Raw genomic sequence first — 124896 nt, 5'->3', positions numbered from 1 at the left:
CCTAATAATATTAGATTTCTGTATTTAGAATAATAATAATATAATAATATAATGATTAGCTTTCCTGCAGTGGATGTCTGTTGGAGGTTTTGGAATGAGTTAGGCTGGGGCCATGGTATCGCAGACCGTGTGGACGCGTCCGCACGCTGAGCGATCAGACTGCCTTAAGGCAGTGTTTGCGTCCATGCGACGTGCGGACGCGCGTTAGGGGGCGCGCGCTGCGCAAGAAATCAGTTCAAAGTGACTTCTTGGCGCGACAGGCCAGGTCACATGAGCGGTTCGCCCAATGAGGGCGAACAAGCTCCGTGATGTCACTAGCACGCCCACGGACGGCGCGCGTATCATGGCCGAAAAACGCACCCGCTTCAAGCGCGTGACGTCACGGCCGCAGATTCCTCCGCACGGCGAAGGCACTATGGCCCCAGCCTAATAGTGAATGCAAGACTTCCACCACCAGTACATGGGTCATACTTAGTTACCCTAATTCCGAGGACCCCTGTTTTGTTCGTATCCATACTCACTATTGCACCAGTCTCACTTCTATTGCAGTAGAAATATTTAAAGTCACATTGCATGTCATTAAAATTGTTTTTTTTTTTTGGTATTAAACTCCCATATTTCACCTATTTGGTAAGGCTGTCTCACTCTAATACCAGTGGTCTTATAAACTTCACTAGTTGTACACATTTTCCAATGTAAGTATCCTGATCTGACGGTCACTCATTTAGGCCCTTAGATCCTGACTGCTATGTCCTGCAGGTACAGTTTGTGTAAAACGAAGCACAGCTACAGCAGCACAAATAAAGGAGGATCAACCACGGGGTAACTCCCATAAAATGTTAAATGTATTCGGCTCACATGGACAGCTTGAACAGATAAATACACCTACGTGTTTCGCCACCCTGCTATGAAGACACCTTGATAAAGCGCAGGGCATGCGAAACGCGTTGGTGTTTTTATCTGTTCAAGCTGTCCATGTGAGCTGAATACATTTAACATTTTATGGGAGTTACCCGTGGCTGTACCTCCTTTTTTGTGCTGCTGTAGCTGTGCTTCGTTTTACACACACTGTACCTGGATAACATTTCTTCAACGAGTTGAACGCTTACATAAGGCCACTCTTTTAGGCATATAAAACATAGTGAAACCATGAATTCCCGGGAGTAGGCGAGTCGCGGTCTCTCTACTTCCATCACGCTGGGGTCTTCTGTGATTGGACATCTGTGCCGCTTCCGGTTATAGCTGCCCGGAAACAAATGCCAGACCTCTCGCAGTCCCCTTTCTTGCGCTCACCGTCAGGGACTCAGCGCGTTTCGCTGCACTCCAGCTTCCTCAGGATGCATAACCTCCACCCATGCTAGAGGTCTCTCTATACCCCTCCCAATCAAATAATGTACAAATCTAATCACGCAATTAAGAGTAGGTGTTCCGAGAGGATCGATCCGTCCTGCAACCATAAATCAATCCACAAAGACCAGCGCGTCCAGCATGGGAAACAGTGAATCAAAGAAAATGGGATAATTAAAAAAAATAATTAAAAGGAATATAGATGGTAAACAATATATTAGCTGTTGAAACGTAATTCAAGGTATCTGAATACATGCATAGCTTCAAAAACAGCAATGTATCACAAGAATGGGTCGCCTAACTCCTCATAAACTACAAAGAATATAAACAAAGCGAATACACAGGATATATTCCGGCAAATAGCACATTACGCTGATTTATTTAAAGCTGTAAAACACGTGAAATCGTATATGTTTTTAAATAAATCAGTTCTGTAGTATTACATAATAGTGACTGTTTTTATTTGTTTTAAATTGAACTCAATTACATTTTGAAGCGTGTTAATATACTGAGAGTCCTTTGATCTCTATAGCAAGTTTTATCCCAGGGGTGCACGAACCTTGCTGTCTGCGCCCCCCTGCCTGCTCTCCCCCCCTACTCGCACCCCCTCCCCCCTCTTACCTGGTCTCCGGCGTCTTATGACGTCCCGACTTGCAACGCGACGTCATGCGAGGCCCTGCGGTGTCATTTGATGCCGCATTACCATGGCGACGCGTTGCTGAAAGCTGCCGGCGACCAGGTAAGTGAGTTACAGAGGACTCACGCGATCCCAGGCATTTTATTTAAATGCCTTGGGGAAGAGCGCGGAGCGTCTGTAACTGCAGCGCCACCCTCCTCCCCCACAAAATCTCACGCCCCCCCAGTTTGCGCACCCCTGCTTTAGCACACCTCCCTAAGCAGTGCAAAATATTTGTAACACTTTCCTGGTTGTGATAAATTTGTTAGCAATATTCCAAGCCGTTTGAGCTGCAAACTGCAACAATAAATAATGCCACCTTCATGATACAAGGATACATTGTAGCTGCTGAGTTACACTGTCTAAAAGTTTGATTGAAACTAACAGGCAGCCATTATGTTAGGCACACAACCACGATTTTGACAGATCTATAAGAGGAGCACCAAACAATTGCCAGCTTAGGTAAGAATGTAGAATTATACATTGTCACGCGCTTTACATATACAAATAAGAATAAAAAAAGGGGAAAGTAGTCTGGCTGCTTTAAAAACAACAGGTGCCTCATGCAAATCTGGCAGACCTGAATCACTGTGTTTGGCTCAGAGGATGCTTATGATCTGGATGTTGTGCACCTGTTGCCCCAGATCTCCTCTCATTTTGCCTTTCGGGTTTTTGAAGCAGAAAACAAAATAGCTCTTTCTTCCATGAGGCACCCTCATATTAAAAAAAAAAAAGGGTGCGTGTGACACCCATTCCATTAATAGTGGGCTGTACACGCATGAAGTTCTTAACTTTGTCCACTTGGTGGCAGCATATCCCATGCAGTATATAAAACGAGTGACTATGAGTGTGTTCAATTATATCTTTATCAATGGAAGCAAAGAAGGGTGGGGTCACCGTGCTGGTCCTCTATTCCATGTAGTAACAAAGGAGGGAGTAGGGGGTATGGTGCCTTTATTGGACCTACTAGTAGTTGATATGTTGCAAGTAGAGATGGGCGAATTTTGATTCGTCGCTTGACATTTTCGCACATCAAAAATGTCCGCCGCACCTGACCGCCCGCTCCGACAGAAAGCGCGCACTCCAGGGGACATTTTGCTGTCGGAGCGGGTGGTCAGACGCGGCGGACATTTCTCATGGCGAAATGTCAAGCGACGAGATTGCCCTGCATCCAGGTGTCCTGCCGGTGACTTGTCCCGGAGGCGTCATGCGCGGCGGCTGAGCGTCGGCAGCATTTCGGTTGTGACCAAACGTCCAACACCGCTCCAGTGGCCCTATCACGTAGTGGCTATATCCTTCAGTTTGTTTTCTAGGCGAGATCGCTCAACGCGATGTGGTTGGAAGAAGAGAACTCCTCTTCTGTTCGCGTTATTAATGACGCCGCAATTCCGTGATTGCGTTGTGCCGCGCTCCTCCTGCACTCAGTGGGTTAGAAAAGAATTCTGGGTAATAATATGCAAATAAGTACGATAGGGAAAATAATTTGCACAAATCTTATATGTAATGTAACTTTATGGTGTTTGTGAATGGGGAAATTACACAGATTTTGTGGACCCGTGGAAGCAGGGCCGCCAACAGGGGGGGACAGCCGGGACAGGTGTCCCGGGCCCGGCTTTCCATCAACTGCAGGCCTCTTCCTCACTCTGTGTCCCACACCGAGCTTCCAACGCTAGTGGCGCGCGACAGGCCTCTCTGGCGTCAGGGCGCCGGAAGTAAGCTGGGCCTCAGCCTCCGGTGCGCGCTGACTTTGGAAGCTTGACGTGGAACACAGAGTGAGGAAGAGGCCTGCAGCTAATGGGAGTGCCGGGGCCTACCGCGACCGGCAGCCGGGCCGGGCCGGGCCAGAGGTCGGGGCCAACTTGCAGCGCCAACCGCAAGGTCAGTCTATTTTATATATGTATTGGGGGGGAGTGGTGGTCTTTTTATATGTATTGGGGGGAGTGGGAGTCTTTATATGTATTGGGGGGAGTGGGGGTCCTTATATGTATTGGTGGGGAGTGGGGGTTCTTATATGTATTGGTGGGGAGTGGGGGTTCTTATATATATTGGTGGGGAGTGGGGGTCCTTATAGGTATTGGGGGGAGTGGGGGTTCTTATATGTATTGGTGGGGAGTGGGGGTCCTTATAGGTATTGGGTGGAGTGGGGGTTCTTATATGTACTGATGGGGAGTGGGGGTCTTTTTAATATGTATTGGGGGGTGGGAAGGGGTCTTTTAAATATGTATTGAGGGGTGGGTGTCTTTTTAATATGTATTGGGGCTGAGGGTCTTTTTAATATGTATTGGGGAGTGGGTGGGAGTATTTTTTATTATGTATTGGGGGTGGGGTTTTTTGGTATGTATTTTGTGGGGGGGATTGAGTGAGTGGGGTAATTGGCGGAAGCGACTGAGAGGAGAGGGGGTGACGGAGGGAGTGAGTGAGGGAAAGAGGGAGTAAGAGTGAAACGCGGGGGAGATAAATACATGCGAGGCTGGAGTGGGTGAGTGAAGAAGAGGGAGTGAGACGGAGGGGAGAGAAATACATGGTATGAGGGGGAGAAAGAGGGGGCTCATGAGGTGTGAAATGGGGGGGAGGGGAAGTAACTCTAGTCCTGCGCCCCGGGAATTCTGTCTGCGGCCCCGTGTGGAAGATATACAAATCCACTCTTGGGTATTATTTCTTTCCTTCACCACAACTAATAGTGTTTCCTACAGAAGAAGATGTACAGTTCTTTCACATAGAGACCGAGTACAAAATGAAGATAAATAGCCAGCGATAAAGAGAAGCAGTAGAAGTTTTTATAAAAGTAGAAACAGTCTGTGTTTTATTGGTGTTTGGGTGTACAACAGATAACAGCCACCAAACAGGACCCTTCTGTAACAGGAGAAACAAAGATGTACACATTCCCGGTGCCGAGACTATGAGAAGCGAATGGGATACAGGCTAACATTTCCTCTGCCGTCCCCTGTTCTGAGATTGGGAGGTGGGCAAACCCAGATTTTAGGTAAGAATGTCGCCATCTCTCAATTCCCTGCTTATAACTTACAGCCAGGCCTGCACAACTCCAGTCCTCGAGGGCCGCAAACAGGCCAGGTTTTCAGGATATTCCTACTTCAGCACAGCTGGCTCAATTAGTGGCTTAGTCATACTGAGCCACTAATTGAGCCAGCTGTGCTGAAGTAGTGATATCCTGAAAACCTGGCCTGTTTGCGGCCCTCGAGGACTGGAGTTGTGCAGGCCTGATTACATGTTTCCCCTTCCCCTGGAGACCTTTATCATCATTATTTCATCTTTTTCTGAGTTTGACGCTTTGTCTTGCGTTGGCAAAGCATCACGGCACCTCCTCTCTGTTCCTCACGGAAGGTTATGATGCACCTATTCATACAGCCACAAAGTTGAGGACAATAAGTGAATGATAAGATAGGAATTACAGTGGTGCTACTGAAAATAAAAAACGATTCATTTCATGATGGTTCATTTTCTCTCGTGAGTGAGGACAACTTCAAATAAGCAAGCCTGCATAAAAGAAACCCTATGCAACTTCATCAGGCCAGCCTGACTCCGTTCCGAAAATATCATTTCAAACAACGTTGTCATTTAGCACCAGTGTGAATAATGCCCAGATAAGCTCTATAGTCGAGATCCCCCTTTGAATCATCACTTGATTACAATGTACTGTAGTCCCAAACCGAGAGCCGCGTTCGGAGATGGCAAAAATCGAAAATGTTGTTAGAAAATAAGAAATCAGTTAAATACTCTGTCTTAAATACAATTCCGTCAAAATACACAAAAAAAAGTGGATAGGGGAGAAAAAAAAACTGTACACATGGCTCAATAACAAACCCTTTAAAATACAAAACCATAGCAGTGTGTGCAGTCTACATTAACTCATTTGCTGCCGGCGAAACCTGCCACTCATTGTGTTGCAGTCTTGTTGGCGGTGAAGAGGTTACTTAAGGAGTTGAAATGGTTGGAAGATGTTAAAACGTAGCCCTGGGTGCAAAGTGTCACTGGATTTCTGTATTGTGCTGCACCGTTATCTGTAAAATCCCAACGTTAATAAGGAAAGTAAGATTTAAAAAAAACATACGATTCAAGCATTGAGCGGCTTCAACCACACCAGTATAACCCTCCCTCACACGGGCGGAACCCAAAAGGTGGAAACAGCTGTCTGCGGGTAAGTTTACTGGCTCTGCACTTCTTGAAGCCAGGCATACGCTTATAGGGGTCCATGTTAAAATGGACATGATGCGCGTGTGCTCATTTGCATCTCATTACCCAGAATCCCTAGCCGCAGTGGAAGCATTGCATCCTAAGAGATAACGGGGAAAGGCAGGGTGGCAGGAGACGCGTGAATGTGCTCACCAGTGGTATTTTTACTTGCTGTATCTGCGAGGCAGAATGAATAATAATTAGTCATATTTCCCTTTTGTGGATCCTTGATGGCGTTAGTATTCCTTTGGAGCATGGCTGCTTAAATCCGGGTGTGACGATTCGTTTTTGTAGATCCAAAAGGTGAAGCAACTTTGGCATCATCAGAAGGACACACTGAGAATCAGCAGGTTCTGCTCATGGTGCCCACAGCTGGCTTTGGGAATAAAGGTGGCAGGAGATGCTATACACGGAATGTCAAGGTGAAGACATGAACGTGTCATTGGACCATTCCCCTGAACAGCTGCGTATGATTGGACAGCTCAGTGGCCCTGTTTTGAAGTTCGTGAATAGCAGCTGGGTTTGGATACTGTATCGCCGCTGTCTTGGTGGCCAGTGCCAAGTTCTTGAGTAGGCTGCAGAGCTCACTGCTTTGGTGCAGAATGTCAGTGCGGGCATCCGTACCCTGCACATCCTGGCAGAGATGGTCTACCAGTTTTTGCCCGACCATGATAATGAGTTTGCCTTGAGTTATGAAGACTTCGGGAGGCTGGTCAGTGGTCAGGCTGCTGTTGAACACGTTGATCGCCTTCTGAAGAGCTCCAAAGTAGAGGTAGCAGTGGTCGGAAAGGAAGATTTTCTTGGGCGAGTCCACTTTGTGCAGGATGTCTTGTTTGAGGGAAGGTGCTGATTCCTGCAAGTCAAAATAGGAGAATGAAATATTCCGCTCAATGTCAGTAACATATGGGTATATGCAGGGGCGTAGCTATAGCCCCGGGCAAAACCGGGGGGCCCACATGCACGATCGTCGTTTGCAGGTTGCGCATGTGCATGCACAAACAGCACTTGGCAACCGCGCATGCGTGATCTCCGTATGCCGGTCACTCATGTGCATGCGTGATCGGAGCTTGCCGGTCTCACATGCGCATGAGCGACCGGAAAGGCCATTGACAAGTGCCAATCGCGCATGCGCAGCCACCGAAATAGAATGGTTTTTTTTTCCTGGGGGCCCGCCCATGTCTACCTACGCCACTGGGTATATGCACTGGGTATATGCACTGGGTATATGCACTGGGTATATGCACTAGACACCATTTAGATACTATTTAGTTCAATATTAAACCTTTACTAAGTAGTGTTACTCCACAGGACACCTCCCAACTAAAAGCGTGCAAACTTTTTGCCCAAGTTCGCGAAGTATGCAAAACGACATGTCCTATTTTTGCCAAACAAACATTTGCAAGCAGTTCACTCAGTAAAAGACAAACCCAATCCCATAGCCTGAAATATCTTTTTTTTGCAAGCGAGAGAGAAAGCCCAATGCAGGGAACCGATGTTGTTTTGTTGGTGAAATTCTCCAATTTGGCTAGAAGTTAGAACGAGTTCCAGTAAATGTTTCTGAAATTTTGGACCATAAACATTTGAGGGAACTTTTTTTGCGAAATTTAGAACTTTCTTAAATGTTTGAGCTAATCTCGGCAGCCAGCACGGCTTAAATAAAGCCTCTTACAGCCCACTGACGTGATTTGGCACAGAAGTTGTCTTATTGAGTAGCACGCATAAATATGACACACACACACACACACATATAGTGGGTAATGAATAATGAATCTTTTTGTACTAACACTTGCCTTTGTTAATGACACTTCAATCTTCTTTGCCTGCTCCTCACTCGCAAAAGGCTTGGCGTCTGGTTTCATCCATCCTCTCCTCTAAAAGCAAAGAACACGCAAAAAGTTAATTGTCATTTCTTCCCAAGCCATACGAGGCCTTATCTGTAAGCGGCGCGGGAGCCGGCGCCATCAAATAACCAAGCCAATCCAGTTCTTAGCGCAGGGGTGGCCAACTCCAGTCCTCAAGGGCCACCAACAGGTCAGAGACGTAGAGGCTGCGATCCACCACTCCTCTCTCAGCCCAGCACAGAGGAGAGAGAGGAGCCTCTCAGCCCGGCACAGAGGAGAGAGAGGAGCCTCTCAGCCCGGCACAGAGGAGAGAGAGGAGCCCCTCAGCCCGGCACAGAGGAGAGAGAGGAGCCCCTCAGCCCGGCACAGAGGAGAGAGAGGAGCCTCTCAGCCCGGCACAGAGGAGAGAGAGGAGCCCCTCAGCCCGGCACAGAGGAGAGAGAGGAGCCTCTCAGCCCGGCACAGAGGAGAGAGAGGAGCCTCTCAGACCAGCACAGAGGAGAGAGAGGAGCCTCTCAGCCCGGCACAGAGGAGAGAGAGGAGCCTCTCTACTCTCAGCCCGGCACAGAGGAGAGAGAGGAGCCCCTCAGCCCGGCACAGAGGAGAGAGAGGAGCCTCTCAGCTCGGCACAGAGGAGAGAGAGGAGCCTCTCAGCCCGGCACAGAGGAGAGAGAGGAGCCCCTCAGCCCGGCACAGAGGAGAGAGAGGAGCCTCTCAGCCCGGCACAGAGGAGAGAGAGGAGCCCCTCAGCCCGGCACAGAGGAGAGAGAGGAGCCTCTCAGCCCGGCACAGAGGAGAGAGAGGAGCCTCTCAGACCAGCACAGAGGAGAGAGAGGAGCCTCTCAGCCCGGCACAGAGGAGAGAGAGGAGCCTCTCAGACCAGCACAGAGGAGAGAGAGGAGCCTCTCAGCCCGGCACAGAGGAGAGAGAGGAGCCTCTCTACTCTCAGCCCGGCACAGATGAGAGAGAGGAGCCCCTCAGCCCGGCACAGAGGAGAGAGAGGAGCCTCTCAGCTCGGCACAGAGGAGAGAGAGGAGCCTCTCAGCCCGGCACAGAGGAGAGGGAGGAGCCTCTCAGCCCGGCACAGAGGAGAGAGAGGAGCCTCTCAGCCCAGCACAGAGGAGAGAGAGGAGCCTCTCAGCCCGGCACAGAGGAGAGAGAGGAGCCTCTCAGCCCGGCACAGAGGAGAGAGAGGAGCCTCTCAGCCCGGCACAGAGGAGAGAGACTAGCCTCTCAGCCCGGCACAGAGGAGAGAGAGGAGCCTCTCAGCCCGGCACAGAGGAGAGAGAGGAGACTCTCAGCCCGGCACAGAGGAGAGAGAGGAGCCTCTCAGCCCGGCACAGAGGAGAGAGAGGAGCCTCTCAGCCCGGCACAGAGGAGAGAGAGGAGCCTCTCAGCCCGGCACAGAGGAGAGAGAGGAGCCCCTCAGCCCGGCACAGAGGAGAGAGAGGAGCCTCTCAGCCCGGCACAGAGGAGAGAGAGGAGCCCCTCAGCCCGGCACAGAGGAGAGAGAGGAGCCTCTCAGCCCGGCACAGAGGAGAGAGAGGAGCCTCTCAGACCAGCACAGAGGAGAGAGAGGAGCCTCTCAGCCCGGCACAGAGGAGAGAGAGGAGCCTCTCAGACCAGCACAGAGGAGAGAGAGGAGCCTCTCAGCCCGGCACAGAGGAGAGAGAGGAGCCTCTCTACTCTCAGCCCGGCACAGAGGAGAGAGAGGAGCCCCTCAGCCCGGCACAGAGGAGAGAGAGGAGCCTCTCAGCTCGGCACAGAGGAGAGAGAGGAGCCTCTCAGCCCGGCACAGAGGAGAGGGAGGAGCCTCTCAGCCCGGCACAGAGGAGAGAGAGGAGCCTCTCAGCCCAGCACAGAGGAGAGAGAGGAGCCTCTCAGCCCGGCACAGAGGAGAGAGACTAGCCTCTCAGCCCGGCACAGAGGAGAGAGAGGAGCCTCTCAGCCCGGCACAGAGGAGAGAGAGGAGACTCTCAGCCCGGCACAGAGGAGAGAGAGGAGCCTCTCAGCCCGGCACAGAGGAGAGAGAGGAGCCTCTCAGCCCGGCACAGAGGAGAGAGAGGAGCCTCTCTACTCTCAGCCCGGCACAGAGGAAAGAGAGGAGCCTCTCAGCCCGGCACAGAGGAGAGAGAGGAGCCTCTCAGCCCGGCACAGAGGAGAGAGAGGAGCCTCTCAGCCCGGTACAGAGGAGAGAGAGGAACCTCTCAGCCCGGCACAGAGGAGAGAGAGGAGCCTCTTAGCCCGGTACAGAGGAGAGAGAGGAGCCTCTCAGCCCGGCACAGAGGAGAGAGAGGAGCCTCTCAGACCGGCACAGGAGAGGAGCCTCTCAGCCCGGCACAGAGGAGAGAGAGGAGCCTCTCCTTTCTCAGCCCAGCACAGAGGAGAGAGGAGCCTCTCAGACCGGCACAGAGGAGAGAGAGGAGCCTCTCCTTTCTCAGCCCGGCGCAGAGGAGAGAGAGGAGCCTCTCCTTTCTCAGCCCGGCACAGAGGAGAGAGAGGAGCCTCTCCTTTCTCAGCCCGGCACAGAGGAGAGAGAGGAGCCTCTCCTTTCTCAGCCCGGCACAGAGGAGAGAGAGGAGCCTCTCCTCTCTCAGCCCGGCACAGAGGAGAGAGAGGAGCCTCTCCTTTCTCAGCGCGGCACAGAGGAGAGAGAGAGAAGCTTCTCCATATCCAGACAGCTGGCATGTTTGTGGAAGAAGGGTGAGGGAATAAGGGATGCGAGAGCTTTTTGTGGGGAGTGCAGGGTGATGGCTTTGTGTGGGGCAGGGGAAAGTTGTGTGGTGTAAGTAAGAGGAGGAGCGATGATGATTGGGAAAGAAGGTAAGTGTGCTATGTGAGAAGGGGTGTGTGTATAAAAGAGTGAGTAAGGGCGAATGTGGAGTGTGTAAGGTGGGTGTGTGCGTGTGAACAAAAAGGGAATTATTAGTAAACTCTGATGAGCAGGGCTGCCTCGAGATTTTTTAAATCCTTCAGGGCTCCCCCTGCTTTACACAAAGCCCATCCACATAGGACACCTTACATGCGTCTTAAAAGTAACACGTTCGGCTTCTCCGCTACACGATTGAGTCACCACACACTTTGAACCTCTGGTAACTGAGGGGTTAATACCAAGTGGTTTCTATCTTTGCTACACGTATAGCTAATCAATGCCAGACTTGATAGTTTAACTTCATGTTTCGTCCATTATATTAAACTTTTACTGGTTCGCACAACTCTGCTAAACTGACTCACGCGTTGTGGCTTCAGTTCCAGCCACTTCCTGAGTTGAGGGCACCGTTTCCTTAAGCTGGCCTTTTTATAGCCCGGTATCTATGCTCGGCACCTCTGTGCTGCTGGGACTGTATGCCGGAAAAATCTTCTTTAAAGGGGTTCTCAAGTTTACCAAGACAGAGACCCCATGAGTGTTCCCGAGTCCCACCCTGCCTTATTCACCCCATTGTCACATGTTAAGCTGCAGACAAGGCTTCTGGGTAATGACATGCAAATGAGCACACGGTTGAGCCTGTGCAGACATACAGCAAACCATTGGTTCTAAGCGACGTTAAAATTGAAGGCACCTTGTGGCCGTGAGGTGCACCATTTAGTTAACATGGCTCAGCAAGTGCTCTATAAGAAGGGCAAATCTAACAGAAATAGTAATCCACTTTAATTTAAGTGAGATTGCATCCAAAGAAGAGCTATGGGGGGGTTAGGGTCGCCAGGTGTCCGGTATTGAACTGGACTGTCCTGTATTTGGACACTCTGTCCAGTAAAAAATGAGAGGTGCTGTAATACTGGACATGTGTGTCCCCGGTATTTTCCTCCCTGGACATAGTGACCTGACGCACCTTTCACCTTTGAGTCCAGTATTTTTCGAGAAGCCACCTGGCGACACTAGTGGGGGTCTCAAAAGCTTCTGTCGAACTCTATCGATAAAAAAAACCCAGAATCTTCTGGTCCACGCTAAGGAGTCACAGTCTGAGCCAATACCTACAGTTCAGTTTAATTTGTTAGCAGGATTGATTGCTATTTTTTAGGACAGGTCCTTCACCCCTCTGGGCCTCCAAACACTTTGCAATCACCTTTTACAATCAGCGGGGTGAAGACGGCCCACCCCAGCCTTTTCTGTAGAGCGGGGGGGGGGGGGAAGGGGTGGAGGTCTCATTGAATTCCGCGTTCAGGACCCTCGTTATTCAGCATACGAGAGACTTCTAAATACCGGACAGATTGAGCACGCGTGGAAAGGGAGGGCGTGCGACTCGAAAAGGGTTGAAAACATTACCTTTTCTACACACTCTGTCTTCTTTGCAAGTTTCTGATTCGAAGACAAAATCTGCATTTTTTCAAATTCTTCCTTTTTCTGGTGAAAAAAATAAATTAAAAAAAAAGCAAAGAAAACTTTAAGTAAACGAACATTAATATCTAAAATAGTAACATTGTATGATTTTAACGCATAGAGGATTCCGGGAACGATTGATGCTTAAACTGAAGTGTCAGTACATAACTCAGTAACACAGGTGAAGTTCCATGTGTGTAAAGGAGCAGATGCTACCCCCCTCCCCCCCAAAAAGTTTTTTCCCCCTTAGGGCTGGGACCCGCTGCGCCCGGCGGCGCGGGCGGCTGCACGGGCTTTCCCCACCAGCAGGGGAATCCTCCCGAGCCGGTCCCGGTCCCCCCCGGCTGCACAGCTCACTACACGCTGTGACGCGTCAGCTGCTAGGGGATACAAGAGAATTGTAATCCCTCGCTTCGACGCGTCACGTGGTGTGGCTGTGAGCCAATGAGGAGGGGAGGCTTCGGGAGGAGGAGAGGCTTCGGGGAGCGGGGAGGAGTGTGGTGTGCCTGCCTCTGTGTGTGTGTGTATGTGTATGAGTGCCTGCCTGCGTGTGTGTGAGAGTGCCTGCGTGTGTGTATGAGTGTGTGTGTGTTGCTTGTGATTACTTCCATCAGCAGCTCCAGCCCAAGCCCGTGGAGGGAGGGAGGGGGGGAGAGTTCAAGCCACGCGCCCCCTCCCGCTCAAGCCTCCCACTCCAGCCCCGGCTCCCGCTCCCTACAGACCGCGGTCTGTGTATGTCAGCGCCCCGCCTGTCTGCAGTGTGGGAGCGCTGACGGAGGGAGCGGGGCCTTAGCCTTAGGTGGGAAGCAGGGCGTCTCTGGCCGCTGAACCGCGTTAATTTCAACTCTGGGGACCCCCTGCTTTTTGTCTGCATCATAGATGAATAAATCATCTTTTTTCTGCCGTTGCAGTGTTGTGCTGGTACATTGGATCACTTCGGTGATTTGGTCCCGTTTATACCTCTCTCGCTTTACACCATGAACGCCCCCTTTTTGGCATAGTACCATGTGTGCGCAGCCATCTTTTGTGTATAATATATAGTATTAGTAGGATTAGGCAGTCCACAGGTGATCCTAATTAAATAAGCTCACCTGCTTTTAAAAAAGGAAGAGGAAATGCCTTTGTGGCAGCAGTCTCTCTCAGACACTGAGTGCAGACAGACAGACAGACACAGGCTGCTCATATTTATGCTGTCCCGAGGGGAATAAAGCTCAAGGTAAGGAGCCAACTGCTGTTATGGAACATTGTTGGTCTGGTCTAGTTTAGCTAGCCAGCCAGGTAGATAGACTGAAAATGTGTTTAGTTAATTCCCCCAACGGGGATAGGCTTTTGGTTTATGTTTTGTTTTACTTAAAGGGACAGAGCACCAATTGTTTTGTTATATTTTTGGACAAATAAAACCATCAGCATATTATTTCACCAGAAGAATTGTGTTGCCTCCTCACTAACCACGGTCATCCTGCCACAATATATATACACACACAAATATATATATATATATATATATATACATAATATGAGAATATTTGCAAATACACACTATATATTCCCTGTGTGGTTTCATCTCTCCCATGAAGTACTGACCTGCAAGTGGACATAATCACTGTCTTCTATGGCTTTTTGTCTGGAGAGCTGAGATCTCCGCTCCTTTGCTTGATTAACAAGCGAGGATTCCCGAAGCATGCTTATTTCATGGCGTGCTGGCATCTGTAGCTTTCTCACCATGTTGTGCTCCTTCGGGATTTGAGGCTTCTTGGCCTCTTCCTGCTTCCTGAACAGGAGCCTCCCATTCGCTATGATGATGGACACAAATCGTTTGATGTCATCTGGAATCGTCCGGGCCACCATGACAAATCGGTCAAGGTCATCCGGAGTCGTGTGGGGTTTGTTAATGACAAGCGCCGGCAGTGACCACTTACAGTGGTTGATGGCTTCCTGGTTTCGGGAGAGGATCTGGAAAGAGTCTGCAAGAATCTGCAACTGTTGGTTGATCCTCATTTGAATGTTATTGTCCGTTAGATGGGATGCATTGGCTTTGATGCCCTGCGCAAAATCAATGAACACTCCCAATGACGATATTATGCTGTCAACAGCTCTATGAATTTCTTCAAGGTTGACCTCCATATGTTCTTGTAATCTCCACTTGCTGCTCACGAAGATCATGAGACTGGCGACTGAGCTCGACAGCCTTTGCTGCAGCTGGGTTATCTTCTTAATGGCCGAGTCAAGCTCCAGGGTCACCTCCTTGACCGAGTCTTCTGGAGATGACAGGGTGAAAGAATCGCTAGAGGCAGACGAGGAAGTAGACAAGGTGCTGGTTCGGCTTTCCGAGCTCGAAACAGACAACCGGTCTCGCTCTACCGAGGCTGGCAATGGTGTTTTATTCCTGGGCAATGGTGGAGGAACAGCGTAGATGCGGTCATCAAAAATAGGGCTGCCCGTTTCACTCAAAACTGCAGCCGACCCTCTGGGAATGTCATAAACGTTCTCGTTGGAATCATCGCCCTTCGGCTTCACAAAGCTTGAGGAACATTTGTGGAATTTCCCATTTTGTTGCACAGATGAAATATCACGAGAAGGTGGGACATCATAAAGAGTTTGATCTGCCATTGACGATTGTTTTTGCATTGGAGGGACATCATATATTTGGCTAATGTCCCCTCTGCCTTCTGCCTTAGTTTGTGCCATGCCGGATCTATACCTTACAGGCGGCACATCGTATACCAGCTGCTTGTCCGTAGAAACCCTGCGGCAAGGGCTGTTGACATCTTTCTTCTCGGGTGATACTGGGATGTCGTAAAGCCATTCTGACTTGCGAGGGTTTGGCAGGGTGCTATAACGATCTTCCCCAGGCGAAGCCTCGCCAGTGTCCGTCTGACAATGCACTATGCCAGTCGGGGGGACATCATATACCTACGTAAGGAAAATGCACAGTGCTCAATGTACACATAGTTACACATTCTTTATACCAGGGGTGGGAAACTCCAGTCCTCAAGAGGACACCAACAGGTCAGGTTTTCAGGATACCCCTGCTCCAGCACAGGTAGCTCAATCAGTGGCTCAGTCAAAGACTGAGCCACCTGTGCTGAAGCAGGGATATCCTGAAAACCTGATCTGTTGGGTGGCCCTTGAGGACTGGAGTTTCGCACCCCTGCCTTATACCGACATGAAAAGTGCACAAGTCTGACATGATAATAAGTTCTAGCCACTGATTGACGTGCGATAACTCTAAGGGGAACAGACTAGTGCCACTACTTTTTTGTTAACAGACCCAAAGTACAACTAATTCTTCATTTATAAACTTGATGTCCTGCACTTAGGTTCAGAATGTAAAAAAAAAAAAAAAAAATAGCTTCTTTGTTTTTTTTTTTGTTAGGTTCATCGACTGAACTAAACATGAAGTGATCTTCAATGAGAAAAAAAGCGGGCTTTATATTATCATATATTAATAATAATAAATGTGGCTCAAAATCCTTGGCGTAAAATATTACTGCACGATATATATATATATATATACCACGTGTGAGCACATTCGCATGTCTCAGAGAGGCCCACAACCCTGCCTTTCCCCATTATCTCTCAGCATACAGTGCTTCCACTGCCGCAAGGGATTCTGGGACATGACATGCAAGTGAGCGCTATATACCATATTGGCCCAAATATAGTGCTATTTCCTAAAAATGGCCTTCCGAAAACTGCACTTGTATTATATGCGCAGCCTAGCACCTTTTTATTTTTCATGTAGAAACTATATTCGGGCCAGTGCGGTATATCTATAACCTCCAGATAAGAGATTAGTCATCCTTTTTGAGAAATGCCCGGTTATTTGTCACCCCGAGCGTAAACGTACATTTGCGACTCTGGTGTCCGACAGGTTGCATCTTTCCGGGGTGTCTGGGCTGGACGGGACCGCGTAGATCTGCTGCTGGGTCTGTTCTGCGGATGGTAACAGCGGAGAGCGTCCCCGGCCAGGTGAGGGGGCGGCACAGCTCTGTAGCATGGCAAATAAAAAAAAAAGATCACAGTGTTTTATGGTTCCGCAGGGACGACAAAGGAACTAGCTGAAAAAGAACCGTGCAAAACCCAATTCGCTAGCAGAAAAGCAACGTCAGTTTGAAGGATTGTAAGTACCCAGCTTTGCATGGGGTCGCAGTACTCTGGAGTCATCTCTTCCACTGCAGACTCGAAACTGTGAATCAATCGATAGTGGCGCCCTCTTTAACCCATGTCATATGTGATGTCATCAGTTATGTCATCATACATGATGTCACAAATAGCGTCCAATTGTATATTTAAAAAAAAAAAACTGGATCAGCAATAAAAAATAATAATGAAGGATTTACTTTTTGCTTTTGGTCTCACCAAGTTTCTCCTTTAAAGCTGCAAACCAAGCATTTTGCCAGGTTACGACAGATCCAATGTGATCATTCTTCCTGTAATTATACAGGTTAGAAAGAATTGTAACCCAGGGAGTGTTAGGTCCTGCTATGGTCATGCCTTGCAAGTGGCAGCAGGCTTACGACGCTTTGGCCAAAGGGTTAAACTAAATGACCCTTTTTCAAGAGATATATAGGTATTGCACTGTGTATTTTTGTCACATTGGAAGAAGCTTTGGGCTTCTCTGTCTGTTTTTTTGTTGTATACATTTAGCTACGCCCACTAGCACTCCTTTTGCCACTTATATACATACTGTATATATATAGATGTATATTATGTGGTAATGTTTGGGGTTTCTCAGAGCTTGTTGGGTATCTGTGTGTACACGGGTTTCTTCAAATGTTTGACGTTAAAACACAACATGGTGCAATGTTCCTGAGGTTGCAGAGAAGTGTAGAGACATTGTACCTTCCAATGACCCAACGTGGGAAGTCTTCACAGAGAAATGGGAGGGGAGAACTCTCCACCTCTCATAGGTCTCTCCTACATGTGTGTACGTGCAGGAAGCCACGAAGACATCGTTACACCCATGTACCTCTCTTGTTGGCCCATTAAAAGGAATTACAGTAAAAGCTATTGCCAATTTCAGCTATCACAAAAGAAGGGCATTCCTAATTCATGTTAACGATTCCGTTTCGTCTACGAGAAAAACTAGCAGTACCTCTGCACCATGGGTGGGCAACTCCAGTCCTCAAGGGCCACCAATAGGCCAGGTAGTAGGGATATCCCTGCTTCAGCACAGGTAGCTCAGTATTTAACTGAGCCACTGATTGAGCCACCTGTGCTGAAGCAGGGATATCCTGAAAACCTGACCGTCAGGGCTGGAGTTGGCCACCCCTGCTTTGTACCATCAAGTGTCACCACACTGAGCCTGCGAGACACAATGAGGTAGATTATGAGAGACTGGTCCCCTAATAGTAACAGCAAATGACATGTAATGTTGGACGCATGCGGTTAACCATAACACACCTGGGTGAGTACTGATGAGCAATGCTTGGAAGGTGGAACATCGTAAAGGTCCTGCTGAGATGTTGAACTTAAGGCCCGGGACGCCCTCGGAAGAGTAAACAGGTGCTGCAGAAAAGAAAGGAAATAGGAATCAATTTACCTACAGAGTTATTCAACCGTATTGTACGTGTTGCTTCTTGAAAGGTTTGTAGATGTATTTCCTCTTACTCTGCAACTTGTACCCCATTGAGCAGCAGAGATGAATGACGAGGTCTGCGTTATTTTAGTGAATGGTTGTTACTCCCGAACAAGCGCGATATTGCGTGAAACGCGTTGACATATGTGGAAGCGAAACGCGACGGCCGGGACGGAGGATGCAGATCGGAACTCTCTAGTTCTACGGGAATACTGCCGATGTTTTTCTATATGTGAGTAAAGCTGATGCTGTGCTACTGCTTTGAGATTTGGAATAAATACTGAGAATCTTTCTTTTGATATTCCTTAGGCGCCCCCCGTTAAAGCTGCCGTTTAAAAAATTCCATTTAATATGCGCATCAATATAATCCGCACAATGATAAGTAATTAGCTAAGTTGAAGGTCGATCCGTTCTCCTGTGATCGATCAGCGAAAACTCGGCTCAGGGGTTCACTAAATGGCTGTCAGTGAAGCAGAAGAGGACCAAAGATGCAAAGTTATGTGGGGAAGATCATGTGACCAGGCAGTCACTAGATACAATTACCGTGGTTTTGTAGCTGAGAGACTTTTGATAAATGACCCCCCTCCCCCAGTTATCAAATAAGGGGTTAGAACTTTAAAGTAGGTAGGAAGACTGTCCAAATCAGTGAACCCAAAGGGGTAGATGCACAAAACTCTGATACCCGTTAACTGCTATTTACTTGAATGGTAGTTAATGCTGATCGAGCTCCGATAATCGTTACCGGAGTTATAATAATAATAATAATAATAATAATAATAATCAAGGCTCGACAAGTGCACTCGCCCGCACGCCACGGGCGAGAGCATTTTGGCCGCTGTCGAGTGCTTACCTGCGGCGGGGTCGTGTGGCGATCTCAGTCTTCTCCCCTGCACATTGTAATGTTTCCCCTGCAGGTTTCCTCCTGAAAAAATGGCTGACCGGCGTCACATGATGCAGCGTTGCCATGGCAACGGGACGCTACGTGACGTCGCGCGGCGCCATGTTGCGTGACATAACGGCATCCCGTTTACATGGCGACGCGGCGTCATTTGCCACCGCGCACCCATTTTTTCAGGACCTGCAGGGGAAACATTACAATTTGCAGGGGAGATGACGGAGATCGCCACACGACCCTGCCGGACCCCGCCGCAGGTAAGAGTCGTGAGAGGGGTGGGGGGAGGGAGTTACTTTTGTGGGAGGGGCGAGTTACTTTTGGGGGAGGGGCGAGTGGGTATTGCCCTAGTTTGTCGATCCTTGATAATAATAATAATAACAGCATGTTCTTGTATCGCTCTGTTAGTTTTATGTAGAGCTTTACAGTCATTTTGCAGACACAGGTCCCTGCCCCGTGGAGCTTACAATCTATGTGTTTGGTGCCTGAGGCACAGGGAGATAAAGTGACTTGCCCAAGGTCACAAGGAGCCGACACCGGGAATTGAACCAGGTTCCCCTGCTCCGTGCCAGAGTCAGTGTCGTTACTCACTGAGCCGCTCCTTCTTCCCAGTTTTGTGCAACCGCCCCAAAAGATGGTTTCTGTGTATTATCCTTATCCACAACAAATATCTCTACACCCTGCCCGTCAATAAGAAAAACCTTACCCAAGAGCTCCCCACACATGGATAACTAGATACAGCACCACCATGGACGGACGGATGGAATGAAAGCAGGAAGGAAAGCAATGAATCACTGTCCATTTTGCTATTTACGGGGTTAATTCTAGATGCAGAACCTGTGTATATATACAGAGGGGTTCAAATAGAAAGCTCGATAGTAACCACGCTGAGCAGGACAGGTCTATAAATACTCAACATTTTGCTGACTGACAGGAAAATCAACCAAGAAAGTATGAAAAAGCACGCAATGAAGACAGGCGTTCCGTGAGGCTGGACGGACTATCCCTTTCTGGCCGGGTCTGCACCCAGCTGCTGAGAACAGCTGAGCATGTTAAGAGCTAAAACAGTTGCTTGGTATCCCTAAGGGTGATTTGAAGCATGGGCACTTCTAACCGTGCATGGAGATGCAACTCCGCACTTTTATCATGCATACATGCTAACGCAGTGCTCTGCGCTGAACGCCATTTTATTTTCCTTTTTTTTTTTAAATTACATTTGAGATACTTCTTCTTGCCCTTCCCAACACTGTGTTTATTTTTACAATCAGAGGCTTCGTCCAGGAGATATAGCCGTTTAAATAAGTACCCGGGGGTGTGGGGGTTAAAACGGTACAGTCTAAAGGTTACCATGGTAACCAGAGATGCCGAGGGTCTCAGTCTATATCTGCCACAGCGGCCCATCAGGCCATTTTCAATTGTGAATTTCTTCTTATAATGTCCTGATCAGCTGCTGCCCAGCCTCCTAGCAGCAGCCCTGCTCTCTCCCTGGTCGGGGAAATCCCACGGCCCCCCCAAGCCGGTCAGGTCACTATGTCCAGAGAGGTAATACCGGTCACATACATGTCCAGTATTACCTCTCATTATTTACTGAACAGAGTGTCCAAATACAGGACAGTCCGGTTCAATACTGGACACCTGGCGACCTTCATTTAGGCCTACATTAGAAAAAGGATAAAAAAAGCATTTCTCTCTACATAAAAATAAGTAATTACAATGTGGGATACTGTCCAAACGTCTACATGCATCTTTAAAAAGAAATGTAATAAATCCCCCTCTAAAATAACGCCGGGCACGTCAAATAAATATTTCATATTCTTTTCTTTCCTTCATCATAGGGAACCCCAAGGTTTAAGCTTGCCCCTCCCCACTTTCCAAGTTGCAGGTCAGTTTCATTTTGCTGGGTTACTACAGATCCAATGTGATCATTCTTCCTGTAATTATACAGGTAAATAAGAATTTTAACCCGGGGAGTGTTAGGACCTGCTAACGGTCATGCCTTGCAAGTGGCAGCAGGCTTAAGACGCTTTGGCCAAAGGGTTAAACTAAATGACCCTTTTTCAAGAGACTATATAGGTATTGCACTGTGTATTTTTGTCACGTTGGACGTAGCTTTGGGCATCTTTGTTTGTTTTTTTGCAGTACACATTTAGCCACGCCCACTAGCACTCCTTTTGACACTTATATACATATTTATATATTATGTGGTAATGTTTGGGGTTTCTCAGAGCTTGTTGGGAATCTGGGTGTTTAGGATTTAGGATGTGCAAACATTTTGCAGGCGTTAGCGAACATTGTGAATTTGATCGTTTCGTGCTTGGATAGAAAAGTTCCTAACGAGTTTGCTTAACACTAAAAAGTCAACAGACGTCTGCATATTCGTGTTATTTCGATTACTTCTGCTTTCGAAATTCAATTCAACTTTTTTTTTTACAGTCATGGAGCTGCTGATTCCACCACTTTCCTACTCACCCCCCTGCCCTCCCCCAAAAAAGGGAAATAGCCGATTGTGAACAATTTGACTCGAAAAGTGTGATCTAAATGTTTGCTGTTTTGTTTTTGTCAAACATTTGGGAAAATATGATCAAAATTACGGCGGGAACGCACGTCCCCTGAGACGATAAAAACAAGTGATTTGGTCACACGAGCCCCATTCCTATGACTGCTATGAAGATGAGCGCTTATCTCACCGGGGGGTGGGGGAGGGGGTCAGTGAAACAAATTAACTTGCCATCTGATAAAAACCCACAGTAAATCAAAGTAATCAACCTGATATATGGGATCAACACATATCCTGTTGGGAATGCCACTGTCAGTCCACAGGTGTCCTTCCCCGTTTGTATGATGATGAAAAGGCAAAATAGAGATGCGAATCCATTCAGGACATTTCTAAAATGGAAAACTCGACGCGTTTCACCGTCTTTGCTGCTTTCCCGAGGCTGAAGGTGGTGTTTATCTTTCACCCACAGCTCACGTTTCTGCCATATTATCTTTCAGAAATGACCGGAAGGGATTTGCGCCTCTATTTTTTGCTTTTTTTCAGTAATCAAGAAGCATCTAAGGCCCAGCTAAGCTTTAGCCCACCTTTACTCCCATAATAATGGGGGGGGCTAGGCACCGGTTTGTGGATCTGGGTCTAACCCCTTTGCTGCCAGAGAATCTAGCAACGCAATGCACTGGCAATGTACAGACACTTGACTCCTTACCTGATTGGATGAACTGGATGCCTTCTCATACAATATTAGTGCGGGCGATGATACGGGAGTCTGGTAGATATCTTTGGACGCAGAATTTGGTGACAAGGGCGTTATGTAAACGCTGTCCATCTCCTCATACATTGTGCTCTGAGCTGCAGATCTAGGTGCTGAGGGGACCTGGTAGATGTTCTGTTGGCTCTGCTGCCGCCCCAGAGAACCATAGTGTGTATGGGCCGGCAGGACGTCATTTTGGGTGATGGTAAACATCTGCAAGCGATTGGCAGGGGCAAGACCCTGCCGCCCATGCAGGTAACATCTCCACCAGCCTTCACTGCCATAGATGTTCTGCTCCAGCACCGTCAAGATGTCACCTTTACGGAAAGCTAGTTCATCCGAGCATTCTGCTTTATTGTCGTACAGAGCTTTGGCCAACATGTTCTGTGAAGGGAACACATGGTGGAATTACAATGTATTCATCACATGTATTACACGAAACTTATATGGTGCCCACATTAGGTATTCAGAGTCTTCCACGTGCTGGAGATGATGGTATGGAGATTCTTATGAACGGAGCTGAAGTCTACTCCAGCACTGTGTGGGAAGATCTATTCAAAGCATATGGAATACGAGCCTTGAATCCCAACAGTGATAAGACAAACAGTGAAGACTGGAGTGTTATCTTACCCATAACAAGGTGGTTGGACACCAGAATTGATGAACGACTTGGCTGTTTATACAAACAAATGTACCCTTGAAAAAAAAAGTATAGCCTTTGTCCTATGTTACTTGACACAGAAGAGAACCTCAATATCCAGAATACATTGCCAGATTCACCCTGTTTGTGGGGGGGGGGGGAGATTGTGTGTGTCCAGTGGGGGATTGAGCGAGGAAGGAGGTCATTGAGTGATAGAGGGGAGGGAGAGTGTGAGAGGAGGGGTGAGAGTGTGTGAGCAAGAGATGGGGGGGGAGTGAGAGAAAGTGAGAGGAAGAGTGTAAGATGGGAGAGTGAGCGAAAGAGGGGGGTGAACATGGAGAGGGGGAGAGAGCGAGGAGGTGAGAAAAATGAGGTTCCTGGGCCTCCCTTACACTATTTAATTTTAATTAGGGATTCAGGTTTTAACCGAAACACACAGAAAAAGCCCCACCGTCTGATCATCTCACCCTTTCAGTCAACAAAATGATCAGCAGCAATGAAGACTAATTTCTTATTGAATTAAACGTCTTGTAGCAGCCCAGCCACAGATAGGATACAAAGCAAACCCCCAAAGGGGAGCCTGGGAACTAAACGAAGGGCGCAGATAAAACGCTGAATTCAAATGTCTCAGTTTGTTTCCATCGTTAACACGGACAAACACAGATTTCTTTCATTAACGGAGAATACCGATATCACACAAAAAATAAACACCGGGGGGGGGGGGGGAAACAGAATCCCTAATTATACTGTACGTCTACAATGTTCTGTTAATAGGAAATGTAATGATAATTTGCTGAAATCATTAGGATCACAAATTATTAATAAAATTCCTTTTGCCTGGCACCAGCACATGTTGCAGGGTACACACTGATGTATACGTTTCATCCATAAATTGGGTCCACGCTTTGCTTTCTGCTTTGAAGAAATACAATTATTTCACAAGCATCTTACAAAAGGACAGCTACTTTTTTTTTTTGTTTTTAAAGAGGCAGTCCAAGCAGCGGGGAAAAAAAACGTTAAAAAAAATCTGGTTTTGGATTAATATATGCAGCATTTAATTACTTTTATTGAAAAATAATTACCTAAGCTGCCGATCGATTGGTTCTCCCGTGATCGATCAGCCAAATCCTGTTTCCCAGGGTTCACTAAATGGCTGCCTTCCAGTTTCAAAGGAATCCTTCAGTCAGTGTAACTCAGCAGCTACAATGTATCCTGATATTACTTACAGTAACATTGTCTATCGTTACCTTTTGCAGCTGAAACTGCTGGGAACATTGGCAACAAATTATACCTTACAGGGAGGTGGGCTAAATCCTGCTATAGAAATCAAAAGACACTCAGTATATTCAAACTCATTAAAAATGGCATTAAAAGTTGAATTTTAAAATAAAAAGTATTATCTTATACTACCGAACTGATTTATTATCATATAGATTATTGATTGGATTGCAAAGTTTAAAATGACTTTGACCACTGAACCCTGGCTAGGTTAACCTCTTCCCATATAACGGTAGAAATGAGTGTAAAGCCAGGAAAGTGGATACTAATCAGCTTCCCCACTGATGCACAGGTTCAAATAAAACAAAATAAAAAGAAAGACCTGCCCTACAAAAGTTGTTTTTAAATAGTAATCGCACGGGTAACTCGAGGCTTCTGTATTTTTGTCCAGAACATGTGCTATGAAGGAGCAGCTGGTTTAAAGAGCCAGGAAAATCAATATGTCAGCTCAGCTGATGAGCATGGCCTGTTGCTGGTGGCTTACTCTATATCGTGGGGTTTGGGGGTTTTAAACAATAGGGCCTTTTATGTGACACGGTCCCATCAGCACATATTGGAACTACAGCTGTCACAGATGGACAGCAACAGCCCACCCTCTCTCGTCCCTGTCATGATGTGCCCGTCCCCCAAACAACGGGATATGGGACGTACACAGATGCATGTGTATACAGTATCTTAACCCTCTCACTGCCTGTGTGGAGCCCCCCCTGTTATTTCTGTTTTTAGTACAATATTATCAGGGTTGAGGATTAAACAGCGTTGCCTCCATGTTTAACATGTTGGCTGGAAACAGGACCCCTGGTTTTGGTTTTTCCCCATTTGACTTCCAGTCTTTGGATTACACTCATTATTCTAGTAAATTCCGCGGCAGGAGTCTGAGATCAGGGAATGTATCTTTTGCGTTAGCTAGTGATGAACTTTGTAAATCAGGGGGCCACCAACAGGTCAGATTTTCAGGATATCCCTGCTTCAGCGCAGGCCACCTGCGCTGAAGCAGGGATATCCTGAAAACCTGACCTACTGGTGGCCTTTGGGGGCTGGAGTTCGGCACCCCTGCTGTTAGTGAATGGATCGCACTTCTTGTGCAGGACGAAATCCAGTGAATGCTGTTCCAACTTTAGTCATTTCTACCCCCGTCATTGTTTAACACCAGTATTTATATTCCTTATCTATAGACAATGGGAGTTATTGATAGCGCTTCACGTGTACACACACTGCCGCACGCAATACAACGTACAAGCGCAATTCATCTCTGTGCCAAAGAGCTTGCAATCCAACTTTAACACTACTTCAGTGGCCAGTGCCTGAAGCACAATTCAACTCGTCTGCCATACTAATATATATGATATAAATAGCAATATTTCCGGTGTGCTATTTATGCCGTGTAAACGCACCCTAAATCTCTGTGCCTAAGAGCTAACAGTCTAAATGTCTGCATCCAACCTAGACTCTGGAAGAGTGTAAACATAGTGGGGGCGGTGGGAATATTTTGTCCTGGAGGGTAACTTCCTGCTTGTGCTGTACTCTATAAATCATTCCGAAATAAAAACAAAGACAGGCCTGCGAAGAAGAAAAAAAGAGCGTTGGCCTAAAACATGTCAAGAGAGGGGACCTCCTACTAGGATACAGAATGCATCCCCATGACAGGACCATACTCCATCTCCCATGGGTGGGTACATTGAAGCCGTTCCCACTCGCATGTTCTTTAATCACAATATTCCATGTTTAGGCTCACTGACAAAGATCATCGGATGTCACTCTGCTACGACGTGTCGATGAAATGTTTCCATTTGTTCTAATACATACACTGTGACACTGTGTTACAGTGCCGTGTGTAACAGGCACAGGGCGTAGCTTGATGAGTTTTTTTGACATGGTGACCAATCTAGCTGGGTTCACCGTTGACATCTTATGAAGTGTTGCAGCTGTAGATACAATGCGTCCGGAGTACTGGCCCCTAACTTTTTCGCTGGTGGTGCGGAGCGGTGGCCGTAATTAGGGTTCATGGCAGCTCAAGAGTTCCGCTCCGGGCAGAACACCGCTCTGGGTAACTGGTAGAAATAACTTGTGTTTATATTAAAGAGGCAATCCAAGCAGTTTTAAAAAAATCCTTTTGTTTTAATATATGTAGCATTTGATTACCTTTTGTGGAAAATGAATAACCTAAGCTGCCGATCGATTCGTTCTCCCGTGATCGATCAGCAAAATCCTGCTTCCTGGGGTTCACTAAATGGCCGCCTTTCCATTTCAATCAATCCTTCAGTCAGTGAAACTCAGCAGCTACAATGTATTCTGATATTACTAAGGTAACATTATCTATTGTTACAGTTTGCAGCTCAAACTGCTGGGAATATTGGCAACAAATGATCACAAACAGGAAAGTGTTACAAAGATCTTGCACTGCTGGGGAGGTGGGCTAAAGCCTGCTGAAGAAATCAAAAGGGTGCCCAGTATATTAACTCATTAAAAATCGCATTGAGTTGAATTTTAAAATAAAAAAAGGTAGTAAGTATTATCTAACACCACAGAGCTGATTCATTCAAAAATACCCACACATGTAGGATATTGCATGAATTGTTCCTTAAAGCCCATGAGATTACAGGGAATGTTGAGTTTAGCGAGAGATGGTCGCAGCTGACTTTGAGAGAAAATATGTGTGTACGTGTGTGTCAGTATGTCTGTGTGCGTCGGTGTTTGTGTCTGTGTGTGTGTCTGTATGTGTGTGTCGGTGTGTGTGTGTGTGTCGGTGTGTGTCTGTGTCTGTGTGTCAATGTGTCTGTATGTGTGTGTGTGTGTGTGTGTGTGTGTGTGTGTGTGTGTGTGTGTGTGTGTGTGTGTGTGTGTGTGTGTGTCTGTATGTCTGTCGGTGTTTGTGTGTCTGTGTGTGTCTTTGTGTGTGTCTGTATGACTGTGTGTGTGTATGTGTGTGTCTGTGTGTGTGTGTGTGTCTGTCGGTCTGTGTGTGTATGTGTGTGTGTGTGTAAGAAATATGTGGCTGTCACGGAATGCAGAAATCTCCCATGGATTGGGGGGAAATCCCTCGCGGGAAATTGAATAGAAAGACTGTGGGGCCTATGCAGAGAGCAGCGAATTTTCGAAATTCGCCATTTTTTGGAGATAATCGCGCAGAAAACAGCAGAAAATGGAGATTTCCGAAAAACGCGCCAATTTCTCTTTTCTATTTGTAAAACTCGCCTCGCGGCTGGCGAGAACCGCAATCTCGCCAGTTTAAAAAATATCCGTATGCAGAGAGGCGCGAACGGCATCTAGCGGCTGTTCGCGCCAATAAAATGGCGCGATTGTCTCCGTTTTGCCTCGCCAAAAAAAACTGCCGCTCGCGGCCATTGCAAAGGGAAAAAAAAAGGCGCGAATTTGTTTTAACACATTTCTGAAGCGCGCATCTCGCCAATTTAAACTCGCCACACGCATCCATGTTAAACATAGCAGAATTCGCACTTTTCTGCATATGGAGATTAAAACTCTCCAAAAAAGCTACTTTTTAATAAATTCGCCAATTTTAAAATTCGCTGCTCTCTGCATAGGCCCCCTAGTCTCCTGGGTTCTGTGCGAAAGGTATTCCCGCCGTTTCTGGTACTCCAATTTGTCCAGTGCCAGATTTCCCATAAGGCCCGGATCTAGGCCGGCAAAAATGTGCGCCCCTCCATATACATTTGCCGCGCTCTTGGGCCTGATGGGAAGACACTTCCATGTAGCGGCCGCTCCCTCGCTGCCGCACTCCTGCTCCTTCCAAATGGCAGCGTCAAACAACGCAGCGTGACGTCACCCACGTGACGTCACGCGGCGTCTCGTTGCCATGGCAACGTGACGCCACGATACTGCTACATGTTGCTAAAATGGTAACGGACTGCATACGGGGGGGTTTATAAAGACAAGCGTGCAACAGAATAACATCTGTAATATATTCCCATGCAAATACATTAAGGCCGCTCCAATCCTGAGCGCTTCAATGAGTTCCAACGTTTCCCCGCTTAACCTGAGGGACATGAAAATAACATTTGCTTTGTCCACCCAAAAACAACAGATTAGCACATTTGAGAGTAATGGCTCCTATTCACAAACTCAGGAGGGCCCAGTAATCCCAAATGCCAGATAGAATTAGTGGAGACAGCTTTGTTTCGACACCTAAGGCTCAGCCAGGCAATACACTTGCAGTGTCTGGCAGCTGTAAGTCACCTGATTGACCAAAAGATGTAATTAAACTCAAAGTAAAGTCACTGACTATTCGCCACGCTGCGGTTCCTTCCTTGTTTATAAGCCTTTGTTCTTCATTTAATTAGCACTCATCTGGAACTTTAAGCCCATTGTTATGCAGAGCTGTTCTCTGTAACCCGTTTATTGCTAACAGTAAAATGTTTAAACCTGCTGCAATGATTCAATTACCCGGCAACTAGAGGGTAGGTTAATGTAGGTGAATTCTCCCACGTTGAAGACCAGCAAAAAAAATCTGCTCAGTTATGTATCTGCCACGTTGATAGCCCGTCTATACACAACCATTGGTCCAAGGGATCTCTGAGAAAGAAACGTCTGCTGGTTCTGTCTGTTGCCTAAAAATGGTGATTTTTTGACGTCTTTATGTCTGTAAGAAAAAGAAGAAATCAGCTGGGCAATAAGGCACCTACAGTTAAAGGCGAGGTCCCCAGGGGCCACCGCTGCGTGACGCACGCAAGGCACAGCCCTCTATGGGGCAGGCCCCAGTCGGCGTGTGTGCGTGCGCCCACAAGCCGCCATGGGCGACCGCCTTGGCCAAAAGACAAGGTTTTTGGCGCGGCGGCCGAGCATTGGACACGTCACGGCGGCGGTTCAGCCAGTGAGGGCGATTTCCCGGCCGCGCCCCCCGCATCGCGCGTTGCCAGGAGTCCACCAGGTTGCGCTGTTGCCGGGAACGAGCGCCGCCGGGCACCCCCGTCGCGCACTAGGCCTTAGTGATTCCATGCATACTTCAAAGGTTCAAAGGCTAAAAGAATGCCTTAGGGCAGAGGTGCTCAACTCCAGCCCTCAAGCCCCCTCCCCCCTTCCACCCAACAGGTCAGGTTTTCAGGATATTCCAGCTTTAGCACAAATGGCTCAATCAGGCCCTGCTTCAGCACAGGTGGCTCAATCAGAGGCTCGATCTTCGACTGCGCCTCTGATTGAGCCACCTGTGCTGAAGCGGGGATATCCTGAAAACCTGACGAGTTTGTGAAGCTTGAGGACCGGCGTTGACCACTCCTGCCGTAGAGCAGGGGTGAGAAAACTTTTCCCCCTGTCCCACTCTGCCAGCTCTCCCCCCCCCCCTGCTTGCGCCCTCCCCCTCTCCCCCCACATCCTTACCTTGTCTCTGGCGTTTTGACGTCACGAAACCGCTGGAGCCAAGGGAAATTACAGGGGCCTTCGGAAGAGCGTGGGGCATCTGTAACCACCCCCCCCCCCAGTTTGCGTACCCCTGTGCTAACAGCACATATATCGAGATGGAGTGGGCAGATTCTAGGAGCACAAAATGATGGTGATATTAAACAATGCGGGTAAAGGGGAATTATTAGGTTAGGAAATGGAGAATAACCCCTAATTGTCTCCCTGAATTTTAAACTGATAGATTATTTGACAACTGTACAAACGTTTTTTTTTTTATGATACAGCATCACGCACAGCAATCTCTTGATTGAGATTTGCCCTTCATACAGTCTTAGACAGCAAATAATGTCATTAGGAACTACAGATAATAGTCTTATTATACAGTATATAATAATATTAATTATCTGTCTGTCAGGGCCATACCTCCGAGACCATGAAACATAGACACCTGAACCTGTGCCGGCATACTAAGGGGACCCCAGGGGTATGCACTTCTGTGTTCTTTTTTTATTTAAACAAATTAATTCTAGGAGTTATTACAATTTCTCTGACAAGCAATTTAGCCACTGGGTGTTGTACCTGGCACGTGACATCATACTGCACATAGCCTGGTGGCAGATAACGAGAGTCAGATAGCTATACAGTTTACACAGAAAGAAAAGAAAGGAAGTCAGTTGGGACGTGAGGAGAAAGTAAGAATGCTGGAGAAGGGGAGAGAGGTGGAAAAAATTGGGAACATCATATGGTGTTAAAGGACAGTGATGATAGAGAGATGAGGGGGGTGGAGAGAGATGAAGGAGTGGGGAGAGAGATGAGGGTGGGGAGAGAACTGGGGGGGATAGAAATAGGGAGGGGGGAAGAGATATGAGCGAGGGAGAGGAACAATTTATTATAAGTAATTTTGATTACTTCAACCAGTGCAAAGTTGGGCCTTAACCATCTAGTTAATAATATTTCAGGTGTGATAGGACAGTAAAGACAGTGGCGTAAAATATCATACAAGAATGGATAATGCATTTATCGCACACATTTGTGCTCAGCGCGTTAAACATTTGCGTTCTAGAAATCACGCGCAACGCGACAACCCTACCAGAGACTCAAACAATTGCATTTCTGCGGCCAAATGCCATATAATATGTGTGCCGTCTTAGCAAAGTACCAGCATACAAATGGTCAGGATTAAGAAGAATTGGGCCTAGTCTGAATTTGCATGCTCTCGATTAACATAACACAAAGCAGAAGGGAACAAAAGGGGGACTCAGGATGGAGGTGTGGGGCCATTTAGCAAAGTAAATGAAGGTGCCACAGAGGGAATAAGCACACAATGTAACTGCCTTTCCTTCATGCTTAACGGCTGCTTTATAATTCAAGGAATATTCAACAGGCTTGCAAACGAAGACTTGATATCTTAGGCCGAGCTCACACTGGCAGCTATGGCCGCGCGCGCCTCTGCCGCACGCTCCTGCAGCTCAGCGATCTGTGAGCAAACGAAGACTCATATCTTAGACACAGGTTGTTAATGGTCTATCACCTAAGGCTGAGTCCATGCTCCCTGCTTGCTCGCTGAGGCGCGCTGAGGCTCAGGGAAAGCGGGTGCTTTCCCTGGCCTTGCGGTTGCTTACCGCACGCGCCATCAGCGGGCCGTCAGGGGGCGGGCGCGTCACTGGCCGGGGGCAGGCCAGTGACGTCACGAAGCTGGTTCGCCCTCATTGGGCGAACCGCTCACGTGACCGGCCTGTCGCGCCGGCAAGCGGGGGAATTTTAAATTCCCCTAAGACCTGCGCTTCCGCAAGCGCGCGGAAGCACAAGTGAGCCCCTACTAAAGCCGCTCTAATTGCGGCTGTAGGGGCTCAGTGCTGAGCGGGAGCGCGGCTCAGCACGCTTCCGCCAACAAGCGGTTAACATGGCCGAGGCCTAAGGCTTGTAATATAGTACGCGCTGGTGCGCCCGTTTAGTGTCTATAGCGCAAGCGATGACGCGTGAGGCGTGACTGACATCACAGCGTTAGGCCGCACTGTGATTAGCTCACAGCGTCAGGTGGCGCGGCAACAGCACGAAAATACTAATTTCTTGTATTTCCTCTGATCTGTCTCGCCAACGCTCACGGCCGTGCACGCGTCTCAACTATACCAACGTCAGCCCCACACAGGCAATTATCATTGACGCGCGCACTATATTACAGGCCCCCCCAACCAACAGGTCTGGCTTTCAGGATATCCCAGCTTCAGGTGGCTCAATCGGAGGCTGAAGCAGGGACGGATTGAGCCACCTGTGCTGAAGCAGGGATGGATCCAGCCACCTGTGCTGAAGCAGGGATATCTTGAAAGCCTGACCTGTTGGGGGGGGGACACTGGAGTTGGCCACCCCATGTCCATCACCTAAGGAAAGAATTTACACGAGCAGCAATTCTATTCCTACAGTTATTTCTGTTACAAAGCAGCGCCTATAGCAGCGCCTCCAACTAGTTCCCCCAAGGGGCCAGATCAGCAAACATATTGGAGGGGCACAAATTATAATGCAATTGTAGATCCATGTATGTGCTCAGGACATGCCGAAAACGAGAGGTAACTCTCAATGTATTACTTCCTGGTAAAACGTTTGATAAATAAATGTAAATACTTACAAATTGCTATATTTCAACATGTTGCCAACATTTATAACATATGTGGCACCATATATATTTGTATTACCTTTCACACTGAAAGGTGACACTGAGCTGCCTAAGCAACTGGTATTAAATTAGTAACTAAATAGCAGGAGCAGAGTACAAAAGCCACATCAAGATCCCACGCTGGGCGCCAGTGGAAATGCCCTATCTTGTAACAGTCATACAAGGCAATTGTCTAGTGTAGATAAACGGGGACATTTTAATTGAGCGTCAATGTATCTAGACTGTTACCCTATGTGCACTCCTTGGGGATTGTTATGAAGTTATTGAGTAGTCATTTGGGACACATTATTATGAAATATATTCAATGATGTTGCCATATTTCTCCTCCAGATCAATCGTGGTATTCGGCTGCCCCGGCTGTGCAGCAGTTACTAAAAAATTCAATTTCTTGAATGTGACAAAATTGTGGCATTGTACCAGAATATACTTTTCTGTACGGTAATATGTAGGGAGTCATTCATCAAAGACTGGGGGACAACGCGGCAAAAAAACGGGACCCAATAAAACCACTGAGGGGATTTTTTTTGCCCCGGTTTTTGCCGGTTGGAGATAAATGTCGTCCACGTACCGGACAATAATGACTATTTTAAAAGCCTTCCCAAAATATTTTTAGTTCGTACCTCCAATGAATTAAGTATGTGGCTACAGTGGCTCTCAACTCCAGTTCTTCGACTGAGCCACTGATGGAATCACCTGGATATCCTCAAAACCTGACCTGTTGGTGGGGGGCGGGGGGTGTTTTGAGGACTGGCGTTAAGAGCCCCTAAGTTACATTGTTGCACCGCATGCATGTACATGGGACCCTGAGCCCTAATACCATGTAGATTGTAAGCTCAGCGCTAATGTCACTGCTTTTGCTGTGGGTGAAACTGGTTTTGAAACCCAGTGCCCCCTCTCCTTGTGAACTTGGCGAATTCACCTTATCTCTCTGTGCGTTAAAAAAAAAAAAAGCGTAGGTTGAACTGCCCCCAAATTAGATTGTAAGCTCTACAGGTGAAAGAATTGTGGTACCTGAAAAATGGCTGCATACTCCATCACTGCTCAAGAAAAAGAACAAATTAGTATTATTATTAAAGTGAAGCACGTAACAGGGATGAGAGAAGAAGGTAAGGAAGGAGACTTCAGTGGAATGGGTGCCGGTTCTGTAACTAGGTATGTACTGTATGTTTGAGAACATCTGTATTTGAGGTCTCAAGCAGTTAACATAACACCACAAAGGTCTCACGCAGAGCTAGACAAGCTGGTAGGCTCTGCTCAATGGGCTCTTTGCAATGGTGGGTCATTCAGCAGAGTTCATTTGCCTATGAATGGTACAAAACAGAATACATCCCTTACTGACCTTCTGCAAAGAAATCCTTTGTTAACCCTTTCAGTGAAATGAACTCACCAGCAAACTGTTTGTGATGCGTCCGATTGTCAACATGCAGGCAGACACTAAAAGAAGAAAGGAAGTGTCTCTCCCTCTCTCTATATATATTTAAGCATCCTTGCAACTGTGCTGTTTCCTGCCTGCCCCCTCTCTGAGTGCATTTCCCACTGGTATCACCAGCAGTACAGAACAATTAATAGAAGCCATATGTCAACCATACAGGATTCTCACACTAACAAGAGTGGCCAGAAAAGCCAGTCAGATAGCCAATGTGCTAGTGCAGTGGTGGCCAACTCCAGTCCTCAAGGGCCACCAACAGGTCAGGTTTTAAGAATATCCCTGCTTCAGTACAGGTGGCCCAATCAGTGGCTCAGTCAAAATGCTCTCTAACAGCACGTCTGAGATCCGATGCATTGTAAGAAACCCCAACCCTCTCTAATAGCGCGTCTGAGATCAGATGCATTGTAAGGAACCCCGACCCTCTCTAATAGAACGTCTGAGATCAGATGCATTGTAAGGAACCCCAACCCTCTCTAATAGCGCGTCTGAGATCAGATGCATTGTAAGGATCCCCAACCCTCTCTAATAGCGTGTCTGAGATCAGATGCATTGTAAGGAACCCCAACACTCTCTAATAGCGCGGCTGAGATCAGATGCATTGTAAGGAACCCCAACCCTCTCTAATAGCGCGTCTGAGATCAGATGCATTGTATAAACCCCAACCCTCTCTAATAGTGTTTCTGAGATCAAATGCATTGTAAGGAACCCCAACCCTCTCTAATAGCGTGTCTGAGATCAGATGCATTGTATAAACCCCAACCCTCTCTAATAGTGTTTATGAGATCAAATGCATTGTAAGGAACCCCGACCTTCTCTAATAGCGCGCCTGAGATCAGATTCATTGTAAGGAACCCCAACCCTCTCTAATAGAGCGTCTGAGATCAGATGCATTGTAAGGAACCCCAACCCTCTCTAATAGCGCGTCTGAGATCAGATGCATTGTATAAACCCCAACCCTCTCTAATAGTGTTTCTGAGATCGGATGCATTGTAAGGAACCCCAACCCTCTCTAATAGCGCTGACATTCGTTGCTGGCCTCCCTGGCGGCAAAAAGGGTTAACAGCGTGTTTTATAGCCTTGTGGCATTTAGGACTGGTTGAGTTGATCCCTTAAAGTCCTTTACCATGGGAATGAGCAAGAAAAAACAAACAAGACTGGTCCAAACCAGTACAAGCGACCTGAGGCCCCTGCCGACAGCCTTAGTGGCTACGAAAGTATCAGGTGACTAGAAATCAGTTGGGTTTTGTAATTATATTTTGCACCCTTATGAGCAACTGAGGGGGCAACACAAGTGGAAGTGTAGGAAAATGGCGCAACTTTCCAACATGAAGTGACACAGCTGGGCGCCATTTTGTAAAACTCCTGCTGTCAACAAAACAAATGCAAACAAATCAAACCTGGTGGAAAAAGAAGTGACTACTGTACAAGTGAAACTGGACTAATCAAATCTGCCTCGGCCTAGTTCAATGATAACATCATGTCATTTTCAAGGGGGCGTTTCAGGAATCTGGCGCTTTCTTGGTGTTTCAGTTGGTTAGCAGGTTTGCCTCACCTCCGCGCGCAGCGATTTCGCTCATGGTTTCAAATAATGCCAATGAGAACATATTTTCCTTGGATGGCACTTGTACGCAGCATTGTACATAATCCTGCAGGCACAATGAGATCCCGCCCCAGAGAGCTTACAGCAGGCGCGGCCGACTCCAGTCCTCAAGGGCCACCAACAGGTCAGGTTTTCAGGATATCCCAGCTTCAGCACAGGTGGCTCAATCAGTGGTTCAGTCGAAGTGAGCCACTGATTGAGCCACCTGTGCTGAAGCAGGGATCGGTTGAACCACCAGTCCTGAAGCACAGACGGACTGAGCCACCTGTGCTGAAGCACGGACGGATTGGGACACCTGTACTGAAGCAGGGTTATCCTGAAAACCTGACCTGTTGGTGGTGCTTGAGGACTGGAGTTGGCCACCCCCGGCTTACAGGCTCCTTTTTGGTACCTTGAGGGTGCAAACAAAAAGGTGCCTCGCACAAGGCGAGCAGACACTGAGTCCATCCTCTTCAAAGTAAATAAAACCTCCTTTATCCATAGGAAATGCTTTGTGTGTGGCCTGGGGCAGAGTTACTTTATCTCTCAGCTCCCAGGGACCATAAACATGATTCACGGTGACAGCATTGTCCCCCTGTACAGAGCTGCGGCATACATAATCCGCGTAGTAAGAATACCAATGGTTACCTCTTGAGAAATGACCCTACAATACCAGGTCACCCAACGCACAGTAACTGATATTTCAGTTCACATCCTGAAATCCTGGGAAAGTAGTATTTCCCAGTAATTGTTTCCATGTGTATGTCTATTTCCCACTTCCACCTGGCGTGGCGAAGAGCGGTGATGTCACCGCACATGGAACCCAGGCATTTAAACATGACAGCTGACCAATGGCTATCAATGGCACGTGTGTAAAAAAGACACATCGCTCACATGCAAAGAAGCAAAATCGGACGACATACAAGTTGTCAACGGATCAATAAAAGACGCCAAGTCCTTTCCCCCCCTCCGGCAGCTTATGTTTACGCTGAGAAAGGACGTGTTATCCGTAGCACGATTTCATAACCCAAATAGTTCAGAAATGGGATTGCTCAACGCCGACTGAAATATGCAATTTCTCAAACTAGTTTTCCATCTGTGCACCAGCTGTATAATAAACGACATAAAAAGGCGAGCAATGGCGTTCCAGCGCATAATCTTTCTGCAAGCCGAACATTAATATTACACTTAGATTGTCAGCTCTTCGGGACAGGGACTCCTTTTCCTAATGTTACATTCATGCCTGAAGCGCGTATTCCCAGTATGTGTTATAATTATGTCCGGTGTATTGCTGCTGTGACGCGCTGTATATATGGACAGCTCTATATAAAGATAGACATGCTGTACATACATCGCTGCTGTTGTGTGTGAGAATTAACCCTTCTCGCACCACAATGCAAAAAAAAATAGAAGCTAACACATTTATACTATTTTTACTACCACTGAGGAGGTTAACATACTTTTATATATATATCCCAGTTCAGATCATTATAAAAAAAACATATGTATATATATATTAAATTGTGCGCTGGTTTTGACACAATGAAACTTTCACATAAATGAACAGAAATACGAGCTAAATTATATATCTCAACGATAAAACAATAATAATAATATAATAACAATATTCCTGATTGTTTCCAAGACATTGCCCGTGGAAAAGGAGGCCGGTGAGATTTTGATAGCTCAGTAAAACATTATTATATTACATCTACTCCCATTGTAAGCTCTGTGGGCGAGGGATGCATTTTCCGTAATGTTTAATTATATGTCTGCAGCGCTTATTCCCATTATGTGTTATAATATTATGTCACGTGTATTACTGCTGTGCACATGGACGGTGCTATACACACAAAGATGTGTGTGAACAACTCTCCTGTTATCCTGAATAACAACACACAGCACAAACATTTTAAGCCAAAGCGGAACGTACCCAAAATATACAACGCCATAGCGATTGCTGCTACTGAGTTCAAGAGTCATTTTCAATGAGTAGCTGATCAATGGAACCAGCCATGGAAATAATCGATAAGAGATGGTGAAGAAGGGGACTTACTTTTGCTTTCATGGTGCTGAACCCTAATATTCCATGCTAAGATAAAGCAGAACCCAGCAGAGAGCCCTCCAATGAGTTTGGGAAGAGAGTGTGTTCCCAGGAATGTCCCGGGAATGTCCTGCTCTGCCCCTCTCTCTCCAGTGACCATTACTTAAGGGATGAATGGAATGGAATGCTTGATAAACCCCTCCCTCTGACTCCTATTGGCTCAGGGTATTTGTATGCAAATGATGGGGTGGGGGGTAGCTATTACAAAGCAGTAGGGGAACCCCATCATAGAGGAGATACTAAGTCATTGTGAAATGATGTATCTGTCCATATACTCAGCTCTCTGCAGAGCAGACAGGGAATTCTAGCACAGTGCGGGGATGTGAGGCGTGAACCTTTGGCACGGTGCTATAATTCCCTGTATTCCACTGTCTGTTCTGCAGAGAGCTGTGTATATGGCTGGTGCCACTTGAATACATATGTACCCAAGGATTTGTATGTATGTATATCTTTATTTGTGTAGCGCCAAAAGTGTACTCAGCACATCACAAAGATTACAGTACGGGGAATTATAATAATACAATAAGCGCAGCAAAATCAGACAATAGGAAAGGAAATCCCTGCCCCGAAGAGCTTACAATCTGAGGCGTGTAATATAGTGCACGCTCGTGCGCTACCGTGTGCCCGCACGGCAATTAAAATTGGCGGTGTCCAGGCCTGGCGTTCTATACTTCCGCCACGCGCGCGCACACGGCAGTGAGAGGTGGCGCGGCAGATCACAGCAAATACATGAACATTTACATTTTCGCGCTGCTGCCGCGCCACGTGACGCTGCCAAGCCAATCACAGCGCGGCTATCGCTGTGCCGTCTATAGCCACGCCCCCCTAGCCGCGCACGCCGCCGCTTACAAGATATAAACGAAATGCCCACACCACGCGCATGCGGTGGTGTAACTGAGCCCCTGCCTCTCCTGTGAGCGCGAGGCTGGGGATGCTGGGAGCTGCAGATGTAGCTGTACCGCTACGACAGATTTATGGCAAACGCTTTGAAAGAACAAAGGGAATATTTCAAAGGAACACTTTCATTGCAACAACTCGCCCCACACATGCACCATCTGCTCCCGAACACAGGATGGGCAACACCACCACCAATGGCCTCACCAGTGGAATCCGGCCAAACCATCTCTACCAAAGATGGCCACTGCACCGATTTCTGTCACCCAGCGGTCCCCACTGTAGGGAGCTTTGGCAGATATTGGATTTCTTCCTGATGCCCGAGAAAGGGACAACTCCTACTGCAGGAGTGGCCGACTCCAGTCCTCAAGGGCCACCACCAGGGCAGGTATTGGCGACATCCCTGCTTCAGCACAGGTGGCTTAGTCAGTGGCTCACCCAGATTAAGCCACCTGTGCTGAAGCAGGGATATTCTTAACCTGACACATTGGTGGCCCTAGAAGACTTGAGTTAACCACTCCTGTCCTGTCTCTGTAAATTCACCCCTCCTTACCACTTAGAGTGTAAGCTCTGCAGGGCAGGAACTTCTTTTTCCTAATGTTACTTTTATGTTCGAGGCGCTTGTTCCCCTTATGTGTTATATTATTATGTCCCGTGTATCACTGCTGTGACGCGCTTTGCACATGGATGGCGCAATATAAATAAAGGTATACATACACACATACAGACAAATGAATACAGTACACAGTTATTCTTGTTAAGCTACACATATTTGTGCTTTTGTTTTGTTTTTTACAGACCTTTGCACAACGGGACAGCCCCATTTCACGATGACACACAGTCCTGTGTTGGGTACCAAACTGTTCTACCCCTAGGACTTTTCTGCCTGTTCTGTTTTCGGTGCCATGCCATGTGTTTTCACCCACAGGACGCTGCAGTGACAAGGTTATGTGAAGGTCGATGCTGCCCCCCTCTACTTATTGATCATTTGCTAAAAACAAATGTCAATTCCTGTCATCCACAGTTAAAAACACGGAGGAGGGCGTAGGAGAAGTTAAACCAGGGGTGGGAAACTCCAGTCCTCAAGTGCCACCAACAGGTCAGGCTTTCAGGATATGCCTGCTACAGCGCAGGTGGCTCAATCAGTGTGCACGTGCCGCATGCTTTTCATGTTTATAGCGCAGGGAGCTGTATATGTGTGTGTGTGTGTGTGTATATATGTGTCTATATGCGAGTATATGTGTGTGCCTGGGTTGTGTGAGGGAAAGGAAGTCCTAAGCAAGATTTTTTAAAGAAAATAAAAGTTTAATAAATATTTTTTTAGTTCCGCAATCAATGTCACACACACACACACACACACACGCGCACACACACACACACACACACACACACACACACACACACACACACACACACACACACACACACACACACACACACACACACACACACACACTTCAGAGTTGGTAGCGGCGCGAAAAGATGATTTTCTTCATCTTCGCCGCTGTCTGTCGGCTCCCCGTTGTGCGCGGCCCTTGTATAGAAAGACTGACCGATGTCAGCCAACTGAAAATTCCACGCGCGTCCACGGCGCAGCACGGGCCCGGCACTATACGCCGCACACTGACCGTACAAGAAACCGAATCAACAATGACACCAACAGCCCCGTCTGATGGCCACCCCAAAAATGTGTAGTCTGTATATGGGAGCAGTATGGGAGGGAAATCTGCCATTTACCTCTGAATGCCTCAGTCACTGTCTGGACTTTTAAATTGTCCCCAATAAACAAATTCCACTGGATCTTTAGCTGGGACAATACAAAGGCAATTTAGTCTGAGAATCCTCCTAGAGCCTGTTAACTACTGTAAAGGGTTTATAAGGATTAGTAAAAAGGCAAGGTGATCACGGTATTGTTAACTCCTTAATGGCTGGGTGGCTGGGGGGGAAGTTGGCCGTGCAAGGCATAGTAACATTTATTTCTAAGGTGTCTGTATATTCTGCAGAGGATTTATGATGGGGAATTAAGAAGCACATGCTAACAAATATGGCAATGAAAGAACCAATTATTCAAATGTAGTTTAGATGAGCCAGTGATATAATGGGGGGCAGAGTAGGTGTCTGCTTTAAATATGTTTAAAGGTGCAATTTGTGCTGTTTTAAATGTTTTCATTTTTTTAACACAGGTTTGAAGCAGGGGGTGTCCGGAGCTGAACCCCATTGATTTCGGCTCCGGGGACCCTCTGCTTCCGGAGATACTTACCTCTGTAGGGGGTGCCGGTAGCTGCTCTGGCTCAGCTAGCTGGGGTTTAAAGTTTAAAGCTCCCGTGTAGCATGGGGCAATAGGAAGCCAGGTCTGATGATGTCACGGCTTCCTATTGGCCGGCAGGGCGCGGGAGTTTTGAAACTCGGCTATAGCGTGATCCCTGCTAGTCGAGCTGAGCAGCTACCAGCGCCTCCCTTCGGAGGTCCGTATCTCCGGAAGCAGGGGTCAGCCAGAGCTGAAATTAACGGGATTCAGCTCCGGAGACCCCCTGCTTCAATCCAATGTAAGGGGGGGGGGGGGGGAGGGGGGAGAAATGCTTTAATGTACTGTCATTTATAAAACAGAAAACATTGCTTTGGTTGTACCCCACTGATAGGGTGACCACCCGTCCCCCTTTTGCCGGGACAGTCCCGGTTTTTCGAGAGCTGTCCTGGTTTCCTGTGTGTCCCGGAAATGTCCCGGTTTTTCCTCAATGTGTTCCCGGTTTTTTTTTTTATTGTTGCCTGCGGTGCGCTGTGCGCGAGTCTGCGGCGGCGCGGAGGAGGAGACTGCAGCAGCCCGGCTGGTAAGTATTTTTTTTTTAATGCCAGGGGTTGGGCTTGTGTAGAAACTGGGTCTTGCTGATTGGAGGATGCGGCCCGGCATTGTACAAAGTCCCGCCCCCCGGCATTTTCCTACCTTGGCCAATCCCCTGCGTCCCGGCATTAAGCCCCGCCCCCGGCAGCGGAGGCAGTGAGGAGGAGAACCCGAGGATGCGGCAGCCAGGCTGGTGAGTACTTTCAGATGCCAGGGGGTTGGGTTTCTTACTTGAATATGTCGGACCGCTGGGGATTGGTGGAGGATGCATGGGGCGGGGCTTTGGCTCTTCCCTGCTTTCCCCCCCACCTGACCCCCCCCCTTCCTCCCCCCGAGCCCGCTCACAGCCACTCGCGGCACTTCCTGTGCCTGCTGCTAGTGAGCGCGTGACACAGACTCTTCCCGCTCCTCTACTGGTGGCTATGCAGTGTCCCCCCTTCTGCCCCAGGTCCCCGTGGCTGCCCGCCCAGGGTGATAGTAGGTAGGTGCGGGGGTGCGGCCGCCAGGTGGGTGAGGGGGTTGCCTCCTGTCCTGGTGCTCCCTTCCCCCGTCCCCTTGGTGTGGGAGATGAGCGCGGGGCGGGTAGTGGTGATGCACTGCTGGCTGATCGGATCGCCGGCCTCCCCACCCCCCCCTCCCGCCCCCAGTCACTTACATCCGGCGCTGCATCTCTTGCTCCACTTTGTGTGTGTATGTATGTGTGTATCAGTGTGTGTGTATATATCTGTGTGTGTCTGAGTGTGTCTGTGTCTGAGTGTGGGTGTGTCTGTGTCTGAGTGTGGGTGTGTGTGTGTGTCTGAGTTTGTATCTGTGTGTGTGTCTGTCTGTGTGAGTGTGTGTCTGTCTGAGTGTGTGTCTGTCTGAGTGTGTGTCTGTCTGAGTGTGTGTCTGTCTGAGTGTGTGTCTGTCTGAGTGCGTGTCTGTCTGAGTGTGTGTCTGTCTGAGTGTGTGTCTGTCTGAGTGTGTGTGTGTGTGTGTGTATTGGTCTGTCTGTGAGTGTCTGTAGATCAGTGGCTGTGTGCAGGTCAGAGAGAGAATGGGTTGGGAGAGGGAGAGAATGGGGGGGGAGAATGGGGGTGGGGAGGGAAGGGAGAGAGAGAATGGGGGGGGGAGAACGGGGGTGGGGAGAGAGAGAATGGGGGGAGGGTGAGAAAAAATGGGGGGGGGAAGTAAAGAGAGAATGGGGGACAGGGCTGGCAACGGGGGTCTGTCGGGGTTGGCGTCCCGGGCCGGGTGAGTCAGGGGGCCCACCCACGTGTCAGTCAACCACCCTCTCACCTGTCTCTCTCCCCCGTCTCCCTGTCTCTCTCCCCCCATCTCCCTGTCTCTCTCCCCCCATCTCCCTGTCTCTCTCCCCCCATCTCTTTCTGTCTCTCTCTCTCCCCCCATCTCTCTCTGTCTCTCTCTCTCCCCCGTCTCTCTCTCTCCCCCTCTCCCTCTCTCTCATCTTAACTGCCGTATACCTACACCGAAGTAACCTACCCTGCTTTCTTCCAGATCTAACTCAAGTTTCACGCGGGAGACATTGGAAGACAGGTAGGGTACACCTCCCCTCCTGTATAGTACCTTGAGGGACTGCGGATCAGGTAAGATCCCAGGCGGGATTGCTGCTTTAGAAATTGTGAAGAGGGGGCATCCTGACAATGGTTAAGGGGTACAGAAGTCATTCACGTCTGGCTTTTTTTTTGTTCGATTAGTGAGGCCATCCGACACACACCACACACCACACACCACACACCACACACCACACACCACACACCACACACCACACACCACACACCACACACACGTAACTAGGACTAATGGTAGTAAAGTATAAGTGTAACACAATAAATAAACTGTTAATGTAAAAAAAAAAAATTGTGTCCCGGTTTTTCATTTTCAAAATCTGGTCACCCTATTACTGAGCTAGAGAAACCTCTCTTAGATGCATTTATTGGAATGTGAAATTTGAGGCCCCTGTATGAGGTTAGGAATTGTACCTACTTCATATCACACATCTTCATGCAATGTACATGCTATCTGCACAGGCGGCTGGGGTGTTAATGTTTTGCAATTATCAGCATCTGCAAGTTGAAGGATCATATATATATATATATGTATATATATATATATATATATATATATATATATAAGTACAGCAATTCTAGTTTATTCTACTAATTGTGCAGGTCAGCTCTCCCTACCGCAATATTGGGATACAAGAGATACTATTTGAAGTCCCCCCTCTCCATTATACTGAAAAACAAGATTTATATTCAGTTTCCATCAGCGTGCAAGTAGACATCTATGGCCTCCTTCAGGGTGACGCTGAGTGGGCACTCACGCTCACCGCGATGAAACACTTTCCTGCAATGTGTGTGGCCAGCGTGAGCGAGCGCTTGCGCATGCGCGGCGCCTAGCCGCTTGCCGAAGCAAGCAAATTTGAATATGCTGCTCGCTGGCGCGTCATGATGGCACCAGCTCCGTGACATCATGGACACGCCCCCCGACGCACCCTCCCCCCCCCGGACGCGTACCTAGCTGGCCACAAATCGCCCAGCCGAACAGAGCGCGTGACGTCACCGCGCACGAGCGCGCTCGCACCCTACCTGGCCGCAGCTTAAGTCACATACTGACGCACTGCCAGTAACAACCCAGAAGCATTGAAGATGCGGGAGGCCATCTTGTTCTATCCCAGGTGGCCAGCGTAGTTTGGACAGCCTGGCAACGGAAAATGTTTTTACAATGGCCGAACGCAGGTCACCCTGGGTGGTTCGGCGCCGTCTCCTTTATTAAGTAGCTGCTCAAATAATGAGGCAGCGCATTTAAACCTTCCGGGCAGCGCAGGGGTTAATAAGGTCCAGCCACCGCAAATTCCTGGCCAGCCCGAGTCTGACATCCAGGAATCCCTTTCAACTCAAAGCTACATCACGGATAACACCATACCAGTCTCTGGAAGTTCTCCCTACTTACCACTTCGATTGTCAGCTCCTGGGGGCAGGCACTCCTTTTCCTAATGCTTACTTTTATATCTGCAGCGTTTATTCCCATTATGATGTCACGTGTATTAGGCGAGGTCCCCTGCGGCCGCGGCGGCGTACGCGGCGCACACAAGGTACGGCCCTATCATGGAGCCGGCCCCAGTGGCTGCCTGCGCGCCCCGGCACGATGCACGACCACATTTTGCAGAGGCGAGGATTTTGTCTTTGGTAGTGGCGACGGAGCGCTGGTCGCGTCACGGCGGCGCGTTCAGCCAATGAGCCAGCCGCGTGACGTCATGGCCGGGCCCCCCCCCCCCCCCGCCACGCTGGGATGGCGGCTTCTAGCAGACGCTGCTAATCCCTGCTGGGCGGTGAGCAAATAAAATAACAAGCCCAGTGACACCCGAAGCTGGTTTCCAACATCGGAAGCGTATCCATACAATAACCACAGCGCTACTCTACATCCCTGAAGGTACGGGGAGGTTTCATCTCTCTCGGCCAAAACCATGGGTTGCTTTTCCCATGACAACCTGCACCGGTGTTAACGGTGAACACAACATGCTAATTATTTAACCCGTGTTTCTTTAACCCTTTCACACACCCCCGGCACACTGCTGTGCTCCTGTTGGATAAGATAAGCTCCTCCTTAGCGTAAAACAGCACTACAGATTGCATTGATTGCTATTTAAACATGTTGTTTCAAGTTTGAAGCAAGGGGGTCTCCGGAAGCTGACCCCTGTTAATTTCAGCTCCGGGGATCCCCTGCTTCCAAAAATACTGACCTCCATAGGGGTTGCTGGTATCTCTGCAAGCAGGGAACTTGTGTGCCTAACATAATGGTGTTGTTTAAATGTCCCGCATCACGCAGGCCAATAGGAAGCCGTGATGTCATCCCTCGCGGCTTCCTATTGCTTCACGTGACTGGGGACTTTAAACTGCACGGAGATACCGTCACCGATATGGAGGTAAGTATCTCTGGAAGCAGGGGGTCCCCAGAGCTGAAATTAATGGGGTTCAGTTCCGGAGACCCCCTTTCCCCCGTTTCAATCCTACACCATAAAATGTAAAATAAAGGAAGCAATTGAACCTGTACTGCTGCTTTAAACGCAACCATCCCACTTCTAATTAATCAACAGGTTCACGCAGAATTCAGAGATTTCTAACCCCAGGAGAGAGGCGGCAATGACTTCTGCAGTAGCAATAAGCTGGGAAGTACATATATTTCTGCTCTTTGTTTTTTTAGATTTTTTTCACTATATTTACAAGGAACCCCGACCCTCTCTAATAGCGCGTCTGAGATCAGATGCATTGTAATGAACCCCAACCCTCTCTAATAGCGTGTCTGAGATCAGATGCATTGAAGGAACCCCAACTCTCTCTAATAGCGTGTCTGAGATCAGATGCATTGTAATGAACCCCAACCCTCTCTAATCGCGTCTGAGATCAGATGCATTGTAAGGAACCCCAACCCTCTCTAATAGCGCGTCTGAGATCAGATGCATTGTAAGGAACCCCGACACTCTGTAATAGCGCGTCTGAGATCAGATACATTGTAAGGAACCCCAACGCTCTCTAATAGCGTGTCTGAGATCAGATGCATTGTAAGGAACCCCAACGCTCTCTAATAGCGTGTCTGAGATCAGATGCATTGAAGGAACCCCAACTCTCTCTAATAGCGCGTCTGAGATCAGATGCATTGTAAGGGACCCCAACCCTCTCTAATAGCGTGTCTGAGACCAGATGCATTGAAAAGAACCTCAATCATCTCTAATAGCGCGTCTGAGGTAACATGCATTGTAAGTTCTTCTGTATTTGGTACAATTTTAATATTACCTGAAAATTACAGGGAACCCTTTAGGGATGTCCGGGGAACCCAAGGGTTCTTAGAAGCCCTGGTTGAAAAACACTGAGCTAAGTTGCCAATCAATCCATTCTCCTGTGATCAATCGGCGAAGATTCGGCTTGGGGGTTCACTAAATGGCTGTCAGTGCAGCAGAAGAGGACCAAAGATGCGAAGTTCTGTGGGGAAGATCATGGGACCAGGCAGTCACTAGATACAATTGGTGCACTGCTAGAAAGAGGTCAGGGCTCAAAAAGGGGTGTGTCAGAGCCGGTTTCAGAAGAGGAAGGGGGTGTGACTATGTAACATTTGCATAGTTACATAGTAGATGAGGATGAAAAAAGACGTACGTCCATCAAGTTCAACCTATGCTAAATTTAGACAGCAGATACTTTATCCTATATCCGTACTTATTGATCCAGAGGAAGGCAAACAAAAAACCCCAGTGTCACATCATCCAATGATATCTCATAAGGGCACAAATAAATTCCTTCCTGACTCCAAGAATTAGCAATCGGATTAATCCCTGGATCAACATCCTTCCCATGTATACTTATTTGGTATATCCCTGTATACCTTTCCTATCTAAAAAGACATCCAACTTTTTTTTTTAACAAATCTATTGTATCTGCCATCACAGTCTCCATGGGTAATGAATTCCAAATTTTAACTGCCCTTACTGTAAAGAACCCTTTCCTTTGTTGCTGGTGAAATCTCCTTTCCTCCAACCTTAAGGGATGCTATAGGGACAAAAAATACTTGTTACAGTATAATACTGTACAAGTATTTTCCCATAGTATAGAACTGATTTATTAAAACACACACATGTGGGCTATTGCTTGAACGGCAGCCATCTGATTAATGGCTTCTGGGCCACTGGTCCTTCAAAGCACAGAGAAAAAGTAATAGGAAATAAAGACGAGATCATTAGGGAAAGATGGAAGAGCTTTCTTATGCAAGACGTCCTCGTTAGATGTTCAGCTCAGTGAGGAGTCTGCAGGAGGCCGTCCCCAAGCGAATTTTCTGCCCTTTGTAGCAAATCGTTGGCACATGGGATTTTGCATTAAAAGACATAAATAAACACTGAAAGGTTCTGTCCAAGCACAGTGTGTATTTATAGGTTTGAAGCAGGGGGTCTCCCATTCATTTCTGCTCCGGGACCCCCTGCAGCCAGAGATACTTGCCTCTGTAGGGGGTGCCGATATCTCTCTTCAGTTTAAATGTCCCGGTCACGTGGGCCAATAGGAAACTTCACCGGATGATGTCATGGCTTCCTATTGGCCGGCGAGACACGGGACATTTAAAGCCGCAATTCCGAGAACCCCAGATAGCCGGAGCTGCTTCCGGCACCCCCTTCCGAGGTAAGCATCTGGGGGAGCAGGGGGTCCCCGGAGCTGTAATCAACACGGTTCAATCAGTCCCTGCTTCAGCACAGGTCGCTCTTTGACTGAGCCTCTGATTGAGCCACCTGTGCTGAAGCTGGGATATCCTGAAAACCTGACCTGATGGGGGAGAAGGGGGGGGGGGTGACTGGAGTTGAGCCCCCCCATGACCCCTGCTACAGCTAAAAAGAACTAGTGTCAGTCTCTACTCCTAGCGCCATCACACTTAAGATGTGTGTATGTGTATTTGCAGACAATAGTATACACATTTTGTGCTGCAGGATATAGTAGCGCAATAAGTGGCAGTGAAAGGGTTAAGGAGGAGGAGGAGTGGCTCAGTGAGTAAAGACACTGACTGACACCAAGAGTTTGAAGCAGGGGAGCCTGGTTCAATTCCTGGTGTCGGCTCCTTGTGACCTTGGGTAAGTCTCGCTATCCACCTTTAAGACCCACCTGAAGACACACTTGCTTAAAGAAGCATATGAGTAGCACTGGATAATCATGGACACATGACACATAAAGCTTAGCCCCTGCAGACACACTTACTAGTATTCCCTCCTACTGTCTCTGTACGTTCTCCCTACCTACCAATTAGATTGTAAGCTCCTCGGAGCAGGGACTCCTTCCTTAATGTTACTTTTACAGTATGTCTGAAGCACTTATTCCCATGATCTGTTATTTATATTATTTGTTATTTATATGATATGTATTACTACTGTGACGCGCTATGTACATTTATGGCGCTATATAAATAAAGACATATAATACAAGTCACTTTATCTCCTTGTGCCTCAGGTGCCAAAAAATAGATTGTAAGCTCCACGGGGCAGGGACCTCAGCCTGCAAAATGTCTCTGTAAAGCGCTGCGTAAAACTAGCAGCGCTATACAAGAACATGCTATTATTATTATTAACATTTTGATGTTCTATCTTCTTAATGTAAAATGCGGTTAAGTCCATTAAACATCAAAATGGGTCACGCACGCGTTCCTGCTCGGAGAGTTTACAATCCAATGTTTTTGGTGCCTTGGAGACGGGGAGATAAAGTGACTCGTTCAAGATCCCTCTACGGGAAACAGAAACCAATTCTCCCGATTTATGATGGAGACCCCCAGAATCTGCTGGAAAACTTATCATTCCTCTGAAAAAGGGTTGCCCCACCCAAATGCCAGGAAATTGAAAAAAAAAAGAAATTCTTCCGTAGTTTCCCCATGAAATCTCCGTAAAAAGATATTCCAGATTATGACTCTTAAAACAGCAATCCAGGTTTAATTTTTATTTTATTACTGGATTGAAGCAGGGGGACCACCCCCCCCCCCCCCCCAGAGCTGAACTGTGTTTAATTTCAACTCCGGGGACCCCCTGCTTCCAGAGATACTGACCTCCGCAGGGGGTGCCGGTACCCCTTGCAGGCAGGGAACTTGTGTGCCTAACATAATGACGGCGTTTAAATGTCCCACGTCACGTCGGCCAATAGGAAGCCGTGATGTCATCCGTTGCAGCTTCCTATTGGCCCGCGTGACTAGGACCTGTTAAATTGGCCAGAGATACCGGCACCCCCTACAGGAGGTATCTCAGGAAGCAGGGGGTCCCCGGAGCTGAAATCAACGCGATTCAACTCCGGAGATCACCCTCCTTTTCATAACAAAAAACAATGAATAAAAAATGAAATTGGATTGCTGCTTTGAAGCCCGGGTCCTCACTCAGCACAGGACAGAGCAGAAGTTCTCTACTAACCACACATTGCCCTTTTAGGCTGATACAACTTGCGTATTTGCCGACACAAAAGGGAACAAAACCAATTCCAAGGTCACTGGGTGGATGGTGGCAGATTTTTTTGGGGGGGAATACAAAGAGTTACAACATTGCCCAGGAACCCCCCTCCCCACCCCCAAAACACATCCCGATATCTTTATCAAACCTCCATGGCAGCAAAAGGGGTGATGGTACAATCCATGATACCTAGCTAGAAAAAAAAAAAAGAGTTTATATTGTCAATGAACGGGTCATTTTTATGCTGTCAAAGTGATTCCGTGCATATACACTTTAACCCTTTAGAGATCTCCATATTTTCTTCAGCACTATATAAAATTACTACCGGTGTCCCTTCCAAGGCCGCGGCCATACTTAGCGCGATGGTGCGCGCGCGCTGAGAACAAAAGGCCGTACCTCTATGAGCCAGGCCATAGAGCGCACGACCGCGCAATTTTTCGCGCGACAATTTTTTTGATTTTGCCACGCGCCGGCCGGCTCATGTGCGCGGGTTCTGTCAATGAGGGCGAATTGCTCACGTGACGTCACCGCCACGCCTCCCCGTTGCGTGGTGTCCTCCAGATCCCCAGGCCACGGGTCGCCTCTGCAGTAGGCGCGCACGTCGCCCGCACGTCTACTATATCCGAGGTGTATGGAGTAATGTTTTTGCGGTCTGCGTCTTGCCTACTCTCTCTCACTACCTCCTTTGGTCTCCACCAATGGACTTCTTCCAACACCCACAAGGTTGTCCACTTCTTTCTCAATCTCTCCATTCCCACTCTCTGCCCATCACAGCCTCATCTCATTATCCATCTCTCTCACATTCCCCACACTTAACTTCCAGTTTCTTCTCATTATACTCACAACCTGATTTCCATTGACCAAGGAGTGGCTCAGTGAGTAACGACACTGACTGACACTGAGATTGCTGCAGAGGAGCCTGGTTCAATTCCTGGTGTCGGCTCCTTGTGACCTTGGGCAAGTCACTTTATCTCCTTGTGCCTCAGGCAACCAAAAACATAGATTGTAAGCTCTACAGGGCAGGGACCTGTGCCTGCAAAATGTCTCTGTAAAGCGCTGCGTTCAATTAACAGCGCTATACAAGAACATATTATTATTATTATTATTATTATTTGGAATTCATCTTCAAGTCTAAATTTTCTTCACAACTACCCTTCTCTAACCAAACAGCTTTGTCACACATGGCCACTCTGTCCGTGCCATGCTCATCCTGAATGCCAACACATGGCTCTCCAACGCTGACTAAACCCGCATTACATTTTAGGGTAAGAGGTAAAGTTAGGGTTTTAAGATAAGGGCTCCGATTATGGTTTGTAGAGTAAGGGCTAACTAAGGTTAAGGGTTTGAAGGGTATGGGCCAAGGTTTAGCTTTTTAGGGTAATGGAGTTAAGGGTTGGGGCTTTAGGGTAAGGGGTTAAGGTTTATAGGGTGAAGATTAGCGTTAGCATTAGGGTTTTAGGCATAGGGTAAGGACTTAACGTTAGGGGCTTTTAGAAGCTTAAGGGGTAAGGTTAGGGGTTACCTTCGCGGCGAGCTGCCCTTGGTGGTCGATCAGCGGTGGCAGGTTGGCTGCGGCGTCCTAGACCCGCCGCCTGTATATTAGACTGGTGGAATTACAGCTTTCAAGCATCAATCTGTCTTTCACCAGTTGTGTTTTTTACATTCTTTATTGAACACGTTACTCCCCCCCCCCGCCCCCCCTCCCCCCCTGTTCTCAAATCACATCTGGGCTGTTTACATATGTTTGAGGAAGTTTACTGTAAAGTTTAAGAAGCGGAGAGCTGCCCGCAGCTATTGAACACATTTTTATAGGGGTCACGAGGCTGCCTGAATGTAAGTAAACCATTTGTGCCTCTAGTTAGAAGGCTGTAAAGCAGATATAATAACTGCACACAAAACTATCACTCAAGATAATCTAGTAGGGTTATGCAATGTTCACCGAAAAGATGTCGTGACCGGCATTACCAAATCGGTGTTAGCGCGTTAGCTAGCGGTTTTACTAGATTGGCTGAAATGGTTTTGCCGATTTTGGATCCGCCGGTTCCTTTGGTCGGTGGAAATCCGCAGACCAAAAGAACCGGGCGATCCAAGGTGGATCCAAATCTGCTAACAAAATTCCGTCCATCTCCAGTAAAACTGCGGTCTAATGAGCGGACACCGATAACACCGTTACGAGATCCACTTTCTTCCTTCTATCGCTGACAGTCTACATGGCAGATTAATCCGCGATCAAGTTGTTAAAAATCCGTATTTAGATTACATCCCAGCGGGGAGATTTTTGAACAACCCTACGGTGCTGATTTCCTATTCAGTATGGAATGTATTTGCCCGTCTCTAAGTTTGACTACCTCCCAATAGTTACTGTATAGTCCAACTGCATTTGATCAAAATGTGTCCCAGTAGGTGGCTCCCGACTGCTTTGAAATCCCATTAGCCCATGTGGCCTATAAGTAAAGTTTTTTTGGGGGGTGGGGTGCTGTAGCCCCCTGAATTACAACATGAATCTACTGAGCCAGATCGCCGGCTTTCTGATTTCCCAATCCTATTTTTTAGGGCAGTCCGGCGTATTGCAAAACTGTCCCAGATTTTCTGTGAATCCCGATGTTTTGGAGGATTAACGGCTTCAGACTTCAAAGGGGTTCAAAAAATCATCACTTTCCCATACCACGCCCAATAGCTCTTCAGCCCTACTGATTTTGTCGGTCGCCATCGCAGCATATTGCTGGTTCCGGCGGACCTGTCCGGGTTGAGCCTTCCATACATTTGGTAGGTTTAAGATTTGCATGTTCCCCCCCCCCTTCAACATTTATACAGTACGAGTGGTAATTGATCAATCGTTGAGTTGCTGTCGAAGAACAATGAGATGGATTGATGTTTCCTCTGTGGGCTCTCCACACATTACATTCCAGAGGTATGAGTCTCAGCAGGGAGGCAAAGACTCCATGTTATCACACCGAAGATTGAAAGAGCTTCTCTCGCAGGGTCTTTCAAGTAAATGTTTGAAATGTGGCAGATAAGACACTTCCATTCCTGTCTGCTTCTGGTAAATGATACAAGAATTTGTGGTATGGGGAAAGCAGGGGGGGGGGGGATGCTAATCACGCTTAACTCAATAAAAACAAATACAGGTCAGACCTCCGGGGGTGTCTGCTTACTATTCTTCCAACCCCCCCTCCCTGCCCCTTGGGATTTAAGCCCTTATCATGGGAACCTCTCCAGATTCAGCTAGTCTTTCATGTCCCCGCTTAATGGGATAGTGATCGAATAACATGGCTTCCAGGAAGCGGATAGCTTCTACTGTTGAGTTAACTGGCCATGCTCTTCTCTAACCCGGGCTGTGCTGAAAAGTTGTGTAATGCAGCAGGCAGAAGTGGATAAGGCGAAAAGAGTGACTCCCTGCGAGTGCTTATTTGCATATCATTACCCAGAATCCGTGGCTGCAGTGGAAGCACTGTTTGCTAAGCGGTAATGGGGAAACACAGGGTTGCAGACCTGTCTGAGACGTGCAAATGCACCACAAGTGGGATTTTTATTTACTGTGCACTGTTGAGTAAGGCCTGGGTCCCGCGGCATCCGGAGGCGCATGCGCGTCACTTACCAGACCGGAGTTCCTCCCCAGCTGGCCCCAGTCCCTCCTCGCTGCAAGGCTCGCTGGGCACTGTGACGCGTCAGCCAGCAGGGGAAGCACGAGGATCGTGATCCCAAGCGGCAACGCGTCACGTGGCCTCGCAGTGAGACAATGAGGAGGAGAGCTGTCTAGAGCTACGGGAGGGAAGTCTGTACATAGCACCCCCCTCCCTCCTCTGGTGCCCGTTTCTCAGGCTGCCCCTGCTCCGGGAGGGGGGCTCCGTGTGCTTCCCTGTGTGCTGATCCTCCCCCACGTGTGACTGTGTCTACTTCCCCGTGTGCTGATCCTCCCCCACGTGTGACATTGTGTGTGTACTTCCCTGTGTGCTGATCCTCCCCCACGTGTGACTATGTCTACTTCCCTGTGTGCTGATCCTCCCCACGTGTGACTGTGTGTACTTCCCTGTGTGCTGATCCTCCCCCACGTGTGACTGTGTGTGTACTTCCCTGTGTGCTGATCCTCCCCCACGTGTGACTGTGTGTGTACTTCCCCGTGTGCTGATCCTCCCCCACGTGTGACTGTGTGTGTACTTCCCTGTGTGCTGATCCTCCCCCACGTGTGGCTGTGTGTGTACTTCCCTGTGTGCTGATCCTCCCCAACGTGTGACTGTGTATACTTCCCCGTGTGCTGATCCTCCCCCACGTGTGACTGTGTGTGTACTTCCCTGTGTGCTGATCCTCGCCCACGTGACTGTGTGTACTTCCGTGTGCTGATCCTCCCCCACGTGTGACTGTGTGTGTACTTCCCTGTGTGCTGATCCTCCCCCACGTGTGACTGTGTGTGTACTTCCCTGTGTGCTGATCCTCCCCCACGTGTGACTGTGTGTGTACTTCCCTGTGTTCTGATCCTCCCCCACGTGACTGTGTGTGTACTTCCCTGTGTGCTGATCCTATACACTCTCTCTCTCTCCCCCACTCTCTCTCTCTCCCACACTCTCTCTCCCCACACTCTCTCTCTCTCTCCCCACACTCTCTCTCTCTCCCCACTCTCTCTCTCCCCATTCTCACTCTCTCTCTCCCCACTCTCTCTCTCCCCCACACTCTCTCTCCCCCACACTCTCTCTCTCTCTATCCCCCACACTCTCTCTCCCCACTCTCTCTCTCTCTCTCCCCTACACTCTCTCTCTCTCCCCCACACTCTCTCTCTCTCCCCACACTCTCTCTCTCTCTCCCCACTCTCTCTCTCCCCATTCTCACTCTCTCTCTCTCCCCACTCTCTCTCTCCCCCACACTCTCTCTCTCCCTCATATATGAAACACATATGTATTTGGAGCACTATATGTACGTACATATTTATTTAGGTAGCGCCAGCCGCACAATGCTTTACAATACACGGGAATAAATCATATAACACACAATGGGACTACGCGCTTCAGACATAAAACAATAGGAAAAGGGGTCCCTGCCCCAAAGAGCTTACAATCTAAGTGTAAAATATTTGGGAAACTTGTGTGAGACATGAAGGCGCTGGGTCTGCCATCTCAATGTATTCTTCATCGTTTATTCCCTTTATTCATCCTTTATTCATTTTAGAATTATGAAACATTTACATATTATTTTGGGGGGAAAACGATGTAATTGATGAATGCATCCGACTTTTTTGTTGAAACTTTGAAGTAATAAATCTACAATTTAGAGCTGACAGTGTACGCAGCGCATTACATAACATTTTTGCAGACACAGTGGGCCCCTGTTCCAAAGAGCTTAACATCTAATGCTGGTGTTTAAAGCTGCAGACCAAGCAATATCCTACATGTGGGTATTATTTTTAATAAATCAGTTCTGTACTATGAGAAAATAATTGTAGCATTTTTTTTAAAAACCACTCCGAGTTACATTTTTAATGTGTAACAAGCATTTTTGTTTCTATAGCAACCATTTACAAAGTCACACTCCCTTCCCCTTCTGAAAAAGTCTCTGGCACACCCCTTTTTGAGCCCTGCCCTCTCTCTAGCAGTGCACCAATTGTATCTAGTGACTGCCTGGTCACATAATCTTCCCCAAAGAACTTTGCATCTTTGTTCCTCTTCTGCTGCACTGACAACCATTTAGTGAACCTCCTGAGCCGAATCTTCGTTCACAGGAGAACGGCTCGGTCGGCAACTTAGCTAATTACTTATCATTGTGTGGATTGTATTGACGCACATATTAAAGGGGGAAAATTGAAATAAACAAAATGGCAACTTGGGACTGCTGCTTTAAGGCACAGGGAGATAAAGGGGCTGACAGGTGAGAACAGACCATAATTTACAGTGGGTTCACCCACCAAGCTTCTCCTTCAACCTAGATTTCCAGAATAATTGTAAGTATGTATATCTTCATTTATATAGCACCCACAGTATACTCAGTGCTCTACAAAGACAATACAGTATGGGGAATTATAATACAATAAGCGCAACAAAATCAGACAATAGGAAAGAAAATCCCTGCCCTGGAGAGCTTACAATCTAAGTGGTAGGTTGGGAGACATACAGAGGCAGCAGGTGAGGGAATAAGTGCACTAGATGGCAGTGCTTGGCCACAATGGTTGGAGGGAGTGGCTGCAGGACAGTAGCCATGAGTCCAAGATATTGGGATGTTTCATGTAAGAGGTGGGTTTTAAGGTTTGTCTTGAAGATGGGGAGAGAAAGTGCTTGGAGTATACTGAGTGTGAGGGAGTCCCACCATGAGGGAAAAGGGATTAAGGCGAGAGAGCACAGTAGAGGTGAAAAGGGTGGAGGGGAGACAGTTATGGATAGAGCGCAGGAGACGAGCAAAGCGAGAGATCAGAGCCGATATGTAGGAAGGAGCAGATGAGCAGAGAGCTTTGAAGGTAAAGAGGAGAACTTTGTGGGTGATCTGAACTTGATGGGGAGCCAGGAGAGGGATTTAAGGGGGAGGTGAGCAGAGACGGTTTTGGGAAAAAGTGAAATTATTCTAGCAGCAGAATTTTGGATAGATGGCAAAGGGAAAAGTTGTGGGGCAGAACATTGGCCCATTGGAGCCTACATATGAAGAATATTTGCCTGCAGTTGTGCTAGGACCTGAAATGTGTTAACCCACTCTGTCTTGCTTCCGGCATCTTGCCACTTGGAAAGGAACGATGGCCACAGCTTGCGTGTGAGGACGATACACCTGCAGTAGAACATTCACTGCAGTATCTCACGTCAAACAGCATGGTGGTTTAACTATATATTTAACTGGAAATAGGAGTGTGGTTAGAAGCCCCAGGCAGCAGCTGTAATAGCTGGTAACACTGGTTAGAAGTCCAAATGATTGGGGAGCGCAGGTGTATGCAAAATAAGGAAAACATACAAAATATAGTGCAATATGTCGAAGACAATAATGTGAAGTGAGTCTTGGGTTCTGTGAAATGGGTACTCACAAATTCCTAGTTCTTTAAAAGTGTGTCCCAGTAATAATTGGCAATCGGCTATCTTTATATCTTCTGTCACAGAGTGTCTTTAACCCTTGGAGTCTGGTCACCTTCCTTGATAGAATAAAAAAGCCCAATGTAGTGTGAAGTTGTATAAAATGTATCTATGAAACAAGGTAGAAATACACTCACATGGTTTCAATGTAAAAAGCGCATTTAAGAACAATACACAGAGCGGCGACGAGTCAGGATGTCTGCGCGTTCTCTCTGCTCGGTCCGCGTTGCTCACTCCCGTCCCTCACTTCCGGATAAAATTTCTCGGCTGACTTTCGATAGCTGCTTTAATGAGTGTACTGTATATACATCACGGGGCCTATAGAACCTGATGCTGAAATTAAAAGTCAGCAGCTATAACTGGTAGAGGATACCATTAAAATGCGGGCTTCTGAAACATGGAAGGGAGGAGCCGAGTTGTGATGTCACTGCCTTAGAAACGGGTGCTCCTTGCAAACATGGGCATCTCCCTGTGCTCCAGGCGCTACAATTAGATTGTAAGCTCTTCAGGGGGTGGACTCGCTGCGCCTGCAAAATTCTAAATATTTATTTATTTATTTATAAAATATTTTACCAGGGAGTAATACATTGAGAGTTACCTCTCGTTTTCAAGTATGTCCTGGGCACAGAGTAAAACAAATAATACATGGTTACAAGTACAGTTACATAAATGAACAGGGTATACATCATATACAAGACATTGCGTGCACAGTTAAAGAAAATATATATTATGAGCGTATGAAACAGTTACAGACCAGGTTAAAATGTGAGGCAGCTTTAGATTTGAAAGAGCTTAAACTGGTGGTGGATGTGAGAATCTCTGGTAGGTTGTTCCAGTTTTGGGGTGCACGGTAAGAGAAGGAGGAACGGCCAGATACTTTGTTGAGCCTTGGGACCATGAATAGTCTTTTGGAGTCTGATCTCAGGTGATAGGTGCTGCATGTGGTAGGGGTGAGGAGCTTGTTCAGGTAGCTGGGTAGCTTGCCCAGAAAGTATTTGAGGGTGAGACAGGAAAGGTTAACTTTGCGCCTAGACTCTAGTGATGACCAATCTAGTTCTTTGAGCATTTCGCAGTGATGTGTGTTGTAGTTGCATTGGAGAACAAAACGACAAATTGAGTTGTAGAGGGTGTCAAGTTTGCTAAGGTGGGTTTGAGGAGCCGAGCCATATACTATGTCTCCATAGTCAATAATTGGCATTAGCATCTGCTGGGCGATACGCTTTCTGACCAGGAGACTTAGGGAGGATTTGTTCCTGTAAAGTACCTCTAGTTTGGCTTAGATCTTGGTTGTCAGGGTATCAATATGCTGCTGCGTATTTAGTCCAGGGTTGCCACTACTCCGGGTTTGACCCGGAGACTATGGGTTTTGGGCACGTACCTCCGGGCTACGGGTTTAGCCTGTTAATCTCCGGGTGGCGGCGGGGGTGCAGAGGCGGCCCCGGCATCCTACTGCATCTCCCCCTGCAAATCCCGTGAAGATGGTTGCCCGGCGTCAAATGACGGCGTTGCCATGACAATGGAACGCTACGTGATGGCACGACGCTACGTTGCCATGACAACTTGATGCCGCGTAACGTCATCACGTCGCATAGCGTCCCGTTGTCATGGCAACGCGGCGGTGCCGCCATGTTCACTGGAGTTGTAGGGGGAGGTGCAGGAGAATGCCGGAGTCGCCGCACCACCATGCCACCGCCACCGCCACCGCCACCGCCACCACCGCCGCCGCCGGTAAGAGAGAATTTTTTTTTTTTTTTACATTTTTCTCCGGGTTGGCCTTCAATAGAAGCTGGCAACCCTGATTTAGTTATAAAACACAATTACTATTATTCACCTTGTCTGACCCCTACAAATGTAGACATGCTGCTTCCCTGGACTCTGTCATCAAGATCCTTTATAACACTGCAGGTAAACTACAAAGAGAGACAATTACATATCCAGATGAGCATGCTCTTAGTTACCCAGTCCTTTCTGCAGTGCAGATAATGATCTCCTGGAGGGGGGGGGGAGGCTGAGCCCCTCCATTCAGACTGTTCATTCCGACACCTCCAAAGCTCAAGTCAGCCCTGGGATGTTATCACACACCATTTGCTGCTGCTGCTGGCTTTTGTGGGGGATGTGGTTAGGGCTGTAAGAGGTGTTGATTTATGTCAAAATACAAGTCACGTTTAAGGTCGGCTGTGTCCAGACTCTTCTTACAACTTGTATCTGCTCCCCTCTTCCCCCCCTTCCCTTTTCTCCTGCGGTTTCTGACGTTGCGTCGCCAGAAGCCGCCGGAGACAAGATAAGTGACTTACAGAGGCACTCCCCTGGCATTTAATTTAAATGGTGTGGGGAAGAGCGCAGGACCTTTGTAAGCACCGTGCCCCCCCCCCCAAATTTTTTTTGGGGGTGCACCCCCCAGTTTGCGCACCCCCACTCTGGGACAGAGGTACAAAGCAGAGCTCTACTCAAGTCCACAATGCAATTCCTCATTTATTGTACCAGCCAGGAACAGAGGAGAAGCACCGATTCAGGTCCCATCAGGTGATGAAAGGTTCGTTCCTATGGGACCTGGAACGTTGAATTTGTTTGTCCTAAATATAGCATACAGCAAATAAAAATATCACCTGTGAGCACATTCACGTCTTAGACAGGTCCGCAACCCTGCCCTTCCCCGTTATCTCTTAGCATACAGTGCTTCCACTGCAGCCAGGTGTTCTGGGAAACGACATGCAAATGAGCATACAGTGTCACCTTTTGCTTCAAATCCCCTTTAACATGGTCCCTATAAGCGTATTACACAGCTATTCAGCACAGCCAGTAAAGCTACAGTAACCTAAAACTAGCAAACATACAATACACACGAGTTTGTTCGTCCACAAACCTGCCTCATTCACCCCAGTAACGACCAGAGACGGGCGAGTATTCGAGTATTCAAAGGAAGAAAAGAAAACCTAGTGGCATTTTTTTATCCCGAACTAACGGATTCTGAAAAAACGCCATTGGGCAAACCCGCTCCACGTGACCCGGCCGTGGCGCGAGGAAACACACGTATTTGTTCCCTCGCGCATCGCGAGCGCCGGCACTTCTGGTCCTGCGCGCTCAGGACAGCCTCATAGGAGGCACATCTTTTTGATCGCCGTCGCGATAACAATGGACGCGGCCGAGGAATTGACGAACATTCTTTCCAAAGTGGAGTAACAAGGTTGCCCTCTGAATTCCGATCCCTGGGACCACTTATTGGAACTCGGTTGGCAATATAAGTATTTCTGAACGTGGATACGTTTACTGGAATTTAAAGCAGCGTCCCCTTGCCCCCACCATGTTTGTTTTTGGTTTTTCTGTACCGGGGTGGGTGGCTGCTGGGAACCGATCTGTGTTTCCCCAACCTCTAGGTAACCCCCCGCCCCACGGTGCTAAAGATAATTGAAGTTTTGGTTTGACAAAAATAATAAATACTAGGTCACATATACATCGCAACTTTCTATTGGCTGCCGGAGCGACCCTTGACCCCACAGCACTGGGCAAGAATTCTTGCCAGCAAACCTGCTTGTCTATTGATGGGGAACCAGGGGGGTTTCCCAGGAGGCCGGTCACGTTGGACCCGCCAGTTCAAGCGGCACAGATTGCTTTTCCTACCAGCTCACATATTGGGTTTGATCTCTTTCACAACACGTGCAGTAGGGTTGCCAGGTAGATTCTACAAAAATAGTGGACACAATGGCGAAAGGTGCGACACGCTCGACACACACCCTCACACTGCTCCATGCTGTTTCCTCCTCCCCGTGGCCTCACCCCCAGGCTCCTGACATCAGGGGTAATACTGGACACATACATGCCTAGAGAGGTAATACCGGACACATACATGGCCAGAGAGGTAATACCAGACACATACATGCCAAGAGAGGTAATACCGGACACATACATGCCCAGAGAGGTAATACCGGACACGTACATGCCCAGAGAGGTAATACGGGACACATACATGCCCAGGGAGGTAATACCGGACACATACATGTCCAGAGAGGTAATACCGGACACATACATGTCCAGAGAGGTAATATGGGACACACACATGCCCAGGGAGGTAATACCAGACACATACATGTCCAGAGAGGTAATACGGGACACATACATGCCCAGGGAGGTAATACCGGACACATACATGTCCAGAGAGGTAATACCGGACACATACATGTCCAGAGAGGTAATACCGGACGCATACTGTACATGTCCAGTATGACCTTTAATTTAGTACTGGACAGTGTGTCCAAATACAGGACAGTCCGGTCCAATACTTCACACATGGCAACCCTACATGCAGTTGACCTGTGTCACACCGCTTCACTGCTGGCACAGACTGTGCGGATCTCTACTTTCTGCAACACTGAATATAGTTCAATATAGAAAATAAATAGTTTGGTGAAGTGGCGATAACATTTCTGGACTCCTCTTCCTCTCTCTCTCTCGACAGGTCCATGGCAGAGCAAACCTGAGCTGGGCACAGACCCCCAAAACAACGTGCTCCCCGCAAATAACAATGAAACTAATTTGCTACGTGCTGCGTATACGGATCTTAACCTACCCCCTCCCCCAAAAAAATGTTATCCCCCAAGGAACAGGAAGGCAAAGTCATGAATAAAACTGATACAGAGCTAGCAACACATTTTGGAACTTCCACTTCAGAGGCTAGTATATGGAGTCTTCCTCTTCTTGCTGCTGCAAACAAATCTTTTTTCCACATTGCACCTTTAACGTGAACTACGGACAGTGATTGATGTTTAAATTAGGGGACTGGTGCATATTTTGAAATGATTTCCGAAAGTTTGAAAACGCCCCCCTTGTTTTTATTCACAATGGGGGGGGGGGGGGGAGAGGGGCAGTTTTATTTGCTCCGCCTCCACAATTAGCCAAAAGCTTTAATAATTCCCCTTCCCTGGAAATGCACCAGGTAGGAAAGTGGATTAGATGGGGAAGAGATAAGGGCAGTAACAACCACCATAAAAATAACATTTACAGACCGGATTTTCACAAATTATTGAAAATAAGCTTTCTGGTTTATCTTAATGGTGATAACGGCCATTTACCCTACTGCCTTATTTAACCTATGAAATATATACATTGCAGCTCACTTTGGTCCTACAATGGGACTGGACATTTAGAATCTCTTCGCTGCCAGACAATGCATTACAATGAGATGCTGGCTCCTTCATCACCGCGAAAGCAACATCCTACCTTTGTCATCAAGCCCTGCGTATTGCTCTGCAGGGCTCTCCGGCAGGGCCTGTCCCCTCCATACTCCATCTGAACAAGCAGTGCTCTGTTCATGAGCTGCTTGGGTAGCAGGGCACAGCCACTATACACGCAGAACATCTGCCTGAGCACTGACGCACTCCAGGAAATCCCATGCAAGATGCAGGAGATTCTGCCAAGGCTGATAAGACATAAATAACAATACATGAGCTTAGCATATTTAGAGCCGGGCTGAACACAAACTGAACGTCGGGTTTTCAGAATGAACACAAAGGTTAAGGGAGGGGGAAAGAAGTGAAAAAGATACCTGCAGTCTTCAATGAACTTGGCAGCTGTTAGAAATATCATGCATCGTGTGTTTGGCTGGGCGTGTTTGTGGTTACGACACAGCTGGAAGGGCAACGTTAAGGGGGTAATGATTGGGGCTGCAGTATCCTATGTGGACACTTCCTAATTTCTACCGAGTGCACTCACTAAGTGGTAAATTCTACGCGCCCTGGATTGGAGGTGTGGGGCCGCAGTCTATGGGAATTTTCGTAGGAAAACAGCCACTTTGGCGTATATAGAATTAGCCCCTAAAACAGTGGTTGTCAACATTTTGTTGAGCACGGGAACCCCTGGAGGATTGTTTAAATCTCAGGGCACCCCTGCTCATCAGACCTCACTCGCACACGCACCACACACCCTCCTTCTCACAGGCACAAATCCACCCCACTCACCCTTATCCTCAACACACTCCATTCTTCCTCTATCGCAGAGCACACTCATTTTTCTTTATCACACACTCCTCTAACCCCACTTCTCTCTTCCTCCACACAATCACACCCCACTCATTGCCCCCGCTCACAGACACCACACTTATCCACTTCTCACACATATGCCTTTTCTTACACACACTACACTCAGAACTTCCCTTCGTATTACCCACCACTCACCTTCCCCCACACATACACACCTTTCACTGCCGCCACTCTCACACCACACTCAGAATCTCCCATCATATACACACCACTCACTTCCCCTTCTCTTACTCAAACCACACGCCTTCCCCCACACAAAGCCCTCACCACCCTCCCGTTACCCACCATCAGCTCCCCCCCCCCCCCCCCCAGCAACGTTTTCCCAAAGGCCACAGCACTCCGGTTAATATGCCCTAAATTGGGGTTCCCAACTGACTGGCAATGCTTTGCAACAGTGGTCCACGGGTCAGCACAAGTTCCCTCAAAATACTGTCCACTCTGGGTAATGTGTAAATATAGTAATAGCACCTGGTGCATTATTGATAATTCACCGAAACCCTGAATGATCTTGCACCTTACAAAAATCGATGAATATTCTCCCGTGCTGGGCAGATATACCAAATTGAGGTCTGACTTCAACAGCCTTATTTATCATTAATAATCAACGTAGGTGGCTTAATAAATCCGGGCCCTAGTCTATTATTAGAGTAAGACTGCTATACGGGCAGTACATGTAGATATTAGAGGTGTGTGAACCTCTCGCACGAGGTCGCTAACAATGCCAAATTGTTCTTTTTTTTTTAGTCGATAAAAAAAGCCGCCGCCGAGTCTGCGTTTGCAGACGATTCGCCGCCATTACGTCAGTGTGCGTTGCAAGTTTATTTAATATGCCAATTTGCAAACCTTTTCTAAAATCTCTAGATTTGGTTAAAGCAGCAGGTCGTGTTTTTTTTTTAAAAGATAGGATTGAAGCAGGGGGGGTCACATTCATTTCAGCTCGGGGTCCCCCTGCTCCCCGAGATTCTTGCATCCGTAGGGAGGTTACGGATCACCTCCGCAGATTTAAAAGTCCCGGTCAGGCGGGCCAGTAGGGAGCCGCAAGGGATGATGCGTGACCTTTAAATCCTCCATTTTGGTAGCCCACACACAGCCCAGCCGAAGCTGCTACTGGCACCCCCTACGGAGGTAGGAATCTCTGGAAGCAGGGGTTCTCCAGAGCTGAAATGAATGGGGTTAAGCTCTGGCGACCCCCTGCTTTACACCTATAAAGGAAGCAGGATTGCTGCTTTAATGCCGCCACTATAAATAGGACACACAGGTGGCTCAAACGGTCCCTGCTTCAGCACAGGTGGCTCAAAAGGTCCCTGCATCAGCACAGGTGGCTCAATGAATAGGTTTCCCTCACTGGCGATATTTCGCTGTAAGCTCACTGATTTGGAAACATTGTTAGCTCTTTGATTCGCGGCGAAATACTTTCGCAGGGAGACGAACTCGTGGGGAAACCGCTTAACATCTATATACTGAATGGTATAAAAACAAATATATCAACGTAACATTACTGAACTCTTCCCAGTTGGCTAATGGAGACGCAGTGACCTTAAAATACTCCCAACATCATTGTGTGCTTATTGCTTGCTTCATCATTTAAGATGTGGTTAAGGCAGGGGGTTCCCAACTCCAGTCCTCTAGACCCCCCCCACAGGTGTTAAGGATATCCCTGCTTCAGCACAGGCTGCTCAATCAAAAACTGAGCCACATGTGCTTAGCAGGTACCGATTGAGGCACCTGTGCTGCAGCAGGGACATCCTTAAACATGGCTTGTTGGGGGTCCTGAATACTGGCGTCGTGAAGCCTTGGGTTAAGACAAGATCACAAGTGGCTTTGTCTAACACCTTCTGCGATCAGCACAACCTAATGACTAATGCGCACCACACAATGAGCTGTAAAAGGCCCCTATATTGTGATTCTCTAAAAATACATTGAAAATAAACTTTTTTTTTTACCAAGAACTTCACAGGATGTGTGCAACATCCGGCACACTGACATGAGCATTGCTCATGCTTAGGGGACATTCGAGGCGGTATAGCTGTACCTCTACTTCTGAGGAATGGTACACATTTAAACCCTTCCTGTGTCATTCTAGGAGTCACCATCACATCATTTAAGATTTCCCCCCATCCCCTTAAAAAAAATATATATAATTTTGATATAATTAAACATTTATAAATATTTTCTCGGTTTAGTATATCTACAGTCAGTTCATCATTGTGAAATATTATGCCTGTGGCTGATTAGGTAGCTTTGTGGGACTCGTATGTATTTATGCTGTATATACCCATAATTATGCAAAAAAGCTGTTACAATTAGCCAGTTGAAAGGCGAGTATACAAGGCAACACTTCAAGCCCTTGACAATGATTCCTAAAGAAGCCGATAGAAGCGAAATGCGTCAACTCCAGTTGACGAAGAACAGAGATGGAGGGTTAAACCGGAGGCGACATCAGACGCCCGAGCTGGTGCCAAATCGTCCTCCCTGCCGGTTCCTCTTTACCTCCCAACGCGGTTGTCGTAATGTGGCAAGAAATTTAATAGGCGAGTGCAATGGCTACAGCTCTCCTGTTTGTAACACAATTTTGTGACATGCTACACTATCGATTTTCGGCTTTTAGCTCTTTGTTGGAGGCGGGGTCTTCACATACATCAGGAAGATCACCCAGTACCAACCAAATATAAGCGGACACGCGAGACACTTCCCCCTAGAACTTGCCAGTGTGTAAGAAGACAGCTTTATTCATACCGTGAAGACAAGAAATACTACAATATATGGTCTCTCTCTTTTGGGTCAAATGTGTAGGACCCCCACCAACAGGAGAATAACCGGTTAGCTGAGGGGTGCGAGTACATTGCTTCCCCGTGTGCCGCAGAGAAGGGGGTTACACCCTTCTTGGGAAGAGATGCAGGTACTTAAAGTTGGAGCAAAAAAATAGCCATTTATGGGGGTGCTTTAAAAAAAAGGACAAGGAGAATATGAATTATTGATTTTAAAAAAACAGGCAGGGAAATACAATGCTAATGAGGATCGCTAAGAATTCTCAGCCCATGTAAGCGGATTCAATTTAGAGAGAAATCGAAATGAAATCGGCATGCAGAACCCACGACAGATCTCTTAAACCGATGTATTCTGTGAGCAGGAACCGCGTTCATCTCGGCTTCAGGGATCCCGCTGCTTTCCGAGACACCAGCTGGGGAAGGTGCTGCCCGAAACATCCCCTCTAGGGGGGAAACAGAATGGAGGTTTAAATCTCCCGCGTCTCGCGGGCCAATAAGAAGATACAGTGCTGTCTAGGACATTTGGTCGCGGCTGTCTCACCACGGCCAAAATCTCCGCTGGTGTTTAGCGGCAAGTGACCTCGTTCGTAGTGGCATTTTTCTGCCAACCATGTCGCCACCATGGTAAGTCCCTAACCTTAAACCTTACTCTAAAAAACCACAATCTTAACCCCTAATACTAATGTTACCGCCTACCCTAAACACCTTATTCTAAAACCCCTAAAGTTAGCCCCTTACCCCTAAAGTTAGCCCCTTACCCTGACTACTAGAACCCCTAAAGTTAGCCCCTTACCCTGACTACTAAAACCCCTAAAGTTAGCCCCTTACCCCAACTACTAAAACCCCTAAAAAAAAACCAAAAAAAACAAACTTACCTTCTTCAAGAAGCGGTTGGCGGCGCAGCGTTCAGTGGCTGCCCCGTGGCTAAACACCGGTGGGGAGTTGGTCGCGGTGAGTCGGCCGCGACCAAAATGTCCCATTCCAGCCGCAATGCCATCAGTGCTATTGGCTCGACTGGCGCAGCGGATTTTAACCCCCAGGAAGTACCAGCTGCATTTTCTCCGCTAAGTATCTCAGGAGGCAAAGGGTCCGCGTCTCGGCTCCCGAGACCCCCCCCTATTCATATACATGTTAAAATAAGTGGGGTGCAGAAACTGCTTCTTTAAGGTTTGCCCTGGTCAAGGGGACGCAGGACATTGGACTCATACCTTAGTGCCCACAGATGGAGAACATCAGGTATACAGCTATCTATTGCCCATAGATTAGTCTAGTTGAGCACAGTTCTTTTGCGTGATTTCTGCTTCTTGAAGGTATTTTGATGCTTAACAGAACAAGTATTAGGAAGTGGGAAATCAGTAACTATATGCTCAATTTCCTGATACAGCAGAATGTTTGCATCCTAATTAAGGGGACAAGAACACAACAGGCTGCTTTAAACAGAAGGCTTCATCACAGCAGATGATTTCAGACTGGCCATTGAAATATTCATGTAACAAACACGACTTACACCGAGTGAAAAACAAACAGCCTCTTTAATAAATTCACATTTATGATTGGACTGAATTCACAAGAGAAAAATGAAATGACAAATGCCGGAACTGAGAAATGTAAACAAAAACTACAGAGCTAACCATATATTTTACATTAGGAATGACCACTTGCAGATCAAAGCAGGGACACAACCCTGGTTCTGCCCTTTAAAACAGTAAGCACCGAGTACGCAAGTATTAAAAAGACCCGACAAGGTATTATTCGAGCTTACAATAAAATGAAACGGCACATCCAGACAGTTAGCGGTTTCCAAATTCTCTATGCCGTGTCATTAAAGACCTAGGAATAATAGTGATGGATGAGATACTATAATCTAGTGATTCTCAACTCCAGCTCTCAAGGACCATCTACAGTCCATGTTTTAAGGATACCCCTGCTTGAGCACAGGTGGTTCATCGAAAATAGATTGGGCTAATGAGGATAGCCTTAAAACCTGGATTGTTAGCAGTCCTTGAGGACCGGGAGTTGGTAACCACTGCAGTATAATCCATCGCCGGTTACACCCGAGTATATGCAGAGAAAGACATTAGGTCAGACCAGCTCCCGAAGCTCTGCAGATATAAACAAATACCAGCCATGAACCCCAACGCCTCACATTTTATCGTCCATCTTTTTCAATGCAGCAATGTCAAAGAGATCCACTGTTTTCATTAGCAAACAAGCCGGGAATAATACAACTGAAAATGGAATTTGAGAGGCATTCTGTACCTGGTACCTGCTGCGCGGCCAACGGACGCTGCCGCCACGTGTTCTTCTAGAACGCCAAAGTAGAAAGGCGGCAACGGGCACGCGTGTATTTCAAGAGAAGGGTGTCTTCAATGAGGTTTACATATTGTTCCTATGCGTTTTGGTCCCAGCTGGGACCGAAACGCGTAGGAACAATATGTAAACCGCATTAAAAGACACGTTTCGCTTCAAATACATGCGTGCCCGCTGCTGCCTTTCTACTTTTGAATTTATTCCAAAACGGGATCTACCGCAGGATTGGACCGCCGACAACATTTGGTGCACCGCCATTATTTCATTTCCAGTACAGCGCGTACTAGGCGTGCAGGCTCTTACAAATCTCCTATAATACATACTATAACTGCATGATGCAGAACGCTTCTGTTTGATGCCTGGGTTTCCCCCCAACGCATTGGATGCTCAGTCTGTGGTTGAGCGGCGGTACCAGAACCTGGCTCTGAAGTCATCGCTGCAGGTCATGAAGCCGGGATTGGTAGGCGAGTGAACGATGCAGCGCACGATGTTGTTGTGTCCCAGCGACAGCAGGTTCCGGCGCTCGGCCGTTCTGGAGTCCCAGCAGCAAAGGCTTATGGTCCTTTCATCGGGGAGCAAGACGTAATCCTCGGTGTGGTTGAAGACGGCCTGTGTTCTGTGCACCTGCCTCCCGCTCAGCCCGGCACCTGCGGGACAACAATCGCGCTTAGCTGCGGGGGGTCTTTTCAGCAACAGAAACTAAAATCTATTCAACCCAATGACATGGAACAACAATAATCCCACAAAACATGATATATTCATCATTCAATTCAATGCAGCAATCTGTGCGGTTAAGTAATTTAACTGGGATGTGATGAAGAAGACGATCGAAGATAACAAAAGCTAAAAAGCAAAACACCTTGCATTACATCTTTTCTTCTAGGATTGAAGCAGGGGGTCCCCGCAGCTGAACCTCATTAATATCAGCTCCGGGGACCCCCTGCTTTCAGAGATACTTAGCTCCGTAGGGGGTGCCGGTATCTCTGCTGAGTTTAAAGGTCCTGGTAATGGGCCAATAGGAAGTCGCACCGGATGTCGTCACAGCTTCCTATTGGCCCGTGTGACGCGGGACATTTAAACGCTGCCAGTTCATAGCTGCAGGGTTACCGGCGCCCCCTACGGAGCCATGTATCTCTGGAAGCAGGGGGTTCCCGGAGCTGAAATGAATGGGATCTAGCTGCGGAGACCCCCTGCTTCAACCCAAGAGGGAAACACAAAACGATGTAGTGCAAGGTGTTTTGTGGATTTAAAAGAATACGAAACAACTTCTGACTGGGAAGAAGCAGATTACTGCATTCAAACAAGATGATGGATAAAAAAAAAAAAAGGGCAGTGCACTTATAGTAAATAGAGATGAGTACGTCTACAATAAACTGTACGTGAACACAGATAACAGAGGGCATAATCCAGCAGGGGGAGAGCGAGAGAGACCACCAGCAACGTCCCAATGCGTCATTCCAGAAGAAGGAGCAAATGTAATACAATGTATGAAGAATGTGAAGGCCGCTGGAGAAAATGATTCTGGCTAATTCTGAGTGTTAGAACCTGCCGGGATAATTACAGGTACAGGCGGTGCTTGCCCGCGGCAACTCTTTCCAGTGTAATACAGCATTTGGCATTTACCCCTACAGTGCCATTAACGGCAGGCACACTTTATTCCACTGCTACATAATTCCCCTCCAAACTTTTTTTTTTTAAACATATCTATTGTATCTGCCATCCCAGTCTCCAGGTAATGAATCCCACACTGCAACTGCCCTTACTGTAAGGAACCCTTTCCTTTGTTGCTGCTGAAATCTCCTTTCCTCCAAACTTAAGGGATTCCCCCATATCCTTTGTATTGTATTCCTTCACATTTTTAACCCTTGTAATACTCAATGGGGCTTACAATGCGGCTGGCCCCTCGAGCAGCAAACGGATTAAAAGGTTGAACAAGCTTCTCTGAAACCCGAGACCTCAAAAAGACATTAAAGATATACATGTTCATGTAATAATGTCCTGGAGAATACAGGGAACATGTAAAAAAAAAAAAGGAAGTAGCATAAATTAAATAAACACCCAAAGCCGCCCTAAAAATAGATGGGTGCTTTTCGTAAGAAATTAGGGGGAAACGGAAGCGCGTGTCCAGTGTTTGTAAGAGCCATAAATAGACTGAGTATGGGCTGAAGGAGAGGCTCTGGAGTCAAGGCGCGGACTGGAAACAAGGACAGGGGAGCCTGGGTCAAATCAGCTCCTTGTGACCTTGGGCAAGTCACTTTATCTCCCTGTGCCGCAGGCACCTAACAGATTGTAAGCTCTACGGGGCAGGGACTGTGCCTGTAATATTTCTACACACAACACTGCATACGCTGTCAAACAACAATGAATAATATACCGCTGACCCCTATAACAGAGCAGAATACTGGTTCTCGTTTCTGTTGTCACTATACAGTCATGTTAATTCATCCCTTGAAGTCCCTATAAAAAGATGCCTGCCTTACACGGAGGTGTGCCCATCAATGCCCCCGGGGCCTTTTTAATGCCTAATCACCCCTTTGAATGCTAAAAGGGCGCTGCAACGCATAACAGAGGAAGGGGATTAAAAGCTTTTGCGCACCGGGATCTGCAACCTATAATTTAGGGGGTCATGGTTTTAGTTGCTGGTGGGTATATTGCTGGAGTATTAGGATTCAAACTAATGGCTGCAGTGCAAAACGTTGGCCAATTGCATATTCCAACAGGCATAACGCCCTTCCTGCACGCAGCTTTATATGTGAGCATACACAAAAGACCTTTGCCTGCGCTGGCCAACTCCAGTCCTCAAGGGCCACCAACAGGTCAGGTTTTCAGGATTTCCCTGCTTCAGCACAGGAGGCTCAGTCTTTGACTGAGCCACTGATCGAAGCATGGATCTCCTTAAAACCTGTCCTGTTGGTGGTCGTTAACGATTGAAGTTGGTTAAGCTATCATTTTCAGAGTTACAGTGTTGTCATATGTGCAACAAAATCATTCTCAGGGTTTGGGGGGGGGGGGGTTAGGCCGGCACCTCCATGCCATGCCATGCAACCCTTCCAATTTTAGGGTTATTAGAACCTAATCCCACACAAAATAGCCTTTAGCTTATACTTCTCCATTTCCTTTTTTCTAAGAATTACATCTGAAGAATAACACAAGTGCCCCTGTGAGTTTGGTAATTAATTAATTTGGCCTATTAAATATACAGGTCAACCGTGTATAAGTAATGCACTAAGCTCTCAAAAAAATGTCCGTATGCAAGACCCAGAGTTTAAAGGTTTTAATCTGCTGTACACGGGGTGGGGAGGGGGGGTGGAGGTTGGTTCTGAATCCAGGAGACCCCTAGGAACCCTCTCTAATAGCACGTCTGAGATCAGATGCATTGTAAGGAACCCCAACCCTCTCTAATAGCACGTCTGAGATCAGATGCATTGTAAGGAACCCCAACCCTCTCTAATAGCGCGCCTGAGATCAGATGCATTGTAAGGAACCCCAACCCTCTCTAATAGCGCGTCTGAGATCAGATGCATTGTACATTCTGCTGTATTTGGTACTATTCAAATCACCCGAAAATTGCAGGGAACCCAAGGGCCCCTAGGAACCCCTGTTGAAAAACACTGCTATAGATGTATCCGTATTTTCTCTTCCCCTTCATTCTGTACCGCCCTCCCTAGATAAAACCATTAAAAAAAAACGAGAAAACCAGCACGAATCACTAAGTGATTCCATACACGATAGTGCAGCTCCGAAAAAAAAAAAACAAGAGACTTTCCAAATGTTTTTTTTGGGTAGGAACAGGTAACGGAGCGCAAATATCCTCAGGTGAAATCATATAAATAATGGGGACTATAGTGCAAAAAAAATGTATGGTATAAAGGTTGGATACGAGTCATTTTTGGATACAATGACAATTTTGAACACCATATTAAGGTTGGATAGCACTTGGCAGGCGAATGCTCCAGTTTTGATGACGTTACACTGTTTTATTTCTGGTTTTCTCCGGGGTTATGGTCTCCTCTCATACATCTACTACTTGACATTTGCTAGTATAAAGCGGCATGGAATGGATCGTGTGCCCTCTTTAGCATCCAAACACCATACTGTACCAGGAGATAAGGTATTAAAAAAGGTCCTTCTGAGGGTAGCGCATCATCTCCTCCCCCCTGAACATAAAGCAGACCCTTTGGCTTGTCGGAAGGCACCGTTAAGCCACCGTTGTTTGTTGAAAGTGCTGCTAAAGAACGGGGCTGGCTGTGGGATGCAGTTTTGAACTTCAAATAAGTGTTTATCTGTAAATAAACAAATTGTGTCTTTTCACCCGACTGCTGGAGGACGTGTTACCGTCTAGTTCAGGGGTGCCCAACTCCAGTTCTCATGGGCCGCCAACAGGCCAGGTTTTCAGGTCATCCCTACTTCAGCACAGCTGGCTCAGTCATTCTGACCGAGCCACTAAACGAGGCAGTGATGCTGAAGGAAGGATATCCTGAAAACCTGGCCTGTTGGCAGTCCGTGGGGACTGGCGTTGGCACCCTGGTCTAGGTGGAGGGGTTTCCCCCCCTAAAATGGCCCGATTTATTTGGATAACGTGCGTGGGATAATCCCCACCATTACTTACACAAGCTTTGTACCACACTTTCTTGCACAATACCCCCCCTTTTATTTATATGATTTCACTGGAGGATCCGTCACCTGCTCCTATTCTTACATGAAAATAAAAGGGTAGATATCTTTGAAACCCAGAGGGTGCTCCATGGCACGCTGATCCGGTACTGATTCTGTGAAACTCCCCCCAGCCCAAAATTGTATTTTTGCGCTTTCGCCACGTGACACTATGAACCAACCACAGCGCGGCCTAACACTGCGACGACGTAGCCACGCTCCGTCACCGCTTACCCTCTGCAAACAAAAGGCCCGCGCCACGCCGTACCCGCACCAGTGCGCATTATATTACACGCCTTACACAGCTTTTCAGCACAGCCGGGGTTAAAACAGTGTAAAACTACACACATACAATGCTGCCCCCTTCTGGTCAGGTGTGGTAACTACCCGAGAATAATGGCTAATATGCTGTTCTACAATGTAAAAATATAGGTATTATATTAGCACTATGCAAGTTACGCATCAAGGAGAGAAGCGACTCCATTTAATGCAAGGGAGAAAATATAGTTAAATATTATAAGTCGGCACGGCTCCTACAGAGGTAAAGAAACAGAATAAATCCCAAGATCAAACACGATACATAAAGCTTGGCCCCCTGCAGACGCACTTACCAGAATCCCCTCCTCCTGTCTCTGTACGTTCTCCCTACCTACCAATTAGATTGTAAGCTCCTCGGGGCAGGGACTCCTATTCCTTAATGTTATGTTTGTCTAAAGCACTTATTCCCATGATCTGTTATTTATATTATCTTTTATTCGATTACCACATGTATTACTACTGTGAAGCGCTATGTACATTAATGGCGCTATATAAATAAAGACATACAATACAATACAAACAAGGAATATAGAGGAATTCGATTGTAAGCTCTCCGGGGCAGAGATTTCCTTTCCTATTGTCTGATCTTATTTGTTGCACTTATTGTATTATAATTCCCTGTACTGTATGGTCTATTGTGTAAAGCGCCGAGTACAGCTGTGGGCGCTATATAAAGAAATACATACAATTATAAAAATAATGGCTGGGTAGATGACAACCAATTTTTTTTTTCTGATAGAAACTGCCTGAAAACAAAGTAAAAACAATTGCTAATGTTTGTGTCTATTGTTTTCCAAGAACAATAAATAATGGGATCATGCACCTTTAAAAAGGAAAGGTATACAGGGATAGACCAAATAAGTAAAAGTCAAAATATCATGTTTTTGTGTCATTTGTTAGATCAGGTTATCTTCATCTATTATTAGAATTTATATTAAGATCTAATAACATTTTACATGTGAAATATGTGTGTGTGGTGTGTGCGATACTGTGCCCACGCCAACTTCTTCTGGAATGGATTAAAATAAACACATTCTTAAAATACCTGTGTATTTAACCAACATCCGCCCAGTTGAAATCTCCCACAGTCGAGCCACGGAGTCCTTCCCGCTAGACAGGATGTACTTGGAGTTTTTGGAGAAGATGGCGGAGCAGACCTCGGCGCCGTCGTGCGCCTTCTCGTACGTGGTGATGCAGCGGTTCGAGACGCCGTCCCACAGCTTGATGCTGCCGTCCTTGCCGCAGCTGACGTACGTGTTGGCGTTGGGGTTGTAGTTCACGCAGCAGATGGCGTCGGTGTGCTGGTCCTGGGGATTGCAGGACACGAAGCACTGGAAGGTGTTGATGTCGTAGAGCCGCAGCGTCGGGTGCTGGGTGCCGACGATAACGAAGTCTCCCGAAGGATGGAACGAGATGGACCGCAGCATTTCGGCTTCCTGTTTGAGATACGGATAAAACAGGTGAGCTAGTAACCCAAAAAAGGCAGAAATCCAACATCTACTGCACTTGTCAAACAAACACAAAAGTAGGGGAGAGCTGCCCCATCCTGGTGATTGTTTTGTGGGGCACCAAGTATAGGCACAGGCAGAGCAACCCACGTGTCCACGGAATGACGCGCTCCCAATCGGAATGGGACGTTTGGTGGCGCTCATCCCGCCACGACCAAGTCTCCGCTGGCGTTCGGCTGCAGTGGGACCCTCCGTCGCTGCCCACTTTGCCAAGGTAAGTTAATTTAGCGGTTTGGGAGCAAGGGGGCTAAGGTTTTTAGGGTAGGGAGTAGTGTTAGAATTAGTGGTTAAGATTAGGGTTTTTTTGCAGTAAGGGGTAAGGTTAGGGGCTTACCTTGGCGGTGAGAGGTCGTGGCAGCGAGGTAAGTAGCGGCTAACTGCCGGCAGAGATTTGGTCGTGGCAAAACGACCGCAACCAAATGTCATAGACTGCTCCCCATGGAGTCTCCAATGACTTTGCTGTTGGTGATTGACTTGCCGGCCATGGCTAAGATTTCATAAACCCGGGAAAAGAGGCGCTTACCAGGCGCAGAAGTATAACAACGAGGAGCACCTTGGATTGCCGCTTTTCAGGCCAGTGGCGCTCGCAAAGACACGGATCACTGAAGCTTCCAGTGATACAAGAGTTAACATAATAGTACTGAGGCCACGTTCATTAAGAGTTTAACCTGCAGATTGCTCAAAGGTTTTCGACCAGAATGGGCGTCCCTTCTTATTTAAGTCAATGGGAGATACCTCTTAATCTGACACGTTAACCCAGTGGTGCTCAACTCCAGTTCTCATGTCCCTCCCCCTCCCCCCTCAACAGGTCAGGTTTTCAGGATACCCCAGCTTCAGCACAGATGACTCAGAGACCACCTGCGCTGAAGCAGGGATATCCTGAAAACCTGTCCTGTTGAGGGGCAGCTTGAGGATTAGAGTTGAGCACACACGTGTTAACCCATAACGAGTCTGATTAATCAGGGGAAAGAAAAGTACATCTTGTAGTGAAGCACAACTTTTATACACGAGGCAGCTCTCATGGAAGAGTGGGGGATCTGTGACTTCCGCAATAAGCTTTTACAAAGGTGCATTAAATACAGCTCCAGGGACACCCCTCCCCCCGCCCATAGATACATACCAGGAAAGGTAGCACCATTATTTGCGCATATTTAAATCCCCCTCATCATGCAGCCTGATAGCACGTACAACACGGCGGCCTCCTATTGGCTGTCCTAACACGGGAGATTCTTACCATTTTGTGTGGCACTGCGCCGGTATTGCAGCTACCTTTCCCGAAGCCAAATTTAATGCAGTTAATGCACCTTTGTAAAAGCTTACTACAGAAGGCACAAATTCCCCACTCTTCCATGAGAGCTGCCTCGTGTATAAAGGTTGTGCTTCAGTACAAGATGTAGTAGACCAGGAGGGAGAAATCCTCAGAAATGCTTCCCTCCCATGTAAAAATGAAAGAAAATAAATAAATGAACAGTGAGGGCGGCTGCTTTAGAAGGAGCGATCCAAGCGGCCTTTTTTTTGCTTTCATTTTTCAACATGGGTTTGAAGCAGGGGGATATACACAGCTGAACCACATTAATTTCAGCTCCGTGGACCCCCTGCTTCCAGAGATCCTTACCGCCGGAGGGGGTGCCGGGATCTGCGGAGTTTAAATGTTCCGGTCCTGCGGGCCAATAGGAAGCTGCAGCTGATGACATCACGGCCTCCGATTGGACCGCTAGGTGCGGGAGCTTTGAAAAGCTGCCATAATGTGAACCCGGCTACCCAGCCGGAGCAGCGAATGGCACCCCTATGGAGGTATCTCCAGAAGCAGGGGGCCCCAGGAGCTGAAATTATTGGGGTTCAGCTCCGGAGACCACTTGCAATGTTCGATATATATATATATACTAGCTGAGAGACCCGGCGTTGCCCGGGATGTAAATGCGTAATAGGTAGTATTATTTATAAATTGTGGAACAATAGGTGACTGTTTGTTGTAAAGGTTGGATAATAATATTGAAAAGAAAGATGGAAGAAAATGTAATACGATGTTGTATAAAAATGGTTTATTGTAACCACACCACAGTACAATGTATATTTTGGTGCCATAAGTGATGTAAAAATGTGAGGCGTGTGTCCTGCTAGGGTGTGAGGCGGCGGGTGGCGCGTGGGTTGTGAGTGCTGTCTGTGAGTGGGGGTCCTGCTAGGGTGTGAGGCGGCGGGTGGCGCGTGGGTTGTGAGTGCTGTCTGTGAGTGGGGGTCCTGCTAGGGTGTGAGGCGGCAGGTGGCGCGTGGGTTGTGAGTGCTGTCTGTGAGTGGGGGTCCTGCTAGGGTGTGAGGCGGCGGGTGGCGCGTGGGTTGTGAGTGCTGTCTGTGAGTGGGGGTCCTGCTAGGGTGTGAGGTGGCGGGTGGCGCGTGGGTTGTGAGTGCTGTCTGTGAGTGGGGGTCCTGCTAGGGTGTGAGGCGGCGGGTGGCGCGTGGGTTGTGAGTGCTGTCTGTGAGTGTGGGTCCTGCTAGGGTGTGAGGCGGCGGGGGGCGCGTGGGTTGTGAGTGCTGTCTGTGAGTGGGGGTCCTGCTAGGGTGTGAGGCGGCGGGTGGCGCGTGGGTTGTGAGTGCTGTCTGTGAGTGTGGGTCCTGCTAGGGTGTGAGGCGGCGGGTGGTGCGTGGGTTGTGAGTGCTGTCTGCGAGTGGGGGTCCTGCTAGGGTGTGAGGCGGCGGGTGGCGCGTGGGTTGTGAGTGCTGTCTGTGAGTGTGGGTCCTGCTAGGGTGTGAGGCGGGGGGGGGCGCGTGGGTTGTGAGTGCTGTCTGCGAGTGGGTGTCCTGCTAGGGTGTGAGGGGGGCAAGGGGTGGAGGAGGGGGGCAAGGGTTAGAGGAGGGGGGCAAGGGTTAGAGGAGGGGGGCAAGGGTTAGAGGAGGGGGGGGGGAAGGGTTAGAGGAGGGAGGGGGGAAGGGTTAGAGGAGGGAGGGGGGAAGGGTTAGAGGAGGGGGGGAAGGGTTAGAGGAGGGGGGGGAAGGGTTAGAGGAGGGGGGGGAGGGTTAGAGGAGGGGGGGGAGGGTTAGAGGAGGGGGGGAAGGGTTAGAGGAGGGGGGGGGAAGGGTTAGTGGAGGGGGGGAAGGGTTAGAGGAGGGGGGGAAGGGTTAGAGGAGGGGGGGAAGGGTTAGAGGAGGGGGGGGAAGGGTTAGAGGAGGGGGGGGGAAGGGTTAGAGGAGGGGGGGGGAGGGTTAGAGGAGGGGGGGAAGGGTTAGAGGAGGGGGGGAAGGGTTAGAGGAGGGGGGGAAGGGTTAGAGGAGGGGGGGAAGGGTTAGAGGAGGGGGGGGAAGGGTTAGAGGAGGGGGGGGGGAAGGGTTAGAGGAGGTGGGGGGAAGGGTTAGAGGAGGGGGGGGAAGGGTTAGAGGAGGGGGGGAAGGGTTAGAGGAGGGGGGGAAGGGTTAGAGGAGGGGGGGGAAGGGTTAGAGGAGGGGGGGGAAGGGTTAGAGGAGGGGGGGGAAGGGTTAGAGGAGGGGGGGGGGAAGGGTTAGAGGAGGGGGGGGGGAAGGGTTAGAGGAGGGGGGAAGGGGTGGAAGTGTGGGAGGGGAGGGGAAAGGGGCGGAGGGGAGCGGGGTGGTGGTGGAGGGGAGCGGAGGGGGGGTGGTGGAGGGGAGCGGAGGGGGGGAGGTGGTGGGAAGGGGGGAGGAGGTGGGAAGGGGGAGGTGGTGGGAAGGGGGAGGAGGTGGGAAGGGGGGGGAGGCGGTGGGAAGGGGGGGGAGGCGGTGGAAGGGGGGGAGGCGGTGGGAAGGGGGGGGAGGCGGTGGAAGGGGGGGAGGCGGTGGGAAGGGGGGGAGGCGGTGGGAAGGGGGGGAGGCGGTGGGAAGGGGGGGGAGTGGGGGGGAATGGGGGGGGGAAGGGGGGAGGAGGTGGGAAGGGGGGAGGGGAGGGGGTGGGAAGGGGGGGAGGGGAGGGGGTGGGAAGGGGGGGAGGGGAGGGGGTGGGAAGGGGGGGCGGGGAGGCGGTGGGAAGGGGAGGCGGTGGGAAGGGGGGCGGGGAGGCGGTGGGAAGGGAGGCGGTGGGAAGGGGGGGGGGGTAGGCGGTGGGAAGGGGGGGGGGGGTAGGCGGTGGGAAGGGGGGGGAGGCGGTGGGAAGGGGGGGCAGTGGACAGGAGGGGGGGGCAGTGGACAGGAGGGGGGGGCAGTGGACAGGAGGGGGGGGGGCAGTGGACAGGAGGGGGGAGGCAGTGGACAGGAGGGGGGGGGGGCAGTGGACAGGAGGGGGGGGGGCAGTGGACAGGAGGGGGGGGCAGTGGACAGGAGGGGGGGGCAGTGGACAGGAGGGGGGGGGGGGCAGTGGACAGGAGGGGGGGGGGCAGTGGACAGGAGGGGGGGGGGCAGTGGACAGGAGGGGGGGCAGTGGACAGGAGGGGGGGCAGTGGACAGGAGGGAGGGGCAGTGGACAGGAGGGAGGGGCAGTGGACAGGAGGGAGGGGCAGTGGACAGGAGGGGGGGGGCAGTGGACAGGAGGGGGGGGGCAGTGGACAGGAGAGGGGGGGCAGTGGACAGGAGGGGGGGGGCAGTGGACAGGAGGGGGGGGGCAGTGGACAGGAGGGGGGGGGCAGTGGACAGGAGGGGGGGGGCAGTGGACAGGAGGGGGGGGGGAGTGGACAGGAGGGGGGGGGCAGTGGACAGGAGGGGGGGCAGTGGACAGGAGGGGGGGGCAGTGGACAGGAGGGGGGGGCAGTGGACAGGAGAGGGGGGCAGTGGACAGGAGGGGGGGCAGTGGACAGGAGGGGGGGGGCAGTGGACAGGAGGGGGGGGCAGTGGACAGGAGGGGGGGGCAGTAGACAGGAGGGGGGGGCAGTGGACAGGAGGGGGGGGGGCAGTGGACAGGAGGGGGGGGCAGTGGACAGGAGGGGGGGGGCAGTGGACAGGAGGGGGGGGCAGTGGACAGGAGGGGGGAGTGCTCTACACAAGGAGTGCTCTACACAAGGGAGCACTGTTTATACTGTGGGCTCTCCATTCATTTTTATTCACACTGATACACATACACACTTTCTTCACTTGCTTTCAGTTACCCTTTGACACCTCTAGCCATAAAACACATCCACACGGGGGAAGGTCAAGCACAGATAACATTCCAAGAGACACTGTTTTTAAGTTATCCTTGCTTCATTCATTGTAACATCGCCGGAAGAAGAGATCAGTGTATCTCGAAAGCTCGCACAAATAAAAGCATTTCGTTAGCCACAGAACGGTATCATCTATTTATTTTTTGATTATTGAAGCTCGGCTAACACGGTACTGATACCTCTACACATATGATTTATTTATATATATATATATATATATAAATAAATCATATTTATCATGTCGCTTTCAAATGCTAAATGTAATAATTGCAACATGCATCACAATAGTTTTGTCAATCAGCTGTCAGTATGTGAATGGGAACTATACAGCAGAACTGAAAAATGGCTAATTATTATGCATATAGTGTGCGATTTATCATCTTTACTCTTTCACTCTATTCCTCTGTGAAATACTCACAATTAAAAAAAGGTTGAGTCACGATACACGACAGGAAACAAAACGCCTCTAACCTGGATGTACTTGAAAGCCCTTTTGGCGGAGGGTTTGGAATAGTCAAATAATTTCATGGTGAAGTCTTTAGAGCCGGATGCCAGAATCTGTTCCGATGGGTGAAAAGCCAGACAAGTGACCTCATCAACGTGATCGTACAGGGTGCGTATCACGGGGTGGTTCTCCATGTTCTGCTGTGCCGTCTCATTCATCATGACCTAACGAGGGGGAGAAGAGGCTTTCACACAAGACACTTACAAAATTCTCCTCTTCCTCCCTTTAAGGATATACACTCTGCTGCCCCTCCTTACATCGCCGCTCTAATTTCTCACTATACATTTCTCTGCTGCTCCTTACATCACACTATACATTTCTCTGCTCCTCCCTACATCTCGGCCTAATTTGTCACTATACACCTGCCCGACTTTTGCGTTCTACTCAAGAATGTCTACTGTCTACTTTGTATCTAAAGCCCTCTCCCGCCTAAAACCTCTCTCACCGACTGCCCCGCACCTCTGGAATACCCTTCCACTCAATATCCGACTAGCACCCTCTCTCTCCACCTTTTAGGAGCTTTCTTACAACCCAACTCCTTAACCAAGCATAAGGGTAGCTCCGCTGGCTGATATTATACATCTCATATGTCCTGACCACGACCCCTTGCAAACGCACTTAACAGAACACCTTCCTACTGTCTCTGCAAGTTCTCCCCATTTAGATTGTAAGCTCTCCCGGGCAAGGACTCCTTTTCCTAATGTTACTTTCATGTCTGATGCACGTACTCACACTGTGTGTTATAATAGTCTGTCCCGTGTATTACTGCTGGGGAGCGCTATGTACATAAATGAACGATATACATACAGTACTTGATAGATACATATACTGGCAATGCGTGATCTGCAGCACAAATCGACAAATACTTGAAGAGTAATATTACAGTAGGGTAATGATACTACTAGGTAGCAAAGCAAATGCCTGGATATAAAACCAAAATGAAATACTAAAACATATTTAAAAAAATTATTTTCCATTTGTATGACAAATGAATATGTCTGTCACACAGACTGCGACATAAATACAAGACTGGTAAATTAGCAATGTCACCTTTACTGGTCAGAATAGCAGACACACAAACCTCAGTGGCGATTTCCGTGCATCAATTTCACTCCAAAAATCTCATTTGTGATGCTTCGTACAAAGCCACTAAACGTTAAACAGAAGCTACAAGAGTCCAAAACAGGCGCAGCTGACAACTCTTGAAGGACGACAAATGCGTTTACCCATCACTAGCAAGCGTCTTGGAGTTTAATAGAGCCAGTCACAGCAACTACCACCCGATGAAGAAACTTCTGCAGTCTCGATAGCTTATGCACCAGAACACCCTGTACAACGGATTTGGTGGTCGATATGGCGGATCACCGAAAGGTTTCAAAGCCTAGAAAGGGACTTCTACAGCAACTGGCACAAAAATAGAACAAATCTCTGCAAAACAGCCACTAGCTCACAACAATGATGCCTTTGCCAGATCTTTACCTCAATTGGCATCGCACTTTTGGCCAACATCCGCTCCGTATCAAGGATCTTTATGGAGGCATCCGCAGAGCCGGTGGCTATCAGCTGCCCATCTCTGCTGTAAGTTGCCACGCGGCAGGGTCCTTTATGTGATGTCACGTAACAGGTCTCGTATTCTGAGGCTTCAGGGGACATGGTTTGCACATCCGCATCAAACTCCAGGTCGATGCCCGTGCCTGGAGCCACGGTATCAGAACGACCGATGGCGTACTGCACCGCACTGTCATCATTTTCCATGCCTTTACACAACAAAACAACATTATTAAACAAATACAGCCCTATTGAGCAAGCTCGTCAGCCAGAAGTGCCAGTTGCTACATTAAACCCCAAAGGAAAACATGAATAGATACTATTTCTCACTTGAAATCTCATGTTGTCTGAACGTATTTACATATTATAATAACTTCGTTAAACTCTATATGTAATTTGAACAAAAACCAAGCCCACATGTACACACTTTCCAGTAATTTAAGATGACATTTTTAGTCCCATCACATCCATCAGGGCCTGCAATGCATTTAACAATTAAATGATTAACAATAAAGACTAAACAATTATTATTAACTTATTCTATATCTGCTGACGCTGACGCTCTGCCATTTTTCAGCTGAAAATATGGATTTACGGTTAGAAAAGACCAGAACGACTTCTCCCGCAGATATAGAATTACAACAAAAGACAAAACGGCCAAAATGCTACATCCAATATAACACATGATATAGTTGAATACTTATCTGTTTTCCTTCTCGTAATCAAATTCTTTGGCCAAAGTATCTCTTAAACCTGAAACCACGTCTTTTCTACAAATCCTAACACTACCTGCAAACGCTCTCAGAACCGCTCTATTGGAGGGAGAACTGTCTTAATAGTCTTGTCATTCACAGGCACATCACAAGACCTGAAATTTAGACTGACCCCCTGAGTCTGCCTCTATTTCTGATGGAGTGCTGCAAAGTGTAACCATGGAGCAGCAGACTCTGCCTTTCTGCCCTTGCATTACCAGCAGATGATCGACCACTGGGCTCCCTCCAGTTCCCAGCCCCGATTCTTACCCACTTTGATGAGGTGCAGTAACTGCTCTGAGGGGGCGCACACAGACTGTGGCTTTATCTCACTGATGAGACCGTTGGCGAGGCTGACGTATCCATCGTAGAGTAATTGGCTGATTATCAGTTTGTACAGCTGATTGCGATCCTTCAGGGTTATCTTATATCTGTACATTGTTAGCGCTGGTCGACTGCCTGCAGTCTGGGAAACAATATGTATAGAGCTATGAAAAAAAGTTGTGTGTTAAAGGGGTCAGTACACAACATTGCGATTTTAATCTTTTTATACATGATCAGACACGTTATGATTATATTCTTTATTAAAAAAAAGTTAAAGTAACTTCCCTTTAAATTAGAAAAATCATACAATGACACAATCATCGAACAAATAAGCTGGTTACTACACTAATAACACTATCAGAGGATTACTTTGGCAACAATGCTTGCAAATGAATATGCGAACATATGAAGAGTTCTGTTTAAACGTTGTGCTGCTGGAAAAAAAACGTATATGAAACCTACTCAAGCACTATATGGGATAAAAAAAAAATCCATCCGTAAAACATTTATACTGGTGCGGAATAGTGATACTTACAGAAAAATAATACTTCTATTTCCCAGTGAACAGCCACCTTAATGAGATGAGACCACAAGATGAAGGTCCTTCACTTAGCAGGATATCGCCACTGCAATGACAATAAATGCCGAGTAAGTTTACATTTTCTCTTCATCAGGTGTATCATTGTCTGTAGCAGGGGGGCCCACACTTTTTTGTTTGCGTCCCCCTGCCTGCTCTCCTTCCCTCCGGCATCGTCTGCGTCATTTGACGTCACGTTGCCATTTGACGCTGCACTGTCATGGCATCGCTAGAACCCGCCGTTACCCGTTACAGAGGCCTCGCGTGGTCCCCTTGCATTTTATTTAAATGTTGTGGGGGAAGAGTGCGGGGCCTCCAAGCGTACGTTTTTTTTTAGCTTGTAGAATTTGGCCGCATAATATAACCACTCGGCCCACTTAGTCGCCCAGTTCCTCCTTGCTGTGAAACCTCAGACCCTGATAAATTCTGGGCTTTCGATAATATTTAGGCTTTAGCCTCATGTCTAACCCCACCATGTTTGAATTCCCTTACTGTATGTCCTCTTGTGCTAGCTCTTCTCTCTCAAACATGCTTCCCTCTTGTACTTTGTGTATACACGTGAAAGTTTCTATCATATCCCTCCTCTCCTTCTCCCAGAGCACCGCAGTGCGCCCCAGACCGCAGCAGATCACTGATCCCAGTAACAGAATACATCGCCCTGACCTGCAGGCCTGTGCTCTCTGCCTCCCACTCCTCCCCTCACTGAAGTACAGCGGGGGGGCTTCATGTCCGTGTGTACCTGCCACGCAGGGATAGAGCGATGCCGAGTATGGCGGACCCTACGGGTTCCTCACTCACCTTTTCCCCCGCGTTGGTTCTCACACTGACGTCACTAACCCGCGACTGACGAGCGGCATACGCGTCACGCGTCGGCCCGCCCCCCCACGCGCTAGTTTCCCCACCTCCATCGGCCCGCGCATGCGCAGCAACAAAGACCGTTGCAACTGCCAGGACGCCGTGACGTCACGCGCGGCCTGTGGTTGCTGGGTAACGCCCAACGGTTTTTTCTCCCGCTGACCAATCAGGCGATGCCCCCGGAAGCCAATCAGCGGTGAGAGCGGATTAAAGGTATTTAAAAGGCGGGAGGTTTGAATTTACGAGGAGAGAAGGAGACGGCTGAGAGCGGTAAGAAGGCCACGGCCCTGCCTGGTGTGCGCCTTAACTCACTTCCGTGCCTGGAGGGTGCCCTGCCGAGTGTGCGCCTCACTCACTCCCAGTGGGGCCCTGCCGGGTGTGCGACTCACTCCGGGGGCCCGTGCCTTGGGGGGGGGGGCACGAGTGTGCGCCTGGGAGGTGGGCCCTGCCGAGTGTGGGCCTCACTCACTATGGGGGGGCCATGCCGAGTGTGCGCCTCACTCACTATGGGGGGCCATGCCGAGTGTGCGCCTCGCTCACTGGGGGGCATCAAGCGGTGAGGGAGGCCTGGGTGGGGTAACACTGATCTTGGGGGGAGTTTCTTTAGTTAGGAAGTTTTTTCCTTACACCCCCCCCTGTATATTAAATATATTTGAGTGTTTTACATGTGTTTACACCAACATTTGTGAGTATAAAATAGATATTGCGGTTCCTCTATTCGTGCTGTATGGGGGCACCGCCAAGCAATTCTTACGGAAGTCCCATAACCTGCAGCTTATCCAACACAAAGCTTTGTGTAAGGGGCACAGCTGGTCTTGCAGGGTCCAAAAGTGTGTATATCTATCATTTTGTATGTGGCTGTAGTTGTACTGTATCTGATTTAAAAATAAAAACATTAATACTTGATCATATTCTGAAGGTTTAGGTAATATTTAACTTTTCCCCGCCGCCCCCCTCCCCCCCCAGTACTTTGCACTTGGCTATCCTGGCTCCATCAAACATAAATATTCAATTGTCCTAGGGCAGTGGTCTCCAACTTTTTTTTTTTTTTTTTTTTTTTTTTTTTGGTTAAGGAACACTAACTGAAATTCTAAAGAACCTCCCCCCAACTATCTCTAATAGCGTGTCTGTGATCCCATGCATTGTAAATTCTTCTGTTTCATACAATTTTCAAATGGCTAGACATTTGCAGGGAACACTTCAAGAATGCCCGGGGAACCCTTGTTGTAAAACACTGTCCTAGAGCATAGATAAGTTGCATTTTCAGATTTTTTAATGTTGGTTTGCGTCTTTTATAAGGAAACTGTTTACCTTGAACTTGTTTATGGCTATACTCTGGACTGCACTTTCTTGATTTAAAGTGTATAGTTCTACATTAAATGCTCAAAGAAAATGTAACCTAGTAAGGGCACTCAATCAAAACCTGGATGTATTATGGTGCATTTAAAAAACAAATCACTTTATTAATATCCACTTAAAATAAAGGTTGTTAAAACGATCATTAAACATGTGTATCCTGTATTACAGACCCTGAAGAGTCCAGGATACAGAGGGGTGAATTAATCCCTTCATTTGCTGTGTCTGGATTATGTACCAGAGACTTGCAAAGTGGTACTCAATGTCCACTTTCCTTATAATAAGAAGACAAGTCTTGATAGTGTGTGTGAAACGCGCGCGTCGGCAACGGGTGCACATGCAGGCGCCCCATGCCCACAGCTGGGAACTAGCCTACAGTCGGCACCTGCTCAGCGTGCTAAAGCTCTTAATAAATTGAACTATCGCTGTATATATGACTGTTTAAGAGCGCATAAAGGGGTACCTCTTGCAGCTATTGTCTTTGCGTACAGAGTATTTCTTTGAGTATTTAATGTCTTCTATTTACCTAGGGAGCACCATCATTACATATCACACATCCGGCTGTTGCAGGGGTACGTACCCCTCTTGTATACGTAGATCTACATTAGGCAGATATATCTATCGCTCCAGGTATGTGATCATGTGGCAGTATTTGCAGTAAATTCAGTAGATACTGTAATACCCTGGCACAGCTACCACATGTGCAAATAGTGATATATCAAAAGTGGCGCTCTATTATAAGCTTTAAACACGTGTTAATCCAATATTAACATATAAACCATAAATTGAATAAATATAAGTGATACAAACAAATCCTTAAATGCTGCTGTGACCCAGTGCAGGACTGCTCTCAATCCCAGGTGAATATGGCGACGTGGTGATCAAAGGGAAGCGCAAACATGTGGAGATATAAAAAATAAAACTCATGGTGCAGTATTGTGACAAAAAATATGTATTCTTCTTTAAGTCTGCTGTTATTTATACTCACAAGTGTGAGGATGATACTGTGTACGTAAAGGTATCTTTGGGTATATGTCTGCAGTGATGATAAGCTGGCTGGAACCTCGGTGTGGGAAATGTATTCCTTAAATGGTTAAACACAGAAAAGCCAACATAGCGCGATCTGTTTAAAAACTGTATTCAAGTGGTTAAAAATAGAACAATACACTCACATGATGTATGTTATTTAAAAGCATTTAGATACGCAATGCATCTCGCCTCCGGTATCTTGGTGCAGTTTTTCCTTCCCTCTTCTCAGCGTGCGTCTCACTCCTGCGTTCCAGCAGGGCGGATGTGACGTCAGTGAGACTTCGGGAGTTCCGGTTTGGAGGGCTGGCTGTGAATCACCTTCACTCTACGCGTTTCTTCCCTTAGGATTTCGTCAGGAGTCAGACTTGTCACAATACTGCACCATCAGTTTTATTTTTTATATCTCCACATGTTTGCGCTTCCCTTTGATCACCACGTCACAGCTACCACATGCCATGATTATGATCACATCAACTTTTTGTAAAGTTTATGTAACTTCCCAGTTGGTCAGTGCTCGGGCACTGCATGTGGCTGCTTGATGTACAGCCTGCCACGCGTTTGCTTGAGTTGTGGTTTTTAATCTTGTTGGCAAAAACCTTTGTGGATTTCCTTTTGTAAGACTTGGCTCCGCATATAAACGAGGATTTAACTAAAGCAATATATAATGGTAATTACCTGCAAGTTATATTCATGTTGAGATAACAGTCTGTTTCTGGGGGTGGCTTTAACTTGCATATGTGATTTGGTGTAACTAAAGTATTTGTCAACTTATGTCTTTACAAACTAGATATTGAAAACGTTCTTCTTTCAGGGCATCATTATGGACAGATCTGCCAAGGAAAATCAAAATGGTGCTACTGGCTGCAATGTGAAGGTAATTGACTTCTACCGGTATATTACACAAGGCTACTTCAGAAAACATGATGGGTTTTTTTTGTTTTTTTTTGTGGTCAGCCGGCTCTCTAACCTTCCTCTTATCTTGCTGAAAATGATTTTCTCCCAGATTAGGGGGTGTAAGGGTTCAGTTGAACAAGTTTTATTTATTCTGCTGGTTAATGGAGCATTTGATTTATGGTGCTGAACTGCATTAATTTCAGCTTCGGGAGCCCCTGCTCCCCTTCATATTCACCCTGGTGGGGATGGTACCTTCAGAAACCAGTATCTGGGGAAGCAGGGGGTCACCGGAGATGATTGTCAACCAGGTTCCATCCATGCTTCTAAATAAATAAACTCTGTAACTGCTCCTTAAGGCTGGGCAGAACCACTTTTTGTATGTACACTGTATTCCTCGGAGTGCCAGTAGCAGCCTATTCGGGTGCCAGTAGCAGCCTATTCGGGGCTATCAATATGGTGGCTCATGTGATGTGTGGCAATAGGAAGCCATGCCTGTCACGGTGAGATTATGGCAGGCTGTATAAGGTCACATAAATATATATAACAGATGATATATATTTATCACTGGGTCTGAACTGAAACCAGTCTTAGATATAATAAAGTGATTTTATTCCTTAGGATAGGTGAACACACGGATAATACAGTAACAGACAAGAAGTACACTTACTTAGGGGTTGGGGAATGAGAAGTTAGATGTAGCATTTCTCTTCAGCAATCAGGTAATCATCAGATGGTAAATTGAAGACTAACAGACAAAGGATATATGGATAATACAGTAATACAGTAACAGACAAGAAGTACACTTACTTAGGGGTTGGGGAATGAGAAGTTAGATGTAGCATTTCTCTTCAGCAATCAGGTAATCATCAGATGGTAAATTGAAGACTAACAGACAAAGGATATATGGGGAACAGCAGTTTATAAACCTTTTGTCCCTCTATCCTTAACCTTAAGTACCTGTGATTGGTGGTCAATTATCTCCAGCCAATCTTTGATGGGGGAACACATTTTGGGACAGGCCCCCCTGCTAGCTGGCACATGCGCAGTAGAACTCTGGGGTCTCATTTCTGTAGCCCCCACCTACACATGGAATGCCAGCCAGTCTACCCATCTGGATCTCTAGCAAGATAACCTTTGTTGGAAGGTGATAACTGGGACACTTGGGGACTGCTCTGGTTTGAGCCTCCTCCGCCCTTAAATCATCAGGGAGGGTGACAAGACCCTTTGAACAACACTTAAAGCCTACACATTGGGGCCATCTGCTATCCTGGTATGCAAAGGAATTCCTCTGAGTCTTTGTCCATACCTTGGGACAGTGTTAAACATAAAACATTACAATGGAACAGGGGAATACACATGCACGTGTCATTACAGGGGTTAAATCACTGTTCTGGGTCTTAGCCCAGTTAATCCTTTGACTCCCGGGTGAGGTCAGGGGATGGCCAAATGGGGTGTAACCCCTTTAATCCCGGGCCACCCCCTTTCTCCCTCTACAATGATGTCATCCCTTGTGACTTCCTATTGGTCCACGTAACATGGCTGGTTTAAACTGCAAAGCTACTGGCACCCTCTTCAGAGGTCTATCTTGGGTAGCAGGTGGTCCCCAGAGCTGAAATTAACGTGCGTCAGCTCTGGAGACCCCCTGCTGCAAACCTCAACAGTGTTATCAGGACTGCTGATTTGACTAGGAAGCCTATTTTAGCGTATGTTTTTACCACCTTGGTTTGCTGCCATTTCTCGCTTCCGGCAAACGAATGGGATATGAAATGAATCTGTCACCTGCATAATGGCAAGCAAACGTATAACATATAAATAGTACAATGAAAGATCTGTTCGTGGCCTGCCTGTTTATGTAAGCATAGCATTGATCTGCTGTTTTTAGGTTGGATAACAAGTGCATGTAATTATGAGTTAATACAACTGTTCGCTGTTTGTAAATAAAGTAAAACTTAAAGATATGTGCGAGTGCTTCATAGTAATGTTCAATGGAGGCTGACATTCTCTGGTGGTTGGCAAAGCTTTCATTATGTAATGAGACGCACCCTATATTTTCTTCTCAGAGTTTGCCTTCTATGGCTGATGGTCCCAAACGTATCCCAGTGATGCAGCAAACTTCCCAGGTCAGGCACCCTGGAGTTGGACTTTCAGCCCAGAGAATTTTATGCCCTTCCAATGCTCCCCAGCGGGTCCTTACTCATGGACAGAAACCAGCTTTATCAAACCCGAAGCCACTGAACCATCAGGCGAACACACAAACGCGGCCTGCGACTCAGGTTCCACAGCCCTGCAAGCCACCAGTGGCCACTGACGGCAAAGAACAGCCCCAATCAAGCAACTGTCCTGGTAAATGCCTTTCTACTTGGGGTACAGAGGTCCTATATGATGGCGACTAAAACGGCAATTCTCTGAACACCCAGTTTTGTGGGGAGTATTTTTGGAACTAGCGGTTTTCTTGGTGTAAATATGATGCTTTTATGTACCTACTCAGTTAAAAATCCCCAATACTACATCTGATTTGAGAAATATATGGTTAAATACTTATCTGTTCGTTTTTCATAAGTGAGGGTCATTTAGTTACGTTCTTTGTCTTAAGCATTTTAAGCTTGCAAACCACGCCATGGTGTCCCCTTTTTTGAGTCCTAACACTACTACGGTACCTACACAAATGTATATGGTGTGCTGGGTTTGGGTTCTGAGCTTGCTAGGGGTGTTTCTACATAGCTCTACAGCGCCAATGAAGATTAATTCAAGATGGCCACTGGGCAGCTTTCTGCCTCTAGCTGTGAACGAAGGGGTCCCTGATCTTAATGCCCCATATCTGTTATGTTTCTTACGATGCTTAACACTTTTCAAAGCCTGGTTACATTTTCTCACTTCTGTCGCTCCGACTGACTTTATTCCAAGACTGTCGACCTGGAGCACTTGTCCTAAGAGTTAAGTCCCCAGTGGAGGCTGCTGCACACACGCCTGGCGTCCTTTGTGTGTGGACAGCTTAAAACTGCTGTCTGTGGGCAGTGTGCGGGCGGTTGGTCAAAACGGGAGGGGTGGGCGCAGGCACTGGAGGACATTGCTATCATGTATGGTTTAAAATGTATTTGCAGAATGAAACTTCGGCTGGGTCCATAGAGGGGGAGCTACGCTGAGCCATGTGGACGCTCTGCGCTGAGTCCCGTCATCCTCAATGAGGATGTCTTTAGAGGGGGCTTCCGCGAGCGTCCGCAGGCGTGCTGAGGCGCAGGGATTTTCAGCCGACGGCTGAAACTGTTTCTCAGCGCGCTGGGTGTTTTCAGCTGACAATCAGCTCGACGCGTTGACGTCGGCGCTTCGCGGGCTATTGGCCCAGAGACGTCACTGCCCCGTCTCCAGATAGCACACGCTGGCTCGCCTGCCAGTCCATGGAATCGCTCCTGACAGAGCGTCGGCGTGGAGGAGCGCGGCTGCCCCTCTATGGCCTCATCCTTGGGAGAGATGTAGCAGCGTATGTGCTTTCTAATTGCATGCATCACTGAGGTTTAACTGTGGCATCACACTTTGCTGGCACTGCAGAAACCTTGTCCTAGTAGCATGCTGGTTGTATCAATAATTAAAGATTGTTGGGTTGTGCACACGGGAGGACCAAGGATCGTTTACATGCCAACAGCACTATCACCACACATGAAACTATTAGCCAGTATAATAGACCAACACAGTAATCTGCATTCCTATTGGCCCAAGCTATCTCCTCCCCTATTTGCTCCCAGCGCACCATGTGACCGCGTCACCACATGGGAACACAATCTTGTATCCCCTGCTGTCTGACATGCCTCGTGAACCGACCAAGAAGGACACGGGCCTGCTACTACAGAGCTGAGTGACTGGCGTGCGGCGCCTACCTCTGTCACCACCGGGGACCTTAGAACTGTGTGCAACTAATTCCTGTACCAATTGTCCTTTTCTCCTGAGTGAAACTGGAGAATGGTTACATGGCTGATGCGTTCTGTGGTCATAGTATTGTACAGGGTTAGGCGATCTATAAACAGTCGTATCTTGCACTGCTGGTTAATGCTTTGCTGCACAGAATGCATTAGGCTGCGCTTATAGGGACGGCGCCGTCTCGGAAAAACATTGCCGCTGTCGCGTGCGCTTAGTGGGAGCGACACTGGCGGCGCGAATTTCTGAAGCCGGTCAAATTTGATTTTTCAGAGGCTGTCGCTACATGTGACAGCCTCTGAACCAATCAAAGACCTGGTCGCCAGAAAGCGAATGACAACTTTCAGTAGGGGTGATGTCGTCCGTCGTGCGCACTATAAGCGCGGCCTTGCATGGATGAGGTTTTGTCAAGATGTAACTTGCTAAATGACCAGTAGTTCAAACTGTGAAATGTTGCATGACGTGGTTTATTTTTTTGGGGGGGTAACACAAGTCTGCTCATGTTTTAAAAATGCATGAAGCCTTGTCTGGTTTCCCTGCATTCTTGGATGTGGTGTCATTACTACTTCTGCAGCTAATGTAACTTTGAGCATGTGTAAAGTGATGCATTTGCCCTTTCTTTGTTCCAGCTATGAATCCAGACCAGAGGGGCAATGCTAACCTTCCCAGGGGTGAGGTTAAAAAGTATGTTTAAACAATTTTCCCCTTGTTACTTTACAACTGCTCCCAATGACTTTCCTACACTGTACAATGTGGATACCTGCACTGTAAATTCTAACTCCCCATCTGCTCTAATGTCACGTCTGTAGTTGGTGAATTAAAATAAAATGGCTTGTTTCCCTGCTCGATCTTCTCACCGCAATCAGATATACAATTAATTATATAGAACTTTCTCTAGAATAGTGTATGGATTATCTCTGCGTGCCTTTTTTTTAATTTTTTTTAAGTCTTCTGACAGGTCGTGCATGTTAATGTTATACACACGTTTGCATTGACTGTCTGGAGTCTCCATTTATCTATTGGTGATTTGTTCTTTCCTTTGTCCTAGTAATTTACAATGTGGCAATTCGGCCACTTCTTCGTAAATGGGGTTAAAAATACCTGTTGCTTACCGTCACTGTTTTTTAAAAAAAAGTGTGTGTGGTCTGCAACCCCGCCTTTCACCATTATCACACAGCACTTTCACTGCAGCAAGGGATTCTGGGAAATGGCATGCAAATGAGCACACAGTGCCACTTTTTGCTTCAAAAACCATTTTTAACATGGTTCCCTATAGGCTTAAGCTTGCTGCATGGTCACAGATTTGAGCACAGCCAAGGTTAAGGTGCATAGCCAGAAAACCCACCCACAGACAGCTGTTTCGACCTTAATGGGTCTCATCAGTGTGGGGTTGATTAACTGGCTAAGCAAAGAAGCTAAAGGATGGGGGTTACTATACTGAGTTATGTTATGGTGAGTAAAAAAGTGACAAAAACCCTCCACAGCAAAGCAAATATGCAAATGTAAATACAACTGTATGCTCATCTGCATCTCTTAGGCAGGTCTGCAACCCCGCCTTTCACCCTTATCACCCAGCACTTACACTGCAGCAAGGGATTCTGGGATATATATGTGTGTGTGTGTTCGACAAACCTATACATTTGCTCGCCCCGGGCGAGTGGATTTAACCCCCGGGCGAGTAAATATTGGCCCAAGCAGCACACGATTGGTACTAGGTGGCGAGTAGATTTTTTGGTGATTTGTCAACCACTATATATGTGTGTGTGTGTGTGTGTGTGTGTGTGTGTGTGTGTGTTCTTCAGTGATACCTTTTTTATTGGACTAACAATTTATGTTCTAGGACAAGCTTTCGAGAGTTCTCTCTTCAGGTCAAGCAATTCTGATATACAAAGGAATCTATAACTAAAACAGTGTGGAGAGAGGGGGGAAAAAAATACAGATTTACTGTAGATAAGGTAGGGTGTTAAGTGTTTGAAGCCAGGGGACAGTGTCAAAGAAAGGTGGGGAGGGGAAGGGATGCTGGGGGGGGGGGGGGAGATAAAGTGTGAATAAGAGTGGAGGCAAGCAGGATAATTACAGACAATTTTGGTAAGGTGTGAGAGAACCCATGTCCACATTAAGTCCTTTGGTTTTGGTGTCAAAGTCTTATCATTCCGAGTTCAAATGTTTTCCGTTCTTGGGTGCTTTTAAACATTCCATTGAGGATTTTGATTTTTAGATCATTTATGGAATGATCTGGTTGTGAGAAGTGATGTCCCACAGGTGAGCAGTATCTTCCTTCTTCGTGATGGAGTATGGAGTGTCTGTGCATATTCATTCTTCCTTGTAGTTTTTGGACTTAATGTGGACATGGGTTTTCTCACACCCTACCAAAATTGTCTGTAATTATCCTGCTTGCCTCCACTCTTATTCACACTTTATCTCCCCCCAACCCCCCCCCCCCCCCAGCATCCCTTCCCCTCCCCACCTTTCTTTGACACTGTCCCCTGGCTTCAAACACTTAACACCCTACCTTATCTACAGTAAATATCTGTATTTTTTTCCCCCCCTCTCTCCACACTGTTTTAGTTATAGATTCCTTTGTATATCAGAATTGCTTGACCGGAAGAAGAGAGAACTCTCGAAAGCTTGTCCTATGACATAAATTGTTAGTCCAATAAAAAAGGTATCACCGAATACTGAACTCATTTATTCTGCACTATCGCAACTGGACTAACACGGCTATATATATATACATATATATATCTCTCACACTTCATATACATTGTTAATTTTGAGGTATGCAAGAAAACATGACAGCCTCAATCAGTATGATAACTTGTATAGTTAAAAATACTTGTCTCCTCATAAGTAATGGTCATTTAGTAAAATTCTTTGGACAAAGCATTTTAAAGCTTGTAACCACGCCATGGTATCTCCTTTAACACTAACTACCTGCCAATGAGATCCAAGTGTTTGCAGGCATTGTTGGGACTTTTTTTTTTAAGGTTACCTTGGCGTGGTTGGATTTAAAAATGCTTTGGCCAAAGAAATTAATGACATGACCCTTACGACAAGAGGTATTTAACAATATAATGTGCCATCTTGAAGGTTGCGTTGGAGCTTTTTGTCTTTTGTTTACATTAGGTCACGGTAACACTCCTTTTTGGTGTGTAATGTTGATGTCTAGGCTTAAATCCTCTCTAAAACATGGCTGACTTTACAACTGTAAATGAAGTTAGATTTCTCATCCAGGGAGACCTGTTTCTGTTTACCAGGAAGCAGTGGTGTTTGGAGGACTTCGAAATAGGACGTCCTCTGGGAAAAGGAAAATTTGGAAATGTGTATCTGGCCCGGGAGCGGCAAACTAAATTTATCTTGGCACTGAAGGTTCTGTTTAAAACCCAGCTGGAGAAGGCGGGCGTGGAGCATCAGCTACGGCGAGAAGTTGAAATCCAGTCTCATCTGAGGTGAGGCTACCGGTTTTACTGCAATAATAAATCGTTAACCATGAACTGATGCAGCAGAACGAAAATATTGAAGGTCCTTGTTTTGACTGCACATGTTATCATTTAGGAAAGGACTCTTCACCTGGAAGGCCAGATCTAGCCCACAAAGGACCTTATGTCACTTGGACTTTCCATGTAATTTTGTACCAGTTGCTTAAGCATCTAAGTACATGGAAACTCGTAAATATATATGGTAGAGATGTTCTAAATCGGGGGTGGCCAACAAAGTCAAGGGCCACCCACAGGCCCGGTATTGGGGATATCACTGCTTCAGAACAGTTGGCTGTCATTTTTGATTGAACCCCCTGTGCTGAAATGAGGATATCCTTAACCTGACCTGTTGGTGGCCCTTGAGGACTGGAGTTGGCCGCCCCTGTTCTAAATGCTTGTAAAAATGTTTTATTGTTCATGTATCGAATTACAATGAACTTAATTGCCCTTCTGCTCCTGAATCTTTTCTGATCTAGCATCTTTTGGAAGACTTTTGTATTTTATAAGATCCAAATGCGATTGGCCTCTTCAGAGCTTTTAGAACAGGGGGGCTCAACTCCAGTCAAGCCCCTCCTTCGACTGAGCCACCTGTGCTGAAGCTGGGATTTCCTGACCTAATGGGGAGGTTTGAGGACTGGAGTTGAGCACCCCTGTTCTAGAATAAGCCCCAAAGAAGTGTCTTCACTTAAACGTGAACCTCTTGACTTGGTGTAATTGACTTGACCCAATACCTTCCTTTCTCCAGACATCCCAACATTCTTCGGTTATATGGCTATTTCCATGATGCCACACGAGTCTACCTGATCCTGGACTACGCACCCCGTGGAGAGCTGTATAGAGAACTTCAGAGATGCTCCAAATTTGATGACCTGAGGACTGCTACAGTATGTATCTAGCACACCATAATATGGCTTTATTCTTCACAGTCTGGCATGGAGTGTCTGGCAGGTCCGCCTTCCATTCCTGTACTATGTTAGATGAGGACCTGATATAGCTGTTTACACAGGTAACTATCATGCTGGTTAAGATATTACAGCAACCAAACAGTGAAACTACTACTATTCAGCTCTGGGGACCCCCAGATGAACTTACCCTTTTGTAAATCTCCCTGGGGTAAACAAAATGGCTGGAACCTCCAACATCCATTGTGGTGTCCTATTGGTTGGCCGTTTCAATCCCCCTTTAAAAACCAGGCAGTAATACAAGTAGTTTCACCAGCAAGTATCTTTAACCAGGGGTCCCCAGAGCTAATAATGGTCCTGTTTAGCTCTGGATGGACCCCATGGTTACATTCCTGTACAAAAAGTCAGACGGTTCGTTGTGGTTTTGTCCTTAAGTTGCCTGAATTCTTCCTACAATTAGGAGCTATATGGCTAAAACCTGTAACAGCTGGTTATTGAATTGGCGCAGTGCAAAATTTGTTTTCTCCCTTATGCAGTCAGTGATCTGACCATAAAATCAGAGCATGGGATCGTTTATATTCTGTATCGTCTCCTATTAATGAAACAAATATACATTTTTTTTTTAAACAGTACATCACAGAGTTGGCAGATGCCCTGTTGTACTGCCACTCCAAGAAAGTAATTCACAGAGACATTAAACCCGAGAACTTGCTGCTGGGCTCCAATGGACAACTTCAGATTGCTGACTTTGGTTGGTCAGTCCATGCCCCGTCCTCCAGGTAAGTCCTCCATCACCGTTTCTAACGGTGCATATTTATCTCAAACCTCCGGCACAGGGGAAAAATCACTTCTGAAAGACTAGTGTTTGGGAAGCGTTGTAGGCCATCTACACCAAGCATCATTTTTACACTCTCTCACTGTTTTAGTCCCTAAATAGAAATGCATTAAGCACTACAAATGCTGGAATGACGAGTTATTGTACTTGTAAGCATCTGCTATATTGAAGGTTGTAGGTTTAAAAGTGCATGTTTTGACTTCAACTGAAACAAACAGTGGTATTTTAAAAAAAACTGTTCAAGGCTGCAAGTAAACAAACCTGCTCACAATCTGTTCTTTAAAATGACTCTTATAATGAGGTATTTCGTGAAGAGCTGTATATGCAGTCATAGCTTCCTGTCGCTCTCAAAGCTAGTTACTTTACTTGTCTAAATCATCCACATCACTTCATTTATTTTTATAAAGCTTGTGTGGCTTTTATTTTAATGTAAGAAATACCCCTGAGAGGGCAACTCTGGGTTCTTGGAAGTCAGAATTGCTTTGCCTTCCCTTCTTGGAATTCTTAGCGTAAACCTCTATGCCGGTCACCTTGACCCAGCAAATGTACATGTCGATATGGGATCGCTTGCCTTTAGTTTCAAAGGAGAAAGTAGCTAAAATGATTGGCAAAAATATCTTGAGTTTTCTGATGTACTACTCCAGAGAAATTGGCTGAACTTGAACATTTGTGGACCTGAAACCTGGCTTTATTTTTCCTATGCCTTTTTTAAGATGTGAGCTGTATGACTTGTCAGAAGTATCGATTTCCTGTCTTTCTCCATTTTCTTTGGAGTAGTTGCACTTTGAGCCTTGTAGCTAATAACTACCATTAAATATGCTAGTTATGGCAAGACTAACAGCTGGTTGTTGGATGATTCCTGTGGAATGCATACTAATGGAAATTGATTTTCTTAAGCTCCCTCTTTGGCTTTTTTTTGCGGGGGTGGCAAAAAACGGGAACGAACGTCTATCTATTAGACATGACTTGAGTGTCTAATTGGTATTAGAGTGCCTTTTACTGTTAATGACACTCTGCAACATTCATCTCCACACGTTTACTCTGCATTTTAACAGGAGGACCACACTCTGTGGCACCCTGGACTATCTACCACCGGAGATGATTGAGGGCCGGATGCATGATGAAAAGGTTGATCTCTGGAGCCTCGGGGTTCTCTGCTATGAGTTCCTTGTTGGGAAGCCTCCGTTCGAAACCGACACGCACCAAGAAACTTACCGGCGGATTTCCAAGGTAAGGGGGCAAAGTAGCCAGGACTATTAAATGCCACTTCTACATCCTGCCAAGATACTGCAGATTTTCCACCGTTCCTGACGGCTCTCGCTCCAGTGAACCTTGCTGAATCCCACAGGAGCTAAAAGGCGGATATCTATGTAGCGTATCATGGATTAGGGGGACTACGAATGTTAAATTGCTTTTCAAGACCATTGGCAGGTTTTGTGCAGTCCCATTCCTAGCCTATTGTTGGAGCATTATAGTTGCAGGGACATGTTTATTTTTATAACATAAAAATTAAATACTGATTCTCAATTATAGATTATTGAAGGCTTGGTGGTAGGAGTTGCACTAGAGCAGGGGGGCTTGGCTTTTAGGAGACTTTGTAGGGGGGCTTGGCTCACTTAACCCAGCTTCAGACCACATCTCCATAGCCCTGCAGTGTCATTTGATACCTGTTGCCATGGAGATGTGGCGTCAAATGACACAGCGGGGGGGGGGGGCCAGTGCAGGAAGTTTGCACACCCCTGCACTAGAGTAAGCAGAGCTCTGGATTTAAGGCAATCCGGCTCATCTCATGCCCCTGTGGTACTACAGAACTGTACTTGGGCTGTCCATAAAGGGAGAGGAAATGGCTAAAATGATATGGAAAGTTCTTGGGAGACCTGTTGGCTTATGTCTCTCTTACCATTTCAGTGACTGGCGGTTGCAATCATTAGACCAGCAATGACGCCGACATTAACGTCTGCTTCCATTTTAGGTTGAATTTCAGTTTCCTCCATATGTGTCGGAGGGCGCCAGAGATCTCATCTCCAAACTGTTGAAACACAACCCAAACCATAGGCTGCCACTGAAAGACGTCTTTGAGCATCCATGGATTGTTGAAAGTTCTACCAAGCATCCCAGGAAGAAAGAGGGTCCTGTTGAGGGCACACAAGCTCAGTAAAAGCTGAGGGTTTTAAACTTCCAACTGTGAGACTGCATTACATTTTGCACCTACTAGTCGTTCTCCTCACGAGAGGGGTATTTCATAGACTTGCTTGGTAATTCTGCACTGGTTGTAAAACACAGGTTGGTTCACTGTAAGCAACATTACAAGCCTACTTCCATTCACCTGTACAACTTCTAATAAGCGGTGTCACTGGCTTATTACAGACTTACCAGCCAACTGACATTGTGTAGCTTTGGCATAAGTATTTCATGTAATGTATAATCCTTTTTTTAAGATGGATATCTTAATAGCAATGCTAGCGCACAGCACTAAACGGTTATCCCATATTGGCATTTAACACCTATTTTAGTGCTAGACGGCTTGCTCAACACCTAACTTCATTTTGGGACCTGAAACGGTCCACAGATGCCATTTCCAGGGAAAAATACCGCAGGGTAACTTTACATTGTTTAATGATGTTGCAGATTAAGGTTTCTTGTTCTATCGTGATGGTTTCTGAGACCGTGCTGTAGTCATCTGATGCCAAGTCCCTTGACTTTATTTTTTAAAAAAAAAGGGTTTTACAACTGTTCTGATTGAATCAGACTACTGTATTTTGAGTGAAGGGATCTTTTAAGTTGATAAAACAAAATGAATTGCCAGTCGTTTGAAGCTAAAACAAAAACCACAAGAACAATTGTGCCAAGGCTGGATGTGGCATGCTGAATAAAACTCCATGGTTGGATTAAGTTTACTTGGTTGGTGCAATATCCATTTGATTGCCTGAACGTATTTATTGGGCTGCTATTGCTGTCACAAATGCACAGCTGTTTGAATCTGGAGTGAATGGAAAAGGTGTCTTACTACATGTAAATACGTTGGAAAATTATGCAACAATAGTACAGTACTTTAAATGTTCTCTGTCTTGTAACTGTTTCTGAATGATTACTTTTTGTTTAAATAAAAACCTATAACCTAAAATACTAATCATTGTTTTTTTAAAAATTTTTTGGTGATAAATAAGGCAAAGAATGAGCCCATGCTCAACTTGCAGCACCGGTTCCCGAACTAACTCAATACTAGGGTATGAAACTACCATAAAGAAGCAATTCTCCCTTTCCCAGGAGCCCAAGTTACATGTTTATCTTGTCCCCAGAGCAGGGCCTGCACTTTGGCCATATTTCTCATACATCCCATCAATAGGAACACATGGCACTCCACTGGTCTTCAGCCAAATATAAAAGACCAGAAGATTGAGGTTTCGTTCTTCATGAGGCTCTTTATCCAGGTCCAAGTGAGGACATGTCTCTATCCAATACAGCCTTTTATAGATTTACATAATGAACCCTCCCTGCATGTGCACCTGTGCTGACTTGCTGCTATAAACATGAACTGCTCATTGAAACCTCTTGGACTGCAGTGGGTTATGGGGTGCTTCATTTTAACCTCCCAGGCACTTCATAAAGAAAATATTCAGCAGCATGGTACAGATTTATGTAAACAGAATGACCTACCAAACCAGGTGATGAGGGCCCTGCTCATGACGGCTTACAATATTTCAAATGCTTACCTTATGACGAGAACATAAGCTTCAGCAAGGACAAGAATGCTTCAAATAAAAGATGCAAAATGGGACGAAGGAAATGTCATGCTGAGTTGACATTACACCAATCCAGATACTGCCAAACCCTTATTTCTATGTCTAGATGGAAGTAACCCCAAGTTTAGGTTTTCCCCTTAAAGTTAACACATCCGTGTTATGTTAAACAGGTTAGTGACCAGACACTCATCACGGACATCAATTCTAGTTCAAGCTATGCTCTTCATGGGAGCACATGACTTGTTCGTTATGGGTAGTGTTAAACTTGGTGGTTAGTATGACTGGTGTATCTAGGCGCTACGGCTGCTTTTAAAATATCACAAGGTCTTAGGTTGTCTGTGTAGTATGTCTTTTGCAATCATACATTGTGATATTTGTCTAGAAAGGTTGGTTAATTGCATCTGCACACGCCTGTAACTTTATTTGGGGAACTGACTGTGCTGGAGGAGAGCCTTGCAGAAGGAAGCTTGGTTAAAGGGGAAGCTGCTCTGATGTGTATTTTTAGGCCAGCTTACGTAAAATGTCTGGGGGTACTTGAGTGGCACCCCCTCGGCTGTCACATGAAGTCTAACCCTTTAAATACTTCCTTTCTGGATGTTTTTCATTTTCATGAAGCCTAAAAAAAGCTACCATGTCATTACAAATATCATCCTTGACAAAGCACCAAGGGGTGAGATGTGTTGGTGGTCTGACATGTTCGAATACATTTATAACTTTTTACTGAATCTGGTCTCCAGTACTATCCCAGTGAGAAACACATTTGCCTATTTTCAAGGTGTTGGTCTTATGGCTCCAGGAAATGTATCTGGAACTTATAATTACACTATGGGGTTTGCGCTGTTTCATTTTTGTAGATGTTCTTACATGGAGGGACTGACACCCTGCCTGCAGCAATACCACGAGATATTCCTTTTAGAGGAGCAGGCCACGTATTTAAATAAAAGGTGTTTTTTTTTTTTTTTTTTGCTAAACCCCATTAATTTTAGCTCTGGAGATACTACCCTCCATAGTAGGGAATGGAGGAGGGTAGACAGACAGAGGGGGGGGGGGATGGAGGGAGGGTTGGAGAGTGGGAAAGGGAGGGGGGGTGCGGGGGGGGGGGGGGGAAGAAGTCCCCCCTGACTCGTCTACGTCTCCCACCTTTGGGATCTGGGTTATTCCCTTCACTAGGGTTATTTTTATGTGTTTTTAATCTGTGACAGTATATTACTGCAATATAGGGCAAGAGCGCTAGCTGATTTATCTAATCAAGAGTTATTAAGCTGACCTCAACAGAATTCAATTTTGGGACATCAGTTTATTATATCAGCTTATTGTACTGGGCCAATAGAAAGCTACCCTTGATGTCACAGCTTCCTATTAGCCCGCAAGGCACAGGAGCTTTGAAAAGCGGCCATTGGTCCACGTGATGCGGGACCTTTAAACCTCAGCCAGGGAGGCTACAAGCACCTTCTCTTTGAAAGAAGAGGTCCTCCGGAGCGGAAATTAATGGGGCTCAGCTCTGGGGACTCTGCTTCAATCCTAGCAAAAACAGGAATTTATTTTTTTGTTCTGCTGCTTTAATAGTTGTTTCTGGACTTTTATTTCATTTAGATATTGTCACTTGTATCTTTCAGTGCTGATGGATTATTCACTTATTGATTCTTAGTTTCATGGTAAGAATAAACTTGAGCAGTGTGTAGGGTGCTCTGCACAGGCGCAGAAGCCTGGCTAAAACTGGCTGGACTTTTGCTCCACTGTAGACTTCCTTATTTTTTTTTGGTCTGGCACCTGGTTCCTATAGGTGCATAATTAAAAAGGGATCTTAAATTGAGTACAGCTGTTAATTCGACGCTAATACTAAAAGACTGGTGCTACTTAATGTTTAATTGCACATGTTGAGCTAACTTTAATAAATTACAACAGAAATGCTTCTGCTCCACCTGTTAACAACCCGCCACCCACAGCTCTCCTGGGGTCTTATTTTTATGAGCCGCCAACATCCATTAGCACCCACGCTATGCGTTTATCCTACGACTATTGGCTTACGCTAAATCGGACCTGTAGTTTCTTAAATGACATCACCATCTGGCCTATAACCGACTGTTTCAAAGAGCTGAATGGAATACACACTGATTAGATTATATAGCTGCCGTCGCGCTTTAATCAAACAAACTGCTTTATTCTAGGGTAGGACTATCAACCGTAGAATCAGTGCAGGTATAAATATTGTGTAAAACAGACAGTGAATCCCAGCGCTGTGAATATATACTTATAAATAAATGTTGATACACAAAGCATCCCTGGAGTCAATTCGGTGAATTCTTGTTCTTAGATTATTGTACATGGTTCATAATGACTTTAATTCTGTTGTAAAGATCTGGAATGAAATTGAGTTTTCCTGACAACTGTAGAACAAACGGCAGCATCATACGACACAGCAATCCCACAAGGGAATTACTATAAATACATTTCACCGTGGCACACGAAACACTGGTGTTACTTGATATTTAAAGGGAATTAGGTTCACCCGCTTAAAGGCGATCAAAAAAAAAAAAAAACGAGGACCAAAACATAATCCTCGATCCAGCTATTGTCATGGAAAGTATGAGTTCCAGTGAAACATTATTTTATTTAAGGCATTTTTTGGTTATTCAATGTGGAAGGAATTGAAGCTTTAGGGTCTCAAAGTAAAATTCACGGCACCTCAAACCATAAGTCTGTGTTCTCCGTTGTATATAGTAACATGACTTAACCCTTCAGCTGCAAAAGTGAGTCAGGAATCTCTTCTAAAAAAAACTTTGATTTCATCTCGTGGAATTTAAAATGTATCTGGTCCATTAGCTGCAAAAAAAATTCCTTTGCAAACAAACCCACTTTCTAAAACTTTTTTTTTGCAGCTTTCTTCTACTGCACCTCAGCAAACAAACCATGAAGGAGAACTACTAAAAAACCTGATGTAGGTCTACAATGTATATTTCAGGCCTGCATAAAGCACATAAAAAAATGCATAGTATCTGAGCTGCTCACTGATCAGTTGTACTAATATCTATATTCTTCCCATATTAATGGACGAGCTAATTGCAAATGTTACCAAACGTTTATTGGCTGTTACAAACAAGGCACCAAGAGTTTTGCAAATGTTGAGTTTTCACTTGCACTGCGAGGCGGTTTTGTGTTAAACGCCAGGGAGAAAAACAAGCTGCTTGATGCATAGTGTTAGGTGTAAGTACTTGTTGTCCTATTCCAAGGGATGTGTATGGTCAACGGTTGCAGTACCGTCTAATGAAAAAATATGAACGGTCTTCGTACTTGGGATGTCTTGAAACCTCTTGCAAGTACGTCTACAAAGAAATGGCGTTTGTCAGAGATATGATCTGCAACACACCTGGTTAGTAGATTCCCCTTGTGTGAAAAGTCCATTGTAACCTTGATTTCTTCTCCAGTGTGCCACCATTATAGATTTGCGTTCAGTTCTGCATTTGTCCATGGACATACTTGGTGTGGTTGAGGTCAAACACTTTGCATAATAAAGCTGATCACCTATCAATAGGAATTGTAGAAACTTACTATCTGCATAAAACTGCTTTTCTTCCTTTAATATTCTAAAGGGTTTGAGAAGGAGGCTTAAACAGGCCAATCTTTCGGAAATACCTGACAATGAAGGGAACAGAAACTATGGTGATGCTGATACGAACAGGAGCAAAGAGTTTATGGATGGCATACGCCAACACAAAGGTACTTGTGCCTGCTGCCATCTTCGATTGAACCACAGCTTCACTGAAGCCAATTTTAAGGAGAAGGGAAGTAATATCCAGCCCACTGCACAAGAGGAAGAAAAACAAATTAGCAAGTGAAATGTCACGAAAGAAAAGGTTTGAGTTTATGCATTTTCTGTTACAGATATAGAGCTTTGCCAGAAAATGTCAAAGTATAACCTGGGAGGAGCAGCTAATGGTTAGCTCTGGCGGAGGAGCAGCTAATGGTTAGCTCTGGCGGAGGAGCAGCTAATGGTTAGCCCTGGCGGAGGAGCAGCTAATGGTTAGCCCTGGCGGAGGACCAGCTAATGGTTAGCCCTGGCGGAGGACCAGCTAATGGTTAGCCCTGGCGGAGGACCCTACTCTGTCACTGATAACGAGGTGGGGACATTCAGTTGTACTTTACAAATAGGCCTAGCACTTGACCAGAGCATCATGCAAATTTTCTTATTCCCTTCTTTCTGATATCTTTCTAAATGTTTCCCCAGTGGCCAGCAGTGCATTGTAGAGCAAACCTTTGCTTTGAATGAAGTTGTCTCAATGTGAAAGAAACAAAAAGGCCTGCAACTGTGCTCTTGCCAGCCTCAAAGTACATTTGTCTATCGAACTCACCTTGAAACGATCACATAGAATAGCCCCAGAGATACTAATGAAATGCCAACATGGAATGATACCGCCACAGCACCATACTCCTTAAACACTTTTTTCAACTGCTGCCTCTTGTTTGGTTTCTTCCCGTTGCTGTTTGTAGGGTCGGTGGCTTCTTTCCCAACACGATCACTGGAGCCCTAAATAAAAACAGTATGAAGTTCACAAGCTTAACCTAAATGCATCACCACACAGTGGGGGGGTAGTGACCAATTCAGTGGTCGTAATGGGAAGTTTGGCCACGGACAAACAGCCGCTGACGTTCCGCCGCCGGGACACATCGCCGCGATGTTCACTCCTGCGCCCGCCCAGCCAGGTCTGCCGCTCCGACAACTGCATGTCCCGACCGCCCACTCCTACAACTGCACGTTTAAATGTCCCGCGTGGGACATTTAAGATGGCGTGTCGGTGCAGCCCGTTTAGGCATTGAAGCAGTGCCGCGTGGGACATTTAAAGATGGCGTGTCGGAGCAGCCTGTCTAGGCATTGTAGCGGTCCCGCACGGAACATTTAAAGATGACGTGTCGGAGCGGCCTTGGCCTTTGCAGGACAATTAAACATGCTGTTGTCGGAGCGGGCGGTCGCCACAGACCTGGCTTGTCAAGTCGAGAGCGCGGCAGACAGCGGTCGGGCGCGGACATTGCTGCGAAATGTCCCGGCGGCGGAATACCAGTGGAGTTTTAGTTGCGGCCAACTGTCCTATACCGTTCAGTGGTACAAGGAGCTGCAACACATTGCCCCAGAATGTGATATCTGTTGTATCATTCTCTTGGAGGAAAAAAAAAAGAATTTGCTGAAACAGTGTATTAAGAGGAGGAGCGAGTAAAGACGCCGACTCCGATAACAATAACAGCAAGTGTGAATCAGGAGAACTTGGTTTAATTCCCGGTGTCAGCTCCTTGTGACCTTGGGCAAGTCACTTTATCCCCCTGTGCCTCAGACACCAAAAACAGATTGTAAGCTCACCTGGGCAGGGGCTGTGTCTAATATTCCTATGTGCTGCATACCGCACGCTATACTGTAACTGAAGTGCTGAGTCCCATTGGGAGAAAAGCGCTATATGAAATAAAGTTATTCTTAAGAGATCAGTCACGTACAAAACAATCTACCATTAGCACAGAATGTATAGTATAGGTGAAGGGTTTTTCTGTGACTTAGCTGGTGGGTTTGCAGGAGAAAAGGGTGTTAACCCAGATGGCTGTGTATGATATCAATCATTTCGGTCTGGCGAAGGCCACAGTGAGATATGAGAAATGACCTCAGACCGTGCCCCAATACTTTACATGTTAGTAAAAACTATTTTGCTTATTTCAAAAAAAAAAAAAAAAGAGGAAAAAAACCGCCCTAAGTCCCTAAAATACAATTAACCTCTTCACTGCTAGGAAAAACAGCATTGTTAGAATTCTGGCAGCAAAATGCGATTACACAAACAGCAGATTCTGCCAAATGTTATTTTTTCCTACTGAAAACCAAACAAGTGGGTACATCAGCTCTGTTCCCCCAAATCCGGAGGCTTCCAAGACAGTGTTGTAATGCGCTGCAGCACCCACAGGCAGGTAATGGGTTAATAACCATACTGTTTGGTCAAAAGACCCGGGCCCGTGGATATTTGCATGGCAGGAATAAAAGGTGTTATACACAGGGTGCTTATCAGAGCCCAGGGCTGGCGTACAGTACATACAGATTTTTAAGCAATACCAACGGCATCCGTTCTGGAAGTAGCGTTGGATAGTGACACCGTTGTAAAGTGAGTCCCATGTTAATCAGTGGCGGTGAGCGCTGGATAACGCATTCAGGCGTCGGATAACGCATTCCGGCATCGAAAAACCGCCCATAGGGTTGCGTTGGATATGCCATTGGTTGTAAAGTGAAACGTTGGATAGCGAGGACTATCTGTACCATATTACCCAGGTGTACAACAAGCGAGGTAAGAACAAAAAAGGTTCTCTTCATTAAACCTCAACACACAAGATTGCTGGATTTAGGAATTTCCCAGGCTTTAATGCCGGATGCACAAAGTGACCGGTGTGTAGATAATACTCTGTATGTACAGTCATTGTGCACGCACGTTACATACAGGACACGTGGGTAAAGGTAGCAATAAGCCTGCACTCACTAGGTATCTTTATATACAGTTGCAATACACACACGGTGCATGAAATTCGCCCAGTATGTGCACACAGCCCCTGTGCCCCTTACACCCACCTGTGCCAGCTCTGTGCCCCTCACATACACCTGTGCCAGCTCTTTGCCCCTCACACATACCTGTGCCAGCTCTTTGCCCCTCACACATACCTGTGCCAGCTCTTTGCCCCTCACACATACCTGTGCCAGCTCTTTGCCCCTCACACATACCTGTGCCAGCTCTTTGCCCCTCACACATACCTGTGCCAGCTCTTTGCCCCTCACACATACCTGTGCCAGCTCTGTGCCCCTCACACATACCTGTGCCAGCTCTGTGCCCCTCACCCCCCTGTGCCCCTCACATACACCTGTGCCCGATCTGTGCCCCTTACACATACATGTGCCAGCTCTGTGCCCCTCACACACACCTGTGCCAGCTCTGTGCCCCTCACACCTCGCTGTGCCCCTCACATACCTGTGCCAGCTCTGTGCCCCTCACACCCCGCTGTGCCCCTCACACCCACCTGTGCCAGATCTGTGCCCCTTACACATACATGTGCCAGCTCTTTGCCCCTCACACCCACCTGTGCCCCTTACACATACATGTGCCAGCTCTTTGCCCCTCACACCCACCTGTGCCCCTCACACCCACCTGTGCCAGATCTGTGCCCCTTACACATACATGTGCCAGCTCTTTGCCCCTCACCCCCCCCCCCCCCCCCTGAGCCCCTCACACCCACCTGTGCCAGCTCTGTGCCCGCCGCAGCTCTCATGTCCCGGCCGCGCAGGGAGATCCGGGGGCCGGGCAGCGGGGCCCAGTCACTGAGAGCCTGCACAGACCCCGCACATACCGCGGCCCCGGGCGGCACCACCAGCCCAGGCCGCACAGACCCCGCACATACCGCGGCCCCGCGCGGCACCACTAGCCCAGGCCGCACAGACCCCGCACATACCGCGGCCCCGCGCGGCACCACCAGCCCAGGCCGCAGCACCCAGAGCCTGGGGAGCAGGAGGCCTGAGATGCCAAGCATGGAGATGGGCGGGCAACACACACACACACACACACACACACACACACACACACAGTGTCAGCAACACACACTGTCAGCAACACACACACACACACACACACACACACACACACACACACACACACACACACACACACACACACACACACACACACACACACACACACACACACACACAGAATCAGCAACACACACACACACACACACACACACACACACACACACACACACACACACACACACACACACGCAGTGTCAGCAACACACACACACACACACACACACGCAGTGTCAGCAACACACACAGTGGCAGCAACACACACTCACACAGTGTCAGCAACAACAGACACAACAGCACACTACTACAACAAATCTACTATTCTGTGCTACACTCAAAGTTGCACTATAATCCTCACAACACCACTACTACACTGCAGTGTGCTGCTTTCACTGCACAACCTGCTCTCCTATGCAATACTTTACATGCACGCAGCACTCTCCTGCACACAGCAGCACTTCCCTACTCTGCTATACCCCACCCCCACACTGACACATTTCCTTCCCTCTCACTGCTCTGTGCCCCTTATCTCTCCTCCTCTTTTTGATCTCCTCCCCCTGTCCTCTTTCTTTACTGTCACTGTCACTCTCTCCCTCCATCTCTCGCTCTATCCATCTATCCCTCCCTCTCTCTCATTCCCTCCCTCCATCTCTCTCTCATTCCCTCCCTCCATCTCTCTCTCATTCCCTCCCTCCATCTCTCTCTCATTCCCTCCCTCCATCTCTCTCTATCCATCTATCCCTCTCTCTCTCTCACTCCCTCCCTCCATCTCTCTCTCATTCCCTGCCTCCATCTCTCTCACTATCCATCTATCCCTCCCTCTCTCCTCATTCCCTCCCTCCATCTCTCTCTCATTCCCTCCATCTCTCTCTCATTCCCTCCCTCCATCTCTCTCATTCCTTTGCTCCCTCCCTCCATCTCTCTCATTCCTTTGCTCCCTCCCTCCATCTCTCTCTCATTCCCTCCCTCACTCCATCTCTCTCTCATTCGCTCCCTTCATCTCTCTCATTCCTTTCCTCCCTCCATCTCTCTCATTCCCTCCCTCCATCTCCCTCATTCCCTCCTCCCATCTCTCACTAATTCCCTCCATCTCTCTCTTTCTTTCCCTCCCTCCCTCCATCTCTCTCTCTTCCCTCCCTCCATTTCTCTCTCATTCCTTCACTCCATCTCTCATTCCCTCCCTCCATCTCTCTCTCATTCCCTCCCTCCATCTCTCTCATTCCCTCCCTCCATCTCTCTCTCATTCCCTCCCTCCATCTCTCTCTCATTCCCTCCCTCCATCTCTCTCTCATTCCCTCCCTCCATCTCTCATTCCCTCCCTCCATCTCTCTCTCATTCCCTCCCTCCATCTCTCTCTCATTCCCTCCCTCCATCTCACTTATTCCCTCCCCCCATCTCACTCATTCCCTCCCTCCAACTCTCTCTCATTCCTTTCCTCCCTCCCTCCATCTCTCTCTCATTCCCTCCCTCACTCCATCTCTCTCATTCGCTCCCTACATCTCTCTCATTCCTTTCCTCCCTCCATCTCTCTCTCATATCCCTCCCTCCATCTCTCTCTCTTTCCCTCCCTCCATCTCTCTCTCTTTCCTTCCCTCCATCTCTCTCTCTTTCCTTCCCTCCCTCCATCTCTCTCTCATTCTTTCACTCCATCTCTCTCTCTCTCTCTCTCTCTCTCTCATTCCCTCCCTCCATCTCTCTCTTATTCCCTCCCTCCATCTCTCTCTCATTCCCTCCATCTCTCTCTCTTTCCCTCCCTCCATCTCTCTCTCTTTCTCCTCCCTCCATCTCTCTCTCTTTCCTTCCCTCCCTCCATCTCTCTCTCATTCTTTCACTCCATCTCTCTCTCTCTCTCTCTCTCTCTCTCTCTCTCTCTCTCTCTCTCTCTCTCTCTCGTTCTCTTCTCTCTCTCCTCTCTCTCTCTCATTCCCTCCCTCCATCTCTCTCTTATTCCCTCCCTCCATCTCTCTCTCATTCCCTCCATCTCTCTCTCATTCCCTCCCTCCATCTCTCTCATTCCTCTTGCTCCTCCCTCCATCTCTCTCATTCCTTTGCTCCCTCCCTCCATCTCTCTCTCATTCCCTCCCTCACTCCATCTCTCTCTCATTCGCTCCCTTCATCTCTCTCATTCCTTTCCTCCCTCCATCTCTCTCATTCCCTCCCTCCATCTCCCTCATTCCCTCCTCCCATCTCTCACTAATTCCCTCCCTCCATCTCTCTCTTTCTTTCCCTCCCTCCCTCCATCTATCTCTCTTTCCCTCCCTCCATTTCTCTCTCATTCCTTCACGTCCATCTCTCATTCCTCCCTCCGTCTCTCTCTCATTCCCTCCCTCCATCTTCTCTCTCATTCCCCTCCCTCCATCTCTCTCATTCCCTCCCTCCATCTCTCTCTCATTCCCTCCCTCCATCTCTCTCTCATTCCCTCCCTCCATCTCTCTCCTCATTCCTCCCTCCATCTCTCTCTCATTCCTCCCTCCATCTCTCTCTCATTCCCTCCCTCCATCTCACTTATTCCCTCCCTCCATCTCACTCATTCCCTCCCTCCAACTCTCTCTCATTCCTTTCCTCCCTCCATCTCTCTCTCATTCCCTCCCTCAACTCCATCTCTCTCATTCGCTCCCTACATCTCTCTCATTCCTTTCCTCCCTCCATCTCTCTCTCATTCCCTCCCTCCATCTCTCTCTCTTTCCCTCCCTCCATCTCTCTCTCTTTCCTTCCCTCCATCTCTCTCTCTTTCTTCCCTCCCTCCATCTCTCTCTCATTCTTTCACTCCATCTCTCTCTCTCTCTCTTCTCTCTCTCTCTCTCTCTCTCTCTCTCTCTTCTCTCTCTCTCTCTCTCTCTCTCTCTCTCTCTCTCTCTCTCTCTCTCTCTCTCTCATTCCCTCCCTCCATCTCTCTCTTATTCCCTCCCTCCATCTCTCTCTTATTCCCTCCCTCCATCTCTCTCTCATTCCCTCCATCTCTCTCTCATTCCCTCCCTCCATCTCTCTCATTCCCTTCCCTCCATCTCTCAATCATTCCCTCCCTCCATCTCTCACTCATTCCCTCCCTCACTCTCTCTCTTCATTCCCTCCCTCCATCTCTCTCTCATTCCCTCCATCTCTCTCTCATTCCCTCCCTCCATCTCTCTCATTCCCTCCCTCCATCTCTCAATCATTCCCCTCCCTCCATCTCTCACTCATTCCCTCCCTTCATCTCTCTCTCTCATTCCCTCCCTCCATCTCTCTCATTCCTTTGCTCCCTCCCTCCATCTCTCTCTTCATTCCCTCCCTCACTCCATCTCTCTCTCATTCGCTCCCTTCATCTCTCTCATTCCTTTCCTCCCTCCATCTCTCTCATTCCCTCCCTCCATCTCCCTCATTCCCTCCTCCCATCTCTCACTCATTCCCTCCCTCCATCTCTCTCTTTCTTTCCCTCCCTCCCTCCATCTATCTCTCTTTCTTTCCCTCCCTCAATTTCTCTCTCATTCCTTCACTCCATCTCTCATTCCCTCCCTCCCTCCATCTCTCTCTCATTCCCTCCCTCCATCTCTCTCTCATTCCCTCTCACACACCTCTCCTAGCTCACATCACTGGTGCAGTCTCGTCTCCCGGGGCTTCCAGTTCTGTCTGTGTCTGCCTGTGTCTCTCACACACCTCTCCTAGCTCACATCACTGGTGCAGTCTCATCTCCCGGGTCTTCCAGTTTTGTCGGTGTCTGCCTGTCTCTCACACACCTCTCCTAGCGCACATCGCTGGTGCAGTCTCATCTCCCGGGGCGTCCAGTACTGTCTGTGTCTGCCTGTGTCTCTCACACACCTCTCCTAGCGCACATCGCTGGTGCAGTCTCATCTCCCGGGGCTTCCAGTTCTGTCTGTGTCTGCCTGTCTCTCAAACACCTCTCCTAGCGCACATCGCTGGTGCAGTCTCATCTCCCGTGGCTTCCAGTTCTGCCTGTGTCTGCCTGTGTCTCTTACACACCTCTCCTAGCTCACATCGCTGGCACAGTCTCATCTCTCGGGGCTTCCAGTTCTGTGTCTGCCTGTGTTTCACCCACCTCTCCTAGCTCCCATCACTGGTGCAGTCTCATCTCCCGGGGCTTCCAGTTCTGTCTGTGTCTGCCTGTGTCTCTCACACACCTCTCCTTGCTCACATCGCTGGCACAGTCTCATCTCCCGGGGCTTCCAGTTCTGTCTGTCTCTGCCTGTCCCTCTCACACACCTCTCCTAGCTCATATCGCTGGCACAGCCTCATCTCCCGGGGCTTCCAGTTCTGTCTGTGTCTGCCTGTCTCACACACCTCTCCTAGCTCACATCGCTGGCACAGTCTCACCTCCCGGGGCTTCCAGTTCTGTCTGTGTCTGCCTGTGTCTCACACACCTCTCCTAGCTCACATCACTGGCACAGCCTCATCTCCCGGGGCTTCCAGTTCTGTCTGTGTCTCTCACACACCTCTCCTAGCTCACATCGCTGGCACAGTCTCATCTCCCGGGTCTTCCAGTTCTTTCTGTGTCTGCCTGTGTCTCTCACACACCTCTCCTAGCTCACATCGCTGGCACAGTCTCATCTCCCGGGGCTTCCAGTTCTGTCTGTGTCTCTCACACACCTCTCCTAGCTCACATCGCTGGCACAGTCTCATCTCCCGGGGCTTCCAGTTCTGTCTGTGTCTCTCACACACCTCTCCTAGCTCACATCGCTGGCACAGTCTCATCTCCCGGGTCTTCCAGTTCTGTCTGTGTCTGCCTGTGTCTCTCACACACCTCTCCTAGCTCACATCACTGGCATAGTCTCATCTCCCGGGGCTTCCAGTTCTGTCTGTGTCTGCCTGTGTCTCTCACACACCTCTCCTAGCTCACATCGCTGGCACAGCCTCATCTCCCGGGGCTTCCAGTTCTGTCTGTGTCTGCCTGCTTCTATTTACAGGCTGTGGGCGCTGATTCTGTACAGGTACACGGTCTGTCTCTGCTTTGGGTCCTTTTCCTTCAGTTGGTAGGGTGCCAGAGTGTATTCTCTCTGTAGGTTGTGATAAGTCTCCTTCATTTCGCTAACGAATTGATTTGATTTGTTTTTTGTTTTTGGCATGTTGTTGATCTGTGTGGGGTTTTGTGGGGGGTGTGAGAGGACAAGTTATTTGATGGCACAGGGTTTAGTGAGGAGCTGTAAGACTGTGGATTGCTGTTTAGGTGAGCCCACAATGTCAGTGCTCTCTTCTGTACAGTGAGCAGTAGAGAAAAACGGCCCAGCTCAGCCCGGCATGCATTGTTTCATGTACTCCTGTGTACTTACTTGGAGAAGGTGTTTGCAGAATTCCAGATGCAGTATTTTGGATGGGCTGGTATCCTATTTTGTGGAGCCTGGGTATGTCACAGGACCCCACACCTCGCTGCCATATAGAAGGATGGGCGTGATGATACTGTTGAAGATTTTTATCCCGACTCTTGCTGGTGGTTTGAGGTGGTACAGCTGTTTTCTTATTGCATAGAAAGCTCTGCTGGCCTTCTCATCAGATGGCCTTCTCATCTGCTGGCCTTCTCATCTGCTGGCCTTCTCATCTGCTGGCCTTCTCATCTGCTGGCCTTCTCATCTGCTGGCCTTCTCATCTGCTGGCCTTCTCATCTGCTGGCCTTCTCATCTGCTGGCCTTCTCATCTGCTGGCCTTCTCATCTGCGGGCCTTCTCATCTGCGGGCCTTCTCCTTCAGTGTATTTAGGGCCGAGGTTAAATATCCCTGATGAGCTGATTGTTAGACCGAGGTATGTGTAGCTCGCTGTCTATTCCAGTGTATTCTCATTCAGTGCAAATTCTGATTTGATCTAAACCCAAAACAGGTACTCGCTCCAGCCATAAACACAAGGGTAATATATACAGTATCAGGGGTCGGGTGCACCCAAGGGAAATAAAAAAAACAAAAGGAGAAAGAAAGAATCTCGAAAAAAATCCCCTATTGCAGTGAACTCTCAGTCCCCCATAGGAAAGGGGACAAATGATGGCAAATCCACTGTAGTATTGGTGTCCGGAGCCAGTAGTAAGAGGAAAATACATATAACGAAGAGACTGAAGGAACCACGCCTCTAATCCTTGTCTGGGAAAGGGGCAGGAGGGTAGCAAGGTCCTAGAGAATAGTATCCCCAAAGAAAAGTGCAATATAGTATGTAGTGGGTAAAAGTGCTATAAAGAGATGGTAAAGAGATACGCAAAGTCAATTGTTGCGAGGGGGGGTCCTACCTTCTCTGGCCCACCTCCTGTAGCATCGTGTTGCCATGGTGACCGACGTCATATGATGGCGCTTTGCCATGGCAACATGACGTCATGACGCTGCCGCCGGAGGAGGGCCACTCGTCAAGGTAAGTCCCCCTTTTTTTTTACAGGGGGGTGGACCCGCTGCCAGCGTGCTGCAGTAGGCCCTTGCTAAGCCTCAGGCCGGTCCTGTTTCAGCATCTCATGTTCATGGCTGGTTTTCTTGTGTATATTTCTTGTTAAAGGTCCTCAAAGTAGGTTTGCCAAACCTCCCGAGGAAGCCAGACTTTGCCTTTGCGAAACGCGTAGAGCCCACACGCAGACATTTGCAGCACTAGCTCAGCAGTTATGTCTTTCTCAAGCTCCGCGAAGCAGCCATTGGGTTCGCCCTCCGACACCGGAAGGAGATCAGCAGGTGCAACGCATCCATCTTGCTCTAACTCTCACACACTTTTTTTTTAAAGGTTATTTTGGTAATTGCATCTTGTGTTGGCTACCATTACTAGCTCCTATTAAAAAGGGTTTTTGCACTATTAGGGGAATCCTGTGTGCTCTTCTTCCCCCTTTCTAAATATTGCCATTCTGGATGGACCGGTACCTGTTATTTTGTTTTGTATCAAGATGGTTCCAAGTTTTCCAAAGAGTTGTCATCCAATGTGTCCTGGAACAGGATTACACATTTTCTGTCTCCCTTTGCAGTTTTAACTATTCCTGTCTCCCACGTTCAGCTGCCTGTAATTCTCCCTGTTCCAGCAGCTAGCTGCATGTGTAAAGCAACATTATTGCTACATTTGCCCTTCACACAGTTCTAGTTGGTTGCCCTGACAACCTTCCAATCCCCATAGAAGATTGGATCAATCCTACTCCCCTGCCTTTATAGCAGTTACTTTGTCCCTTAGACCCTTCCTGCTGGCCACAGGAACATGTGCTTTAGTTCTAACTAGCTGGCTTAGTGAGTACATACTTTCCTCAATTACACCCCTGCAAGGCCATCCTTTTTTACCGTCCCCCCATAACAGAGCACCTTCACATAGAGAAGCCCTCTCTCACCGCACATTACCATCTGCAAGTACCCTTTATATTTGTTTTTGACTCCCCCCATTAAAGTTGAAGAAAATAGAAGGACTCTGTGTGCTCTCAAAAGGGGACGAGTTAAACCGCTGGACTCACGCACATCCCACACGTGATCCGGGTTCCAGAAGACAATGCTTCTTCAATTCTTCCTATTGTTTAGTGATATGGTTGTGTTTCTTTATCAGGGTGTGTCTGTGGTGCTCCAGGTGTTGGTGATTACCTTGTCCGTAGTTCTGTATTGTTTGGGTCTCTGTGTTTTTGGTGTGACGTTGTTCGTAGGCTTTTTCTTAGGGTGTTGGATTCACTTTTAAACCGTTTCTCTTAGATTTTGGACTTTGCCTATTTGATTTTTTTGCTATTAGATGGAATATTTTGTTGAGTTTTGTTGAGATTTCTTACAGACAGGTTTACTCCATGTTTATTCTGGAAGCTTTGGAGCAGGTTCCCCACTTATAGGCTGGTGATTGATTCTGTGTATGTCACAAGGCTCTCTTTTGTCCATGTGTAGGTGGATTTCAGGCTCTGGAGGTTGGAGAAGGTATTGTGCTGTGCTTGGTTGGTCTGGTCTGTTAATAAAGAGCGGGGTTTGATTGCGGTCTGATAGAGGGGATGCTGGTGTAACTATGAAGGCTCTGATGGCTTGTGGGGCTATATCAGTGATTGTATAGTTCAGTACGCTGCTGCCCTGCATAGAGCTGTATGTGTTTCTGCCCAAAGAGTCTCCCCTGGCCCGCCCATCGCCCTCTTTACCACTCTTGTTTATTGTGCTCTCATAGCTGTTTCTTTGGAGTCATACAGAGCTATGACAGCTAGGGCCATTTCCAAAGATGTAGTTATTTCCATCTGTAGATCATCTGAGAGATCTCTCTCTCTTTCCTCATCCTCCTCTCTCTTCCTCTCCTCCTGTCTCACTCCCCCTCTCTGTTTCCTCCTCTCCCTTTCCTTTTCTGTCACTCTCTTTTCCTTTCCTCCTTTCTCTCTCCCTCTCTTTCCCTCCCTCCCTCCCTCCCTCCCTTCTCTCTCCCATACACCAGCACCCCCCCCCCCTCTTTTTCTCTTTCCTATCCTCCTTCCAGTGCTCTTTTAATTACTTTCAGAATTACTCCCATAATTGGTGTGTAGGCAACAAATATTTCTCGCAAGATATGAACCTTTACCCATAGAAAATATATATAAAGACACATATACACACACGTTTATATAACCCTCTGCTTATATAAATATATATGTGTCTGATGTATATATATATATATATATATATATATATATATATATATATATATATATATATATATATATACACACACAGAGAGGAAGAAAACGATATATATATATATATATTTATATTTATACACTGCATATATAAAACAGATATATATATATCTGTTTTATATATGCAGTGTATAAATATAAATATATATATATCGTTTTCTTCCTCTCTGTGTGTGTGTATATATATATATATATATATATATATATATATATATATATATATATATATATATATATATATATTTGCTTGGATTTCTTTGGCCTGTATATTGTAAGGAGCTTGTTCGGGTTCTGCTTTCTGACACTAATCTTTAGCCAGGAAAGCTAAATGTAAATAGAATAAATTGCCCCTCTCCCCCCCTTGTGCATAGATTACAGGCGCCTATCTGTGTGTGTGTAACGTTATACTGTTTTTTTGGACATTTGGTTCATTATCTGTACACAGAAAATAAATTAGTTTTATATGGGGAGGAGGGGTGGAAACCCAGTTGAAAATGTTATTACATTTTGCGAACCGCTCTTCATGTTTAAGATAAAATGCCATGGCCTTTCCCTGCGGGAATAAAACGTGAGAACATTTGCTAGTTTTCGGTACCCAAAATATCACCAGATTTATTACAGGATACAACTGACCCGGCGCCCCAGGATGGGCATCGTCTGCCAATATCTGGATCGTGTTTTTAATCTCTTTTATATTATTTTCTCGTATTAAAAAAATAAACAATGCTATGTATGAATTACACGCTGGAAAAAGCGATTGCCTGACATGAATAATAATCTAAAATAGTTTTTTTTTTTATTATTATTATTTTTAATCTAAATCGTGTTTTTCAATCTGCAATAACAAACGCAGTGAACATTGTCAAAGTTGGCCTGCCTGCATCACTCCTGCCTGTTTGAAGATAAGCAAATCGAATGCACACTCTCGCTTTTGAAAACTGAATTAGCAATAATACCTCGTCTGCATTGTCTGATCTCACCCAAGATGTGCGTTTTGTAGGGTTCCTCCTTGCCGCGTCCCTAATGAACAGTAAACGCCGTTTTCCGCATTATAAACACGCAGTAATTGCATAACCATTTGCCAGATGCTGGCGTTTTACACGCTATAAATTAAATATTAGGTTAATCTAGCGAGCAGCATAGTCAATTACATACTAAGCAATTGTGGGGTTGAGTGGGCGAGGGGGGTTACACTGCCTCGTGGTGGGGTAGCTTAGCATTTTGGATGCTTACGTAAGCAGCAGAATGGGCTTACAGTTTGCATGAGATCTGCTCCATTCTGCAGCCGAGAGCTGCTTCGACGTGTCACCTGCGACAATTGAGAGCAGCAATCCCCTCCCAGAGGTCTATATGAGATGAACTCGTATAACTTAGACTGTAAGCTCTCCGGGGCAGGAATTTCCTTTCCTATTGCCTGACTTTGTTGCGCTTTTTGTATTAAAATTCCCTGAACTGTATTGTCTTTTGTAATGCCCCGGGATATAGTAAGCGCGCGCAGGAGCACATGGCGTCGCGCGCACCTGTCGGCCAAGTAATCTGTGGCCTGTGATCCACCGCGATGGGGAGGCGTGGCCATGATGTCACGTGAGTGGTTCACCCTCATTGGCTGAACCGCCCACGTGACCCGGCTGGCGCGCAACCAAGCCAAAATGATTTGTTTGCCTGAGAATCGCGCTTCATCGCGTGTGCGCTCTATGGTCTGCCTCATAGAGCCACAGCCATTTGTTCACGCCGTGCATGCGATGGTCGCAGGGACTATGGACGCGGCCTAAGGCTTGTAATATAGTACGCGCTGGTGCACGTGGCGCGCGTGTTTAGTGTCTATAGGGCAAGCAGCGACGCACACGGCTAGGAGGCGTGGCTCTGACGTCATAGCGTTAGGCCGCACTGTGATTTGGCTCACAGTGTCACGTGGCGCGGCAACAGCGCGGAAATACACATTTCTTGTATTTCCTCTGATCTGTCGCGCCAACGCTCGCGGGCGTGCGCGCGTCTCAACTATACCAACGTCAGCCTCACACAGGCAATTATCATTGACGCGTGCGCACGGTAGCGCACATGCGCACGCACTATATTACAGGCGCTACATAAATAAAGATATACATACATACAATGTTAGTAGCTCAGGACCCCCTGAGCATGTTCTGCTCTCGATGAAAAGGCTTTTTTTTGTTTGAGAAATCCTGATTGTCTGAATCCCGCGCCAACTTTCTTACAGTCCCCACTTCGAGGAAAAAGGCAGCGCCGATAGGGGCTGCACCCGCTCTCGGCTCGTCGGTATAGACAGCTCACGCTCCAGGAGTAGAAGGTAAGGTCTGCTCTCTATGGCACTACACCTCCTTGCCAGGGGCAGGGGAGCTGTGGGGCAGGGAAGCTGTGTGCTGGGGGCAAGGGATCTGTGTGCCTGGAGCAGGGGATCTGTGTGCCTGGAGGAGGGGATCTGTGTGCTGGGGGCAAGGGATCTGTGTGCCTGGAGCAGGGGATCTGTGGGGCAGGGGAGTTGTGTGCCCGGGGCAGGGGATCTCTGTGCCGGGGGCAAGGGATCTGTGTGCCTGGAGCAGGGGATCTGTGTGCCGGGGGCAAGGGATCTGTGTGCCTGGAGCAGGGGATCTGTGTGCCTGGAGCAGGGGATCTGTGTGCCTGGAGCAGGGGATCTGTGTGACTGGAGCAGGGGATCTGTGTGCTGGGGGCAAGGGATCTGTGTGCCTGGAGCAGGGGATCTGTGTGCTGGGGGCAAGGGATCTGTGTGCCTGGAGCAGGGGATCTGTGGGGCAGGGGAGTTGTGTGCCCGGGGCAGGGGATCTCTGTGCCGGGGGCAAGGGATCTGTGTGCCTGGGACAGTGGATCTGTGTGTGGGGGGCAAGGGATCAGTGTGCCTGGGACAGGGGATCTGTGTGCCAGGGGCAAGGGATCTGTGTGCCTGGGACAGGGGATCTGTGTGCCAGGGGCAAGGGATCTGTGTACCTGGGACAGGGGATCTGTGTGTCGGGGGCAGGGGGTCTGTGTGTCGGGTTCAGAGGGTCTATGTGTTGGGGCAGGGTATCTGTGTGCCCAGGACAGGAGATGTGTGTGCCGGGGGCAGGGGATCTGTGTGCCGGGGGCAGGGGATCTGTGTGCCGAGGGCAGGGGTTCTGTGCGCCGGGAGCAAGGGGTCTGTGTGCTGGGGACAGGAGATCCATATGCCAGGGGCAAGGGATCTGTGTGCCCGGATCACAGCCATATTCACAATGAGCAGGAAGCGCGCCAAGAGAGGACACTCCCCCAATGAAAATCATTGGCGGCTAAATTCAATTATTCATTTTTCGGTCTTTATCAGTTTTAACGGGGAAAAAAAACAATGATTGGTCGGTGATGTTGTATCTTTTTTGGGGGGTTAAAACCAAAAACTGGAATTCCTATATATAATTGTGACCTGATTTGACAATCTGCCGCAACTCACATCCAAGCTTCTTAATAATGTAACAAAGTGATTTTTCACAAGAAACGACTCCTTTCACGTCAATGTAAAGTAATGACAAAGTTACACTCATTAAGCTGCAATCCTTTCGTTCCTGAAAACTTTGGCGCTAACCTTCAGCTTGTGATTGATTTAGATTACAGGATTCGTGACAGCACCAGAGAAATTTGGCAACGCCATTAATTACGTCCCCGTTTTGCATTGCAATTAACTTCTGCATTCACGTGCAAGGGACTTGAACGATTTCTATAAATATGCATGGCGGTTGAAGGGCACGTAATTTCAATGCAAGTTCAATCAATGAACTTAACTTTGCAGTCCTAATCACATTATTCTGATAACTGTTAATAATAACTTTATTTCACTGAAATTGTTACACTGTTACTGAGACAGAACCCATGCCAAATATCGGTATGGCCAATTAAAGATGGCAGCCAATGGAACCGTCTCAGAGTTAACCCATGCTGCATTAATCACTTTGGATTTATTTGGGGAGGGGTGGGTGGGACATTGCTAAGGTTTACCTGCTGCAAAACGCAGGCAAAACCAGTAAATTAGAATGGCACCAGATTTATCAAAGGAAAAATCCCAGTTAGATTGTAAGCTCTTCGGGGCAGGGACTCCTCTTCCAAAATGTTACTTTTATGGCTGAAGCACTTATTCCCATGACCTGTTATTTGTATTATTTGTTATTTATATGATTGTCACGTGTATTACTGCTGTGACGCGCTGTGTACACTAATGGAGCTATATGAATAAAGACAGACATACATACATACCTCTAAGTTATTTTAAATGCATTTGAAGTTAGTTTGTAAAGGGAAAAGCCTAAACAGCAGGGGGTTGTCTCCCTGTAACTGCTACCTTTTGCAGGATATCAGAACAGATTGTGAGAAGAACAGAGATGACACCAGGGGTGACCAACGCCATCCTCGAGGGGCACCAACAGGTCAGGTCAGTCAAAGACTGAGCCACTGATTGAGCCACCTGTGCTGAAGCAGAATCTTCTACTCAGCCACTGATTGAGCCACCTGTGCTGAAGCAGGGATATCCTGAAAACCTCACCTGTTGGTGGCCCTTGAGGACGGAAGTTGGCTACCCCTGGATTAAACAGACTAATGAACTAAATAATGCGTCATGTTGAATGTTGCATTGGTGCCTCTTTGTCTGTTGTTGTGTAACCTTGTCACCTGCCCCCACACAGCAGGGACAGGCTGATTTTAGAGACAAAGGTTGATTGACATGTCGCGTTCATTGTACCCGCAGTGATGGAAACTTCTTCATTTCCATGGAAACCAAAACCGTCAAATATGTGCAAGCTCACATACTTTTGCAAAGCATTTAAAAGCTTAACTTGCTTCCATAAAAAAAAATATATATATATATAACCATGCTAATAGCAAAGCGGTGGCTGTTTTTACATTTCTGGCAAATGAATTACAAGTTGAATTTCTTAGGAGCCTCTGAACGGGGAAGTGTTTGTCAGCCAATTCTGCGCTTTGCCTGTTCTTATCAGATAGCCAGTATAGACCCCTGGAATGCCCTTCCCCTCAATATCCGGTATCTCCCGCAAGTTTAAAGCTCCCGGGTCACGCGGGCCAATAGGAAGCCGCACCGCATGACGTCAGGGCTTCCTATTAACCCGCAGGGCGTCGGTGCATAGAAACGCCGCCATTACGTGCTCCTTCCTAGCAGAGCGGTAAGGTAAGTATCTCGGGCAGCAGGGGGTCCCCCAGAGCTGAAATTATTGGGGTTCAGCTCCAGAGACGCCCTGCTTCACTCCGGCATGGATTGCCTCTTTAAGTACAAACTAAACAGATGTGGAAGTTAGAATATACAATGTTACACTTCCCTCAAATAGCATTTCTACTGGAGCACGGGGGGCTGCATGTTACTCTCAGGCTGCGTCCACAGACACTTCGCCCGTGCGGAGGCGCGCGGAGGCTGAGGGAAAGCGGCTGCTTTCCCTGGCCATGGTATGCGCGCTGTCCGGGGGCGTGTCTAGGGGCGCGCCAGTGAACGTCACGGAGCTAGTTCACGCGACCGCCCTATCGCGCGAGAAATCAGTATGAACTGATTTATTGCGCATCGCGCCCCCCCTCCCGCCGTATAGACGCGATCACTGCCTTTAGTTCACAGTCTGATCGCTCAGCGTGCGGACGCGTCCGCGCGGTCGTCCATACCATGGACGCAGCCTTAGATGGCCATCATACACTCTCCTAGAGAATATAGAAAAATAGGCTAAAGCGCTCCAGTGCAGGTGCAATAAGTAAAATAAGCCAAACCACTAAACCAGGGTACTAATAAGAATAAATAGTACTTAATGTGCAATAGTATGGGTACTATGCTCCTGAAGACAGGTGGTAGATGGTTCAAGCCCACTCACCCTCAGTCTCATCGGCAGGTTCCCCTGAAACTCAGCAATACTCACATCCTGGTAGTTGGTAGGCAAGCTGTGCAGCTACAGATATGTAGTAACAGGAATATGGAGAACAAAAAGCGCACTAGCAAAAACGGAGCAGGAAGGACCCAAAACGAAAAATAATTAAAAGGGCACTTTAATGTGACAAGAGACCCATCCAACGCGTTTCGAACGTCACAGCGTTCTTTTTTTTTTCCTTGAAAAAGAACGCTGTGACGTTCGAAACGCGTTGGATGGGTCTCTTGTCACATTAAAGTGCCCTTTTAATTATTTTTCGTTTTGGGTCCTTCCTGCTCCGTTTTTGCTAGTGCGCTTTTTGTTCTCCATACTCTCCAAGAGAAAAAAGGGGAAAAGGTCACCCCAGGGTCTGGCATGACGGAGGGACGAGGATTAGCTCTCGGGTGAGTACAACCAACACTATGGGGCTTGTGCGTAGAAATCCATATCATGGCAGTTACCGTTGTCATCACGCACGTCATATCAGCAATTCAATCTGAAGCTGTATTTTTAATAACTCCTGTTCAATGAGCCACTGCAGACTAATGACTAATGACTGTGCTAAACTAACTGACTAAATTAAAGGAGCTCGTCAGCCCTTCTTTGTTCTTCAGTACCTGGGGCCAGATTATTACAGTATCTAAGTGTGCAGCTAATACTGTGAATAAGGAAGCGCTGAATGGAAGGATTGAAAGATGTTTCTCTTGATTAAAGAGGCACTCCAAGCATCTTAAAAATAAAATACATATTTTGTTGTTTTAATATACGCAGGCCTTGATTACCTTTGTTGAAAACTAATTACCTAAACTGCCGATCGGTTAGTTCTCCCGTGATCGATCAGCAAAATCCTGCTTCGCAGGGTTCACTAAATGGCCGCCTTTCAGTTTTAAATCAATCCTTCAGTCAGTGTAACTCAGCAGCTACAATGTATTCTTATATTACTAAGGTAACATGAGCTATTGTTACAGTTTGCAGCTCAAACTGCTGGGAATATTGGCAACAAATTGCCACAAACAGGAAAGTGTTACAAAGATCTTGCACTGCTGGGAAATTGTTTAAAACCTTTTATAGAAATCAAAGGACGGTCAGTATATTAAACCTCATTAAAAATGGCACTAAGCATTGAAAAAAAAAGGTAGTAAGTATAATCTGATACTACAGAACTGATTTATTTAAAAAAATACACCTGTAGGATATTGCTTGGATTACTCCTTAAGAAGTCTCCAACACAAAGCAACACAATGCAGTTTATGAGAGTACTAAAGGAGTCGAGTATTAACTGATTTGACACAGGGCTCAGTGACGCACTATACTGACGCATACTGCTAGGACACCGTAACACCCATGATCACCCACACTATCACATGACAAAGACATTGTCATACACGCAGTGACACACACATTGCCAGACACACTGTTCCATAAACAGCGTTACTCACATTGTCATACACAGTGACACACACATTGTCATGCGTGCACACTCTATCATCCACCGTACACGTACGTACACACACACACACACACACACACACCATTGCTACACGTGTACCTTGTTAAACACCCACACTGCTGGAACATCTGTTCCTATTCGGTGTCCTGCATTACTGCGTACTGCATAACATTGAATTATTCCCAGTGTGCGAAATAAGTGACATGGTGTCATTTTACTATGTAACTATGTAACTATGTAACTATGTAACTATGTAACTATGTATTCAGTTTCACACACTGCAGTGTGACCTATAGGTAATCCTCTTTATTATGGCCTCTTTTAATTCCATGAAACGGACACATGCAGATTTTAATTAAGAGCATGCTTAATCATGGGCGTCCGCAGAAATTTTTTCAGGGGGGGGGGCATAATTTTAACGGCCAGTGCCCGGCGTGAAAGTGGTGGTGAGTGCACCGTGGCGAGCGAGCACGACCAGCATAAGGGGGGTTTCTCCCCCCCCTCCCTTACCCCCCCCCCGAGAAAATTTTGAAAAAAAAGTGGGCAAATGGTGCATTTTCAAGCAAATTTGAGAAAGCTTGAAGGTTAATAAAGCAATATTAAATATTAAAAAAACACCATTGCATGCAGTTGCACCACATTATTCATACACACACTCTCCCCCCCTCTGCATCTCCCATCTCTCTCCCCCCCTGCATCTCCCATCTCTCTCCCCCCCCTCTGCATCTCCCATCTCTCCCCTCCCCCTGCATCTCCCATCTCTCCCCCCCCCCTGCATCTCCCATCTCTCCCATCTCTCCCCCCCTCTGCATCTCCCATCTCTCTCCCCCCCATCATCTCCCATCTCTCTCCCCCCCTCTGCATCTCCCATCTCTCTCCCCCCCCTGCATCTCCCACCTCTCCCCCCCCTCTGCATCTCCCATCTCTCTCCCCCCCTGCATCTCCCATCTCTCCCCCCCCCTGCATCTCCCATCTCTCTCCCCCCCCCTGCATCTCCCATCTCACTCCCCACCTGCATCTCCCATCTCTCCCCCCTCTGCATCTCCCATCTCTCCCCCCCCCGTCATCTCCCATCTCTCCCCCCCCTGCATCTCCCATCTCTCCCCCCCCCCTGCATCTCACATCTCTCCCCCCTCTGCATCTCCCATCTCCCCCCCCCTGCATCTCACATCTCTCCCCCCCTCTGCATCTCCCATCTCTCTCCCCCTGTCATCTCCCATCTCTCCCCCCCCTGCATCTCCCATCTCTCTCCCCCCCCTCTGCATCTCCCATCTCTCCCCCCCCATGCATCTCCCATCTCACCCCCCCCCCCTGCATCTCCCATCTCTCAATCTCCCTCGCCCCCCCCCCCAAGCTTCTTTGCCCCCCCAACCTCCCCCCACCCCCAATCTCCCTCGCCCCCCCCCCCAAGCTTCTTTGCCAAATTGCCCCCCCAATCTCAGTCTGTCCCCCGCATCTCCATGCCATCTCTCCCTGGTCCCACGTGTCCCACTCCCTACCTTATGCGATAATGCGGCCACACAGCCGTCTGCCGGGGTGCAGGAGGGAGCAGGGCCAGAGGGAGAGTCTGGGTGCCGGTCCGGATGGGGAGTTACAGCGGTCAGCGCGGGAGAGCACGTGGCGGCCCCCACCCCTGCGTGACTGCTGCAGCTAGCCCCGCCTCCCATCCAATCCCGGGCCGCGGCTCAGCTGCCTCTTCCTCCCTCAGCATATTTTATTAAATTAATGCTGCGACTGCGAGGATCCAGGGGGGGGCAAGCGCCCCCCTTTGCCCCCCCCTGCGGACGCCCATGTGCTTAATCTTGCTTTGGTTATATTATACTAGAAATCAGTGGTTGGAGAGCTTGCACTTCTACCTATGTACGGTATTATTTATTTATAAAATGTGTTACCAGGAAGTAATACATTGAGAGTTACCTCTCGTGTTCAAGTATGTCCTGGGCACAGAGTTAAGACAAATAATACATGGTTACAAATACAGTTACATAAGTGAACAGGGTATACATTATATACAAGACATTGCGTGCGCAGTTAAAGAAAATATATATTATGAGCGTATGAAACTACAGACCAGATTAAAATGTGAGACAGCCTTAGGTTTGAAAGAACTTAAACTGGTGGTGGATGTGAGAGTCTCTGGTAGGTTGTTCCAGTTTTGGGGTGCACATTA

At 47.5% G+C, this 124896-nt stretch overlaps 4 protein-coding genes across 20 annotated transcripts; 1 reads left to right on the top strand and 3 right to left on the bottom strand.

Moving 5' to 3' along the window:
- Positions 1–5217: 5217 nt before the first annotated feature.
- Positions 5218–62036, bottom strand: CASS4 (Cas scaffold protein family member 4). 6 transcript variants are annotated; one of them, XM_075571611.1, is made up of 9 exons: positions 61414–62036; positions 61089–61287; positions 22050–22478; positions 17780–17884; positions 16224–16364; positions 13958–15286; positions 12320–12397; positions 8005–8085; positions 5218–7067 (listed from the first exon to the last, which is right to left on the bottom strand). In XM_075571611.1, the coding sequence occupies exons 1-9, from the start codon at positions 61452–61454 to the stop codon at positions 6654–6656; spliced, it is 2817 nt and encodes a 938-aa protein (XP_075427726.1). In that variant the 5' UTR covers positions 61455–62036; the 3' UTR covers positions 5218–6653. The 6 variants fall into 6 exon arrangements, with proteins under 6 accessions (XP_075427726.1, XP_075427725.1, XP_075427730.1 ...); XM_075571610.1 differs by having other exon boundaries at positions 61089–62036; XM_075571615.1 differs by lacking the exons at positions 61089–61287; positions 61414–62036 and adding an exon at positions 50360–50482.
- A 4151-nt stretch (positions 62037–66187) lies between these two features.
- CSTF1 (cleavage stimulation factor subunit 1) lies at positions 66188–83144 on the bottom strand. 7 transcript variants are annotated; one of them, XM_075571599.1, is made up of 7 exons: positions 83043–83144; positions 82203–82293; positions 81614–81831; positions 80523–80800; positions 79010–79207; positions 73001–73391; positions 66188–67631 (listed from the first exon to the last, which is right to left on the bottom strand). In XM_075571599.1, exons 3-7 carry the CDS (start codon positions 81780–81782, stop codon positions 67372–67374), a joined length of 1296 nt encoding a protein of 431 aa, XP_075427714.1. In that variant the 5' UTR covers positions 81783–81831; positions 82203–82293; positions 83043–83144; the 3' UTR covers positions 66188–67371. The 7 variants fall into 7 exon arrangements, with proteins under 7 accessions (XP_075427714.1, XP_075427713.1, XP_075427717.1 ...); XM_075571598.1 differs by having other exon boundaries at positions 81614–81809; XM_075571602.1 differs by having other exon boundaries at positions 82984–83075.
- Positions 83145–83228: 84 nt separating this feature from the next.
- Positions 83229–98627, top strand: AURKA (aurora kinase A). 3 transcript variants are annotated; one of them, XM_075571609.1, is made up of 9 exons: positions 83229–83312; positions 86296–86358; positions 88439–88721; positions 90917–90971; positions 93545–93736; positions 94512–94650; positions 95299–95447; positions 96559–96733; positions 97476–98627. In XM_075571609.1, exons 2-9 carry the CDS (start codon positions 86305–86307, stop codon positions 97659–97661), a joined length of 1233 nt encoding a protein of 410 aa, XP_075427724.1. In that variant the 5' UTR covers positions 83229–83312; positions 86296–86304; the 3' UTR covers positions 97662–98627. The 3 variants fall into 3 exon arrangements, with proteins under 3 accessions (XP_075427724.1, XP_075427723.1, XP_075427722.1); XM_075571608.1 differs by having other exon boundaries at positions 83233–83369; XM_075571607.1 differs by lacking the exon at positions 83229–83312 and adding an exon at positions 85777–86151.
- Positions 98628–102306: 3679 nt separating this feature from the next.
- FAM210B (family with sequence similarity 210 member B) lies at positions 102307–107326 on the bottom strand. Of its 4 annotated transcripts, XM_075571596.1 has the most exons (4): positions 105836–106301; positions 103596–103771; positions 102880–103047; positions 102307–102768 (listed from the first exon to the last, which is right to left on the bottom strand). In XM_075571596.1, the coding sequence occupies exons 1-4, from the start codon at positions 106148–106150 to the stop codon at positions 102765–102767; spliced, it is 663 nt and encodes a 220-aa protein (XP_075427711.1). In that variant the 5' UTR covers positions 106151–106301; the 3' UTR covers positions 102307–102764. The 4 variants fall into 4 exon arrangements, with proteins under 4 accessions (XP_075427711.1, XP_075427709.1, XP_075427708.1 ...); XM_075571594.1 differs by lacking the exon at positions 105836–106301 and adding an exon at positions 106495–107326 and having other exon boundaries at positions 102307–103047; XM_075571593.1 differs by having other exon boundaries at positions 102307–103047; positions 105836–106280.
- Between the last annotated feature and the right edge of the window lie 17570 nt (positions 107327–124896).

Source organism: Ascaphus truei, chromosome 15, assembly GCF_040206685.1.
Source record: "Ascaphus truei isolate aAscTru1 chromosome 15, aAscTru1.hap1, whole genome shotgun sequence".
In the NCBI taxonomy this organism is placed as follows: Eukaryota; Metazoa; Chordata; class Amphibia; order Anura; family Ascaphidae; genus Ascaphus; species Ascaphus truei.
This window is presented reverse-complemented; position numbering and strand designations above follow the sequence as displayed.

Excerpts from the sequence above, each read along its gene's own strand:
- AURKA (XM_075571607.1), top strand. Across the intron at positions 90,972-93,544 it reads CCCAGGGGTGAGGTTAAAAA|GAAGCAGTGGTGTTTGGAGG; the intron begins GTATGTTTAAAC and ends TCTGTTTACCAG. Across the intron at positions 93,737-94,511 it reads GAAATCCAGTCTCATCTGAG|ACATCCCAACATTCTTCGGT; the intron begins GTGAGGCTACCG and ends TCCTTTCTCCAG.
- CSTF1 (XM_075571599.1), bottom strand. The coding sequence starts at position 81,782 with ATGTACAGATATAAGATAACCCTGAAGGATCGCAATCAGCTGTACAAA. Across the intron at positions 73,392-79,009 it reads GGGCTTTCAAGTACATCCAG|GAAGCCGAAATGCTGCGGTC; the intron begins GTTAGAGGCGTT and ends TATCTCAAACAG. Across the intron at positions 67,632-73,000 it reads GATGTTGGTTAAATACACAG|GTGCCGGGCTGAGCGGGAGG; the intron begins GTATTTTAAGAA and ends GTTGTCCCGCAG.
- CASS4 (XM_075571610.1), bottom strand. The coding sequence starts at position 61,454 with ATGATATTTCTAACAGCTGCCAAGTTCATTGAAGACTGCAGGTATCTT. Across the intron at positions 22,479-61,088 it reads CGCAGGGCTTGATGACAAAG|AACATGTTGGCCAAAGCTCT; the intron begins GTAGGATGTTGC and ends TTCCCTTCACAG. Across the intron at positions 16,365-17,779 it reads GCTCATCAGTACTCACCCAG|AGCTGTGCCGCCCCCTCACC; the intron begins GTGTGTTATGGT and ends GCCATGCTACAG.
- FAM210B (XM_075571593.1), bottom strand. The coding sequence starts at position 106,150 with ATGTGTAAGGGGCACAGATCGGGCACAGGTGTATGTGAGGGGCACAGG. Across the intron at positions 103,772-105,835 it reads GGGGCACAGAGCTGGCACAG|GGCTCCAGTGATCGTGTTGG; the intron begins GTGGGTGTAAGG and ends GTTTTTATTTAG. Across the intron at positions 103,048-103,595 it reads TTCTATGTGATCGTTTCAAG|TGGGCTGGATATTACTTCCC; the intron begins GTGAGTTCGATA and ends CCTCTTGTGCAG.